This window comes from Mauremys mutica, chromosome 1 (genome assembly GCF_020497125.1).
Source record: "Mauremys mutica isolate MM-2020 ecotype Southern chromosome 1, ASM2049712v1, whole genome shotgun sequence".
NCBI classification, from domain to species: Eukaryota; Metazoa; Chordata; order Testudines; family Geoemydidae; genus Mauremys; species Mauremys mutica.
This window is the reverse complement of record NC_059072.1, coordinates 4,426,456-4,570,634: the sequence shown is the minus strand read 5'-3', so window position 1 is coordinate 4,570,634 and position 144,179 is coordinate 4,426,456. Positions and strand designations below refer to the sequence as shown.

General features: G+C 45.2%; 4 protein-coding genes and 2 long non-coding RNA genes across 7 annotated transcripts in view; 3 read left to right on the top strand and 3 right to left on the bottom strand.

Moving 5' to 3' along the window:
* The window catches only part of LOC123376018 (claw keratin-like), a 14,890-nt gene extending 1,976 nt beyond the window's left edge, over positions 1-12,914 (bottom strand). Inside the window, exon 1 of one of the 2 annotated variants that reach the window (XM_045027624.1) lies at positions 12,855-12,914. The gene's annotated coding sequence lies outside the window, so the exon portion shown is untranslated. Of the gene's footprint in view, positions 1-281; positions 453-12,854 lie in introns of those variants that run through there. The other variant, XM_045027615.1, reaches the window with a different exon arrangement.
* Positions 12,915-57,065: 44,151 nt separating this feature from the next.
* LOC123376079 lies at positions 57,066-68,737 on the bottom strand. Its single transcript, XR_006581674.1, has 3 exons — positions 68,601-68,737; positions 67,999-68,073; positions 57,066-57,350 (listed from the first exon to the last, which is right to left on the bottom strand). It is a non-coding gene; the product is annotated as an uncharacterized LOC123376079 (long non-coding RNA).
* Positions 68,738-71,776: 3,039 nt separating this feature from the next.
* LOC123376074 (claw keratin-like) lies at positions 71,777-108,743 on the top strand. Its single transcript, XM_045027753.1, has 2 exons — positions 71,777-72,163; positions 107,545-108,743. The coding sequence occupies exon 2, from the start codon at positions 107,566-107,568 to the stop codon at positions 107,995-107,997; it is 432 nt and encodes a 143-aa protein (XP_044883688.1). The 5' UTR covers positions 71,777-72,163; positions 107,545-107,565; the 3' UTR covers positions 107,998-108,743.
* LOC123376035 (claw keratin-like) lies at positions 73,157-73,917 on the top strand. Its single transcript, XM_045027659.1, has one exon. It carries the CDS (start codon positions 73,214-73,216, stop codon positions 73,706-73,708), a length of 495 nt encoding a protein of 164 aa, XP_044883594.1. The 5' UTR covers positions 73,157-73,213; the 3' UTR covers positions 73,709-73,917.
* Positions 105,792-123,238, top strand: LOC123376070 (claw keratin-like). Its single transcript, XM_045027738.1, has 2 exons — positions 105,792-106,523; positions 122,100-123,238. Exon 2 carries the CDS (start codon positions 122,121-122,123, stop codon positions 122,550-122,552), a length of 432 nt encoding a protein of 143 aa, XP_044883673.1. The 5' UTR covers positions 105,792-106,523; positions 122,100-122,120; the 3' UTR covers positions 122,553-123,238.
* Positions 121,048-124,344, bottom strand: LOC123376083. Its single transcript, XR_006581677.1, has 3 exons — positions 124,201-124,344; positions 122,106-122,185; positions 121,048-121,270 (listed from the first exon to the last, which is right to left on the bottom strand). It is a non-coding gene; the product is annotated as an uncharacterized LOC123376083 (long non-coding RNA).
* Between the last annotated feature and the right edge of the window lie 19,835 nt (positions 124,345-144,179).

Here is a 144,179-nt window from a genome sequence, read left to right as displayed (position 1 = left end):
AAATGTATTCCTAATTCAGATAAATGAAATATGGGTAAGTGACTTTCTGAGGTTACTGAAAAGATTTAAATGCCCTAATTCTTTTTCCAGGTAATAGGAAATATGTTTCCCATGAATCCACCAGTGCCTGCAACTCAATAACTATACAAGATAATTATGGAAGAACCCCTGATCCCTCATACAAAAACACATGAATAAAAGCAAGATTCAGTCTTCAATGAAAATAGCCCCTACTGTCACATCTCTAGAGTTCGTAAGCAATTGAGTGTAATTGGACTTACCGAGCTCACCGAGGAGATGAAGTCCGGAGAAATGATAAGAAGAGCCCTGAGTTGTGAGCACTTTTATACAGTTCCTAGGACTGCCTGGAGGATCTGCGATGCTGTTTGTGATGGAGGTCCTAATTAGTTGCCAAACAAACTTGATTGCCTTGCTATGTCCTCCTTTGGCTGGAGCTGTTTTCCTCAGGGGCTTTGATCTTTGGGCCAATCTCAGCCTCAGAGGGTGTGACGTGCACGTTGCACTCTTCATCTTTCTTTCATCTTAATATTGTATGGGCCAACTGCATTCCTTGTGTCATTTTACTGACTTTTTTGTGGTTGCAGTGAGAATGAATGTGAAGGTGATTCTGAGCGGCATCAATAGCACAACTGGCACTGATGGAAGGAATCCAGTTTGGGCCTTTCAATTCATATTGGTCGTGGCCAGGTGCATTGGGTCCTTCATTGTAAACCTGCTAGGAAGGAGGGAGCCATTTTTCTGCATTCTCACCATCTCCATCCTCACTGGGTCAGATCCAATTCCTTTTGAAGACAATCGGAATCATTCCATTTTCTTCAGCATGTTACCTGTCAGGACCTTATATTTGATATTCAGCTGTTGGCAGGGGTATAGTAAAATGCCCTATGAACAATTTTAGTCCCACAAAACTTACAAACTGGATCTTAGCAGGGACCTAAGTGGAACATGGGCCTTTGTGATGGCCGTCAGCCTAGGGGTGAAACTTACCCTACGGTGAGTAAAACTGTACTTAATATTGGACCTCCACTTGTGTCACTAATGAGGTCACAAAGGGCTGCCTAGAACAGATTTGCTCACGGGTCAAAGTAGGGATGATGACGAGTGAAAGGATTCAATCCTCTTTTGTAGATAAGGCTTAAGTTAAGTCTTGGAATCTCTACTCCATCAGAAAACATCTCTCCATCCATGAGCAGGCAAGAACCTGAAATTTTCCGATGGAATTCAAGGTTGTTCCTGTGCAGTGTAGGAATACAAATCTCAATATAGGATTCAAATGGAAATTTTTTTGGGACCATACAATGTGTCTGCTCAAGTGTAAATATGCACCACTGAGGCTAAACCTTCAAACAAAGAGAATTAAAGTCCATGGCAAGACTTTAGGTGGTTGATTGTTGTTCACTCTTACATGAGAAGATGTTTCACCACTAAGATCCTCCAAAAAAAAATTAAAAAAAAAATAAAGAAAAAACCCAGAATGAGCCTCTCTAAGAGTTACTCTCAGGTGAGTGATTTATTTGGAAGCCATGAAATGTAATGTATTAGATGCGTAGACATGTTAGACGATGCTACTGAAGAAGTGGGGGTTCAGTTTTGACTCTGTCAGTCGCTCCCTGTCTGACCTTCACTGAAACTTGCCATGGTAAACAGGTATAATTGTAATACGCAGGGTGGATCATCTGAAGTGTCCTCTGATCTTAGCATTTCAAAGCACTTTACAAACACACATCATGTTTTATATGGTCAAAGAGGTGTATTATTATAATAGTAGTAACTTTTTAATGGGATTAAATGTTCCAATAATGCAGATGAGATTCTCTTTAAAATTGCATGTCAAGGTCTCAGCTGTCACTCCAGTGCTCACTTCATGAGTCCGAGACTCTGAAATTGGGGCTCTTTGATTTTCATTCAATGAAACTTTGCATTTCCCATTTATATATATTTTAAAGTTGAAGGGTAGATGCTGAACCAGCGTAAAGGAGGAGAGTTCCATCAATTTGAGATTGAAGGAAGGCACCTTACCCACCCTGGATTAGAGAAAACCTTTCTGCACCTCCACCCTCAGCTGATCATATCTAATAGACAGTGAAATCAATGGAAACCATCAGCCATTGCATCTCCATGCATGGGCAGCCAAGAGAACTGGGTCTTGTGAGAGAATTCAGCTAATAAAGAAAAGGAAGACACACAAGAATGAGTTAAGGGGAACTTCTTCAATGGTCAGTTTGCTGTGGGATTAATTGCAAGTCTGATCAACCTAGGGCATTCTGGAAGCTCCTTCTCTGATAAAGATTTTCAGCCAGAATTAGAATAATTTCAAAGTGCAAAATTGACCCTCGCCAGGATTTCTTCTATCCTGAACAGGATAAAATGCCTCTCCATAATTGTAGGGCACAGAATATCATTGAAGTGTATGGAACTGGACTGAGGTACATTATCTGAGGATCCTTTACAGAGCAATGTTTGTTAATCAAAGGGAAATGCAAAGCTTTTTTGAAGGAAAAACCAAACAGCCCCGAATAAGGAATGAGGTTGTGTTTCGGTCAGGGACAGGCATTTCTTTGGCCTATTAGTGTTTCCTATCCCCACCCCCTCCAGGCAGGCTGCTTGATCTTATCTCGGGAGAGGAGTTAGAGACGGGACCGTCCTTCAATGTACACTCGTGTATTAAACTCCCACCCTACCCAGCAACACTTTACATCTATCTCTTCCCCCAGCCATCTGCTTGCGGGCAGACGTAACACACAGCGTCTTTGTTCTTTGCTGACATATAGTGGTAAGAATGTAAAAAGTATCAAAAATCAAATGAGCAAAAAAGACCCAAAATTCTCTCTCAGGCAAATAGACAGGCCTGAATACAACATTATCATCACTATCACACTAACACTCCTGAAGAGCTCTTACCAAGGGCAGTGAGATGTGCCACCTTGGTGTTTGCATTGGTGCCTCCAGCACTGATCAGCACCATGCACTGTGTAGCTTCCTCAGGGCCTCTAGACAGTGCCTCTGGATATACGTGGGGCCAGTGTGCATGGCACCAGAGGCAGCTCTTGTCAGTGGAGGTGGCTGCGGCATTTCGTCATTGGGTGTGTGACTTTGCACTCCTTATGTTTTATTGAAATATGCTTATGAGTTTGAATATAATGTAACTGGAATATGCTTTATGAAAAAGGTCTCTTGTAAGGTATCCTAAGAAAGATTATAATCCTACTGACTATAGTCCTCCTCTTTGTATGCATGTATCATTCTTGTATGTGAAGCTAGAAATAGGAAGTGGAACTCTGAGGTCCTATTGTAATTATGCAAATTGTGGGCCATTAATGATGGTTTAGAATCTTGATGACTCCCAGTGACTAGGACAATTGGTTGTAAATGGTTTGTTTACCTGCAAACCTTCCTGTCTATTTGTGGGCCAACCCAGGAAGAATGGAGACTGGGGTCTGACAGTGACACGTGACCATGTCACATGCTACTGGAATCCGTCTTAATCCTTGTACTTTTCCATTGATGAGGCAGGGATGGGGACAAGCACAGACAAAAGATTCTCGCCCTGTGCCAAAGCTATAGAAGGGGGTGGAGCAGGACAAAAGGGCTGCCAATCTTGAGAAACCCCTTGCTTACCACCTGAGATGTCTGCTGGAACTAACAAAGACGGTACCGGGGAAAGGACTGGGCCCAGACTAGGCAGGAGTCTAGTCTGTGAAAGAAGCTTATTGGATGAACTTTGAGGGTTAGATACTACCTGTAATCAGTTCCTTAATGTATTCGGCTTAGACTTGCATATTTTGCTTTGTGACTTACTTTATTCTGGCAGCTATTACTTGAAGCCACTTAAATCCTACTTGGGAAACTTAATAAAATCACTTTTGTTTATTAAGAAAGCCAGAGTAAGTGCAAACAGCTGTGCATGTCACTCTATCAGTGTTATAGAGAGCGGACAGTTTACGAATTTACCCTGTGTAAGCTTTATATAGAGTAAACTGAAGTTTTGCGGGGGTTTGGATCCCATTGGCAACTGCGTGTCTGGAGGCTGGAGACAGATAATCTGCTGAGCTGTTTTCAGTTAAGTCTGCAGCTTTGGGGATATAGACCAGATGCTGGATCTGGGCTGCAGCAGGCTAGTGTCTCTGGCTCAACAAGACAGGGTTCTGGAAGTCCCAGGCTGACAGGGAAAATGGGATCAAAGCTAATTTCAGCACATCAGGTGACAATCCCAAGGGGGTCTCTGTGACCAAATCCATCACAGGGTGTTCTCCTGGTCATCTGCCCTGCTTGCATGTGGCTGGGGAACGGGGAGCCCGAGACTCTGCAGGTGATCGGATGGTTCCTGGGGCAGGCTCTCACTGAAGACCTGGGGGAGGCAGGGACAGTTTTCTCAGAGCAGCCATCAGCAGACTCTGATTACAGAGAGAGAAGAGGAGAAAGGTAAAGACAAGTGCAAAGTACTTCACTTAGGAAAAAAATCCAATGCATATGAGACGCTGTCTGGAGAGACTCATGGTCCTCAGGGTAGACTGTCAAAAAGCAGGGCCGAGATCCTAGCCTGTGCTATGCTCTATATTTATAAGTATCAAGTGTGAAACTTCCAAAGTACTATAATAGTTTGACAATGGAGTCACAGACGGTCCCCTTACACACTCCAGTCTGTCTTGCCTCGCCAGCAAGCTTGACTGTGTGCTAAATGGTGGTGACTTCCTTGAAAAATCAAGAAAATAGTCACATTGTATCTAGTTCCACACTCACCCAGGTTGATTTGCATCCCAGATCTCACATGGAAAACACTGATCGTCAATTCGACAGTAAACTAACTAAAGTTACTAGCTAAGAGAAAGGAATGAGAGTTATTGAGATTGTTGGTGTCACTAGGCATAAATCTAGGTAACTCGGGAGGATGGCTTTGGGCCTATGTGACCCAAAGTACCTTTATGTAAAGTGCTTTTGTTAGCCTTACTAAACTTTTGTAACCTTTTGTGTTATGTGCTAATTACTGGCAGTGGCAAGGTTGCTTGATACTAGATGTAGCCAATACTAAATAAGATAGGCGGAAAGCAGGTGCTGTAATTAAAGTTATATGCATGAGAACGTAGCCCCCACGGTGGGAAAGTACAGATAACTGATCACAGAAGAGTTGCTAACGAGCTAAGGTGGTTTTTTGCCAAGTATGACTTAACTGCTTCATGTGATTGCTATTGCAAAGTGTATTTGCTGCATGGGAATGAAAGGTGGGGGGAGAGGAGGAGTGTGGGGGTGATGGGAATGCTTAGCTGAAGTTATGTATAAAGAGAGGAAAACCGCTTGTATCGGTGTGCAGGATTTGAGAATGCTAGTTCTCCCTTGCACCTTATCTGGACTCAAATAAACCTTTTTTTTGCTTCTCCACCCTGGTGTGTCTATTGGAGCGAGGCACTCCGGGCAACGAACCACTGTTGCTGTCACCTCGGGCCTTTGTGCCGGCAACAGTTTTGGCGTCCCTGGGTGGGCTCGAGGCAAAATTGTGCCTTGCCCGGACTCCTCCGATGGCCGGTGGACGATGGTCACAGCCGACGCCCAGCGCGCACCGGTGCCTTTACCGGGGGCCTCGGCAGAGACGCGTCAGGCTGACCTTGGAGGACACAACGGTGCAACGCGCTCAGATAGTGGAGAAACAGTTGCGGGCGACGGTGAGGAACTGGTCCTGCGGATAAGGTAGGAACAGTCCAGTGGTGTGGACTTTTGCCTGAGGCTGGGGACGCCCAGCCGTTGTAATTCCCACTAGACGAGAGAGCGTCCTATAGTGGGTCAAGGGCAACCCCGTGGTATGGGGCAAGGACAGAGTACAGGCAGGGCACGGTGTACACCCTTAGAATGCATTCTGATGAATTGGAAAGTGTTTAAATCAGATCCATTGACTAAAAGCAAACTGAAAAGGTTTTGTACAGTAGACTGGCCTCAGTATCAGCTAGAGAGCCAGGAAAGGTGGCCACCGGAAGGATCACTTAATTACAACACGATCCTTCAATTACTCCTGTTTTTTCAGCGAACAGGTAGCTTCTGAAGCTGTTTGTATGTAGAGCTCTTGTAAAAATCCCTCATCATATGCCCCAGAGCTGCACTGGGAGGAGAACTGTCCGTGCGGACATCCGTCTCTGTTGGGCTCACGCAATTTGAACTTATTGACTGTGCAGCAAGATAAGATGCATCGCGGTAATAGGAAATAATGGCCTTGGTGTGTGTGTGTGTGTGTGTGTGTGTGTGTGTGGAAAATGGGGGAGGGACAGTCTAAATATTCCACCTCACCCCCTAAGGGTACCCCAGCATATTACATGTACGTACATTATGGTCCTAAAACCTGCAGGTATTTAGAGAATTGGAATCTTTACACGCGTGAAAATCTATCTAAACAATGCCCATTAGAAGGTACCTTCAATCTAGATAAGATCATATATCTCAAAGGAGCTTTTAATCACCAAAGAAAAGTCTCTGACACAGTGTGAGCAATTTGTCTAGGAACGGGTTAATTTGAAATTCAGCTTGACTTGGTGAAACTGGAGAAGCCACAGGCTGGAATCTGAACTGGAATCTCTGAAAGAGACACTGCAGGAGATTCCAGGGTGTAAAGAACAGCTCTCCCAAGAGTGAAAGCATGTTGGAAATTCTGGACAAGCTGTATACAGGATAATCTCCCGTCTGCCTATTCCCCTTCTCTGAACGTTATACAGACGTGGCCAGTTTGGACATGTGTGAGTATTCATAGAATCATAGAATCATAGAATCTCAGGGTTGGAAGGGACCTCAGGAGGTCATCTAGTCCAACACCCTGCTCAAAGCAGGACCAAACCCAACTAAATCATCCCAGCCAGGGCTTTGTCAAGCCTGACCTTAAAAACCTCTAAGGAAGGAGATTCCACTACCTCCCTAGGTAACCCATTCCAGTTCTTCACCACCCTACTAGTGAAAAAGTTTTTCCTAATATCCAACCTAAACCTCCCCCTCTGCAACTTGAGACCATTACTCCTTGTTCTATCATCTTCTACCACTGAGAACAGTCTAGATCCATCCTCTTTGGAACCCCCTTTCAGGTAGTTGAAAGCAGCTATCAAATCCCCCCTCATTCTTCTCTTCTGCAGACTAAACAATCCCAGTTCCCTCAGCCTCTCCTCATAAGTCATGTGCTCCAGCCCCCTAATCATTTTTGTTTTACTTTAGTACGTTTAGTACTAAAGCCAGTATTAAAGTGGCTTAATGGTTGAAGTATTCATGTTCTTCCTGAGTAATGTGGGAGCGTTCCCAACACTCTTCATTGTTGTTTTATTATTTTTAATTAAGCTTTAAAATTTGATTATATGGTGTGTTCCCCCAACGTCCTGCAGTAGATAAATTGGTAACAGATTTGTCACAGTTTGGTGAGCAATTGAGAATAGGGGAGCCCTATAGAATTTACACCATCTATCTGTTTTACCTTTGTTATTTTGTGTTTCTTTTGTTTGGTACTGTTGGTGTTATATGTTGAGGATTGCATGATTAAAGGTGAGCCTACTCTCAGCTGCAGTAAGTCTCAGAACTGGAGAGGGGTTTAGCATTTTTCTCTCCACCCTGGTTGATCGGAAGGGTGGCAGGTGGATCTGACCACAGTCGTAGCAGGACTGGGCAATAGAGTAGTTGGAGAGAAGGGACGAGATGTGTACTTGATAACTAGAATTGAGCAATTAAGAGCATGGATCATGAACCAGGCGGCAACTCAAACCTGCGCCAGGGCAAGTTGCAGGCCTTGAGACAGGATTTCCAGTTAGAAAAGGAAGCCCTGGCTAAGCAAGTACCAGTCCTTCAGGGACTTGTTAAAATTTAACCATTTGTGCTCAGCATATGTCGTAACAGCAGTGTGTTTGCTACAAGAGGAAATTGAATAGTTCAACGCCAGTGGGCCATGTGTTTTGCCCAGGTGGCAAGCCTCACAGGGGAGGACTCGAGTAGTTTTGTGAGTAGAAATGTTTTAGGGAAAGGACCAGAAGGGTGGGGGCTACTTAAAAAGCCCACCCTCCTAGCTAACTGGTAGTGGAATACGTTGGTACCCATGGAAAGCACGGTTCAGCAAGAAAGGCAGGATCGGGCCCAGGCAGACAGGTAACAGACGGAGAGATTGGGAAACAGGTTGAAAACTTTTCGGGTGTAGTGAAAGAACAGAGTAAGTAAGTATACGCATAGGGGTTCAAATACTCAGAAGAATATTTGGAATGGTGATCTGAGTTGGTAAGTGGCTGTTGAAAGGACAGGCAAGTGATTTAAGGCACAGTGAAAAGTTAACTCTATAGTTGCTGGAGGGAACAGCAGTTGAACTTTGTAAACGTACTAAAGTAAAAAGTTCTTGGTGTCTTTGAAATGTTTGTAAATAAATTCAGGCAAAGAAATTATTAGATTGCAATCATTTGGCTATGAACAATTTTGTTAAATTAGCTGAAGAATGTATACATTGCTATGTAATTAAAATTGTATTAGGCTCTAAGAGCCCTGTGAGTGATGAGGTTTTCTTTCAGTGTTTACAAGCAGGAGTTACAAGTACAAAGCGAGCCAGCGAGCATCTGTATTAATGCAAATTATCTAACTAATAAGATAGGAGCCATTAAACCAGGGGCTGCCTATAAAACACATACAAGAAAATATGGGGTAATTCCCTTGTTTTGCCTAAAATCAACAAGAGTATTTGTATCTTTTTAGTAATGATTGCCTGCCCAGAAGGGGTAGACCTCTGTTTTTGTCTTTCAGATAATCAAAGAAAATTAATGCCAGCTGAACAGCATTCAATATACCATGCATTTACTAATGGAGTAAAGAATTAAGTTTTGTGTTCTATGTTCTGTCTTGTGGTGTTTGTCTTGTGGCCAGAATTGTTGTGTTTAATATTTTCATGGGATGGTCTGGTTTAAAATCAAGTGAAAGGGTTGGATTAAAATGCAGATACTTGTTTTGTTCAACTTAGAATACAAAGTGTTTGGATACATCAGGAAAAATGTGATATACTAAAGTCTAGTACATTTCCTTAAGAGAAAGAAAAACTTTATTGGCCAAATCTGTTAATTGAAAGTTTTTAAATTGATTGTTTAATTAAAGTTATTAAAATTTGCATATTAACAGTCTTTGGAAGCAAGGACATGAAGAGTTAACCCACTCCCCATATTGTGCATGGGATCCTTCTGGCTACCTCAGACTTCTAGCCAGCGGGCTGGGGATGGTGGAAAGCTATTGGACTAGAGGTTATATTAAGTGAACTTCTCAAAGTGGGTGTGCTTGTCCTGGCTTGTTGTTCTAAAGCTCTGTAATAAGGTTAATTTAGTAAAAGGGTATATGTGGCATACATTAAATAATAAGTGTATGTGTTCATTGTTAACAAAAGGTGTATAAATGAAAAGTAAAAGTTTCCTTTGTAGGTTAAAAGAAGCCAAAAAGGGGGGCTTGAATATACCCAAGCAGCTGTAAAATCTGCAAAGACACTAATGCAATGTGTTAGGTTTCTTTTCTCACAGGTAAAGAAGCACTATCCGAAGACCCTAGCAGCCCCACTACTCCTTGAAACCAGAAGACCGGATCAATGTAAAAGACCACCAGCGAAAGACTGCTTTGGCTCCATGCTGGAACGGCCCTTATTAAGTCCTGCTGACTACCAACACCGCTGTGATGTGCCAAAGACTGACTGCCTGGACCCATGATTCTTACTGCAAAAAGACCCCTCCACCTCAGAAGAATTTTCCTACTGATGATTAGCCTATTCCTTTTTCTAGTTCTATTGTGCTTCTGGACAGCAGGGAAAAAGGACAAGGTGACGTGCTGGTTAAACCTCTCCCTTGTCCATGAACAAATCTGCTGTGCCTTTGAATTTTTCTATAAGAAGCAAAACCATTACAGGGTGATGTACTCGTAATCCCTCCCCTGTAGAATGCTGAACTACAACTGTTTGGGGAAAGGAGCAGAAACACTCACTCCACTGACATTGCCAAAGTCCAGGAATTCCTGACCAGAAAGGACATTGAGAACTGACCCTGGTGAAGAAACCCAAGGAATTATATACTGGCAGGAAGAAACTTGTGGGACCCATGTTTGGGAATGTGGTATTAATTGGATTTTGGGGTTTATTCTACAGGCTGTGCCCTGTGTTTTGGATAAATCCTTCAGTATGTATTGCCCTCCCTAATTGGATTTTAAATGACATTGCCTTTATCCAGTTTTCAGATCACTTTTACATACCCAGATTGCTCACAAGGGGCTGCCATTAGATTAGCACAACAAAGGGCCTGGGTTATTTCCTCTGGAAAAAGAGGAAATTGGGCAGATCCCTGTGGGCTGGGGCTAACAGTGTAACAGCCATTTGGAATATTCTTAAAGGCCAAAAACATGATAAGAAATTGGGCCAACCAGAAAGGGCCACTAGTCTTATTTCTGAAGTTCAGCTAACCCAAGTATAGGCTGAAGTTGGTGAGTTACATGTCATTTCCACCCTTAGTTCTATAACCCAGAAGTTACTGACAGAGATGGTATTGAATATCACTGAGGCTGGGAAGGTATTGCAGTGGGATCTAGTATGTTTAGAAATTCAGGATTTCCTGAATGACCAGCTGATGGCCATTCAGAGTGATCTTGAGCACCAGACTTGACCCACTGCCCTTACAGACATATCAGGAGTATCATCTGATCTGTGGTCATGAAGACATACTTGGACACTTTCTGGGTGGAAGTGTGGACATTCACAGTGCTCCTTCCAAGCATATGGACCGGTTAGGGTGGGTGTGGGCTCCCACATACCGAATCCTGCTGGGTCCATAGGGAGCATGCATATGGGACTGAATTATTCACCGAGACATCTGGGAAATTAAACCACTTGGTATACCTACCTGATTTATAGTCAGTGCCCCAATCCCTTAGTTGTTAAATGAACATTCCACTCTTTTGTCCATGCGTTCATTCTTGGGTTGGGGTGACTAAGCTCAAAAGAGCAGTTGTACATATTTCTGCAAAGCTTCATTGTTTTTTTGTCTTTAAAGTTTGAGAAGACTCAGCCAAAAGTTTGTTGAGTAGTCTCAAAGGGGGGAGTTGTTGGTGTCACTAGGCATAAATCTAGGTAACTCGGGAGGATGGCTTTGGGCCTATGTGACCCAAAGTACCTTTATGTAAAGTGCTTTTGTTAGCCTTACTAAACTTTTGTAACCTTTTGTGTTATGTGCTAATTACTGGCAGTGGCAAGGTTGCTTGATACTAGATGTAGCCAATACTAAATAAGATAGGCGGAAAGCAGGTGCTGTAATTAAAGTTATATGCATGAGAACGTAGCCCCCACGGTGGGAAAGTACAGATAACTGATCACAGAAGAGTTGCTAACGAGCTAAGGTGGTTTTTTGCCAAGTATGACTTAACTGCTTCATGTGATTGCTATTGCAAAGTGTATTTGCTGCATGGGAATGAAAGGTGGGGGGAGAGGAGGAGTGTGGGGGTGATGGGAATGCTTAGCTGAAGTTATGTATAAAGAGAGGAAAACCGCTTGTATCGGTGTGCAGGATTTGAGATTGCTAGTTCTCCCTTGCACCTTATCTGGACTCAAATAAACCTTTTTTTTGCTTCTCCACCCTGGTGTGTCTATTGGAGCGAGGCACTCCGGGCAACGAACCACTGTTGCTGTCACCTCGGGCCTTTGTGCCGGCAACAAGATGTTAAAGCAGATAAAAATATATGTACAGGTTAGTCACAGTCTAGAATTCCTAAAGGCAGCAGAGATTTGGGAAACTGGTAGTTTCCCAAAAGTCTTTTCAGGCTCCCCAGAGTAACTCTTCTTCTCATTCGGTTATTCTGCCTGTGAGAATCCAACCAGTCCAGAGATGAAGAATTTTCCCTTGTGTCCGTACTTATAGTTTCTTCTTAGACAAAGAAGCTCAGAGAGTCAGTAGTGATGTGGGCTCCTTCTTGGATGGCAAAGGGAGAAGGATGCATTTAAGGTCTTTGATCAGCACACACAGTGACCACTTGCCTTCAAATGCACAAGAATTCCCACCTTCCTGTTAAATGTCTTTATTTGCATTACACAAGGCTTCTGTCTCATTGGATGGGTTATTTAGTTACAGGGCTATATACAATGTAAATGTTTGCTATTACCTTCTAACTGGGTACAGGTAAGTGAAAACAATGCATGCACCATCCCATTAGTTGTCAGGATGTTTAAACACCAAATAGATTCTTAGACATTGAACAATCACTTTCATTTATGCTTATACACAAGTGAATTGGCCTGGCTTCCAGCTGTGAGTTTGTCAGTTCTCAGCTGACACTTGGTTTACCAGCATCACAGCACAACTACAAAATGGGGAATACCTGATTAGGTGGTAGGATAGCTGAAAAGGATCTTGGGTTCCCTAAAGCTTAGGCTGAGTTCACTGGAGTCTCAGTTAAAGTCTCTGATCACTAAATCTACACAGTCTGCTGAGTCAAAAGCAACATCTTCCTTGCAATTGTTTTCAGGAATCTTCCCTTGAAATCCAGGCAGAGTCATTTTCCTCCTCTGCTGAAAACACTGTTAGCCAATCAGATAACTGATTAACCAACCACCCCATTAAGTATATAGATTTTAAAAAACCCAACTCTGTTACAAGTAAATGCAAAACTGAGAACAGCAAAACATAAATGACTCTTCCCCACGATCACATTTCCAGAAAAGTTGGTGACTCACACTTGTTGAGACAATTTAATTAAAAGAGTTTGGCTAAAATCAAAAATTTGAAGTGTACAATGAAAATAAAAGAAATTACGTTTCCCTCCCAGTTTCCCCTGTAACTTACAGTCCCCAGGCTTCCCTGTTGCAGGGTTGTAACAATATCACTGACCTGCGGCAAAATGCTTCCGACTTCGGGCAAACAGCCTGTTTCCTGCTCCTGGGCCCAGCTTCTCCCTGCCGCACAGAGCTCCGGGCCTGGCGCAAAGTAGCTGCCCTGACTGCTGCCCTTATGGAGTCTGATCCCAGCACCAGGGAACCTATTGGAGCAGCCCCTAAACGACCACACCCAATTCCAGAAGCTTCTGGCTGGGGAGTGCGAAATCTGCCTAGCAACAATGACCCAGACACAACTCACTCCTATCCACCCTGCCCCACCAGAGAGCTCTTAAAGAGACAGCTCCCTGTTAGGGACATGGGTTAATCTGCAGAAAGGGAGGTTTAGGTTAGATCAGGGGTCACCAACTGGTCAATGGTGATCGACTGCTCGATCCTAGAGAATCTCCCAGTCGATTGTGATCTCTAGTGGCGCAGCAGGGCTGCTGCTAAGTCAGGCTCCCTGCCTACCCTGGCCCCACACTGCTTCCAGAAGTGACCAGTGAAGCCCCAGAGGTGTTGGGGGCAGGGTGCCTTAGCCTCACTGTGATGCCGACCGGGAGCAGCCCAAGGCAAGAGCCGCTCGGGGGGAAGCCACATCCCAAGGCCCAGCGCTGAAACCCCTCCTGGAGCCAGCACCCTATGAACCATCCTTCATCCCAACCACCCACCCCAGCCTGGAGACCCCCTCCTGCACCCAAACTCCCTCCAAGAGCTTATACCCCTCACCCCCTCAGATTCCTAAGTGACCCCCTCAAGGATTGAACTTACAACCCTGGGTTTAGCACGCCAATGCTCAAACCACTGAGCTATCCCTCTCCCATAATTTTGAAATAATTGGAGATATACCAATCTCCTACAACTGGAATTGACCTAGAAAGGTCATCAAGTCCAGCCCCCTGCCTTCACTAGCAGGACCAATTTTTGCCCCAGATTAGTTTTTCCCAGACAAATCTTAACAGACTGTGGTGCAAAAGCCATGTCTGTAGTCTTTCTAAAGTCATGGGACTGATGTGGAGCAAAGCATATAAAGGCTGCTCCCTATCACCCACAAACAAATGGGTTCACAGAAAGATTGAATGGAACTTAAAAAGCTGTGCTAAGAACGTACGTCGCCAGGCATGAGAATGATGGGGACGTTTTACTTCATTGTTTGCTCAATGCGGACAGAAGTGTTCCCTGTGAATCTACTGGCTTTGCCCCCTTTGATCTCCTGTATGGGAAGCAGGTTAGGGGACCCTTAGGACTAATCTACGCTGGCAACTCTAAAAAAACACCTCAGCGAGGGCCGTAGACGCGCTCCCAGCGCCGGGTCACTGTTTACACTGGCTCTTTACAGCGCTGAAACGTGCTGCACGCAGGGGGGTGTTTTTTCACACCATTGAGTGAGAAAGTTGCAGCGCTGAAAAGTGCCATTGTGGAGAAGCCCTGAGATTTGATGGAGGCTCTGGGGAGGGCAGTACTGAGGAAAGTGGACAGCCTGTTGTGCAGTACGTCACTCGTTTTAAGGAGAATTGACAGGCAATGAGGAATTGAGGGAGACAGACCCTTGAAAAAGGTCAGGGAACTCAGCACCATTGCAGAAGTTCCCCTTAACTCATTCTTGTGTGTCTTCCTTTTCTTTATTAGCTGAAGTCTCTCACAAGACCCAGTTCTCTTGGCTGCCCATGCATGGAGATGCAATGGCTGATGGTTTCCATTGATTTCACTGTCTATTAGATATGAGCAGCTGAGGGTGGAGGTGCAGAAAGGATTTCTCTAATCCAGGGTGGGTAAGGTGCCTTCCTTCAATCTCAAGTTGATGGAACTCTCCTCCTTTACGCTGGTTCAGCATCTACCCTTCAACTTTAAAATATATATAAATGGGAAATGCAAAGTTTCATTGAATGAAAATCAAAGAGCCCCAATTTCAGAGGCTCAGACTCATGAAGTGAGCACTGGAGTGACAGCTGAGACCTTGACATGCATTTTTAAAGAGAATCTCATCTTCATTATTGGAACATTTAATCCCATTAAAAAGTTATTACTATTCTAATAATACACCTCTTTGGCCTTATAAAACATAATATGTGTTTGTGAAGTGCTTTGAAATGCTTAGATCAGAGGACGCTTCAGATGATCCACCCTGCATATTGCAATTATACCTGTTTACCATAGCACATTTCAGTGAAGGTCAGACAGGGAGCGATTGGCAGAGTCAAAAATGAACCCCCACTTCCTCAGTGGCATCGTCTAATATGTCTACCCCTCTAATACATGACATTTCATGGCTTCCAAATAAATCACTCGCCTGAGAGTAACTCTTAGAGAGGCTCATTCTGGATTTTTTCTTTATTTTTTTTTTATGTGTTTTTGGAGGATCTTTGTGGTGAAACATCTTCTCATGTAAGAGTGAACAACAATCAACCACCTAAAGTCTTGCCATGGACTTTAATTCTCTTTGTTTGAAGGTTTACCTCAGTGGTGCGTATTTACACTTGAGCAGACACATTGTATTGTCTCTTGATGTAAATCAACACAGTTGCTCCAACTTCAAAGATGTTCAAGGCCTTAAAATTAAAGGAGGATACTTCTGCCCTCTTCCCTGGCTATGGAACCCACTCTTGGGGATATCTTTTACATTCTAAACAACATTCTGGTTCAGGCAGGAATGTTTTCCGCAACATGCCCCATGGTTAGTCAGACTTTATGTCAAATCTCATCACACAGCAATCTCCTCCTTCACCAAGAATGAGTAATTTTCATTTCTTCTTGGCTTCTTGCGGGGCTCAGTCCCCTGCATTGTCTTATAAGATTTCATATTCTTGCCTGCTCATGGATGGAGAGATGTTTTCTGATGGAGTAGAGATTCCAAGACTTAACTTAAGCCTTATCTACAAAAGAGGATTGAATCCTTTCACTCGCCATCATCCCTACTTTGACCCGCGAGCAAATCTGTTTTAGGCAGACCTTTGTGACCTCAGTCATTAGTGACACAAGTGGAGGTCCAATATTAGGTAAAGTTTTACTCACTGTAGGTGTAAGATTCACCCCCGGCAGACGGCCATCACAAAGGCCCCTGCTCCACTTAGGTCCCGCTAAGTTTCAGTTTTAAAGTTTAGGGGGACTAAAATTGTTCATAGGGCAACAGGTGAATTTCAAATATAAGGTCCTGACAGGAAAGATGCTGCAGAAAATGGAATGATTCCGATTGTCTTCAAAAGGAATTGGATCTGACCCAGTGAGAATGGAGATGGTGAGAATGCAGAAAAATGGCTCCCTCCTTCCTAGCAAGTTTACAGTGAAGGACCCAATGCACCTGGCCACGACCAGTATGAATTGAAAGGCCCAAACTGGATTCCTTCCATCAGAGCCAGTTGTGCTATTGATGCCGTTCAGAATCACCTTCACATTCATTCTCACTGCAGCCACAAAAAAGTCAGAAAAATGACACAAGGAATGCAGTTGGCCCATACAATATTAAGATGAAAGAAAGATAAAGAGTCCAATGTGCACGTCACGCCCTCTGAGGCTGAGATTGGCACAATGATCAAAGCCCCTGAGGAAAATAGCTCCATCCAAAGGAGGACATAGCAAGGCAATCAAGTTGGTTTGGCAACTAATTAGGACCTACACCACAAACAGCATCGCAGATCTTCCAGGCAATTCTAGGAACTGTATAAAAGTGTTCACGACTCAGGGCTCTTCTAATCACTTCTCCGGACTTCATCTCCTCGGTGAGCTCGGTAAGTCCAATTATACTCAATTGCTTTCGAACTCTAGAGATGTGACAATAGGGGCTATTTTAATTGAAGACTGAATCTTGCTTTTACTCATGTGATTTTGTATGAGGGATCGGGGTGTTCTTCCACAATTATCTTGTGTAGTTATTTAGGTGCAGGCACTGGTGGATTCATGGGAAACATATTTCCTATTACCTGGAAAAAGAATTAGGGCATTTAAATCTTTTCAGTAACTTGAGAAACTCACTCAACCATATTTCACTTATCTGAATTAGGAATACATTTCCCTTGGTTAGTAGAGAAAGGGCCAGTTCAGTGCTCTTCTATATTATTCTGAAGCAGCTGTTACTCCTCACTACTGGAGGCACAAAATGGATGAAGCTGACAAGCGGTGTGCTCTAATCTAGCAATTCATATGTTCTTCTGAGTGAAAAATCCACTGCTTCTCCTCAGATGGTATAAATTAGTGTCACCCTATGGAAGTCAGTGGACCTGAACTCTTTTTACCCCACCTAAGGAGCATGTCCTTAGTGATTTCTTTGGAGAAAAGTAAAGTTTTCTGTTTATTCATCAGCAAGTATTGATGACCTCCAAGTTTTGGAAACCTGATGAGCCACACTCTGACACTGGACTCAACTCATTTGCATGCAGAGGTTAAATCCTGAAATGAAAGGAAGTGATTACCATCATCCCAGACATGTTCTAAAATGTCTAAAATGGACCCAGAATCGCAGGTGTCCATCATGGAAAGAATTATGCTTATTCTAGTTGGTGTTTTTCAGATAATGTTCTAGATAAGAGCTCAAAGGGACCAGTTTGGAGGGAAGTTTAGTGCGAGTGGAGAAGAAGCCTAGAAAGAGAAAATAGGAACAAATACATGGCCACATACATAGAGACTAAGGCCACTTCTCCTCTCTCGCGCGCACCCCGTGCAGACCTCGCTGCAATAGTCACCAAGCTTTGAAGCCTTTCTTCCACCGGCACTTGTACCTTCTTTTGACTCTAGTCCCTGTTGTGTGTTTCAGGTTTACCTCCATCCCAGAAAGATGACTTGCTCCAGCCTGTGCTATCCAGAATGCGGAGTGGCCCGGCCCTGTCCGGTCACTGGTACCTGCAACGAGCCGTGCGTTAGGCAGTGCCAAGACTCCGAAGTGATCATCAGACCCTCACCAGTTGTCGTGACCATCCCAGGACCCATTCTCAGCAATTTCCCTCAACACAGTGCAGTGGGAGCTGTAGGAGCACCTGTGGTCGGACCCGGTTTCGGAGGCTCATTCGGTTGGGGGGGATTGCACGGCTATGGAGGCTATTACGGAGGATTGTATGGTTTAGGGGGATACGGCGGTTACGGCGGCCCTTACGGTTATGGGGGATTATGTGGTTATGGGGGACACTGCGGTTACCTAGGCGGTTATGGTTATGGGGGATTATGTGGTTCTGGGGTATCTTGCCATAGGTACCTTAGTGGAAACTGTGGGCCATGCTAAACCCAGCAGGAACATCCACGGAAGAAGGAAGAACCAGGAAATGAACAGCCAGATACAGATTCACCCCTGATATTTTGGGCAGGGCTTTCAGAAGTGCTGGGCAAACAGGGCTCCAGCTGAACTCAGTGGGAGCTGTGTGTGCTCAGCACCTTGGGCTGACAGCCATGCTGCATTTCTAATCTTACGCTTTATGACTCTTTCTGCCAAGGCTTTCCCACCCGTTTGCTGATTCTCTTATTCACCTGTGGACTCATTCTGAATTACACGCGGGCTGTTTACATTAACCCCTCTGTGTAAAGGAAACAGGGTCTTAAGACAGATATCAGTTACATTTGTTTTTAGTTAAGTCCCTTTAGAAGGGAAAAAGAGACCTTGGTGTCAAGAAGAATTAACCCTAACCCTTTCCATCAATACGTATTTTTAGCACTTCACTTTGACCTTTTCTGAGGCCGACATATAGGGAGAAGTTGCCTAATTCTCTGCTTTTATTTTGTTTTGTCTCATTTCCCAACCACTGGGGTAAAACAAGGACCTTAAAATGGTTGTAAAGGGGACCTGTTTGTCAACCTCTGCAGCTGCACCAATGCAAGCAGAACATCTTGTCTGAAATACACCCATTGAGGCCTGCGATCGGTCATGGCCCTTCTTGAAACACTGGAAATACATTCTTTCTGCTCTGTAGTATTACTTCTGTAACTGTGTACTGCCAATTTCATTTGCATTTAAAACTCTGCTGCATCATAATATCGGTCTCCTGGTTCTCCTTGTTCCTCCCTCCTTGCTTAAAAATCACAAAATTCCTCCCTGTGGAACCGGCAGCACTGGGCACTTCTCCACTTGCAATTTTCAAAGATCTGGAGTGATAGGAGAATCCGTCCCTTGGAGGGGCTGATAGCTTTGTGCAGGCCCTGGGTACCAGGGTGCAGTTCCTCCCTGTATTACCTATTTTAGCAAAGAGTCTTTTCCTGGAAAACATAGACCCATTTTTCACTTCAAGAATATAAGTTTTTCCTTTGGTATCAAGAAGACTAACCATATGGTTCGTGGTGAGCATCTGGGTTACTCACTGAAGGACAGCGACCCTGGTTTTTGTATGTGTCACCTGGCCTCAGTGGCTCACAGCTGAGAATACCAGATTCAGGACAAACTGTTGAGGGATATGGCAGACTCACCCCACGCTGGTGGTTATTCTGACGTTAGATCCCAAGCTAGTAAAAAAGCAAATTTCTGTCTCATCACAGTGGTTAACAAGAACTCAAAAATGCAGTCTCCAGCCCTTATTTCATCACCCCCAACACTTTATGATGACTGGTTATTAAAAACCATTTTCATCATATAGAAGATTCTGCTTATCCTAAGAGATCAGACACATAGGCAGGCCAATATATAACTCAGGCCTAAAGCAGTCCCCCACCTATGGGAGCAGCAGAGTCGGCACTGGAGGTGGGGGCAGCACTCAGAGCCCCCTATTCCTTCCCCAGGCGCTGCCGGGATATGCTGGCTACTTCCTGGAGTGGTGCGGGGCCAGGGGAGGCAGGGAGCCTGCCTTAAACCCACTGCGCCACCTACCGGGAACAGCCTGAGGTAAGGCCAGTAGGAGCCCATGCCCCTTATCCCCCCTACACTCCTGCTCCATCCCAGACCTCCCTCCTGCACGGAACCCCCCCCTACACACACAGTCCGATGAACCCTCCTGCACACACACTGCCTTCCAGTGCTTGTACCCCGCATCCCTTCTGCACCCCAGCCCTTTGCCCCTGGTTTAGTCCTTTCCCACACTCCGATCCCCTTGGCTGCAGCCCAGAGCCTGCACTCGCTCCCACACCCCAAATCCTAAGCTCAGCCAATTGCCCTACAGCTCCACCATTGCAAAGTAAGTTCAAAGCTCATGCAGTGGGTCTAAGGCAGGCTCCCTGCCTGCCCTGGCCCCGCACCACTCCAGGTTTAGTCCTTTCCCACACTCCGATCCCCTTGGCTGCAGCCCACAGCCAGCACTCGCTCCTGCACCCCAACTCCCAAGCTCAGCCCCGTGAAAGTGAGTGACAGTAAGGGAAAGCAAGTGATGGAGGGAGGGGGGATGGAGCAGGGCCATGTGGAAAGCCATCTTTTAAGACAACCTACTGGAGGGCGGGGCGTTAAATTCAACTGAGTCAGCTCCTTGACATGAGCTTTGAACTTACTTTGCAATGGTTGAGCTGTAGGGCAATGGGGCAGAAATAGATCCGCCTCATATTGAGATTTTTTGATTTCATTGCACCAATATAACTCAATGAAATTAATCTTCTTCTCATTCTTTGCCCTGATGTGTTCATCAACTGGTCAGCAGCAATCTCCACTCCTTGCTGAAATGACACGACCAAAAGAGGTTTTTTACAAGTATGTTGCAAACACACCTTTTCTTTTATTTAAATTGGAAGGCCTAGGAAATCTGAAGAAAATGAGGTGGCTGCGGCATTTGGTCATTGGGTGTGTGACTTTGCACTCCTTATGTTTTATGGAAATATGCTTATGAGTGTGAATATAATGTAACTGGAATATGCTTTATGAAAAAGGTCTCTTGTAAGGTATCCTAAGAAAGGTTATAATCCTACTGACTATAGTCCTCCTCTTTGTATGCATGCATCATTCTTGTACGTGAAGCTAGAAATAGGAAGTAGAACTCTGAGGTCCTATTGTAATTATGCAAATTGTGGGCCATTAATGATGGTTTAGAATCTTGATGGCTCCCAGTGACTAGGACAATTGGTTGTAAATGGTTTATTTACCTGCAAACCTTCCTGTCTATTTGTGGGCCAACCCAGGAAGAATGGAGACTGGGGTCTTACAGTGACACGTGACCATGTCACATGCTACTGGAATCCGTCTTAATCCTTGTACTTTTCAATTGATGAGGCAGGGATGGGGACAAGCACAGGCAAAAGATTCTCGCCCTGTGCCAAAGCTATAGAAGGGGGTGGAGCAGGACAAAAGGGCTGCCAATCTTGAGAAACCCCTTGCTTACCACCTGAGATGTCTGCTGGAACTAACAAAGACGGTACCGGGGAAAGGATTGGGCCCAGACTAGGCAGGAGTCTAGTCTGTGAAAGAAGTAAGTGATTAATACCTGGGGGAGCAAACAGCTGTGCATGTCTCTCTATCAGTGTTATAGAGAGCAGACAGTTTATGAATTTACCCTGTGTAAGCTTTATACAGAGTAAATTGAATTTTTGCGGAGGTTTGGATCCCATTGGCAACTGCGTGTCTGGAGGCTGGAGACAGATAATCTGCTGAGCTGTTTTCAATTAAGTCTGCAGCTTTGGGGATATAGACCATCGCTGGATCTGGGTTGCAGCAGGCTAGTGTCTCTGGCTCAACAAGACAGGGTTGTGGAAGTCCCAAGCTGACAGGGAAAATGGGATCAAAGCTAATTTCAGCACATCAGGTGACAATCCCAAGGAGGTCTCTGTGACCAAACCCATCACAGGGTGTTCTCCTGGTCATCTGCCCTGCTTGCATGTGGCTGGGGAACGGGGAGCCCGAGACTCTGCAGGTGATCAGATGGTTCCTTGGGCAGGCTCTTGCTGAAGACCTGGGGGAGGCAGGGACAGAGAGACGGTTTTCTCAGAGCAGCCATCAGCAGACTCTGATTAAAGAGAGAGAAAAGGAGAATGGTAAAGACAAGTGCAAAGTACTTCACTTAGGAAAAAAATCCAATGCACATGAGATGCTGTCTGGAGAGACTCATGGTCCTCAGGGTAGACCGTCAAAAAGCAGGGCCGAGATCCTAGCTGGTGCTATGCTCTATAATTATAAGTATCAAGCGTAAAACTTCCTAAGTACTATAATAGTTTGACAATGGAGTCACAGACGGTCCCCTTACACACTCCAGTCTCTCTTGCCTCGCCGGCATGCAGGACTGTGTGCTAAATGATGGTAACTGCCTGCAAAAATCAAGAAAATAGTCACATTGTATATAGTTCCACACTCACCCAGGTCGATTTGCATCCCAGATCTCACATGAAAAACACTGCTAGTCAATTCGACAGTAAACTAACTAAAGTCACTAGCTAAGAGAAAGGAATGAGAGTTATTGAGATGTTAAAGCAGATAAAAATATATGTACAGGTTAGTCACAGTCTAAAATTCCTAAAGGCAGCAGAGATTTGGGAAACTGGTAGTTTCCCAAAAGTCTTTTCAGGCTCCCCAGAGTAACTCTTCTTCTCATTGGGTTATTCTGCGTGTGAGAATCCCACCAGTCCAGAGATGAAGAATTTTCCCTTGTGTCCATACTTATAGTTTCTTCTCAGATAAAGAAGCTCAGAGAGTCACTACTGATGTGGGCTCCTTCTCTGACGGCAGAGGGAAGGATGCATTTAAGGTCTTTGATCAGCACACACTGTGACCACTTGCCTTCAAATGCACAAGAATTCCCACCTTCCCGTTAAATTTCTTCATTTGCATTACACAAGGCTTCTTTCTCATTGCATGGGTGATTTAGTTACAGGGCTATATACAATGTAAATGTTTGCTGTTACCTTCCAACTGGGTACAAAGAAGTGAAAACAATGCATGCACCATCCGATTAGTTGTCAGGATGTTTAAACACCAAATAGATTCTTAGACATTGAACAATCACTTTCATTTATGCTTATACACAAGTGAATTGGCCTGGCTTCCAGCTGTGAGTTTGTCAGTTCTCAGCTGACACTTGGTTTACCAGCATCACAGCACAACTACAAAATGGGGAATTACTGGTTAGGTGGGAGGATAGCTGAAAAGGATCTTGGGTTCCCTAAAGCTTAAGCTGAGTTCATTGGAGTCTCATTTAAAGTCTCCGATCACTAAATCTACACAGTCTGCTGAGTCAAAAGCAACATCTTCCTTCCAATTGTTTTCAGGAATCTTCCATTGAAATCCAGGCAGACTCATTCTCCTCCTCTGCTGAAAACACTGTTAGCCAATCAGATAACTGATTAACCAACCACCCCATTAAGTATATAGATTTTAAAAAACCCAACTCTGTTACAAGTAAATGCAAAACTGAGAACAGCAAAACATAAAGGACTCTTCCCCACGATCAAATTTCCAGAAAAGTTGGTGACTCACACTTGTTGAGACAATTTAATTAAAAGAGTTTGGCTAAAATCAAAAATTCAAAGTGTACAATGAAAATAAAAGAAATTACTTTTCCCTCCCAGTTTCCCCTGTAATTTACATTCCCCAGGCTTCCCTGTTGCAGGGTTGTAACAATATCACTGACCTGCGGCAAAATGCTTCCGAGTTCGGGCAAACAGCCTGTTTCCTGCTCCTGGGCCCAGCTTCTCCCTGCCGCACAGAGCTCCGGGCCTGGTGCAAAGCAGCTGCCCTGACTGCTGCCCTCATGGAGTCTGAGCCCAGCACCAGGGAACCTATTGGAGCAGCCCCTAAACGACCACACCCAATTCCAGAAGCTTCTGGCTGGGGAGTGCGAAATCTGCCTAACAACAATGACCCAGACACAACTCACTCCTATCCACCCTGCCCCACCAGAGAGCTCTTAAAGAGACAGCTTCCTGTTAGTGACGTGGGTTAATCTGCAGCAAGGGAGGTTTAGGTTAGATCAGGGGTCACCAACTGGTCAATGGTGATCGACTGCTCTATCCTAGAGAATCTCCCAGTCGATTGCGATCTCTAGTGGCGCAGCAGGGCTGCTGCTAAGTCAGGCTCCCTGCCTACCCTGGCCCCACACTGCTCCCAGAACTGGCCAGGGAGGCCCCAGAGGCGTGGGGGGCAGGGTGCCTTAGCCTCACTGTGATGCCGACCGGGAGCAGCCCAAGGCAAGTGCCGCTCGGCGGGAGGCCACATCCCAAGGCCCAGCGCTGAGACCCCTCCTGGAGCCAGCACCCTGTGAACCATCCGTCATCCCCACCCCCACCCCAGCCTGGACACCCCTCCTGCACCCAAACTCACTCCAAGAGCTCGCACCCCTCACCCCCTCCTGCACCCCAACCCTCTGCCCCAGGCTCAGCCCACACAGGGAATCCCTCAGGCCCAGACCAGAGTCCACACCCCTCCCAATCCCCGACCCCCTCCCCAGCCTGGTGAAAGTGAGTGAGGGTGGGGCAGAGCGGGCGAGGGAGTGATGCAGGGATGGAGTGAGCAGGACAGGGCTTTGCGGATAGAACAGGGCCTCAGGGAAGGGATCCTGCATAGCCCTTTAATTCAAAAAGTGATCTTGGGTGTTGTTGTCAGAGTGCTACTGGTGCGGTGCTCTGCTTTCTCCAATGTTGATATCACTCACCTGCGTGCGTGTGTTCCCTCTGTGTTCTGCCCAGCTCTGCGCAGATAGCTGACCTAGAAGACCCGATGAGAACCTCCAATAACCACAGAGTCTAGTAAGCTACGAAGGCACGTCGGCCAGGTTTATTGTCGAAAAAAGCACAGTCTCCAGCTCCCTGGCAAACGTAGTCCAAGGCGCTGCTAAGATACAGCTAGCCAGTACATATGTACTCCCTGACATTGGACTCAGCTCAGTCAGTGGCGGGATTTTGCACTGCCCCCTCGGCTGGCCAAAGACACCGCCCCGGGATGCATTCTTATACACAGATACAAACAAGTTACACATCACACCTGACGTATGAGGTACAACCCCTTTACGCAGCAAGGTTCAACCGCTCTACGTATTTAGGTGCCGCCTCTTACCTTGTACATGTTGGCTCGATCAAAACAACTCTATCCATCATTTTACCCTTTTGCCCCTGTCATTGGGATGGGTCGGCCTGTCCTTTTATTATCTATGGAATGTTTGAGTATAGTGTATTCTAGTGCTGTGTTAATACTTCGGTACGCTAGGTGAATATATGTTTATGCAACATCAGCCCTTTTCTTGCCAGCATCTGTGAACCGAGCCGGCCTTCAGCTCACAGCCTTACTTTGCTTTTTAGCTAAGTCTTGTCCATTACTTTAGTTTAGGCCTCAGGCCTCATACTGGGCCTTTATCAGGGCCTGCACTTACTACATTCCCCCGCTTTTTGTCTTTTTATGGGGAGGATGTTTACCCATCGTCCCCGAAAAGCATCATGTACAGACTAAAGATAACCCAGTGGGCTAAACACTGTTATGTGGTTACCTTATTTTATCATCCATACACTCATGCCCCATCTGTCATTTTAGTCTGCACATTCCCTCGTACGACTATTAGACAGACTTTATTATCCAATTATTTTAGTCCCTTATGTTGGGCCTGGGAATGTTAGGTCCGGGACCATGGATACATGGGGGTCAGTAGCCTCTTTGGTGTTTTATTGAGGGCCTTGTGAGAACATACAACTGTAAATGTAAATATAAATGTAAAATATGGGATATACATATTATGTATATAGATATGAATATGTATATTATGTAATGGAATATATACTAATCATTACCTCTCTATATATAGGTATATAGCTTATAGATGATTGTTATTAATTTGTTAATTGTGTTTATACTTCTTATTCCATGACATGATTGTTTGGGTGTACCACAGCAGTGTTGATTGCCATTTCCATTCCCTTGTTCACTCTACCTTGCAACTTGGCTTTCTTTGTTTGACGGAACATATAGCAACACATTCCTATTAAAACCACAACAGTTAGGGCCTGAATTCCCATTAAAAATACGCTTAGAGTGCGGACTACTGGATGCAAAGTCACATCCTCAGGGATTGCCCATCAGGGTGTTTTGAAATACTGGGATAGGGACTATTATAGTGTGTCCCACAGTGCTATGGATATGAGAAATAAAACAGAAATTTGGAGTAGTGACACTACCACTGAGGCCTTTATATATGAATATATTGTAATTAGTTACTACACAGTACTGTCCATTCATGTTATAGGTTATCCTTAAGGCTGGTTGTCACCCTCTGGTCGGCTTTACTGGACAGGAGACAGAAGTGTTCCATTGGTTGATGTAGATCCAGTTGTTTCTTATGGATGCTGTCTTCCAGATAACCTACTGAACAGACAGTAACCAATTTATCAAATATTGCTGTGTCAGGATTTAATATTGGTACCCAGACACTGAACAAGATTGTTTTGAATAACATGTGCCTCAGTTAGGATGCAGTGTCACTGACCCAAATTATGACTGGTACTAACAGGCAATTTGTTTACCCAATTTGTAGTTACTATGTAACTTAGTTTCTTTACCAATTTGTTTTTTCCTTGTCTTCATGTTGTTTACTCCTATTCCTTTGTTGATTTTTACCTGTGTGTTGGTTAAATAATTTAGCAAGGTTATACATTGTGTACATATTGTACATCAATCATACAATACAGCAATAATACAGCAGTACAATAATACAGTAGTACAGCAATAATACAGTTGTTTTTACACAGTAACAAAGTTGAAATTAAATGACAGTTTTCCTGGTCCAGCTAGTGGTTTTTAGCTGATTGTTAAATTAATTGTCCATATATGGTAGATAGAGGTGTATTTGACCAGTCTCTTATTTATAAAACACTTCATTTTTCTTTTCTTGATGCTTGGGGGTTTCTTCACTGTATACAGATATGAACTGGTGTCTTCAGGGTGTGATATTTTCTGGCATCTTTGGTCTGTGGGATGCAACTCAAACAACTTTTGTTAGTTAACAGAGTAAAGTTTTTTGTTTGTTTCTTTGTTTTCAATAACCCAAACTTAATACACGGTTTTAACTTAGTTTCTTTACAATGTAATAAGAACAATGTAATAGGGACCGAGCCTTTTATAACACAAGTTATACTTTTGCAATTGTTGTATAGACATTCATTTTTATTTGGGGTGCATTACTAATATTTAATACTAAATGTAATGCTTAACAGCAAAAATAAATGCTCACAATCTTCCATAAGAAGGTATATTGCTTTTCCTTGCTGAACACTTTGTTTCAGCAAAAGAGTTAATAACATAATTTTAACAAGCTTTTTAGAGTTAATTTGCTTGTGATACCAACTTCATTTTTAACTGTTTAGAAGCACAAACCTTAACAACCGTTGCTTCCCATTAACATAACATAACAAAAGAAAAGCATATAAAACTAAACCAACTATAAAATTACACCAAAATAATTTTTAAATACAGATACATGCAAATACTTTGAGGGTATTTGAGGGTATACTTTTATGATGCTTTGTTATGTTTGGGAGCCAAAGGTGGAAACCTGTTGAAAATGTGAAAACCTATTGAAATTGTTTGGTTAGCTTAATGCATAAATTGTTATTTTAAAACATTTTGGTTATGACATTCTTATAATATTATCTTTATCTTAATGTTGAGGTTTCCCCTTACATTTTTTCTTTGAATAACAATTAAAAAACAAATTAAAAAACAAAACAAAACTGTAATTGATGAGAGAATTATTTTTGTTTGCAATTGCATTATTTGTTGAGGCAGAAATATATGTACATATATTTGTTGCAACAAAATAAAAATAATAAAAAAACAAATAGTCACGTGACACACACACCATAGACACAAGACACACACATGACATAAAAGACAACCTTACAGTTAAAACCAAATGGCGCCAGAATTCTATTCATAACTATACAAAATAACACAACCAAAAATAAAAAGTTTTAAAAAGTTATTACCTTATTTAAAACTTGTAGCATAAATTTGATAAAAAATATATTAATATTTGCCAAATGTATTGTATTAATTTGGTAACAGGGAATTTTGCATTACTTTATATTTAACATTATTTTAAAACTCTGCTATATGGAAGTAAGAAAAGCCCATGTTTCAAATATTAGTTAGTGGTTAGGATTAGAAGCAGAGAGTGCATTTCTGTTGCTTGGCAACCATATCTTCAGAAAGTTAGGAATAATTCCAGCTGTTGCATTCCTGAAGGGTTAAAATAATTAATTTACTGGATTTAAAGTTTTTACCTTGTTTTCTTTTTGTTTCTTGTGTGGAAGCCAGGAAATAATTAACAATGATTTGAAGGGATCTTAATTGTTTGTAGTGTTGTTAGTTAGTTTAGGATTATGTTATTGTTGTTGTTTTTGTAAAAAGCGTAATGATAGTAATAATACCTTTCATGTTCATGCTAATCAGGCATTGTCATTACATCCCATGAAAATCCCTAAGTTTGACATATCTGCTGTAGAATCTGAAATCCATGGTTTAATGCAAATTGAGATTTGAAATATTTGTTGTACTAGAAGTACAAAAGGGGGGAGTGTGGAAGCCAGGAAATAATTAACAAGGATTTGAAGGGATCTTAATGAATGTCAGTTACTTAGCATGAGTTAGGCTAGCTGTGACCCTAATGACGTGAGATTTGTAGAAGCAAGATAATGTGAGACAGAGTGAACTGTGTGAAAAGTTATTACGACCTTGCAATTCAGATAACCGAATATGCAGTCTTGCTTTTTCTTAGGAGTGAGACAAATAAGATAGCAGAAAGGCTTATGTATAAACAAAATGTATTTGTTGCTTTTTCCCGTCTGTATTATTGCTAGAAATTGTCTGTAACAAAGGTATAAAGTTTGCTGTAATTGTTTACCAGTTGAGAGACCTGTCCTGGACTGGGGTGACCCTGTGTCCTATGGCACACTCTCCCTCCATTGTAATTACTGGAGAAATAATAAAGTATTTGATTTTGCTGCACCCAAACAAAAAGCGAGAACTGAGTTTTTCTTTGACACTTGTTTTGTTCTGTTTTCAGTTGCTTTATTTTTTGAAGGCTTCTGTAAAAACTATAACTTTTAACTTTTAAAACAAAAAGAGAGAGACGAAGTGAGGAGAGGCGGGGTGGGGGGAAAGGGGGAGTGAAGAGCAACCTAGGAAGGTAGCGAGACCTGAGCCAAGAGAGATTAACTCCATCAAGCTATTTGAAAGTACAGGCAGCAGCAGCAAGTTTAGCAAATTGAGAAATCATATAAAGGACAAAACTTAACTGGTATGTAAAAATATTTGAGAAAGAAGGTTCCATTTTCAGATATGAGCGCGAGTGTGGTTCCATGGGTCAAAGCAATTGGGAACCTGCACAGTTGGGAATTGCGCCCCTGGTTTTTATCCTGGCTCTGAGAGGAGATTGGGGGTAGTTACCTGCTCTTGTAAAACCTGAATTTGTTCCCCCAGTGTCTGTTGCTTTTGTGTGCATGCCAAATGGATAGTGGGAGTGCCCTTTTTTGCTGCAGTTAACTGTTTTGGGGCAACTTTAATTCTAAGTGTCAACCTGCTTAATTTCAGTTTTTTATTTTGAAATTCTTTTTTATTCACTCCCCTGCGATCGAGTCGCAGCTCCTGTCTCCTAATGTGCTCTGTGAACTGTTCCATTTTTTCCTTCATTTGATTTACCAATTCAGTGAGAGTATTGTTTCCTACTCTTTCCTTCTGTGCACTTACTTGTCCCGTTCTGACAGGCACCAGTCTAGGTTCCAGTTTAAGTTTAACTGGAACCTGGTTTTTATCATAAGGTGATAGTTGCAATGCAGTGGACCCTGTTTCATCTTTTAATTTTACTAGGGCCACCTTTTTCCACTTCTGTCCCCATTCTTCAGGCACAGCGTAGCTACCTGAAGCCTGCTGTTTACCACCAATATTTATAACAGGGGACGGCACATGTATTTTTTGTAGGTTCCTTACAGCTGTTTCCAGTGTTTCACTCTGTTCCTGTACTGGTTGTCTCTGGGCTGCTCGCCACCCCGCAAATGGGGTGGGAGAATTCCAGGGCTGTGTAGCTTCTTTTGATTCTTTTAACTCTTTCTTTGTTACTGTTACTTGCCTGGCGAGCATGCCAGCATGCTGTCTAAGCCATCTCACTGCCATAGACATGAGTTGCAAAAGTTTTGCTTTTTTACTTTTATTACTATTTCTTAGAGCCTCGGTTTGTACCATCGCTCTACATATGCCAGTCCATGTTTCCCCACTCTCCTTTTTAAATTCATATGGCCCCCCCTTACTGGCAATCCAGCGGGTCCAGGAGTTATCAAACTCCGTGGGGATCAAAAGGGAGGGGATCAGGGGGTTCCCTAGCTCAAGGTTTTCTGCCATGTTAGATTGCAATTCTTACAGCGGACAGCTCGCTTACTCACCAGATCAGAGGTCGGGGTCACCAGTGTTGTCAGAGTGCTACTGGTGTGGTGCTCTGCTTTCTCCAATGTTGATATCACTCAGCTGCGTGCGTGTGTTCCCTCTGTGTGCTGCCCCAGATAGCTGACCCAGCAGACCCGATGAGAACCCCCAATAACCACAGAGTCTAGTAAGGTACGAAGGCATGTCGGCCAGGTTTATTGTCGAAAAAAGCACAGTCTCCAGCTCCCTGGCAAACGTAGTCCAAGGTGCTGCTAAGATACAGCTAGCCAGTACATATGTACTCCCTGACAATGGACTCAGCTCAGTCAGTGGCGGGACTTTCCACTGCCCCCTCGGCTGGCCAAAGACACCGCCCCAGGATGCATTCTTATACACAGATACAAACCAGTTACACATCACACCTGACGTATGAGGTACAACCCCTTTACACAGCAAGGTTCAACCGCTCTACGTATTTAGGTGCCGCCTCTTACCTTGTACATGTTGGCTCGATCAAAACAACTCTATCCATCATTTTACCCTTTTGCCCCTGTCATTGGGATGGGTCGGCCTGTCCTTTTATTATCTATGGAATGTTCCAGTATAGTGTATTCTAGTGCTGTGTTTATACTTCGGTACGCTAGGTGAATATATGTTTATGGAACATCAGCCCTTTTCTTGCCAGCTTCTGTGAACCGAGCCGGCCTTCAGCTCACAGCCTTACTTTGCTTTTTAGCTAAGTCTCGTCCATTACTTTAGGCCTCAGGCCTCATACTGGGCTTTTATCAGGGCCTTCACTTACTACACGTGTAAAAAGGTTAGAGACCACTGGGTTAGCTATCAGGAAAAACATAACTCTAGGGGTAATTAAGCTCTGGAATAGCCTAACCAGTGACTATAGCTTGACAGACTGTGGTACAAATTCCATGTCTGTAGTCTTGGAACTGATGTGGAGCAAAGCATACAAAGGCTGCTCCCTATCACCCACAAACAAATGGGTTCACAGAAAGATTGAATGGAACTTAAAAAGCTGTGCTAAGAACGTACGTCGCCAGGCATGAGAATGATGGGGACGTTTTACTTCATTGTTTGCTCAATGCGGACAGAAGTGTTCCCCGAGAATCTACTGGCTTTGCCCCCTTTGATCTCCTGTATGGGAAGCAGGTTAGGGGACCCTTAGGACTAATCTACGCTGGCAACTCTGAAAAACCACCTCAGCGAGGGGCGTAGCTGCGCTCCCAGCGCCGGGTCACTGTTTACACTGGTGCTTTACAGCGCTGAACCTTGCTGCGCGCAGGGGGGTGTTTTTTCACACCGTTGAGTGAGAAAGTTGCAGCGCTGAAAAGTGCCAGTGTCGAGAAGCCCTTAGATTTGATGGAGGCTCTGGGGAGGGCAGTACTGAGGAAAGAGGACAGCCTGGAGGAGAGTATGTCACTCGTTTTAAGGAGAATTTACAGGTAATGAGGAATTGAGGGAGACAGAGCCTTGAAAAAGGTCAGGGAACTCAGCACGATTCATACGATCGGCGAACTGGAGAAAGGTGGTTTGACACTGCTGATTTGGTGTTAGTGCTGACCCCAGTGAGGGGAAACAAAAGGCAGGATTATAGGAAGGATCTTTTGAGGTGACTGAAGGGGTGAATGTCGTCACATCTGATGTAAGGAAGCCCAGCGGCAGAGGAACGGTGCAAACTGTGCATATCAATAGAGTAAAACTTACTCTCAAGGGAGATGGCAGTAAATTTGATTTGTTGAAACATTCTGTGTCCGTTTAAATAGATTTGGTCAGGGAGATCAGGGCAGAGAATCCCCTGGAAAGCCCTGAGTTCAGGGTGGGTTTAGATCCACCTCCAAAGCAGGAAACGCCGGTCCTTTCGAAGCACCACAAACAGGGATTTTCCTCGCCAGGTTTAACTGCCAAGATTGCAGACTCCAGGCAAACCTCAGGGCCCCGCCCTGCTCCTAGCAGAGCATCCCCAGCTGAAGGGGAAATGCAGAAACAAGTTCCGGAGGAGGTGCAAAGCCTGCGTGAAACGGGGGTAATGGCTGAGTCAGAAAGCCCCTGGGCGTCTCCTATTGTAACGGTACCCGAACAGGAGAAAGCCATGAGAGTGTGACAGACCCAGGGCACAGTCTATACTAGTGAGTAGCTGTGTCACCCGGGCTCTAACCTGGGGTGCCCTGCACCCTGCTCTGCTTCTGTAGCCTCCAGTCCTGGGCTGCTCCCCAACAGGCTCCAGCACGTCAGCCGCTTCCAGCTTGGTGTGTGTGTGATCTGCAGCCAGGCACAGCTCAGCTCTTACCAGCCTTGTTCATACTGCAGGGTGACACCAGCACAGACCCAGTCTTATATTTCCCCCAGAAATGGGTGTCCTGTACTGCTCAGCCTCTCCCGGACAATACAACCTGTAGTAAGATGAGGCCCAGAAACATGAACCCCTGGTATGAGTGTCGTGGTATCAGAGGCCTGAGCCTGAGCCAAAGGAATTGTCAAGAGTTTGCTAACAAAAAGCAAAGTTCAGCTGTGAGCCTAGGGTGACCAGATGTCCTGATTTTATAGGGACAGTCCTGATTTTTGGGTCTTTTTCTTATATAGGGTCCTATTATTTCATTGAGTTATATTGGTGCAATGAAATCAAAAAATCTCAATATGAGGCTGATCTATTTCTGCCTCATTCCCCTTCAGCTCCACCATTGCAAAGTAAGTTCAAAGCTCATATCAAGGAGCTGACTCAGTTGAATTTAACCCCCCCTCCAGTAGGTTGCCTTAAAAGACAACTTTCCAGATGGATGCTTCGTGCTACAAGTCACTGGACTTTCCATTAGAGGAGAAGAGAAAAATGTCCTGGAAAAAGGAGAAATATTCAGAGACGGCTACTGACTCCATAATTATGTTTCCGCAGAGTCTCTGTTGGAGAGTTTATTCTTCAAAATGCTCTCAAATGACATGCCAGAGATACATTGGTTTTTACATTTATCCTTAGCGCCGGGAGGAGCGGTGATGATGGAAATGGGGTTTTGTTTGGTCAGAGGGCTCCTGATAGGGTTGCCAACTATCCAGTCACACAAACCCAAACACTGTTGTCTCACCCCTGCCCCTTCCCCAAGACTCCATCCCCCACTTCACTCCTTCTCTGCAGCCCCACCCCACTCACTCCATCCCAGGGCCACCCGGGGGGGGGGGGGAAGTGGGGCAATTTGCCCCAGGGCCCGAGCCCCGCAGGGGTCTATGCAAGAGTTTTTCAGGGCCCCTGGAGCGGAGTCCTTCACTGACTCTGGGGGCCGTGGAAAATTCTCGTAGGGCCCAGGCCCCTGGAGCTTCTTCTGCTCCATGTCATCGGAAAGGAGGGTCCTTCCACCCTGGAGTGGAAGGACCCTCTGCTGCCGAATTATAGCTGAAGTGTGGGGCCACTGCCGCTGAAGACCCCAGGCCCCCTGTATCCTCTGGGTGGCCCTGCTCCATCCCCCCTCCCTCTGTCACTTGCTTTCCCTTACTGTCACTCACTTTCACGGGGCTGAGTTTGGGAGTTGGGGTGCGGGAGCGAGTGCAGGCTCTGGGCTGCAGCCAAGGGGATCGGAGTGTGGGAAAGAACTAAACCTGGGGCAGGGGGCTGGGGTGCAGAAGAGATGCGGGGTACAAGCACTGGAAGGCAGTGTGTGTGCAGGAGGGTTCACCGGACTGTGTGTGTAGGGGGGGTTCCGTGCAGGAGGGGGGTCTGGGCTGCAGCAGGAGTGCAGGGTGGATTAGGGGTGTGGGCTCTGACTGGCCTTAGCTCAGGCAGTTCCCGGTAGGTGGTGCAGTGGGTTTAAGGCAGGATCCCTGCCTCCCCTGGCCCAGCACGACTCCAGGAAGTAGCCAGCATATCCCGGCAGCCACTGGGGAAGGAATAGGGGTCTCTGCGCGCTGCCCCCACATCCAGTGCCGACTCTGCTGCTCCCATAGGTGGGGGACTGCCTTAGATCTGAGTTATATATTGGCCTGGCTATGTGTCTGATCTCTTAGGAGAAGCAGAATCTTCTATATGATGAAATTGGTTTTTAATAACCAGTCATCATAAAGTGTTGGGGTGGTGAAATAAGGGCTGGAGACTGCATTTTTGAGTTCTTGTTAACCACTGTGATGAGACAGAAATTTACTTTTTTACTAGCTTGGGATCTAACGTCAGAATAACCACCAGCGTGGGGTGAGTCTGCCATATCCCTCAACAGTTTGTCCTGAAACTGGTATTCTCAGCTGTGAGCCACTGAGTCCAGGTGACACAAAGAAAAACCAGGGTCGCTGTCCTTCAGTGACTCACCCAGATTCTCACCACGAACCATATGGTTAGTCTTCTTGATACCAAAGGAAAAACTTATATTCTTGATGTGATATATGGGTCTATGTTTTCCAGGAAAAGGTAAAATAGGTAACACAGGGAGGAACTGCACCCTGGTACCCAGGGCCAGCAGAAAGCTATCAGCCACTCCAAGGGCCCGATTCTCCTATCACTCCAGATCTTTGAAAATTGCAACTGGAGAAGTGCCCAATGCTGCCGGTTCCACAGGGAGGAATTTTGCGAGTTTTAAGCAAGGAGGGAGGAACAAGGAGAACCAGGAGACCGATATTATGGCGCAGCAGAGTTTTTAATGCAAATGAAACTGGCAGTACACAGTTACAGAAGTAATACTACAGAGCAGAAAGAATGTATTTCCAGTGTTTCAAGAAGGGCCATGACCGATCGCAGGCCTCAATGGGTGTATTTCAGACAAGATGTTCTGCTTGCATTGGTTCAGCTGCAGAGGTTGACAAACAAGTCCCCTTCACAACCATATTAAGGTCCTTTTTTACCCCAGTGGTTGGGAAATGAGACAAAACAAAATAAAAGCAGAGAATTAGGCAACTTCTCCCTATATGTCGGCCTCAGAAAAGGTCAAAGTGAGGTGCTAAAGATACGTCTTGATGGAAAGGGTAGAACATGTTGGGGCTAATTCTCCTTGACACCAAGGTCTCTTTTTCCCTTCTAAAGGGACTTAACTAACAACAAATGTAACTGATATCTGTCTTAAGGCCCCTGTTTCCTTTACACAGCGGGGTCAGTGTAAACAGGCTGCGTCTAATTCAGACTGAGTCCACAGGTGAAAGCGAGAATCAGCACACGGGTGGGAAAGCCTTGGCAGAAAGAGTCATAAAGTGTAACATTAGAAATGCAGCATGGCTGTCAGCCCAAGGTACTGAGCACACACAGCTCCCACTGAGTTCAGCTGGAGCCCTGTTTGCTCAGCACTTCTGAAAGCCATGCCCAAAAGATATGGGGTGAATCTGTATATTGCTGTTCATTTCCTGGTTCTTCCTTCTTCCATGGATGTTCCTGCTGGGTTTAGCATGGCCACAGTTTCCACAGAGGTACCTATGGCAAGATACCCCGGAATCACATAATCCCCCATAACCATAACCGCCTAGGTAACTGCAGTGTCCCCCATAACCACATAATGTCCCATAACCGTAACGGCCACCGTAAACACCGTATCCACCTAAACCATACAATCCTCTGTAATGGCCTCCATAGCCGTGCAATGCCCCCCAACCGAATGACCCTCCGAAACCGGGTCCGACCACAGGTGCTCCTAGAGCTCCCACTGCACTGTGTTGAGGGAAATTGCTCAGAATTGGTCCTGGAAGGGTGACGACAACCGGTGAGGGTCTGATCACCACTTCGGAGTCTTGGCACTGCCTAACGCACGGCTCGTTGCAGGTACCAGTGACCGGACAGGGCCGGGCCACTCCGCATTCTGGATAGCACAGGCTGGAGCAAGTCATCTTTCTGGGATGGAGGTAAACCTGAAACGCACAACAGGGACTAGAGTGAAAAGAAGGTACAAGTGCCGGTGGAAGAAAGGCTTCAAAGCTTGGTGACTATTGCAGCGAGGTCTGCACGGGGCGCGAGAGAGAGAGGAGAAGTGGCCTTAGTCTCTGCATGTCTGGCCATGTATTTGTTCCTATTTTATCTTTCTAGGCTTCTTCTTCACTCGCACTAAACTTCCCTCCAAACTGGTCCCTTTGAGCTCCTATCTAGAACATTATCTGAAAAACACCAACTAGAATAAGCATCACTCTTTCCATGATGGACCCCTATGATCCTGGGTCCATTTTAGACATTTCTCAAAGAGAACATTCCTGGGATCATGGTAATCACTTCCTTTCATTTCAGGATTTAACCTCTGCATGCAAATGAGTTGAGTCCAGTGTCAGAGTGTGGCTCACTGGGTTTCCAAAACTTGGAAGTCATCAATACTTGCTGATGAATAAACACAAAACTTTACTTTTTTCCAAAGAAATCACTAAGGACATGCTCCTTAGCTGGGATAAAATGTGTTCAGGTCCACTGACTTCCATAGGGTGACACTAATTTATACCATTTGAGGAGAAGCAGTGGATTTTTCACTCAGAAGAACATAGGAATTGCTAGATTAGAACACACCTCTTGTCAGCTTCATCCATTTTCGTGTCTCCAATAGTGAGGAGTAACAGCTGCTTCAGAATAAAATAGAAGAGCACTGAACTGGCCCTTTCTCTACTAACCTACGGAAATGTATTCCTAATTGAGATAAGTGAAATAGGGTTGAGTGAGTTTCTCAAGTTACTGAAAAGATTTAAATGCCCCAATTCTTTTTCCAGGTAATAGGAAATATGTTTCCCATGAATCCACCAGTGCCTGCAACTCAATAACTACACAAGATAATTATGGAAGAACACGCCAATACCTCATAGAAAATCACTTGAATAAAAGCAAGTTCAGTCTTCAATTAAAATCGCCCCTATTGTCACATCTCTAGAGTTCGAAAGCAATTGAGTGTAATTGGAGTTACCGAGTTCACCGAGGAGATGAAGTCCGGGGAAAGTGATTATAAGAGCCCTGAGTCGTGAGCACTTTTATACAGTCCTAGGACTGCCTGGAGGATCTGCGATGCTGTTTGTGGTGGAGGTCCTAATTAATTGCCAAACCAACTTGATTGTCTTGTTATGTCCTCCTTTGGATGGAGCTGTTTTCCTCAGGGGCTTTGATCATTGGGTCAATCTCAGCCTCAGAGGGCGTGACGTGCACATTACACTCTTCATCTTTCTTTCATCTTAATATTGTATGGGCCAACTGCATTCCTTGTGTCATTTTACTGACTTTTTTGTGGCTGCAGTGAGAATGAATGTGAAGGTGATTCTGAGTGGTATCAATAGCACAACTGGCTCTGATGGAAGGAATCCAATTTGGGCCTTTCAATTCATACTGTTCGTGGCGAAGTGCATTGGGTCCTTCATTGTAAACCTGCTCGGAAGGAGGGAGCCATTTTTCTGCATTCTCACTATCTCCATCCTCACTGGGTAAGATCCAATTCCTTTTGAAGACAATCGGAACCATTCCATTTTCTCCAGCAAGTTTCCTGTCAGGACCTTATATTTGAAATTCACCTGTTGGCAGGGGTATAGTAAAATGCCCTAAGAACAATTTTAGTCCCACTAAACTTTCAAACTGGAACTTAGCGGGACCTAAGTGGAGCATGGGCCTTTGTGATGGCCGTCTGCTGGGGGTGAATCTTACCCTACGGTGAGTAAAACTTTACCTAATATTGGACCTCCACTTGTGTCACTAATGAGGTCACAAAGGGCTGCCTAGAACAGATTTGCTCGCAGGTCAAAGTAGGGATGATGGCGAGTGAAAGGATTCAATCCTCTTTTGTAGATAAGGCTTAAGTTAAGTCTTGGAATCTCTACTCCATCAGGGCTGGTCCACACTAAGAAGCGGGGTCGAACTAGGGTACGCAAATTCAGCTACGTGAATAGCGTAGCTGAATTCGAAGTACCCTAGTTCGAACTACTCACCCATCCAGACGCTGCGGAATCGAAGTCCGCGGCTCCAAGGTCGACTCTGCCACCGCCTTTTGCAGTGGTTGAGTACCGGAGTCGACTGCGGCGCTTCCGGAGTTCGAACTATCGCGTCCAGATTAGACGCGATAGTTCGAACTCCGAGAAGTCGAACTCACCACGTCGACCCGGCTCGTAAGTGTAGACTAGCCCTCAGAAAACATCTCTCCATCCATGAGCAGGCAATAATCTGAAATCTTATAAGACAATGCAGGGGACTGAGCCCAGCAAGAAGCCAAGAAGAAATGAAAATTACTCATTCTTGGTGAAGGAGGAGATTGCTGCGTGATGAGATTTAACATAAAGTCTGACTAACCATAGGGCATGTTGCGGAAAACATTCCTGCCTGAACCAGAATGTTGTTTAGAATGTAAAAGATATCCCCAAGAGTGGGTTCCATAGCCAGGGAAGAGGGCAGAAGTATCCTCCTTTAATTTTAAGGCCTTAAACATCTTTGAAGTTTTAGCAACTGTATTGATTTACAGCAAGAGACAATACAATGTGTCTGCTCAAATGTAAATATGCACCACTGAGGCTAAACCTTCAAACAAAGAGAATTAAAGTCCATGGCAAGACTTTAGGTGGTTGATTGTTGTTCACTCTTACATGAGAAGATGTTTCACCACAGAGATCCTCCAAAAAAACATCAAAAAGAAAAAAATAAAGAAAAAATCCAGAATGAGCCTCTCTAAGAGTTACTCTCAGGTTAGTGATTTGGAAGCCATGAAATGTAATGTATTAGAGAGGTAGACATGTTAGATGATGCAACTGAAGAAGTGGGGGTTCAATTTTGACTCTGCCAATTGCTCCCTGTCTGACCTTCACTAAATTTGTGCCATGGTAAACAGGTATAATTGTAAAATGCAGGGTGGATCATCTGAAGCGTCCGCTGATCTAAGCATTTAAAAGCACTTTACAAACACACATCATGTTTTATAAGGCCAAAGAGGTGTATTATTATAATAGTAGTAACTTTTTAACGGGATTAAATGTTTCAATAATGAAGATTAAATTCTCTTTAAAAATGCATGAGTCAGAGCCTCTGAAATTGGGGCTCTTTGATTTCGTGCTTAAGGTCTAGGAGTTAAGGCAGATAATTATGTATCTGTACTAGAAATCATGTGCTTAAGGTCTGGGAGTTAAGGCAGGTCACACAAAGGGATGAAGTTGCTCCAATCAGGCAGGAGAGAATAGACCTGGTTCTCTCACTGTCAAGCGGGTCTTGCGTGTGTTGGGTATTGCCCGCTTCACAGAGGCGGCCTGTCTACAGACGGAGCCGAATGCTGATCAAGAGTTTGTAAAACTGACAAGAAAGCGACACGCAGGAAAAAAACCTCAGAAACCAGCAGGGCAGCACCCTGTTAAGCTGCCAGGCAGACAAATTCAGGCTAGATATAAGATGCCATGTTTTCACAGTGAGGGTTTTTAACCATTGGAACAGCTGAGCTAGGAACATGGTCGGTCAAGCCTGGATGCTGTTCTAAAGGATATGCATGAGCTCAATGAGGAAGCTGTGGGCCATGTTAAACCCAGCAGGCATGTCTATGGGAAAAGGCAGAATCAGGACATGAATGGCAGGATACAGATTCACGTCTGAGTTCGTAGGCCGTACTTTGAGAACTGTAGAGTACCCCGAACTCAGTGTGATATAACGAGAGAGCTTCATTTCATCAGCACCTCTGCAAACATTCCTCATGTTTCCCACGTTACACTTGATGGGTTTTGTCAAATGCCTTCCTGGCTATGGGCTTCCTCCATTGTCAGTCCAGTGGGCCTGATTCTCAACTACATGATGGGTATTTCTCCTCTCTGTAAAGAGCAGGGACCAAAAGGAGGCTGTTGCCTACATCTACATTGATAAGAATGGCTCTCTCCCATGCCAGAGCAGTGTCAAAATACTTTAGTGTCACTGAGAATTCAGCTAGCTGATCTCCTATTTATGAAAATGGACTGTTTCTTTTTGCCTTTTAACTTTCTAACAGCAGCTACATAATGGAGTAGGTTTTTGAACTTCTGCTTTTGTTGTGTTTGGCTTTAGTTGAGACTGACCAGGGTGGAACAAGTAATTAAAAATGGTGGTAAACAGACTTGAGTGTCAAACTTTACAGCTGCATCAAAGAAGTAAGAGAACTGTGTAGGAAATACACCCCTTTGGAACTCGGGATAGGATGCAGACCTTCATGAAACCACAGAAATATAGTCTTCCTACTCTGTTTTCTTTCTTTCTTTTGACCATTTTCCACTTTCTTTTTTTTTTGTATACTACCTCGTACTAATTGGTCTTTTGATTTACTTGCTATTTCATTTGTTATCTTTTAATATCACCAAAGGCTTCCTCATCATTTTACCAGTTTTGGATACCTCCAGGGTTTGCGCACAACTCAGGAAGCTTGTGGCCCGTTCTCAAAAAATGTTGAGAACATAGAACAAAAGGGGCCTGCTAAACCCAGGGTTGTGCGTTCAATCCTGATGGATCTGGGGCAAAATCAGTACTTGGTCATGCTAGTGAAGGCAGGGGGCTGGACTCAATGACCTTTCAGGTCCCTTCCAGTTCTAGGAGATAGGTGTATCTCCATATTATAGTAAGGTCAGGCAAGAAAGTATGAAAAGCCTTAGTAAAAATTAAGCTATACCACATCTACCACTTGCCCACTATCCACAAGGCTTGTTATCCAGTGAAAAAAATCTATTAGGTTGTTTTGACAGATTTTGTTTTTCCTATATCCATGCTGTCACTTATCACCTTATTCTCTTCTAGCAGGCTGCACATTGATTCCTTAATTATTTGCTCCATTGTCTTTCATGACTCCTGCAGATGCCTTTGGTGTAGTGTAGTTTTTCTATAAGGGCAGAACTGAGGCGGTAGAACTGAGGCAGTCAGTTGTGTTTGCAACATCCTTGTGAATACATGTGCTACATGTTACTGGAGATTCCATTAGAGGAGAAGAGAAGAATGTTTTAGATAAAGGAGGATTATTCTAAAAAAGGGCTGCTGACTCCATAGTGATGTTTCAGCCGAGTCTCTGTTGGACAGTTTATTATTGGAAATGCTCTCAAATGACATTTAAGTGGAGCAGGAGCCTTTGTGATGGCCCTGTGCTCGGGGGTCAATATCATCATATGGTGAGTAAAACCTGATCTACACCTGGACTTGGGTCACCAATGCCGTCTCAAGGGCTGCCTAGAGCAGATTTGCTCATGGATCAAGGGGAGGGATGGAGGAGAGGGAAAGGAAGCAGTGCTCATATATGGAAATGGTTTGAGGTAATTCTTGAAGCCTGTACTCTATCAGAAACTTTCACTCCATCCATGAGCAGCCAGGGAAAGGACGTCTTGTGAAACAATGCAGGTGTCTGAGCCCAGCAATGAGCCCCAGCAAGAAGCCAAAGAGAGATGAAAATCATCCCTTCTAGAGGAAAGAGGAAGTGGCTGTGGGATGAGATTTTACATAAATGCTGCACAGCCATAGGGCATGTTGCAGAAGAGATTCCTGTCAGAACCAGAATGTTGTTTAGAGTGTGACTGATATCCCCAAGGGTGGGGTCCATATCCAGGGAATGAGGCAGAGGAGTTTGCCTTTGATTATGAGGCCCTGAACCTCTGTGAAGTTGACGCAACTGTGCTGATTTACACCAAGGGGCACCTTCATTTTGCAATACATTTTTAAAAAAATATATCAAATTCAAAACTACATTCAAGTGAAAATGAAACATCCCCAGATTGTGTGGCTTTAAGTTATGACTTTATTAACAGTATGACATGAGAGCTTGGCTTCCATTTTGTCTAAAGTGATTGCAGGACTCATTGCAGAGGTGTCTAATCCCAACAACAATCTATGAACGTGTGAAACACCAGCCAGTGTTTATGAGGTGCTTTGAACTCCTGAGTTTGGAGTATGCTGAAGAACTTCCAGCCTTAACACCCTTACTCTCTGTGGTTGATAGGCCTAGAAAAAGAGGCATATTGAGGTGAAGGTCACAAACGGGAGTCAGCTGCAGAAAAAAACAACAGCTCAATCGTTTTGACTCCTCCTACCACAGGCTGAGCTCTAAGGTGATCCCTGTTATACTCTGTTACAAGACAGGGTTAGTAATATGTCTGGTTAAAAAATGGTTGCATCCTTGGATTTAAGCATCAACAATAAAAAGCTGGCTACTGTTCTGATCGACTTTCACTGTCCTTACATGTGAGGATAATACTTCTCCAAAGGAATTACGTGTCTGTCAATTTCTATCTTTTCTAAGAGTGCGATAGCCCCATGTGTATTCCTTTGTCTTTCCTTGGAAACACATCTCTCTAATGGGTCAGAAGAACCCAATGGTAATGAATTCTTTCAGGTTTGTGAAACGAGGCACAGGGTAGGTTCTCTTGAACATTACCAGTGAGTACATTTGAAGCTTGTTCATCTGAAAAATAGGAATAAAATCTCAATACGGAATTCGACCGGGAAAAATTTTGGTACCAGACAATTTAAATCTGCTCAAGTGTATATACCTGCCATTGAGCCAACCCCTTCAAATAAAGAGAGTTAAAGTGTATTGCAAGACTCTCGATGGTTGATCATAGTTCTCACTTAGATCAGAAGATGTTTCACCCAAAAAGTCAGCAAAACTTGTACCCCGCATCCCTTCTGCACCCCAGCCGCCTGCCCCAGTTTTAGTCCTTTCCCACACTCCGATCCCCTCAGCCGCAGCCCGGAGCCTGCACTTGCTCCCGCACCCCAACTCCCAAGCTCCCAACTCCCAAGTGAGTGATGGTAAGGGAAAGCAAGTGACGGAGGGAGGGGGGATGGAGCAGGGCCACCCAGAGGATGCAGGGGGCCTGGCGTCTTCAGCGGTGGGGGCCCTCCACTTCGGCAATAATTCCGCTCCAGGGCGGAAGGACCCCCCTCGCCAAAGACCCGGAGCAGAAGAAGCTCCGGGGGCCTGGGCCCCGCGAGAATTTTCCACTTGCCCTCCCCACCGGGTGGCCCTGGGATAGAGAGAGCGAGGTGGAGCTTCAGAGAAGGAGTGAAGTGGGGGATGGAGTCTTGGGGAAGGGGCAGAGGTGGGACAACAGTGTTTGGGTTTGTGTGACTGGATAGTTGGCAACCCTATCGGGAGCCCTCTGACCAAACAAAACCCCATTTCCATCATCAGCGCTCCTCCCGGTGCTAAGGATAAATGTAAAAACCAATGTATCTCTGGCATGTCATTTGAGAGCATTTTGAATAATAAACTCTCCAACAGAAACTCTGTGGAAACATAATTATGGAGTCAGTAGCTGTCTCTGAATAATTCTCCTTTTTCCAGGACATTTTTCTCTTCTCCTCTAATGCAATGTCCAGTGACATGGAGCACGAAGCATCCATCTGGAAAGCCATCTTTTAAGGCAATCTACTGGAGGGGGGGTTAAATTTAACTGAGTCAACTCCTTGACATGAGCTTTGAACTTACTTTGCAATGGTGGAGCTGTAGGGCAATGGGGCAGAAATAGATCAGCCTCATATTGAGATTTTTTGATTTCATTGCACCAATATAACTCAATGAAATTAATCTTCTTCTCATTCTTTGCCCTGAAGTGTTCATCAACTGGTCAGCAGCAATCTCCACTCCTTGCTGAAATGACATGACCAAAAGATGTTTTCACAAGTATGTTGCAAACGCACCTTTTCTTTTCTTTAAATTGGAAGGCCTAGGAAATCTGAACCTGTGAATTCCAGGGAGAGCATTTCAAACAAGAATTCAGACCTAAGAGAATTGCACCTGGGCTAAATAAGACAATAGTCCTATGATCTGACTTCCGGATGGAGCTAAGCAAACCTCTTTCCAAAGGAGCCATTGATTTTATATAAAAGCCCATTTTTCTGAAGTGCTGAGTACTCAAAACTCCCACTGAAGCAAACCGGAGCGGTTCATGCCCAACATTTATTTATAACAGACTACAGGTTTCCTGAGTTGTGCGCCAACACTGGAGGTATCCAAACCTGGAGGACATTTTTGGCCAAACAATGTCGAAGCCTTTGGTGATAGGAAAAGATAACGAATGGACGAGCAATTAAATTAGAAGACCAGTAGTATGAGGTAGTATATATTTGAATTTGGAATAAAGGGGAGTTGAAACTTGTCAAAATAAAGAATAAAGAAAGAAAGCAGAGTAGCAAGACTAGATTTCCCTGGTTTCATGAAAGGCTGTGTCCTAACAGCAGCTCCAAGCTGATGTATTTCTCACACCGTTCTCTTGCTTCTTTATTGCAGTTGCAGAGTTTGACAATCAAATCTGTCTGCCACCACTTTTAATTACTTGTTCCACTCTGGTCAGTCTCAACTAAAGCAAAACACAATAAAAGAAAAAGTTGAAAAACTTCTCCGTTACGCAGCTTCTATTAGAAATGTAAAATGCAGAAACGGTCCGTATTCATGGATAGGAGATCACCTAGCATCATTCTCATTGACAAAGATCTGCACCTAGAATTACTCCTGCGTATGAGAAGCTAGCAGTTGCCAGGCTGGAAGAGAAGAATGGCCCAATGCAGTATCCTGTCTCAATGAGTGTCATTCACCAGCTGCTTCAGAAGAAAGCAGAAGCACAATGAGTTAGTTCTTTATGGAGGAAACATGGAATTTCTTCCTAAATCCTAAATTAAAAATTGTGGGTGAGATTTTTCAGAGCTTCCTAAGGGATTTGAATGCCCACGTTCCAACTAAAATCAATAGGCTCCAGTGTCTCAACTCCAACTCTTGCTCTGAAAACCCAGAGCTTAACTTCTAAACCATGAAAAGACCAACGCCTGAAACTCAAAAATGGGGAAAAATGAAAAGACCCCCAACCCATTCCCATTGTTAAGAGTTATAAAGTGTATGTGGAAGATTCAGTGCTAAGTTAAAAGGATCACTAACACATCATATGAATGTGGCTGGAGCAAGCAAATTATAGGACATTTCTAGTTCACATAGGAGAATAAGTTAACGTGGTTAGAAGACCCCGTAGTCATGAGTGTTTTAATAAACTTTTTTAGACTGGCTGGAGGACTTGAGAGTCCCTTTTTTCCTGACGGCCTGATTAGCTACAAACCAATCTTTCATAACTCCTCCAACTGATATAATTGTTTTCTCTTTGTTTTTGATGATTAATTTTTTCTAGGATTGACTATTAGTTGCTTTTAACTTACACGATTAACAGAAAAAAATTAATGACGACTAAAAAAGTAATCGCAGTTTTCATTGTACTGTTAAACAATGGAATAAGAATTGAAATATATTAAATATTTTTGGTTGTTTTTCTACAGTTCAAATATATTGATTTCTATGATGTCACAGAATACTTTTTTTTATTACAAATATTTGCACTGTAAGAATGGAAAACAAAAGAAATAATATTTTTCAATTCACCTCATACAAGTGCTATAGTGGAATCTCTTTATCTTACGACGCTGGCTACAACAGTGCCATGTCAACGCCTGTTCTCACTTTCAGGTGATATTGTAAACAAGAAGCGGGCAGCGTTATCTCCTGCAAATGTAAACAACTTGTTTTTCTGAGCGATTGCCTAAAATAAAAGTAGGACTGAGTGGATTTGTAGGTGCTAAAGATTTACATGGTTTGATTTCTGAATGCAGTTTTTTTTGCACATGATTTTACCTTTGTAAATTCAAGTTTCATGATAAAGAGATTGCACTATGGCACTTGTATTAGGTGAACTGAGAAATACTATTTCCTTTGTTTCTTTTTTACAGTGCAAATATTTGTAATCAAAAATAATAATATCAAGTGGGCACTGTACACTTTGTATTCGGTGTTGTAATTGAAATAAATATATATGAAAATGTAGTAAAAATACACAAATATTTAAATGATACTCTATTATTGTTTAACAGTGTGATTAATTGTGATTAATTTTTTTAATCGTTTGACAGCCCTAATTTGTTCCTAACTCTACGTGGTGTGACGTGCACACAAGACCGGCCCTAGACCAAATGGTGCCCCAGGTGAGGAGCATCTTCAGTGGTCCCTCCTCCAATTTTTAAACTTTTGAATACCATTTGTAGCCCATTTCATGACCTTGATGTATGATTTGCATGCATGATTTATCCCTGTCACATAAGAGGATATAGTTGCATGCTAGGGTCTGTAAATCTATATTTATTCATGCCATATATAAGCAATTAAAGAAAGTCATTTCCTCTAAGCTTATAGAATTTTTTTTTTATTTTAAGAATAACTGAACTGTACTAACATCCAGCAATTGAACTGTGCACCAACACTGGCTAGATCAGCATTAAATAGTATAGTATTACCGCAGGCGACAGCCTTAGGATGTTACCCTAGTGCTTTAGTTCAGAAGTTTGCTTTTCTAACCTTTGCCCTTGCAAACTGTGTTATGTCCTAGGGGCAGCCGGTGTAGGAAGCAATCACTTGAGGCCAGAGAGCAGACAGCTAACCAAAACCTCCATTTTATTTACAGAAACAGAGAGCTCACTCAGCCGGTTGAAACCGGCTGAGCTATCCCTTAATAGTCTAACTCAGTTGCCATAGTAACAAAACCCATGACCACCAAATACACAACATATTCCTCCCCCCTAATAAGAACATCCCCTAAATAAAACACACACTAGACTAGAGAAGGAGGGTAGACTGCCTCCATTCCCGGCTAAACCCTGGGTATTATTTTGCCTCATAACCGTGGGTTCGCTCTAACTAAAGATCCAGCCGATGAGGAGGCCTTCTGTCTCTAGGTGGATTACGGCGAACTTCTGGTGTTGTTGCACCCGAAAGTACTAGGGGCTCAGGGTCCGCAGCACGAATAGGTGAGGAGGTGGTATCAGCTCGTGCTGGGCAAAGGGGTATCTCAGCTGCCGGCAGTAATGGAGGAGAACAGTCAGGAACAGGTGACTCATGATTCGGTGTCTCACCAGGAGGGGTGAAGTGAGACCCCTCAACTGCAGATGGGTCCTGAAGACTGGCATGACCTGGCAACAGCTGATCTACATGTCGCCGCCAGGTAAGATTCTCTGCAGTCCGGACTGTATAGGAAACAGGTCCTGTTTGAGTGATGACTCTGACATTGCTGCTGATGTTGCACAGTTTGTCTGGGTTCAGAAGGTTTCAGCAGATCAAAGCAAGTGCGCAGCTGTCGTCCCATCATTAGAAAGGCTGGGGAAGCCTGGGTCGTAGCATGAGGTGTGTTTCTATAGGAAAGTAAGAAGGTATCCAGACGCTTTTGAATGGAGTGTTGTCCCTTTGCTGATTTCAAAGCGTTTTTCATTGTCTGCACAAATCTTTCAGCTAATCCGTTGGTGGACGGATGATATGGTGCTGACGTGATGTGGTGTATCCCATTTGCCTTCATAAAATTTTGAAACTCCTGAGAGACGAACTGCGGTCCGTTGTCGCTCACAAGTTGTTCTGGCAGACCAAAACGACTAAAGAGTCCTCGTAGTTTTTGGATAGTACTCTCTGCAGTAGTGGACTGCATTATAGAGACTTCTGGCCATTTAGAATGGGCATTTACTGCCACCAAGAACATGCTTCCTTCAAGGGGGCCAGCAAAGTCAACGTGAATACGTTGCCACGGGTTTTCAGGCCAGTCCCATGGGTGTAGGGGTGCCCACTGGGGTGCATTTCTTACACTCTGACATGACATACAAGCTTTTGCCTTCTCTTCAATAGCACTGTCCAATCTAGGCCACCAAAATTAGCTTCGTGCAATTTCCTTCATGCGCACTATTCCACAGTGACCGGAATGTAGCTGTTCTAACATCTGTGATCTCAGGGGTGGTGGAATAATGACACGCCTCCCCCACAACAAACAACCAGATTGGACCGATAACTCCGTCCGCCTGGACATGTAGGGAACAAGGTCGGGTGAGACTGGAGAGGTTTGTCGAGATTTTCCATGCATCACCAGGTCCATAACTTGGGATAATACTGGGTCAACGCGGGTTGCCTTCTTTATCTGAGTAGCAGTGATGGGTGTATTCTCTACCTGTTCAAAGTAGAAGATTTCCTTTTGGGCACTATCTTGATGTTTGACCGGTAAAGGCAACCTTGAGAGGCCATCTGCATTGCCGTGCAGAGTGGATTTCCGATATTTGATTTCATATGTGTGTGCAGAAAGTATCAATGCCCAACGTTGCATACGACTAGCAGCTAATGGGGGAATGCCTGTGTAGGGTCCAAAAATTGATGTCAGAGGTCGATGGTCTGTAAGAAGAGTAAACTTTCGCCCAAACAGGTACTGATGAAACTTCCTAATTCCAAAACCAATTCCTAATGCCTCACGTTCGATTTGGGCATAGTTAGTTTCTGCTTTGCTTAGAGTGCGTGAAGCAAAAGCAATAGGTCTTTCTTCTCCCGAAGGCATAATGTGTGACACGACTGCTCCCACTCCATAAGGGGAAGCATCGCAGGCCAATTGCAGGGGTAAGGATGGATCAAAGTGCGTTAGAACTTCAGAATTTAACAATGCATCCTTAGCTTTGTTAAATGCAACATCACAGGCTTCAGTCCACTTCCAGGCCTTGTTCTGCCCAAGGAGCTCATGAAGTGGTTTTAGCAGTGTGGCTAACTGTGAGATGAACTCTCCATAATAGTTCAGTAGTCCTGAAATGAGCGTAGCTGGCTTACATTTCGAGGTGGGGGAGCCTCCACAATAGCTTTAACTTTTGCAGGGGCCTTATGAAGACCTGCAGAATCGATGATGTGTCCCAAATATTCAACAGAGGGCTTGAAGAATTCACACTTGTCTTTGCGAACTCGTAGGCCATACTCTTCCAGTCTTTGTAGGGTAGCCTCTAAATTCTTTAAGTGATCCTCTTCATTTCTTCCAGTGACCAGGATATCATCCAGATAGCACTGAACTCCTGACAAGCCACACAAGATCTGGTCCATAGCCCTCTGGAACAGGGCGGGAGCCGATGTGATTCCGAAGGGTAGGCGACAGTATCGATAAAGCCCCTTATGAGTCACAATAGTCAACAGCTCTTGGGACTTTTCATCGACGTGCATCTGTAAATATGCTTGACTCAGATCAATCTTACTGAACTTTTGTCCCCCAGCCAGGCCTGCGAAGAGGTCATCGATCCGGGGAAGCGGGTATTGCTCTGCACACAACACTGGGTTGACAGTGACTTTAAAATCACCGCAAATCCGGAGAGAGCCATCTTTCTTCACTATTGGAACGATAGGAGTGGCCCATGAGCTATGGGTAACTGGTATTAGGACTCCATTGGTGACCAGGCGCTCCAGGTCTGCTTCAACTTTTGGCCTGATGGCATATGGCACAGTTCGGGCTTTCAGATATTTTGGTGGACTGCCAGGTTTAATGTTCAATGTCACAGTAATTCCCTTCATACTTCCCAAATCATCTCCAAAAACAGCAGCATGTTTCCTTAGTATAGGGGTTAGACTGGTTTCTTCTTTAGTCATCCGGTGCACTTCTGCCCAGTTCAGCTGAATCTTCCCAAGCCAAGACCTACCCATCAAGGCTGGGTAGTCACCTCTCACCACAAACAGTGGCAATTTAGCCGCCTGTCCATTGAGCTCCACCTTAACATCAATAGTGCCCAACATGGGCACAGCTTCACCTGTATACGTCTTCAGAACAGTTTTTGTTGCCTTAAGCGGAAGATGCTGTAGCTTTTCCTTATACACAGTCTCAGGAACCAGCGAGACAGCTGCACCGGTGTCTAGTTCCATGCGTATAGGTTTGCCCTCCAATAAGGGGGTTACCCAGTATTCATGTGAGCCCGCTGCCAAAGACAAAACATGCAGTGGCACTTCCTCTTGTGAGGAGGTGTCACCTTGATCATCCTGGGTCTGCTCTAGGGTATGCAAGGTTCCTCTTTTTGTCGGCCAGACCACAGGCCTCTTTTTCTTTTGTTTACAGGCATACTCAATGTGTCCCTTTTTGCCACAGTGTCGACACACCAGGTCCTTACACCAGCATTCTGATGCCTGGTGACCCAGCTTACCACAGCGGTAACATTCTTGACTCTGCACCGTTTTGTGGGTCAGTTCTTGTCAGAGTCTACCCTCACTTGAAACTGGGCGGTTTCAAAGTGAGGACCCGCATGTCTTCCCCCCACCCCAAAATCCTAGGGTAGGTCTCCCCTTCGGCTGCCACCACCCGGTCAATTCCGTGGGCCGGGACACCCCTGTTTCCCCCCTTGGGAACACAGATCAATTCACAGAGGAGGAACCTCCCCCCTCTTCCCTCTCTCCAGCCTGCTCTGGAGACAGAGGTGCCTGGATTCAAACGCCTTGAATCTCACACACACAGGGAAGCAGCCCACTTCCCCCTCCCCTTCCCCTGAATTTCCCCAAGGGAAGGAATTAACCAAGTCCAAAGAAAAGAAAGAATTTATTAAGAGAACAAAAGAAAATACAGAATCTCTATGAATCCAAGCTGGGCACTCATAGGGTATAACCTTGCTAAGTTCTGGAGAGAATCCTCTCTCTTTCTCAGTACAACCAGTACAAGCAGAATTAAGAATAATCAATAACAAACACACAGAATTGCAAACATAGGATTATTAGATAAGGACACAAAGTATCTTTCTAATACTCACTATCTTGACTAGAAGAAATTAGTTCAGAAAGGTGGAACTTGTAGGGACTTGATTAACTCGTCTGGTCTCTTGAACTCCAAACGGCCAAAGACAAAGACCCCCCCAAACAGAGGGAAAAGTTCCCTCCTAGGAGTTTCAAATTCTCTTCCCTGATTGGTCCTCAGGTCAGATGCCCACCAGGTACTATGCTTTAACCCTTTACTAACTATTCATGACACGCCCCCCAAATCGTCACAGTGGGATCCACTGGCGGCGATTTCCTCCTAGAACAGTAAAACAACCAGAGTAATAAAACACATGCACTATTACATCGACTACTAAGCATGAAAACATATTAAGAACAGTTTTTAGCCACTTGATTCTGGGAAACTTTCACGAGAGAGTGCATCAGCAACTTTGTTGGAAGCTCCTGAAATGTGTTGAATGTCAAAGTCAAAGTCTTGGAGAGCTAAGCTCCAGCGGAGAAGTTTCTTGTTGTTTCCCTTGTTGGTGTGAAGCCACTTTAGCGCAGCATGGTCAGTTTGTAGCTGGAACTGCCGGCCCCAAACGTATGGGCGTAGCTTTTCCAAGGCATACACAATGGCGTAACATTCTTTTTCACTGATGGACCAGTGGCTTTTCCTCTCAGACAGTTTCTTGCTGAGAAACACGACAGGATGGAAGTTGTGATCCGGTCCTTCCTGCATTAGTACCGCTTCTACCCCACGTTCAGATGCATCGGTGGTAACTAGGAAGGGTTTGTCAAAGTCTGGGGCCCTTAATACAGGGTCCGACATGAGCATCGCCTTAAGCTGGGTAAAGGCTTTCTGACACTTATTAGTCCACTTAACTGCATTTGGCTGGGTTTTTCTGGTCAGATCAGTTAGTGGGGCAGCGATTTGGCTGTAGTGTGGTACAAATCGCCTGTAATATCCGGCCAAACCTAAGAAGGATTGGACCTGTTTCTTTGACCTTGGGACAGGCCACTGTTGGATAGCCTCCACCTTGGCCTGTAGGGGGTTGATGGTTCCTTGACCCACCTGGTGTCCTAGGTAAGTCACTCTGTTGTGGCCTATTTGACACTTTTTGGCCTTAACCGTTAGTTCTGCCTGCCTGATGCGCTCTAAAACCATTTTCAAATGTTCTAGGTGTTCGGGCCATGAATTAGAAAAAATGGCCACATCATCGAGGTATGCAACTGCACAGTCTTCCAATCCTGCTAGTAGACCATCCACCAGCCTTTGGAAGGTGGCAGGTGCATTCCGCAGTCCGAACGGAAGCACAGTAAACTCATACACCCCTGCATGGGTGATGAAGGCAGATTTTTCCCTGGCGGGTTTATCTAGTGGTACCTGCCAGTATCCCTTGGTTAAATCAATGGTAGAGATGAACTGGGCACATCCCAACTTTTCCAATAGCTCATCAGTGCGTGGCATTGGATAGTTGTCTGGACGAGTTACAGCATTTAGCTTACGGTAGTCCACACAAAAGCGTATTTCCCCATCTGGTTTGGGAACCAGAACCACTGGAGATGCCCATGCACCGGTAGAAGGGCGGATGATACCCATCTCCAACATGTTGTCAATCTCCTGTTTAATAGCAACTTTGGCATGAGGTGACACCCGGTAGGGTGGTGTTCTAATCGGGTGAGCATTACCTGTGTCAATGGAGTGGTAGGTTTGCTCAGTCCGTCCTGGGATGGCTGAGAACAAGGGGTCGAAGTCAGTGCACAGTCCCTTGATCTGTTGCCGCTGTAGACGTTGTAGGGTTGTGGAGAGGGTCACCTCTTCCACACCACCATTTCTTTTACCTTCGTAGTAGACACCTTCAGGCCACTCGGTGTCATCTCCTTCCTGAACTGTAAAGTGACAGACCTGTAATTCTTTGGGATAAAAGGGCTTTAGAGAGTTAACATGAAACACTTTAGGCTTTAAAGAGGAATCAGGGAATGTTATGAGGTAGTTAACAGCTCCCAGGCGCTCCTGGACCATGTATGGTCCTTCCCAGGACGCCTCCATCTTATGGGCCTGTTGCGCCTTCAAGACCATGACCTGGTCTCCTACCTTGAAGGACCGCTCCTTGGCATGTCGATCATACCAGACCAAACTCCGCTGCCACCATGTCAGAGTCTACCCTCACTTGAAACTGGGCGGTTTCAAAGTGAGGACCCGCATGTCTTCCCCCCACCCCAAAATCCTAGGGTAGGTCTCCCCTTCGGCTGCCACCACCCGGTCAATTCCGTGGGCCGGGACACCCCTGTTTCCCCCCTTGGGAACACAGATCAATTCACAGAGGAGGAACCTCCCCCCTCTTCCCTCTCTCCAGCCTGCTCTGGAGACAGAGGTGCCTGGATTCAAACGCCTTGAATCTCACACACACAGGGAAGCAGCCCACTTCCCCCTCCCCTTCCCCTGAATTTCCCCAAGGGAAGGAATTAACCAAGTCCAAAGAAAAGAAAGAATTTATTAAAAGAACAAAAAAAAATACAAAATCTCTATAAATCCAAGCTGGGCACTCATAGGGTATAACCTTGCTAAGTTCTGGAGAGAATCCTCTCTCTTTCTCAGTACAACCAGTACAAGCAAAATTAAGAATAATCAATAACAAACACACAAAATTGCAAACATAGGATTATTAGATAAGGACACAAAGTATCTTTCTAATACTCACTATCTTAACTAAAAAAAATTAGTTCAAAAAGGTGAAACTTGTAGGGACTTGATTAACTCGTCTGGTCTCTTGAACTCCAAACGGCCAAAGACAAAGACCCCCCCAAACAGAGGGAAAAGTTCCCTCCTAGGAGTTTCAAATTCTCTTCCCTGATTGGTCCTCAGGTCAGATGCCCACCAGGTACTATGCTTTAACCCTTTACTAACTATTCATGACAGTTCTTGTGACACTTTTTGCACCCTAGGGGATGCACCGATGTATTGTGCCTCCCTTGTAGCCAGTTCCATGGAGACAGCAATATCAACAGCCTTCTGTAATGTAAGCTGAGCCTCTGTCAGTAGGCGCTTCCGTATAGCTTCACTGCAGAGGCCACACACTAACCTGTCACGCAGGGCATCATTTAACATCTCTTTAAATTCACAGTGTTCTGCTAGCTTTTTTAAAATGGCTACAAATTGTACAACTGTTTCATCTTCCTTTTGGTCTCTTTTGTGGAACCTATATCTTTCAACAATTACCAGTGGTTTTGGGGAGAAATGAGACCCCAGGATTTCCACAATGTCACTGTAAGATTTAGTCTCAGGCTTAACAGGGTGTAGTAAGCTGCGTAGCAGGGAGTAGGTTTTAGCCCCTACAACAGTTAAGAATATTGGCACCTTCTTCGCTTCTGTAATGTCATTTGCAATACCAAAAAGCTCAAAACGCTCAGTATACACATGCCACTGCTCTATATTCTCATCAAAAGGTTCCAGGGGCCTGGTCAGAGTAGCCATGATTTTTAGTTTCACTTTCACAGTCAGTGCAAACAAGCAGCTTTTTTTCTTTGTTTGGTCTTTACCTTGACTTCTACTTCCTTCTGTTACTGGAGCAGCACCAGGATCCCACCCTCGTCGCCAGTGTTATGTCCTAGGGGCAGCCGGTGTAGGAAGCAATCACTTGAGGCCAGAGAGCAGACAGCTAACCAAAACCTCCATTTTATTTAAAGAAACAGAGAGCTCACTCAGCCGGTTGAAACCGGCTGAGCTATCCCTTAATAGTCTAACTCAGTTGCCATAGTAACAAAACCCATGACAACCAAATACACAACAAACTGAAGCACAGCATCAGAGAGATCCAAACACTGGCCAATGGCATTTTCAAGTGATAAAAGAGCAAGCAATGTTAGTCTCTCATCGGCCATCATTGATTGAAGATATGTTTTTATGAGCTGGAGCTTTGAAAAACTGCACTCATCACTAGCCATTGTGACTGGCAGTGTGAGCAGAATCCTCAAAGCTGTCCACACATTAGGAAAAGTGTCCTTCAGCTCTTCATTATGAATGAATTGGAGAAGTTGGAGTGGAGAGTGCTTCCCATGTGGCAAAATGTGATGGATGTTGTCCAATTCGACACAAAGGTCTTTATCATTGAGGTCCGAATATTCCCCATGCGTCAGCATTCATTGATGATCTGTACAATTGGTCAAGAGTCTTTTTGTGTCTGTTGGCAGCTTATTAAGGTCATACAAAAAAACCCAGGTCTTTTCTCTGTGCTTCATTTGTCTGAACCTTTCTTTGATGAACACTCGAGCAGTGTTGACGAGTGAGCAAAAAAACTCCCTCTTGAATTTTTCTTTGAGCTTCCCATCACCTCGTCTCTGCCCTCATAACCAAACTGTCTCTTCTGCCAATGAATATGAATTTCCTTGAAGACAGCTCAGCTGCTAAGTTTTCTGCCATTTCTTTGGCAACAGTCAGGGTCTCTTCAAATCTGTTGTCTCTGTAAGCCACAACGAAATCAAGACAGCATCTTATCAAAGTAGTAGCGGTCATGATGTCCATCAACTGAGTTTTTATTGTCTTTCTTACAACGTTTACTGGGAATGGGATATTGTGCTAAACCACTGAAATCAGTGATCTGGTTTGCCAACTTTTGCACCTCGTGTCGGATTCCGGCCTGTGAAAGAAACTGATTGGAACATCTCTGAGAGTGAGATTTACTTGTACTCAGTTTCTTAACGTATTAGTCTTAGACTTGCATGTTTCGTTTTACTTTGCTTGGTAACTTACTTTGTCCTGTCTGTTATTACTTGGAATCACTTAAATCCTACTTTTTATACTTAATAAAATCACTTTTAACCCAGAATAAGGGATTAATAGCTGGGGGAGCAAACAGCTGTGCATATCTCTCTACCAGTGTTATAGAGGGCGGACAATTTATGAGTTTACCTGGATACGTTTATACAGAGTAAAACAGATTTATTTGGGGTTTGGATCCCATTGGAAGCTGGGTGTCTGGGTGCTGGAGACAGGAGCACTTGCTAAACTCTTTTCAGTTAAGTCCGCAGCTTTGGGGACGTGGTTCAGACCCTGGGTCTGTTTTGCAGCAGGCTTGTGTGCCCTGTCTCAACAAGACAGGGTACTGGAATTCCCAAGCTGGCAGGGAAAATGTGCTCAGAGTTAGTCTCAGCACATCAGGTGACAGTCCCAAGGGGAGCTCTGTGACCGAACCCGTCACAATGTTCCTTTACTTGAATACAGCCATCCTCCTGGTCCTTACTGTAAAGGACATCTTTTCACTGTGACTAATGTTGGGAGTCCAGTCCATTATTACGGCATAGTACTTTACTTTGCTGAGTTGTATCAATGTTATCAAGCACCTTCCTTGCCATAAGGTCAATCGATTTTTTTTCAATTGTTTTGCTGCAGTAATGGTCCATAATTTTTCTACAAACTACTCGACTTAGCTGGTCACACATGACATTGTCGTATTTTCCACGGAGCTCTACCACACCAAGGAAATTACTTTTATGTTCATCGAACAACCTACCCGATGAGCTCTGGCAAGCCAAATTATTCTTTGCAAGGAAGAGGGTAGTTGAGATCAGACGCTTGAGCACATTCCTCCAGTGCTGGGTTTCTACATTAATAATGTACTGGTTTTCTGTGTCTATGCGTTTATTCAGCTTGGGCCTGGACTTGACCTCCATCCGTTTGGAGTAGGCCATAAAATGCCCGGGTGACTTTTCCTGTTGCTTCAGAACATCAGCTAAGTTATGCCAGTAATTGTATCCGAAAAGCTCAAGAAGAGACTTGGCATTCTTGTCAACTATTTTGCAACAAAAGCAGAAGACTTTGTCAGTTCATTTTGAGTAACTAGCCCAGGCCAAGTCAGTTTCTCACCATTCGTGAGCATTCTTTTGCTGTGTGATCTGCTCATTTACTGGAAACATCATATCTTCCATTTTGCCAGAGCCCTTCAAAATTCTATGATCAATATCAGTAGAGATTAGGATCGCTGATGAGAAAACAGGATCTGATTAATCCAGGGGTCAGCAACCTTTCAGAAGTGGTGTGCCGAGTCTTCATTCATTCACTCTAATTTAAGGTTTTGCGTGCCAGTAATACATTTTAACATTCTTAGAAGGTCTCTTTCAATAAGTCTATAATATATAATTAAACTATTGTTATATTTTAAATAAATTGGGTTTTTAAAACATTTAAGAAGCTTCATTTAACATTAAATAAAATGCAGAGCCCTGTGGACCAGTGGCCAGGACCCAGGCAGTGCCACTGAAAATCAACTCGTGTGCCGCCTTCGGCACCCGTGCCATAGGTTGCCTACCTCTGGATTAATTGATTTGATAAATGAAGCACATTACATTTGTCCTTATTGAATTTCATCCTATTTACTTCAGACCATTTCTCCAGTTTGTCTAGATCATTTTGAATTTTAATCCTACCCTCCAAAACTCTTGCAACCCCCATCCAGCTTGGTATCATCACAAACTTTATAAGTGTACTCTCTATACCATTATCTAAATCATTGCTGAAGATATTGAACAGAACCAGACACAGAACCGGACACAGAACTGATCCCTGTGGGACCCTACTCGTTATGCCCTTCCAACATGACTGTGAACCACTGATAATTATCATCAGTTTCCTTTATTCTGCCAGGAAAACGGGATGATTCTCCATCACTTTCCTCACATTTGCATTCCTTATCTTCAGCTACATCTGCTCATTCCTTAGTAATAGGACTTTCCTCATTTATGCTTCGCTCCTCAATTTCTTTTGCACTGGGACGATGTCCAATGCCCGGTCTATGTCATTCTGTTTCAGATATTTTCCCATCCAATTTCTCCCTTTCTGCAAACTAGATTGTAACTGAGCTTTTTGCTCCTCTACTGAGCACTTGAAGGCTTCTTTGGGGGCATCTTTTACTTTCTGTGAAGGAAAACAGAGAGTATTAGGGAGAGCAAAGGTCTATGTTCCGCAGTCTTAGAAAGTCATCAAACATTACATGTTAAGTATGGCAAAAGAAGTAATGGTATTTTTTTTATATTGTTGCATAGATAAGGGTTCGATAGATACCACGTGTCTCGTTAAATATGTCCTGTATTAGTCGCTACTTACACTCTTCACCTCTTAAAACACAAGTACATTTTCACAATTACACAATAAAAAAGGTTGATGGTATCGCAGCTCGGCTCTCACTTCGCTTCGTTCTTATAGCTCACTGCCTGACTATCAAGACCCCACCTCTTATACACCCGTGAGGACCTGGCTGATAAGATTGTAGAAGGTTTGAGGAAAATATAGTTCTGAGGAGGTTAGTGAAAATGAATCCACATTCGGAATACCTGAAACATTTTACTTCAAACATTCTACTTTCCTTTCTGCTGATAACAACAAAAACATAGAAGCACTGTAGTGCAATCCCTTTATCGTGAAAGTGCAACTTACACATATTGATTTTTTGTTACAGACTGCAGTCAAAAACAAAACAATGTAAAACTTTAGAGCCTACAGGTCCACTCAGTCCTACTTCTTGTTCAGCCAATTGCGAAGACAAACAAATTTGTTTACATTTATGGGACATACTGCTGCCTGCTTATTATTGACAATATCACCTGAAAGTGAGACCAGGCATTCGCATGGCACTTTTGTAGCTGACGTTGGAAAGTATCTATGTGCCACATATGCTAAACATTCATATGCCCCTTCATGCTTTGGCCCCTGTTCCAGAGGACATGCTTCCATGTTGATGGTGCTCGTTAAAAAATAATTTGTTAATTAAATTTGTGACTGCCAAAGTCTGAGAGGAATGAGTTGAGGAGCATGATTTCAGAAGTCTTTAAACAGCAACACTCCAATGTGATAACTTCAGAACCCAAATTTCCAAAAAGAAAATTAACCTTCTGCTGGTGGCATCTGACTTAGATGATGAAAATGAACATACGTCAGTCTGCACTGCTTTGCATCATTATCGAGCAGAAACCATTATCATCATAGATGTATATCCTCTGGAATGGTGGTTGAAACATGAAGCAACATATGAATTTTTAGCAATTTGGCACATAAATATCTTGTGACGACTACAATAGTGCCATGCGAATGCCTGTTCTCACTTTCAGGTGACATTGTAAACAAGAAGCGGGCACCATTATCTCCTGCAAATGTAAACAAATTTGTTTGTCTGAGCGATTGGCTGAACAAGAAATAGGACAGAGTGACTTGTAAGTTCTAAAGATTTCCATAGTTTTATTCACAATGCATTTCTCTTTTGCGCATAATTTTATATTTGTAAGTTCAGCTTTCATGATAAAGAGATTTGACTACAGTACTTTCAATGGGGGAATTAAAAAATACTCATTCTTTTCTTTTTTACACTGCAAATATTTGTAGTCAAAAATCAGTATAAACTGCGTACTGTGCATTTTGTACTCTGTGTTGCAAGTCAAATCAATATATTTGCAAATGTAGACTACGTCCAAAAATATTTAAATAAATAGTATTCTATTATTAACAGCATGATTAGTTGCACCATTAATCATGATTAATTTTTTTAATTGCTTCACAGCCCTAATACATATAAAAGGAAAATGCAAAGAATTTCAGAGACTAGGAATCATGAACTGAGCACTGGAGTGACATCTGAGACCTTGACACTCATTTTTAAAGTGAATCTAATCTTCAAGATTGGAGCATCTAATCCCAGTAAAAAGTTATTACTACTATACTAATACATCTCTTTGACCATATTAACTCGATGAATGATTGTAAAGTGCTTTAAAGTGTTTAGATCAGAGGACGCCTCAGAGCATTCACCATGAAAATTATAATTAAACCTGTTTGACACGGAGGTAAATGGAGGCACATTCGGGTGAAGATCACACAGGGTGTGTTTCACAGGGTCAGAAATAAACCCCAATAGTTGGGACTACTCATACCAAACACTAAATTGTATCTCCTGAACCTACTGGACACTTATATTTCATGGCTTCCAAATACATCACTAATGGGAGAGTAACTCTTACACAGCCCATTCTGCATAGCACTGGAAGGGAGTGTGTGTGCAGGAGGGTTCACCGGACTGTGTGTGTAGGGGGGGGTTCCGTGCAGGAGAGGCTTCTGGGCTGCCGCAGGGGTGCAGGGGGGATAAGGTGTGTGGGCTCCGACTGGCTTTACGTCAGGCAGTTCCTGGGAGGTGTTGCAGTGGGTCTAAGGCAGGCTCCCTGCCTCTCCTGGCCCCACACCACTCCAGGAAGCATCCAGCATATCCCGGCAGCCCCTGGAGAAGGAATAGGGGGCTCTGCACGCTGCCCCCACTCTCACCGCTGACTCTGCTGCTCCCATAGGTGGGGAACAGCCTTAGATCTGAGTTATATATTGGCCTGGCTATGTGGCTGATCTCTTAGGATAAGCAGAATCTTCTATATGATGAAATTGGTTTTTAATAATCAGTTGTCATAAAGTGTTGGGGTGATGAAACAAGGGCTGGAGATTGCATTTTTGAGTTCTTGTTAACCACTGTGATGAGACAGAAATTTACTTTTTTACTAGCTTGGTATCTAACATCAGAATAACCACCAGCGTGGGGTGAGTCTGCCATATCCCTCAACAGTTTGTCCTAAATCTGGTATTCTCAGCTGTGAGCCACTGAGGCCAGGTGACACATACAAAAACCAGGGTCGCTGTCCTTCAATGACTCACCCAGATGGTCACCATGAGCCATATGGTTAGTCTTCTTGATACCAAAGGAAAAACTTATATTCTTGAAGTGAAAAATGGGTCTATGTTTTCCAGGAAAAGACTCTTTGCTAAAATAGGTAATACAGGGAGGAACTGCATCCTGGTACCCAGGGCCTGCACAAAGCTATCAGCCACTCCAAGGGCTGGATTCTCCTATCACTCCAGATCTTTGAAAATTGCAAGTGGAGAAGTACCCAGTGCTGCCGGTTCCACAGGGAGGAATTTTGCGATTTTTAAGCAAGGAGGGAGGAACAAGGAGAACCAGAAGTCCGATATTATGATGCAGCAGAGTTTTTAATGCAAATGAAATTGGCAGTACACAGTTTCAGAAGTAATACTACAGAGCAGAAAGAATGTATTTCCAGTGTTTCAAGAAGGGCCATGACCGATCGCAGGCCTCAATGGGTGTATTTCAGACAAGATGTTCTGCTTGCATTGGTGCAGCTGCAGAGGTTGACAAACAAGTCCCCTTTACAACCATTTTAAGGCCCTTGTTTTACCCCAGTGGTTGGGAAATGAGACAAAACAAAATAAAAGGAGAGAATTAGGCAACTTCTCCCTAAATGTCGGCCTCAGAAAAGGTCAAAGTGAGGTGCTAAAGATACGTCTTGATGGAAAGGGTAGAACATGTCGGGCCTAATTCTCCTTGACATCAAGGTCTCTTTTTCCCTTCTAAAGGGACTTAACTAACAACAAATGTAACTGATATCTGTCTTAAGGCCCCTGTTTCCTTCACACAGCGGGGTCAGTGTAAACAGGCTGCGTCTAATTCAGATTGAGTGCACAGGTGAAAGCGAGAATCAGCACACGGGTGGGAAAGCCTTGGCAGAAAGAGTCATAAAGCATAACATTAGAAAGGCAGCATGGCCGTCAGCCCAAGGTGCTGAGCACACACAGCTCCCACTGAGTTCAGCTGGAGCCCTGTTTGCCCAGCACTTCTGAAAGCCATGCCCAAAAGATATGGGGTGAATCTGTATCTGGCTGTTCATTTACTGGTTCTTCCTTCTTCCATGGATGTTCCTCCTGGGTTTAGCATGGCCCACAGTTTCCATTGAGGTACCTATGGCAAGATACCCCAGTACCACATAATCCCCCATAACCATAACCGCCTAGGTAACCGCAGTGTCCCCCATAACCACATAATCCCCCATAACCATAATGGCCGCCATAACCGCCGTATCCCCCTAAACCATACAATCCTCCGTAATGGCCTCCATAGCCCCCCCAACCGAATGAGCCTCCGTAACGAGGTCCGACCACAGGTGCTCCTACAGCTCCCACTGCACTGTGTTGAGGGAAATTGCTCAGAATTGGTCCTGGAAGGGTGACGACAACCGGTGAGGGTCTGATCACCACTTCGGAGTCTTGGCACTGCCTAACGCACGGCTCGTTGCAGGTACCAGTGACTGGACAGGGCCGGGCCACTCCGCATTCTGGATAGCACAGGCTGGAGCAAGTCATCTTTCTGGGATGGAGGTAAACCTGAAACACACAACAGAGACTAGAGTCAAAAGAAGGTACAAGTGCCGGTGGAAGACAGGCTTCAAAGCTTGGTAACTATTGCAGCGAGGTCTGCACTGGGCACACGAGAGAGAGGATAAGTGGCCTTAGTCTCTATGTATGTGGCCATGTATTTGTTCCTATTTTCTCTTTCTAGGCTTCTTCTCCACTCGCAATAAACTTCCCTCCAAACTGGTCCCTTTGAGCTCCTATCTAGAACATTATCTGAAAAACACCAACTAGAATAAGCATCACTCTTTCCATTATGGACACCTGCGATTCTGGGTCCATTTTAGACATTTCTCAAAGAGAACATGCTTGGGAGCATGGTAATCACTTCCTTTCATTTCAGGATTTAACCTCTGCATGCAAATGAGTTGAGTCCAGGGTCAGAGTGTGGCTCATCGGGTTTCCAAAACTTGGAAGTCATCAATACTTGCTGATGAATAAACAGAAAACTTTACTTTTTTCCAAAGAAATCACTAAGGACATGCTCCTTAGCTAAGGTAAAAAGAGTTCAGGTCCACTGACTTCCATAGGGTGACACTAATTTATACCATCTGAGGAGAAGCAGTGGATTTTTCGCTCAGAAGATCATAGGAATTGCTAGATTAAAGCACACCGCTTGTCAGCTTCATCCATTTTTGTGTCTCCAATAGTGAGGAATAACAGCTGCTTCAGAAGAAAGTAGGAGCGCACTGAACTGGCCCTTTCTCTACTATCTCAGGGAAATGTATTCCTAATTCAGATCAGTGAAATATTGCTGAGTGAGTTTCTCAAGATACTGAAAAGATTTAAATGCCCTAATTCTTTTTCCAGGTAATAGGAAATATGTTTCCCATGAATCCACCAGTGCCTGCACCTAAATATCTACACAAGATAATTATGGAAGAAGACCCCGACCCCTCATACAAAATCACATGAATAAAAGCAAGATTCAGTCTTCAATGAAAATAGCCCCTACTGTCACATCTCTAGAGTTCAAAAGCAATTGAGTGTATTGGACTTACCCAGTTCACCGAGGAGATGAAGTCCGCAGAAGTGATTAGAAGAGCCCTGAGTCGTGAGCACTTTTATACAGTTCCTAGGACTGCCTGGAGGATTTGCGATGCTGTTTGTGGTGGAGGTCCTAATTAGTAGCCAAACCAACTTGATTGCCTTGCTATGTACTCCTTTGGATGGAGCTGTTTTCCTCAGGGGCTTTCATCATTGTGCCAATCTCAGCCTCAGAGGGCGTGACGTGCACGTTGCACTCTTCATCTTTCTTTCATCTAAAAATTGTATGGGCCAACTGCATTCCTCGTGTCATTTTACTGACTTTTTTGTGGCTGCAGTGAGAATGAATGTGAAGGTGATTCTGAGCGGTATCAATAGTACAATTGGCTCTGATGTAAGGAATCCAGTTTGGGCCTTTCAATTCATACTGGTCGTGGCCAGGTGCATTGGGTCCTTCACTGTAAACCTGCTAGGAAGGAGGGAGCCATTTTTCTGCATTCTCACCATCTCCATTCTCACTGGGTCAGATCCAATTCCTTTTGAAGACAATCGGAATCATTCCATTTTCTACAGCATGTTTCCTGTCAGGACCTTATATCTGAAATTCACCTGTTGCCCTATGAACAATTTTAGTCCCACTAAACTTTCAAACTGGAACTTAGCGGGACCTAAGTGGAGCATGGGCCTTTGTGATGGCCGTCTGCCGGGGGTGAATCTTATGCTACAGTGCGTAACACTTTACCTAATATTGGACCTCCAGTTGTGTCACCAATGTGGTCACAAAGGGCTGCCTAGAACACATAGGCTCACGGGTCAAAGTAGGGATGATGGCGAGTGAAAGGATTCAATGCTCTTTTGTAGATAAGGCTTAAGTTAAGTCTTGGAATCTCTACTCCATCAGAAAACATCTCTCCATCCATGAGCAGGTAAGAATATGAAATCTTATAAGACAATGCAGGGGACTGAGCCCCGCAAGAAGCCAAGAAGAAATGAAAATTACTCATTCTTGGTGAAGGAGGAGATTGCTGTGTGATGAGATTTGACATTAAGTCTGACTAACCATAAGGCATGTTACGGAAAACATTTCTGCCTGAACCAGAATGTTGTTTAGAACGTAAAAGATATGCCCATGAGTGGGTTCCATAGTCAGGGAAGAGGGCAGAAGTATCCTCCTTTAATTTTAAGGCCTTGAACATCTTTGAAGTTGGAGTAACTGTGTTGATTTACACCAAGAGACAATACAATGTGTCTGCTCAAGTGTAAATACGCACCACTGAGGTAAACCTTCAAACAAAGAGAATTAAAGTCATTGATAAGACTATAGGTGGTTGATTGCTGTTCACTCTTACGAGAAGATGTTTCACCACAGAGATCCTCCAAAAAAACATCAAAAAGAAAAAAAAAAGAAAAAATCCAGAATGATCCTCTCTAAGAGTTACTCTCAGGTGAGTGATTTATTTGGAAGCCATGAAATGTCATGTATTAGAGGGGAAGACATGTTAGACGATGCCACTGAAGAAGTGGGGGTTCATTTTTGACTCTGCCAATCGCTCCCTGTCTGACCTTCACTGAAATGTGCCATGGTAAACAGGTATAATTGTAATATGCAGGGTGGATCATCTGAAGCGTCCTCTGATCTAAGCATTTCAAGCACTTCACAAACACATATTATGTTTTATAAGGCCAAAGAGGTGTATTATTATAATAGTAGTAACTTTTTAATGGGATTAAATGTTCCAATAATGAAGATGAGATTCTCTTTAAAAATGCATGTCAAGGTCTCAGCTGTCACTACAGTGCTCACTTCATGAGTCTGAGCCTCTGAAATTGGGGCTCTTTGATTTTCATTCAATGAAACTTTGCATTTCCCATTTCTATATATTTTAAAGTTGAAGGGTAGATGCTGAACCAGCGTAAAGGAGGAGAGTTCCATCAATTGAAGGAAGGCACCTTACCCACCCTGGATTAGAGAAAACCTTTCTGCACCTCCACCCTCAGCTGCTCATATCTAATAGACAGTGAAATCAGTGGGAACCATCAGCCATTGTATCTCCATGCATGGGCAGCCAAGAGAACTGGGTCTTGTGAGAGACTTCAGCTAATAAAGAAAAGGAAGACACACAAGAATGAGTTAAGGGGAACTTCTTCAATGGTCAGTTTGCTGTGGGATTAATTGCAAGTCTGATCAGCCTAGAGCATTCTGGAAGCCCCTTCTCTGATAAAGATTTTCAGCCAGAATTAGAATAATTTCAAAGTGCAAAATTGACCCTCACCAGGATTTCTTCTAACCTGAACAGCATAAAATGCCTCTCCATAATTGTAGGGCACAGAATATCATTGAAGTGTATGGAACTGGACTGAGGTACATTATCTGAGGATCGTTTACAGAGCAATGTTTCTTAATCAAAGGGAAATGCAAAGCTTTTTTGAAGGAAAAACCAAACAGCCCCGAATAAGGAATGAGGTTGTGCTTCGGTCAGGGACAGGCATTTCTTTGGCCTATTAGTGTTTCCTATCCCCACCCCCTCCAGGCAGGCTGCTTGATCTTATTTTGGGAGAGGAGTTAGAGACGGGACCATCCTTCAATGTACACTCGTGTATTAAACTCCCACCCTACCCAGCAACACTTTACATCTATCTCTTCCCCCAGCCATCTGCTTGTGGGCAGACGTAACACACAGCGTCTTTTTTCTTTGCTGACATATAGTGGTAAGAATGTAAAAAGTATCAAAAATCAAATGAGCAAAAAAGACCAAAAATTCTCTCTCAGGCAAATAGACAGGCCTGAATACAACATTATCATCACTATCACACTAACACTCCTGAAGAGCTGTTACCAAGGGCAGTGAGATGTGCCACCTTGGTGTTTGCATTGGTGCCTCCAGCACTGATCAGCACCATGCACTGTGTAGCTTCCTCAGGGCCTCTGGGCAGTGCCTCTGGATATACGTGGGGCCAGTGTGCATGGCACCAGAGGCAGCTCTTGTCAGTGGAGGTGGCTGCGGCATTTCGTCATTGGGTGTGTGACTTTGCACTCCTTATGTTTTATTGAAATATGCTTATGAGTTTGAATATAATGTAACTGGAATATGCTTTATGAAAAAGGTCTCTTGTAAGTTATCCTAAGAAAGGTTATATCCTACTGACTATAGTCCTCCTCTTTGTATGCATGTATCATTCTTGTATGTGAAGCTAGAAATAGGAAGTTGAACTCTGAGGTCCTGTTGTAATTATGCAAATTGTGGGCCAGTAATAATGGTTTAGAATCTTGATGGCTCCCAGTGACTAGGACAATTGGTTGTAAATGGTTTATTTACCTGCAAACCTCCCTGTGGATTTTGGGCCAACCCAGGAAGAATGGAGACTGGGGTCTTACAGTGAAACGTGACCATGTCACATGCTACTGGAATCCATCTTAATCCTTGTACTTTTCCATGGATGAGGCGGGGATGGGGACAAGCACAGACAAAATGTTCTCGCTTTGTGCCAAAGCTATAGAAGGGGGTGGAGCAGGACAAAAGGGCTGCCAATCTTGAGAAACCCCTTGCTTACCACCTGAGATGTCTGCTGGAACTAACAAAGACGGTACCGGGGAAAGGATTGGGCCCAGACTAGGAAGGAGTCTAGTCTGTGAAAGAAGCTTATTGGATGATCTTTGAGGGTTAGATACTACCTGTAATCAGTTTCTTAATGTATTAGGCTTAGACTCGCATATTCTGCTTTGTGACTTACTTTATTCTGGCAGATATTACTTGAAGCCACTTAAATCCTACTTGGGAAACTTAATAAAATCACTTTTCTTTATTAAGAAAGCCAGAGTAAGTGCAAACAGCTGTGCATGTCTCTCTATCAGTGTTATAGAGAGCAGACAGTTTACGAATTTACCCTGTGTAAGCTTTATACAGAGTAAATTGAATTTTTGCGGGGGTTTGGATCCCATTGGCAACTGCGTGTCTGGAGGCTGGAGACAGATAATCTGCTGAGCTGTTTTCAGTTAAGTCTGCAGCTTTGGGGATATAGACCAGACGCTGGATCTGGGTTGCAGCAGGCTAGTGTCTCTGGCTCAACAAGACAGGGTTCTGGAAGTCCCAAGCTGACAGGGAAAATGGGATCAAAGCTAATTTCAGCACATCAGGTGACAATCCCAAGGAGGTCTCTGTGACCAAACCCATCACAGGGTGTTCTCCTGGTCATCTGCCCTGCTTGCATGTGGCTGGGGAACGGGGAGCCCGAGACTCTGCAGGTGATCAGATGGTTCCTGGGGCAGGCTCTTGCTGAAGGCCTGGGGGAGGCAGGGACAGAGAGACGGTATACTCAGAGCAGCCATCAGCAGACTCTGATTAAAGAGAGAGAAAAGGAGAAAGGTAAAGACAAGTGCAAAGTACTTCACTTAGGAAAAAAATCCAATGCACATGAGATGCTGTCTGGAGAGACTCATGGTCCTCAGGGTAGACTGTCAAAAAGCAGGGCCGAGATCCTAGCCGGTGCTATGCTCTATAATTATAAGTATCAAATGTGAAACTTCCAAAGTACTATAATAGTTTGACAATGGAGTCACAGACGGTCCCCTTACACACTCCAGTCTCTCTTGCCTCGCCGGCAAGCTGGACTGTGTGCTAAATGATGGTAACTGCCTGCAAAAATCAAGAAAATAGTCACATTGTATCTAGTTCCACACTCACCCAGGTTGATTTGCATCCCAGATCTCACATGAAAAACACTGGTCGTCAATTCGACAGTAAACTAACTAAAGTCACTAGCTAAGAGAAAGGAATGAGAGTCATTGAGATGTTAAAGCAGATAAAAATATATGTACAGGTTAGTCACAGTCTAGAATTCCTAAAGGCAGCAGAGATTTGGGAAACTGGTAGTTTCCCAAAAGTCTTTTCAGGCTCCCCAGAGTAACTTTTCTTCTCATTCGGTTATTCTGCCTGTGAGAATCCAACCAGTCTAGAGATGAAGAATTTTCCCTTGTGTCCATACTTATAATTTCTTCTCAGATAAAGAAGCTCAGAGAGTCACTTCTGATGTGGGCTCCTTCTCTGACGGCAGAGGGAAGGATGCATTTAAGGTCTTTGATCAGCACACACAGTGACCACTTGCCTTCAAATGCACAAGAATTCCGGACTTCCTGTTAAATTTCTTCATTTGCATTACACAAGGCTTCTTTCTCATTGCATGGGTGATTTAGTTACAGGGCTATATACAATGTAAATGTTACCTTCTAACTAGGTACAGGTAAGTATAAACAATGCATGCACCATCCCATTAGTTGTCAGGACGTTTAAACACCAAATAGATTCTTAGACATGGAAAAATCACTTTCATTTATGCTTATACATACGTGAATTGGCTTGGCTTCCAGCTGTGAGTTTGTCAGTTCTCAGCTGACACTTGGTTTACCAGCATCACAGCACAACTACAAAATGGGGAATAACTGGTTAGGTGGTAGGATAGCTGAAAAGGATCTTGGGTTCCCTAAAGCTTAGGCTGAGTTCACTGGAGTCTCAGTTAAAGTCTCCGATCACTAAATCTACACAGTCTGCTGAGTCAAAAGCAACATCTTCCTTCCAATTGTTTTCAGGAATCTTCCCTTGAAATCCAGGCAGACTCATTCTCCTCCTCTGCTGAAAACACTGTTAGCCAATCAGATAACTGATTAACCAACCACCCCATTAAGTATATAGATTTAAAAAAACCCAACTCTGTTACAAGTAAATGCAAAACTGAGAACAGCAAAACATAAATGACTCTTCCCCACGATCAAATTTCCAGAAAAGTTGGTGACTCACACTTGTTGAGACAATTTAATTAAAAGAATTTGGCTAAAATCAAAAATTCAAAGTGTACAATTAAAATAAAAGAAATTACGTTTCCCTCCCAGTTTCCCCTGTAACTTACAGTCCCCAGGCTTCCCTGTTGGAGGGTTGTAACAATATCACTGACCTGCGGCAAAATGCTTCCGAGTTTTGGCAAATAGCCTGTTTCCTGCTCCTGGGCCCAGCTTCTCCCTGCCGCACAGAGCTCCGGGCCTGTCGCAAAGCAGCCGCCCTGACTGCTGCCCTCATGGAGTCTGAGCCCAGCACCAGGGAACCTATTGGAGCAGCCCCTAAACGACCACACCCAATTCCAGAACCTTCTGGCTGGGGAGTGCGACATCTGCCTAGCAACAATGACCCAGACACAACTCACTCCTATCCACCCTGCCCCACCAGAGAGCGCTTAAAGAGACAGCTCCCTGTTAGGGACGTGGGTTAATCTGCAGCAAGGGAGGTTTAGGTTAGATTAGGGCTCACCAACTGGTCAATGGTGATCGACTGCTCTATCCTAGAGAATCTCCCAGTCGATTGTGATCTCTAGTGGCGCAGCAGGGCTGCTGCTAAGTCAGGCTCCCTTCCTACGCTGGCCCGACACTGCACCCACAAGTGGACAGCGAGGCCCCAGAGGCGTGTGGGGCAGGGAGGCCACATCCCAACGCCCAGCACTGAGACCCCTCCTGGAGCCAGCACCCTGTGAACCATCCTTCATCCCAACGCCCCACCCCAGCCTGGAGAACCCTCCTGCATCCAAACTCCCTCCAAGAGCTTGCACCCCTCACCCCCTCCTGCACCCCAACCCTCTGCCCCAGGCTCAGACCACACAGGGAATCCCTCAGGCCCAGACCAGAGCACGCACCCCTCCCAAACCCCAAACCCCTCCCCAGCCTGGTGAAAGTGAGTGAGGGTGGGGCAGAACGGGCGACGGAGAGAGGCAGGGATGGAGTGAGCAGAACAGGGCTTTGCGGAAAGAACGGAGCCTCAGGGTAGGGGCCAGGTAGATCCTGCATTGCCCTTTACTTCAAAAAGTGATCTTGGGTGAAAAAAGGTTGGAGACCACTGGGATAGCTATCAGGAAAAAACTAACTCTAGGGGTAATTAAGCTCTGGAATAGGCTAACCAGTAGCTATAGCTTTAGTCATCATTTTTAGCTGATTAATTATAAGAATAAAATAATAATTGGAGATATACCAATCTCCTAGAACTGGAATTGACCTAGAAAGGTCATCAAATCCAGCCCCCTGCCTTCACTAGCAGGACCAATTTTTGCCCCAGATTAGTTTTTCCCAGACAAATCTTGACAGACTGTGGTGCAAAAGCCATGTCTGTAGTCTTTCAAAAGTCATGGAACTGATGTGGAGCAAAGCATACAAAGGCTGCTCCCTATCACCCACAAACAAATGGGTTCACAGAAAGATTTAATGGAACTAAAAAAGCTGTGCTAAGAACGTACGTCGCCAGGCATGAGAATGATGGGGACGTTTTACTTCATTGTTTGCTCAATGCGGACAGAAGTGTTCCCTGTGAATCTACTGGCTTTGCCCCCTTTGATCTCCTGTGTGGGAAGCAGGTTAGGGGACCCTTAGGACTAATCTACGCTGGCAACTCTGAAAAACCACCTCAACGAGGGGCGTGGCTGCGCTCCCAGCGCCGGGTCACTGTTTATACTGGCGCTTTACAGAGCTGAACCTTGCTGCGCGCAGGGGGGTGTTTTTTCACACCGTTGAGTGAGAAAGTTGCAGCGCTGAAAAGTGCCAGTGTCGAGAAGCCCTTAGATTTGATGGAGGCTCTGGGGAGGGCAGTACTGAGGAAAGTGGACAGCCTGTTGTGCAGTATGTCACTCGTTTTAAGGAGCATTGACAGGCAATGAGGAATTGAGGGAGACAGACCCTTGAAAAAGGTCAGGGAACTCAGCACCATTGAAGAAGTTCCCCTTAACTCATTCTTGTGTGTCTTCCTTTTCTTTATTAGCTGAAGTCTCTCACAAGACCCAGTTCTCTTGGCTGCCCATGCATGGAGATGCAATGGCTGATGGTTTCCATTGATTTCACTGTCTATTAGATATGAGCAGCTGAGGGTGGAGGTGCAGAAAGGTTTTCTCTAATCCAGGGTGGGTAAGGTGCCTTCCTTCAATCTCAAATTCATGGAACTCTCCTCCTTTACGCTTGTTCAGCATCTACCCTTCAACTTTAAAATATATATAAATGGGAAGTTTCATTGAATGAAAATCAAAGAGCCCCAATTTCAGAGGCTCAGACTCATGAACTGAGCACTGGAGTGACAGCTGAGACCTTGACATGCAATTTTAAAGAGAATCTCATCTTCATTATTGGAACATTTAATCCCATTAAAAAGTTATTACTAATATAATAATACACCTCTTTGACCATATAAAACATGATGTGTGTTTGTGAAGTGCTTTGAAATGCTTAGATCAGAGGACACTTCAGATGATCCACCCTGCATATTACAATTATACCTGTTTACCATGGCAAGTTTCAGTGAATGTCAGACAGGGAGCGACTGACAGAGTCAAAACTGAACCCCCACTTCTTCAGTGGCATCGTCTAACATGTCTACCCATCTAATACATTACATTTCATGGCTTCCAAATAAATCACTCACTTGAGAGTAACTCTTAGAGAGGCTCATTCTGAATTTTTTCTTTATTTTTTTTTGGCGGATCTTTGTGGTGAAACATCTTCTCATGTAAGACTGAACAACAATCAAGCACCTAAAGTCTTGCCATGGACTTTAATTCTCTTTGTTTGAAGGTTTAGCCTCAGTGGTGCATATTTACACTTGAGCAGACACATGTATGGTCCCAAAAAATTTTCCATTTGAATCCTATATTGAGATTTGTATTCCTACACTGCACGTGAACAAGCTTGAATTCCATCGGATAATTTCAGATTCTTGCCTGCTCATGGATTGAGAGATGTTTTCTGATGGAGTAGAGATTCCAAGACTTAACTTAAGCCTTATCTACAAAAGAGGATTGAATCCTTTCACTCGCAATCATCCCTACTTTGACCTGTGAGCAAATCTGTTCTAGGCAGCCCTTTGTGATCTCATTAGTGACACAAGTGGAGGTCCAATATTAGGGTAAGATTCACCCCTAGGCAGACAGCCATCACAAAGGCCCATGTTCCACTTAGGTCCCTGCTAAGATCCAGTTTGAAAGTTTAGTGGGACTAAAATTGTTCATAGGGCATTTTACTATACCCCTGATAACAGGTGAATATCAAATATAAGGTCCTGACAGGAAACATGCTGGAGAAAATGGAATGATTCCGATTGTCTTCAAAAGGAATTGGATCTGACCCAGTCAGAATGGAGATGGTGAGAATCAAGGCCCATTCATTCTCACTGCAGCCACAAAAAAGTCAGTAAAATGACACGAGGAATGCAGTTGGCCCATACAATATTAAGATGAAAGAAAGATGAAGAGTGCAATGTGCACGTCACACCCTCTGAGGCTGAGATTGGCCCATTGATCAAAGACCATGAGGAAAACAGCTCCAGCCAAAGGAGGACATAGCAAGGCAATCAAGTTTGTTTGGCAACTAATTAGGACCTCCATCACAAACAGCATCGCAGATCCTCCAGGCAGTCCTAGGAACTGTATAAAAGTGCTCACAACTCAGGGCTCTTCTAATCATTTCTCCGGACTTCATCTCCTCGGTAAGCTCGGTAAGTCCAATTACACTCAACTGCTTACGAACTCTAGAGATGTGACAGTAGGGGTTATTTTCATTGAAGACTGAATCTTGCTTTTATTCATGTGTTTTTATATGAGGGATCAGGGTGTTCTTCCATAATTATCTTGTGTAGTTATTGAGTTTCAGGCACTGGTGGATTCATGGGAAACATATTTCCTATTACCTGGAAAAAGAAGTAGGGCATTTAAATCTTTTCAGTAACCTCAGAAAGTCACTTACCCATATTTCATTTATCTGAATTAGGAATACATTTCCCTGGGTTAGTAGAGAAAGGGCCAGTTCAGTGCGCTCCTACTTTCCTCTGAAGCAGCTGTTACTCCTCACTATTGGAGACACAAAAATGGATGAAGCTGACAAGCGGTGTGCTCTAATCTAGCAATTCCTATGTTCTTCTGAGTGAAAAATCCACTGCTTCTCCTCAGATGGTATAAATTAATGTCACCTTATAGAAGTCAGTGGACCTGAACTCATTTTACCCCAGCTAAGGAGCATGTCCTTAGTGATTTCTTTGGAGAAAAGTAAAGTTTTCTGTTTATTCATCAGCAATTATTGATGACTTGCAAGCTTTGGAAACCCGATGAGCCCTACTCTGACACTGGACTCAACTCATTTGCATGCAGAGGTTAAATCCTGAAATGAAAGGAAGTGATTACCATGATCCCAGGCATGTTCTCTTTGAGAAATGTCTACAATGGACCCAGAATCGCAGGTGTCTATCATGGAAAGAGTGATGCTTATTCTAGTTGGTGTTTTTCAGATAATGTTCTAGATAGGCGCTCAAAGGGACCAGTTTGGAGGGAAGTTTAGTGCGAGTGGAGAAGAAGCCTAGAAAGAGAAAATAGGAACAAATACATGGCCAAATACATAGAGACTAAGGCCACATCTCCTCTCTCTCGCGCACCCCATGCAGACCTCGCTGCAATAGTCACCAAGCTTTGAAGCCTTTCTTCCACCGGCACTTGTACCTTCTTTTGACTCTAGTCCCTGTTGTGTGTTTCAGGTTTACCTCCATCCCAGAAAGATGACTTGCTCCAGCCTGTGCTATCCAGAATGCGGAGTGGCCCGGCCCTGTCCGGTCACCGGTACCTGTAACGAGCCGTGCGTTAGGCAGTGCCAAGACTCTGAAGTGATCATCAGACCCTCACCAGTTGTTGTGACCCTCCCAGGACCCATTCTCAGCAATTTCCCTCAACACAGTGCAGTGGGAGCTGTAGGAGCACCTGTGGTCGGACCCGGTTACGGAGGCTCATTCGGTTGGGGGGGCTATGGAGGCCATTACGGAGGATTGTATGGTTTAGGTGGATACGGTGGATACGGTGGTTACGGCGGCCGTTACGGTTATGGGGGATTATGTGGTTATGGGGGACACTGCGGTTACCTAGGCGGTTATGGTTATGGGGGATTATGTGGTTATGGGGGATATTGTGGTTACCCAGGCTTCTGTGGTTACGGGGGATTATGGGGATATGGGGGATATGGCCGTAGGTATCTCGGTGGATACTGTGGGTCATGCTAAACCCAGCAGAAACATCTGTGGAAGAAGGAAGAACCAGGAAATGAACACCCAGATACAGATTCACCCATGATCTTTTGGGCATGGCTTTCAGAAGTACTGGGCAAACAGGGCTCCAGCTGAACTCAGTGGGAGCTGTGTGTGCTCAGCACCTTGGGCTGACAGCCATGCTGCCTTTCTAATGTTATGCTTTATGACTCTTTCTGCCAAGGCTTTCCCACCTGTGTGCTGATTCTCGCTTTCACCTGTGGACTCAATCTGAATTAGGCGCAGCCTGTTTACACTGACCCCGCTGTGTAAAGGAAACAGAGGCCTTAAGACAGATATCAGTTACATTTGTTGTTAGTTAAGTCCCTTTAGAAAGGAAAAAGAGACCTTGATGTCAAGGAGAATTAGGCCTGACATGTTCTACCCTTTCCATCAAGACGTATCTTTAGCACCTCACTTTGACCTTTTCTGTGGCCGACATATAGGGAGAAGTTGCCTAATTCTTTGCTTTTATTTTGTTTTGTCTCATTTCCCAACCACTGGGGTAAAAGAAGTGCCTTAAAATGGTTGTAAAGGGGACCTGTTTGTCAACCTCTGCAGCTGCACCAATGCAAGCAGAACATCTTGTCTGAAATACACCCACTGAGGCCTGCGATCGGTCATGGTCCTTCTTGAAACAATGGAAATACATTCTTTCTGCTCTGTAGTATTACTTCTGTAACTGTGTACTGCCAATTTCATTCGCATTTAAAACTCTGCTGCATCATAATATCGGTCTCCTGGTTCTCCTTGTTCCTCCCTCCTTGCTTAAAAATCACAAAATTCCTCCCTGTGGAACCGGCAGCACTGGGCACTTCTCCACTTGCAATTTTCAAAGATCTGGAGTGATAGGAGAATCCGTCCCTTGGAGGGGCTGATAGCTTTCTGCAGGCCCTGGGTACCAGGGTGCAGTTCCTCCCTGTGTTACCTATTTTAGCAAAGAGTCTTTTCCTGGAAAACATAGACCCATTTTTCACTTCAAGAATATAAGTTTTTCCTTTGGTATCAAGAAGACTAACCATATGGTTCGTGGTGAGCATCTGGGTTACTCACTGAAGGACAGCGACCCTGGTTTTTGTACGTGTTACCTGGAGTCAGTGGCTCACAGCTGAGAATACCAGATTCAGGACAAACTGTTGAGGGATATGGCAGACTCACCCCACGCTGGTGGTTATTCTGACGTTAGATCCCAAGCTAGTAAAAAAGTAAATTTCTGTCTCAATACAGTGGTTAACAAGAATTCAAAAATGCAGTCTCCAGCCCTTATTTTACCACCCCAACACTTTATGATGACTGGTTATTAAAAACCTATTTCATCACATAGAAGATTCTGCTTCTCCTAAGAGATCAGCCACATAGCCAGGCCACTATATAACTCAGATCTAAGGCAGTCCCCCATCTATGGGAGCAGCAGAGTCAGCACTGGAGGTGGGGGCAGCACGCAGAGACCCTTATTCCTTCCCCAGGGGCTGCCGGGATATACTGGCTACTTCCTGGAAGTGGTGCGGGGCCAGGAGAGGCAGGGAGCCTGCCTTAAACCCACTGCACCACCTACTGGGAACTGCCTGACGTAAGGCCAGTCAGAACCCACACCCCTTGTCCCCCCTGCACTCCTGCTCCAGCCCAGACCCCCCTCCTGCACGGAACCCCCCCTACACTCACAGTCCGGTGAACCCTCCTGCACACACACTGCCTTCCAGTGCTTGTACCCCGCATCCCTTCTGCACCCCAGGCCCCCTGCCCCAGGTTTAGTCCTTTCCCACACTCCAATCCCCTCGGCCGCAGCCCAGAGCCAGCACTCGCTCCCGCACCCCAACTCCCAAGCTCAGCCCCGGAAAAGTCAGTGACAGTAAGGGAGAGCAAGTGATGGAGGGAGGGGGGATGGAGCAGGGCCACTCAGAGGATTCAGGGGGCCTGGGGTCTTCAGTGGTGGGGGCCCCCCACTTCAGCTATAATTTGGCGGCACGAGAATTTTCCAGGGCCCCCAGAGTCAGTGAAGGACTCTGCTCCAGGGGCCCTGAAAAACTCTTGTATAGGCCCCTGCGGGGCTCGGGCCCTGCGGCAAATTGCCCCACTTGCCCCCCCCCGGGTGGCCCTGGGATGGAGTGAACGGGGTGGGGCTTCAGAGAAGGAGTGAAGTGGGGGATGGAGTCTTGGGGAAGGGGCAGAGGTGAGACAACAGTGTTTGAGTTTGCGTGACTGGATAGTTGGCCACCCTATCGGGAGCCCTCTTACCAAACAAAACCCCATTTCCATCATCACCGCTCCTCCCGGCGCTAAGGATAAATGTAAAAACCAATGTATCTCTGGCATGTCATTTGAGAGCATTTTGAATAATAAACTCTCCAACAGAGACTCTGCGGAAACATAATTATGGAGTCAGTAGCCGTCTCTGAATATATCTCCTTTTTCCAGGACATTTTTCTCTTCTCCTTTAATGGAATGTCCAGTGACTTGTAGCACGAAGCATCCATCTGGAAAGTTGTCTTTTAAGGCAACCTACTGGAGGGGGGGTTAAATTCAACTGAGTCAGCGCCTTGACATGAGCTTTGAACTTACTTTGCAATGGTGGAGCTGTAGGGCAATGGGGCAGAAATAGATCCGCCTCAGATTGAGATTTTTTGATTTCATTGCACCAATATAACTCAATGAAATTAATCTTCTTCTCATTCTTTGCCCTGAAGTGTTCATCAACTGGTCAGCAGCAATCTCCACTCCTTCCTGAAATGACACTACCTTTGAATTCCAGGGAGAGCATTTCAAACAAGAATTCAGACCTAAGAGAATTGCACCTGGGCTAAATAAGACAATAGCCCAATGATCTGACTTCCGGATGGAGCTAAGCCAACCTCTTTCCAAAGGAGTCATTGATTTTATTTATTTCATTTCATTTATTTATTTCATTTATTTATAAGAGGCTACAAGGTTTCCTGAGTTGTGCGCCAACACTGGAGGTATCCAAACCTGGATGACATTTTTGGCCAAACGATGTCAAAGCCTTGGCAATATGAAAAGATAACGAAAGTATGAGCAATTAAATTAGAAGACCAGTAGTATGAGGTAGTATATATTTGAATTTGGAATAAATGGGAGTTGAAACTTGTCAAAATAAAGAATAAAGAAGGAAAGCAGAGTAGCAAGACTAGATTTCCCTGGTTTCATGAAAGGCCATGTCCTATCAGCAGCTCCAAACTGATGTATTTCTCACACAGTTCTCTTGCTTCTTTATTGCAGTTGCAGAGTTTGACAATCAAATCTGTCTGCCACCTGCTATTCCCTCCTGCCTGACTGGAGCAACTTCATCCCTTTGTGTGACCTGACTGAACTCCTAGACCTTAAGCACATGATTTCCAGCATAGATACATAATTATCTGTACAATGATCTGATAATTAAACATTATCTGTTCGTACACTTTGCAATAATTATGATTACCAGCGGGCTCTCGGCTCTCAGCTCTGGGCAGAGCCCTCACATAGCACCCGTTGTAAACTTAACCTGTACACATCCGAGCCCATGGTATAACTGTAAAACGCCATGCAATTCTGTGTCTACTGAAGGTGCTGGGTCTCACCTCACCCCTTACAATCTCTCTGTTACTGGCTAATCTGCATGCGTCAGCTTGGAACCCTCTTGCCCAGACAGTGCATCTGCCACCACATTTTCTTTACCTATAATATGGACAATTTCCATATCATATTCCTGCAGCGCTGTGCTCCAGGGCATCAGTCTGGAGTTGGTAACTTTTCTGCCGTGTAGCCGTACCAAAGGAGGACGATCTGTAAGGGTCTCCCTTGGAAGCTTGTTCCAATACTCAACTATTGTTACAGTTAGCAAGGTTTCCCTAATATGTCACCTAAATCTCCCTTGATGCAGGTTAAGGTTGTGCCATCGGATGTCACCAGTGTGGTGCTCTGCTCTTGTCCAATGTTGATAACAGTCTGCTGCGTGTGTGTGTGTGTTCCCTCTGTGTGCTGCCCGGGCTCTGCAGATCACTGGCACAGCAGGCCCTGAGAAACCCCCAATGATCACAGACTCTGATAAGGTTTGAAGGCACCCGGCCAGGTTTATTAACAAATGTAGCACAGTGATACTTCCCAGCAGACTCTACTGGACATACTACAAATATGTGCCGCATGCCAAGGGACTGGCTCAGTCAGTGGCAGGACTCTCCACTGTCCCCTCGGCGAGACAAAGATATCCACTCAGGGATGCATTCTTACACACAGGTACAACCAAGTTACACATCACTCCTGACGTATGGAGGTACAACCTCTCTCCGTGTTTGGGTGGTGCCTCTCTGCTGGTAAATGTTGGTTGGAACAAACAACTCATTCCATCATATTACCCTTTTGATCCTGTCTTTTAGGATGGGTCAGCCTGTTCCTTATTATCTCTGAGGAATGCGTTCGTAGGGGACGGTTCTGGTGCTATCCTGGCCCATGTTTATCCTATTAGTGCTTGATACCCTTTAGATATGTGTTTATGTCCAATTAGCAGCCTTCTTCTTGCCAACTTTTGTGAGCACGGCCTGCCTGTGGCTCACAGAGGGTGACCAGACAGCAAAGGTGAAAAATCAGGATGTGGGTGGGGGGTAATAGGACCCTATATAAGAAAAAGACCCAAAAATCAGGACTGTCCCTATAAAATCAGGACATCTGGTCACCCTAGGCTCACAGCTGAACTTTGCTTTTTGTTAGCAAATTCTTGACCATTCCTTTGGCTCAGGCTCAGGCCTCTGATACCACGTCACTCATACCAGGGGTTCATGTTTCTGGGCCTCATCTTACTACAGGTTGTATTGTCCGGGAGAGGCTGGCAATTTCTGGGGGAAATATAAGACTGGGTCTGTGCTGGTGTCACCCTGCAGTATGAACAAGGCTGGTAAGAGCTGAGCTGTGCCTGGCTGCAGATCACACACACACCAAGCTGAAAGCGGCTGACGTGCTGGAGCCTGTTGGGGAGCAGCCCAGGACTGGAGGCTACAGAAGCAGAAGAGGGTGCAGGGCACCCCAGGTTAGAGCCCGGGTGACACAGTTACTCACTAGTCTAGACTGTGCCCTGGGTCTGTCACACTCTCATGGCTTTGTCCTGTTCAGGTACCATTACAATAGGAGACGCCCAGCGGCTTTCTGACTCAGCCATTACCCCCATTTCACGCAGGCTTTGCACCGCCTCCGGAACTTGTTTCTACATTTCCCCTTCAGCCGGGGATTCTCTGCTAGGAGCAGGGCGGGGCCCTGAGGTTTGCCTGGAGTCTGCAATCTTGGCAGCCACTGGTTAGGCTATTCCAGAGCTTAATTACCCCTAGAGTTATGTTTTTCCTGATAGCTAACCCAGTGGTCTCCAACCTTTTTACACCTGTAGTAAATGAAGGCCCTGATAAAAGCCCAGTATGAGGCCTGAGGCCTAAACTAAAGTAATGGACAAGACTTAGCTAAAAAGCAAAGTAAGGCTGTGAGCTGAAGGCCGGCTTGGTTCACAGAAGCTGGCAAGAAAAGAGCTGATGTTGCATAAACATATATTCACCTAGCGTACCGAAGTATAAACACAGCACTAGAATACACTATACTGGAACATTCCATAGATAATAAAAGGACAGGCCGACCCATCCCAATGACAGGGGCAAAAGGGTAAAATGATGGATAGAGTTGTTTTGATTGAGCCAACATGTACAAGGTAAGAGGCGGCACCTAAATACGTAGAGCGGTTGAACCTTGCTGCGTAAAGGGGTTGTACCTCATACGTCAGGTGTGATGTGTAACTTGTTTGTATCTGTGTATAAGAATGCATCCCGGGGCGGTGTCTTTGGCCAGCCGAGGGGGCAGTGGAAAGTCCCACCACTGACTGAGCTGAGTCCATTGTCAGGGAGTACATATGTACTGGCTAGCCGTATCTTAGCAGCACCTTGGACTACGTTTGCCAGGGAGCTGGAGATTGTGCTTTATTCGACAATAAACCTGGCCGACGTGCCTTCGTACCTTACTAGACTCTGTGGTTATTGGGGGTTCTCATCGGGTCTGCTGGGTCAGCTATCTGGGGCAGCACACAGAGGGAACACACGCACGCAGCAGAGTGATATCAACATTGGAGAAAGCAGAGCACCACACCGGTAGCACTCTGACAACACTGGTGACCCCGACCTCTGATCTGGTGAGTAAGCGAGCTGTCCGCTGTAAGAATTGCAATCTAACATGGCAGAAAACCTCGAGCTAGGGAACCCCCGATCCCCTCCCTTTTGATCCCCACGGAGTTTGATAACTCCTGGACCCGCTGGATTGCCAGTAAGCGGGGTCCATATGAATTTAAAAAGGAGAGTGGGGAAACATGGACTGGCATATGTAGAGCGATGGTACAAACCGAGGCTCTAAGAAATAGTAATAAAAGTAAAAAAGCAAAACTTTTGCAACTCATGTCTATGGCAGTGAGATGGCTTAGACAGCATGCTGGCATGCTCGCCAAGCAAGTAACAGTAACAAAGAAAAAGTTAAAAGAATCAAAAGAAGCTACACAGCCCTGGAATGCTCCCACCCCATTTGCAGGGTGGCAAGCAGCCCAGAGACAACCAGTACAGGAACAGAGTGAAACACTGGAAACAGCTGTAAGGAACCTACAAAAAATACATGTGCTGTCCCCTGTTATAAATATTGGTGGTAAACAGAAGGCTTCAGGTAGCTACACTGTGCCTGAAGAATGGGGACAGAAATGGAAAAAGGTGGCCTAGTAAAATTAAAAGATGAAACAGGGTCCACTGCATTGCAACCATCACCTTATGATAAAAGCCGGGTTCCAGTTAAACTTAAACTGGAACCTAGACTGGTGCCTGTCAGAACGGGACAAGTAAGTGCACAGAAGGAGAGAGGAGCACACAGCACTGTCACTGAATTGGTAAATCAAATGAAGGAAAAAATGGAACAGTTCACAGAGCACATTAGGAGACAGGAGCTGCGACTCGATCGCAGGGGAGTGAATAAAAAAGAATTTCAAAATAAAAAACTGAAATTAAGCGGGTTGACACCTAGAATTAAAGTTGCCCAAAAACAGTTAACTGCAGCAAAAAAGGGCACTCCCACTATCCATTTGGGATGCACACAAAAGCAACAGACACTGGGGGAACAAATTCAGGTTTTACAAGAGCAGGTAACTACCCCCAATCTCCTCTCAGAGCCAGGATAAAAACCAGGGGCGCAATTCCCAACTGTGCAGGTTCCCAATTGCTTTGACCCATGGAACCACACTCACGCTCATATCTGAAAATGGAACCTTCTTTCTCAAATATTTTTACATACCAGTTAAGTTTTGTCCTTTATATGATTTCTCAATTTGCTAAACTTGCTGCTGCTGCCTGTACTTTCAAATACCTTGATGGAGTTAATCTCTCTTGGCTCAGGTCTCGCTACCTTCCTAGGTTGCTCTTCACTCCCCCTTCCCCCCACCCCGCCTCTCCTCACTTCGTCTCTCTCTTTTTGTTTTAAAAGTTAAAAGTTATAGTTTTTACAGAAGCCTTCAAAAAATAAAGCAACTGAAAACAGAACAAAACAAGAAACAAAAAGAAAACAAGGTAAAAACTTTAAATCCAGTAAATTAATTATATTAACGCTTCAGGAATGCAATAGCTGGAATTATTCCTAACTTTCTTGAAGATATGGTTGCCAAGCAACAGAAATGCACTCTCTGCTTCTAATCCCAACCACTAACTAATATTTGAAACATGGGCTTTTCTTACTTCCATATAGCAGAGTTTTAAAATAATGTTAAATATAAAGTAATGCAAAATTCCCTGTTACCAAATTAATACAATACATTTGGCAAATATTAATATATTTTTTATCAAATTTATGCTACACGTTTTAAATAAGGTAATAACTTTTTACTTTTTATTTTTGGTTGTGTTATTTTGTATAGTTATGAATAGAATTCTGGCGCCATTTGGTTTTAATTGTAAGTTTGTCTTGTATGTCATGTGTGTGTCTTGTGTCTATATTGTGTGTGTCACGTGACTATTTTTTTTTTTATTATTTTTATTTTGTTGCAACAAAAGTCAATTTTATACCCTTTTAAAAATATATATAAGATATGGTACCACACTATTTTAAAATCATGGTTGGGGTGTAATCATAGTATTATTAGCACCAATTTTTGTGCAAAGTTCAAAAAGGTTTCAGTTACAAATATATGTACATATATTTCTGCCTCAACAAATAATGCAATTGCAAACAAAAATAATTCTCTCATTATTCTCTCAAAAGCCTCTGGTAATTGGCTGAGCCTTAATCAGTGGGCGGGGCATTCACTCAGGCCAGGGCTTTATAAAGCCGCGCACAAGCGACCAGGGGCTGCTAACAGGGAGTTTCGCAAGGGAGTTCTCCAGGTGAAGGAGGAGCTAATACAGCATCTGTGGGGTAAGTGACTGTCTGTAGTGTGTGTTTGTTTGTGTTTGGGGGTTACTTGCTGTGTGCTGAGCTTGTGTTTGTCAGTCTGTTTGTTTGTTTGGTTGTTTGAGGGACCGTGTGCTCTGGCTGGCAGTTGGAGGCAGGTTTGAAAGCTCGAAGCCTCTGGTAATTGGCTGAGCCTTAATCAGTGGGCGGGGCATTCACTCAGGCCAGGGCTTTATAAAGCCGCGCACAAGCAACCAGGGAGCTTTGCGAACAGGGGCTGCTAACAGGGAGTTTCGCAAGGGGAGTGGGACGGGAGTGGGAGCCCCTTGCCAGCCCTAACCCCTTCCCTGTAGCCCCCCCCTAAAATCCTAAAACCTATAAACCAAACTACATTCCAAAACTACTTTCCGTAAACCACCCTTTCACTAACTAGGAGACAATGCAGGCAGAAGCCCAGCAGCAGAGTGGGGGCTATCCAGTTTATTGCGCTGACTGTCGCATGTATGATTACCTGCCCTGTGGGCGGGTGGCGTATGTGTGCGGTCGGTGCAAGGAGCTCCTGGCCCTCAGAGACCATGTACGGACTTTGGAGGCCAGGGTGGCGGAACTGGAGGAGCTGAGAGAGGCAGAGAGGTATGTTGATGAGGCTTTCCGGGACACTGTAGAATTGTCCCACCTCCGCTTAGACAGCTCCTGTGCTGTTGAGGAGGAAGAAGGGCCCAGGGAAGTAGAGCAGTCAATGGGAGCAGAGGGAAACCTTCCCATAGTTGGGACCCTCCTTCCAGATGGTGCTGGGGTTGCCTCTCGCACTGAGGTTGCCTCTCCGGGAGAGGGAACTCCAGTTTCTAGGAAAAGGCAGGTGTTAGTAATGGGAGATTCGATTATTAGAAATGTAGATAGCTGGGTCTGTGATGACCGGGAGAACCGTATGGTGACTTGCCTGCCTGGTGCGAAGGTTGCGGATCTCTCGAGGCATCTAGATAGACTTATGTGTAGTGCTGGGGAGGAGCCGGTGGTCGTGGTACATGTAGGTACCAATGACATAGGGAAGGGTAGGAGAGATGTCCTGGAAGCCAAATTTAGGCTGCTAGGGAAGAGACTGAAATCCAGGACCTCTATGGTGGCATTTTCAGAAATGCTCCCAGTTCCACGCGCAGGGCCAGGTAGGCAGGCAGAGCTTCAGAGTCTCAATGCGTGGATGAGACGATGGTGTAGAGAGGAGGGGTTCACGTTCATTAGGAACTGGGGAAACTTCTGGGATGGGAGGAGCCTATACAGGAGAGATGGGCTCCACCTAAACCAAAGTGGAACCAGACTGCTGGCACTAAACATTAAAAAGGTTGTAGAGCAGTTTTTAAACTAGGAGATGGGGGAAAGCCGACTGCTGCAGAGGAGCGTGTGGATCGGACACAGACTTCTCTTAGGGGAGAGTCTGATGATAGAGAATCTCCAGGTTATAGTCAGGAGCAGAGGAATGAGAAGTATAATGTAAGGGCCGGATCAGATGATAAACAGTCACATAAAAAAGAATCTGGCACATTAGAAAAAGGCAGGCTAATAAACAGGGACAAGTTTTTAAAGTGCTTGTACACAAATGCCAGAAGTCTAAATAATAAGATGGGTGAACTAGAGTGCCTTGTGATAAAGGAGGATATTGATATAATAGGCATCACAGAAACCTGGTGGACTGAGAGCAATCAATGGGACACAATCATTCCGGGGTACAAAATATATCGGAAGGACAGAACAGGCCGTGCAGGGGGAGGAGTGGCACTATATGTTAAAGAAAGTGTAGATTCAATTGAAGTTAAAATCTTAAGCGAATCCACAGGTTCCATAGAGTCTCTATGGATAGAAATTTCATGCTCTAGTAAAAATATAACAGTAGGGATCTATTATCGACCACCTGACCAGGACAGTAATAGTGATGATGAAATGCTAAGGGAAATTAGAGAGGCTATCAAAATTAAGAACCCAATAATAGTGGGGGATTTCAATTATCCCCATATTGACTGGGAACATTTCACTTCAGGACGAAATGCAGAGATAAAATTTCTCGATACTTTAAATGACTTCATGGAGCAGCTGGTACGGGAACCCACAAGGGGAGAGGCGACTCTAGATTTAATCCTGAGTGGAGCGCAGCAGCTGGTCCAAGAGGTAACTATAGCAGGACCGCTTGGAAATAGTGACCATAATACAATAGCATTCAAAATCCCTGTGGTGGGAAGAACATCTCAACTGCCCAACACTGTGGCCTTTAATTTCAAAAGGGGGAACTATACAAAAATGAGGGGGTTAGTTAGGCAAAAGTTAAAAGGTACAGTGACTAAAGTGAAATCCCTGCAAGTTGCGTGGGCCCTTTTTAAAGACACCATAATAGAGGCCCAACTTCAATGTATACCCCAAATTAAGAAAAACAGTAAAAGAACTAAAAAAGAGCCACCGTGGCTTAACAACCATGTAAAAGAAGCAGTGAGAGATAAAAAGACTTCCTTTAAAAAGTGGAAGTCAAATCCTAGTGAGGCAAATAGAAAGGAGCAGAAACACTGCCCACTTAAGTGCAAGAGTGTAATAAGAAAAGCCAAAGAGGAGTTTGAAGAACGGCTAGCCCAAAACTCCAAAGGTAATAACAAAATGTTTTTTAAGTACATCAGAAGCAGGAAGCCTGCTAAACAACCAGTGGGGCCCCTTGACGATCAAAATTCAAAAGGAGCGCTTAAAGATGATAAAGTCATTGCGGAGAAACTGAATGGATTCTTTGCTTCAGTCTTCACGGCTGAGGATGTTAGGGAGATTCCCAAACCTGAGCTGGCTTTTGTAGGTGACAAATCTGAGGAACTGTCACAGATTGAAGTGTCACTAGAGGAGGTTTTGGAATTAATTGATAAACTCAACATTAACAAGTCACCGGGACCAGATGGCATTCACCCAAGAGTTCTGAAAGAACTCAAATGTGAAGTTGCGGAACTATTAACTAAGGTTTGTAACCTGTCCTTTAAATCGGCTTCGGTACCCAATGACTGGAAGTTAGCTAATGTAACGCCAATATTTAAAAAGGGCTCTAGGGGTGATCCCGCCAATTACAGACCGGTAAGTCTAACGTCGGTACCGGGCAAATTAGTTGAAACAATAGTAAAGAATAAAATTGTCAGACACATAGAAAAACATAAACTCTTGAGCAATAGTCAACATGGTTTCTGTAAAGGGAAATCGTGTCTTACTAATCTATTAGAGTTCTTTGAAGGGGTCAACAAACATGTGGACAAGGGGGATCCGGTGGACATAGTGTACTTAGATTTCCAGAAAGCCTTTGACAAGGTCCCTCACCAAAGGCTCTTATGTAAATTAAGCTGTCATGGGATAAAAGGAAAGGTCCTTTCATGGATTGAGAACTGGTTAAAGGACAGGGAACAAAGGGTAGGAATTAATGGTAAATTCTCAGAATGGAGAGGGGTAACTAGTGGTGTTCCCCAAGGGTCAGTCCTAGGACCAATCCTATTCAATTTATTCATAAATGATCTGGAGAAAGGAGTAAACAGTGAGGTGGCAAAGTTTGCAGATGATACTAAACTACTCAAGATAGTTAAGACCAAAGCAGATTGTGAAGAACTTCAAAAAGATCTCACAAAACTAAGTGAGTGGGCAACAAAATGGCAAATGAAATTTAATGTGGATAAATGTAAAGTAATGCACATTGGAAAAAATAACCCCAACTATACATACAACATGATGGGGGCTAATTTAGCTACAACGAGTCAGGAAAAAGATCTTGGAGTTATCGTGGATAGTTCTCTAAAGATGTCCACGCAGTGTGCAGAGGCGGTCAAAAAAGCAAACAGGATGTTAGGAATCATTAAAAAGGGGATAGAGAATAAGACTGAGAATATATTATTGCCCTTATATAAATCCATGGTACGCCCACATCTCGAATACTGTGTACAGATGTGGTCTCCTCACCTCAAAAAAGATATTCTAGCACTAGAAAAGGTTCAGAAAAGAGCAACTAAAATGATTAGGGGTTTAGAGAGGGTCCCATATGAGGAAAGATTAAAGAGGCTAGGACTCTTCAGTTTGGAAAAGAGAAGACTAAGGGGGGACATGATAGAGGTATATAAAATCATGAGTGATGTTGAGAAAGTGGATAAGGAAAAGTTATTTACTTATTCCCATAATACAAGAACTAGGGGTCACCAAATGAAATTAATAGGCAGCAGGTTTAAAACAAATAAAAGGAAGTTCTTCTTCACGCAGCGCACAGTCAACTTGTGGAACTCCTTACCTGAGGAGGTTGTGAAGGCTAGGACTATAACAATGTTTAAAAGGGGACTGGATAAATTCATGGTGGCTGAGTCCATAAATGGCTATTAGCCAGGATGGGTAAGAATGGTGTCCCTAGCCTCTGTTCGTCAGAGGATGGAGATGGATGGCAGGAGAGAGATCACTTGATCATTGCCTGTTAGGTTCACTCCCTCAGGGGCACCTGGCATTGGCCACTGTCGGTAGACAGATACTGGGCTAGATGGACCTTTGGTCTGACCCGGTACGGCCTTTCTTATGTTCTTATGTTCTCATCAATTACAGTTTTGTTTTGTTTTTTAATTTGTTTTTTAATTGTTATTCAAAGAAAAAATGTAAGGGGAAACCTCAACATTAAGGTAAAGATAATATTATAAGAATGTCATAACCAAAATGTTTTAAAATAACAATTTATGCATTAAGCTAACCAAACAATTTCAACAGGTTTTCACATTTTCAACAGGTTTCCACCTTTGGCTCCCAAACATAACAAAGCATCATAAAAGTATACCCTCAAATACCCTCAAAGTATTTGCATGTATCTGTATTTAAAAATTATTTTGGTGTAATTTTATAGTTGGTTTAGTTTTATATGCTTTTCTTTTGTTATGTTATGCTAATGGGAAGCAACGGTTGTTAAGGTTTGTGCTTCTAAACAGTTAAAAATGAAGTTGGTATCACAAGCAAATTAACTCTAAAAAGCTTGTTAAAATTATGTTATTAACTCTTTTGCTGAAACAAAGTGTTCAGCAAGGGAAAGCAATATACCTTCTTACGGAAGATTGTGAGCATTTATTTTTGCTGTTAAGCATTACATTTAGTATTAAATATTAGTAATGTACCCCAAATAAAAATGAATGTCTATACAACAATTGCAAAAGTATAGCTTGTGTTATAAAAGGCTCGGTCCCTATTACATTGTTCTTATTACATTGTAAAGAAACTAAGTTAAAACCGTGTATTAAGTTTGGGTTATTGAAAACAAACAAACAAACAAAAAACTTTACTGTGTTAACTAACAAAAGTTGTTTGAGTTGCATCCCACAGACCAAAGATGCCAGAAAATATCACACCCTGAAGACACCAGTTCATATCTGTATACAGTGAAGAAACCCCCAAGCATCAAGAAAAGAAAAATGAAGTGTTTTATAAATAAGAGACTGGTCAAATACACCTCTATCTACCATATATGGACAATTAATTTAACAATCAGCTAAAAACCACTAGCTGGACCAGGAAAACTGTCATTTAATTTCAACTTGGTTACTGTGTAAAAACAACTGTATTATTGCTGTACTACTGTATTATTGCTGTATTGTATGATTGATGTACAATATGTACACGATGTATAACCTTGCTAAATTGTTTAACCAACACACAGGTAAAAATCAACAAAGGAATAGCAGCAAACAACATGAAGACAAGGAAAAAACAAATTGGTAAAGAAACTAAGTTACATAGTAACTACAAATTGGGTAAACAAATTGCCTGTTAGTACCAGTCATAATTTGGGTCAGTGACACTGCATCCTAACTGAGGCACATGTTATTCAAAACAATCTTGTTCAGTGTCTGGGTACCAATATTAAATCCTGACACAGCAATATTTGATAAATTGGTTACTGTCTGTTCAGTAGGTTATCTGGAAGACAGCATCCATAAGAAACAACTGGATCTACATCAACCAATGGATCACTTCTGTTTCCTGTCCAGTAAAGCCGACCAGAGGGTGACAACCAGCCTTAAGGATAACCTATAACATGAATGGACAGTACTGTGTAGTAACTAATTACAATATATTTATATATAAAGGCCTCAGTGGTAGTGTCACTACTCCAAATTTCTGTTTTATTTCTCATATCCATAGCACTGTGGGACACACTATAATAGTCCCTATCCCAGTATTTCAAAACACCCTGATGGGCAATCCCTGAGGATGTGACTTTGCATCCAGTAGTCCGCACTCTAAGCGTATTTTTAATGGGAATTCAGGCCCTAACTGTTGTGGTTTTAATAGGAATGTGTTGCTATATGTTCCGTCAAACAAAGAAAGCCAAGTTGCAAGGTAGAGTGAACAAGGGAATGGAAATGGCAATCAACACTGCTGTGGTACACCCAAACAATCATGTCATGGAATAAGAAGTATAAACACAATTAACAAATTAATAACAATCATCTATAAGCTATATACCTATATAGAGAGAGGTAATGATTAGTATATATTACATTACATAATATACATATTCATATCTATATACTGTGACAAAGTCCCTCTTCTACCTTGCTGGGTCCTGCGCTTCTTGGCGGATTTGCTCACCTCAGTGATCTTCCCCTCTGGTGGAACCCACAGTCTGGATCAACTCCTCCTGTGTCTGATCAGGAGTTGGGAGGTTTGGGGGGAACCCGGGTCCACCCTCTACTCCGGGTTCCAGCCCAGGGCCCTGTGGAATGCAGCTGTCTATAGTGCCTCCTGTAACAGCTGTATGACAGCTACAATTCCCTGGGCTACTTCCCCATGGCCTCCTCCAAACACCTTCTTTATCCTCACCACAGGTCCTTCCTCCTGGTGTCTGATAATGCTTGATTGTATGATAATTCCTCAATCCTCCAGCAGCACACCCTCTCAGTCTCAGCTCCTTGTGCCTCTTGCTCCCAGCTCCTCACACACACTTCTCTCCTCTGGCTCCTCCTGCTTGACTGGAGTGAGCTCCCCTTTTTATAACAGGTGCCCTGATTAGCCTGCCCTGATTGGCTGCAGGTGCTCCAATCAGTGTAGCTCTCTCCAGTGCCTTCTAGAAAGGTCTTAATTGGCCCCAGGTGCCCTGATTAGCCTGCCCTGATTGGCTGCAGGTGCTCCAATCAATGTAGCTCTCTCCGGTGCCTTCTAGAAAGTTCTTAATTGGCCCCAGGTGCCTTAATTACCCAGGAGCAACTGCCATTTTGGTTCCCATGGTACTAGGGATTTGCTTAGCCTGGGGCTAACATACCTGTTCCTGAGTACTTTCCTGTAGCCATCCAGTCTTGCTCCATCACATATCCCCCGGCTCTGCTCAACACCATAGGGTTGGGCAACTTGGGACGTCAGGCAGTGTGCTCGTGAAAGACCATCAGCGTTGCCGTGGTGGCATCCAGCCCTGTGCCGTATGCGGAACTGGAATGGTTGGAGGGATAAGAACCAGCAGGTGACCCTTGCATTCTTCTCCCTATTTCTCTGCATCCATTGAAGGGGTGCATGGTCCGTCACAAGAGTAAACCGTCGGCCTAAGAGGTAATAACGCAGTGTCTCCATGGCCCATTTGACAGCAAGGCATTCTCTCTCGACTACTGCATACTTCCGTTCTCGTGGGAGCAGCTTTCTGCTTAGGTAGAGAATCGGGTGTTCTTCATCTCCAATCATTTGGGACAGAACTGCCCCCAACCCCACCTCAGATGCATCTGTCTGTAAAATAAATTCCTTGGTAAAGTCCGGGGCTATGAGTACGGGGTCATTACAGAGGGCTGTCCGAAGGTCTACAAACGCCCCTTCTGCAGCGTCGGTCCACTTCACCATGTCTGGACCTCGAGCCTTCACCAGATCCGTTAGAGGACTTGCCCTACTGGCGAAGTGGGGAATAAACCGTCGGTAGTAGCCTACCACGCCTAGGAATGCACGGACCTGCTTCTTTCGGGTCGGCCGGGGCCAGTTTTGAATCGCTTCTAGTTTATTAGTTTGGGGCTTCACTATACCTCTTCCTACAATATATCCCAGGTACCTAGCCTCTGCTAGTCCTATGGCACACTTAGCAGGATTAGCGGTGAGGCCAGCCCGCCTTAAGGTGCGTAGCACTGCCTCAACTTTCTCCAAGTGGGTTCCCCAGTCTGGCGTATGGATGATGACATCATCTTGGGGCGCAGCAGCTTATCCATGAGGCGCTGGAATGTGGCTGGGGCCCCATGTAACCCAAAAGGGAGGACAGTGTACTGGAATAGCCTGTCTGGGGTGGAGAACGCTGTCTTTTCTTTAGCTTCTTTGGTCAGGGGAATCTGCCAATACCCTTTTGTCAGATCCAGTGTAGTCAAGAATCGGGCACTACCCAGTCGGTCAACCAGTTCGTCGATGCGTGGTATGGGGTATGCATCAAATTGGGATACTTCATTCAGTCGGCGAAAGTCATTACAGAATCTCGTGGTACCATCAGGTTTGGGCACTAGAACGATTGGACTGCACCACTGACCGTAGGATTCTTCGATAACGTCTCATTCTAACATTTTCTTTACTTCGGCCTTGATTTCTTCTCTTTTGGCTGCTGGGATTCGGTAGGGTCTCAGTGTAACCTTGGCTCCAGGGATCGTGCGGATATGGTGATAGGTCTCAGTCGTCCGCCCCGGTTTTGTAGAGAACACATCTCGATTGTGATTAATCATGTTGGCTGCCTCGATCTTTTGGATTGGCGTCAAGTCGGGTGATATCTTCACTTGCTCATGTAAGTTATCCTCCTGGGGAAGGGTCTCCCGGGTGACTAAGCATGCCTCTCGATCATGCCAAGGTTTTAGAAGATTGATGTGGTAAATTTGCTCCGGTTTCCTGCGGCCTGGCTGCCGCACCTTATAGTTTACCTCTCCCATGGCTTCAATCACTTCATAGGGTCCCTGCCACTGGGCCAACAGCTTGCTTTCTGCTGTGGGCACAAGGACCATTACTCGATCCCCTGGTTGGAACCGTCGAAGCTTTGCTTGGTGGTTATAATGGGTCCGTTGGGTCTCCTGTGCTTTCTCCAAATGTTCTCGTACAATGGGTGTAACTCGGGCTATCCGATCCCTCATCTGTATTACATGCTCGACTATGTTCCTTCCGGGATTTGGCTCCTCTTCCCAGGCTTCTCTGGCTATATCCAATATGCCTCAGGGGTGGCGCCCATATAGTAGTTCGAATGGAGAGAAGCCTGTGGAGGCTTGTGGAACTTCCCGGATGGCGAACATGAGGTAAGGCAATAGGGTATCCCAGTCTTTCCCATCCCAGCTCACCACTTTCCGGATCATGGCCTTGAGGGTCCTATTGAACCTTTCCACAAGGCCGTCTGTTTGTGGGTGGTATACAGAGGTCCGTAGGGCTTGTACATGGAGCAATGAACAGAGATCTTTCATCAACTTAGACACGAAAGGTGTCCCTTGATCAGTCAGTATCTCCTTGGGTAGCCCAACCCGGGAAAAGATCTGTACTAGCTCCTTAGCTATTGTCTTGGAAGCTGTGTTGCGTAGGGGGACGGCTTCCGGGTATCGGGTAGCATAGTCTAGTACAACCAGCACATGTTGGTGGCCCCGAGCTGTCTTCTCTAGGGGCCCAATCAGATCCATGGCTATGCGTTCAAATGGTACCTCTATTATTGGTAGAGGTATCAAAGGGGCCCGTAAGTATGGGCGAGGGCTATGTAGCTGACACTCTGGACAAGAGGTGCAGTATCGCCTGACATCTTCATGTACTCCTGGCCAGAAGAACCTCCGCAGGATCCTGGCCTGGGTTTTCTCTATCCCTAAGTGTCCTCCAAACAGGTGACTGTGGGCGAGGCTCAATATGGCTTTTTGATGTTTTCGTGGCACCAGAAGTTGATGTATCTCCTGCTCCTGCATTTGCACCACACGGTACAGGAGATCTTTCTTCACTATAAAGTAGGGTCCTGGACCTCGGACCTTCCCCTCCACTGCTATCCCATCTATCTCAGCCACCTCTTTCCTGACGTTATCATATCTGGGGCCCTCTGCCTGGTCCCGTCCGAATGTCTCTCTCCCAGGACTACCCTGCCTGAGCTCCCAGGGGCCGGCTTCTGATGCTTTTCGGGGACGATGGGTAAACATCCTCCCCATAAAAAGACAAAAAGCGGGGGAATGTATTAAGTGCAGGCCCTGATAAAGGCCCAGTATGAGGCCTGAGGCCTAAACTAAAGTAATGGACAAGACTTAGCTAAAAAGCAAAGTAAGGCTGTGAGCTGAAGGCCGGCTCGGTTCACAGAAGCTGGCAAGAAAAGGGCTGATGTTGCATAAACATATATTCACCTAGCGTACCGAAGTATAAACACAGCACTAGAATACACTATACTGGAACATTCCATAGATAATAAAAGGACAGGCCGACCCATCCCAATGACAGGGGCAAAAGGATAAAATGATGGATAGAGTTGTTTTGATCGAGCCAACATGTACAAGGTAAGAGGCAGCACCTAAATACGTAGAGCGGTTGAACCTTGCTGCGTAAAGGGGTTGTACCTCATACGTCAGGTGTGATGTGTAACTTGTTTGTATCTGTGTATAAGAATGCATCCCTGGGGCGGTGTCTTTGGCCAGCCGAGGGGGCAGTGGAAAGTCCCGCCACTGACTGAGCTGAGTCCATTGTCAGGGAGTACATATGTACTGGCTAGCTGTATCTTAGCAGCACCTTGGACTACGTTTGCCAGGGAGCTGGAGACTGTGCTTTTTTCGACAATAAACCTGGCCGACGTGCCTTCGTACCTTACTAGACTCTGTGGTTATTGGGGGTTCTCATCGGGTCTTCTAGGTCAGCTATCTGCGCAGAGTTGGGGCAGCACACAGAGGGAACACACGCACGCAGCTGAGTGATAGCAACATTGAACAGAGCAGAGCACCACACCGGTAGCACTCTGACAACAACACCCAAGATCACTTTTTGAATTAAAGGGCTATGCAGGATCTACCTGGCCCCTTCCCTGAGGCCCTGTTCTTTCCGCAAAGCCCTGTCCTGCTCACTCCATCCCTGCATCACTCCCTCGCCCGCTCTGCCCCACCCTCACTCACTTTCACCAGGCTGGGGAGGGGGTCGGGGATTGGGAGGGGTGTGGGCTCTAGTCTGGTCCTGAGGGATTCCCTGTGTGGGCTGAGCCTGAGGCAGAGGGTTGGTGTGCAGGAGGGGGTGAGGGGTGCAAGCTCTTGGAGGGAGTTTGGCTGCAGGAGGGGTCTCCAGGCTGGGGCGGGGGGTTGGGATGAAGGATGGTTCACAGGGTGCTGGCTCCAGGAGGGGTCACACCTCTGGGGCCTCACTGGCCACTTCTGGGAGCAGTGTGGGGCCAGGGTAGGCAGGGAGCCTGACTTAGCAGCAGCCCTGCTGCGCCACTAGAGATCGCAATCGACTGGGAGATTCTCTAGGATCGAGCAGTCGATCACCATTGACCAGTTGGTGAGCCCTGATCTAACCTAAACCTCCCTTGCTGCAGATTAACCCACGTCCCTAACAGGGAGCTGTCTCTTTAAGAGCTCTCTGGTGGGGCAGGGTGGATAGGAGTGAGTTGTGTCTGGGTCATTGTTGTTAGGCAGATTTCGCACTCCCCAGCCAGAAGCTTCTGGAATTGGGTGTGGTCGTTTAGGGGCTGCTCCAATAGGTTCCCTGGTGCTGGGCTCAGACTCCATGAGGGCAGCAGTCAGGGCAGCTGCTTTGCGCCAGGCCCGGAGCTCTGTGCGGCAGGGAGAAGCTGGGCCCAGGAGCAGGAAACAGGCTGTTTGCCAAAACTCGGAAGCATTTTGCCGCAGGTCAGTGATATTGTTACAACCCTTCAACAGGGAAGCCAGGGGAATGTAAATTACAGGGGAAACTGGGAGGGAAAAGTAATTTATTTTATTTTAATTGTACACTTTGAATTTTTGATTTTAGCCAAAATCTTTTAATTAAATTGTCTCAACAAGTCTGAGTCACCAGCTTTTCCGGAAATGTGATCATGGGGAAGAGTCATTTATGTTTTGCTGTTCTCAGTTTTGCATTTACTTGTAACAGAGCTGGGTTTTTTAAAATCTATATACTTAATGGGGTGGTTGGTTAATCAGTTATCTGATTGGCTAACAGTGTTTTCAGCAGAGGAGGAGAATGAGTCTGCCTGGATTTCAAGGGAAGATTCCTGAAAACAATTGGAAGGAAGATGTTGCTTTTGACTCAGCAGACTGTGTAGATTTAGTGATCGGAGACTTTAACTGAGACTCCAGTGAACTCAGCCTAAGCTTTAGTGAACCCAAGATCCTTTTCAGCTATCCTCCCACCTAACCAGTAATTCCCCATTTAGTAGTTGTGCTGTGATGCTGGTAAACCAAGTATCAGCTGAGAACTGACAAACTCACAGCTGGAAGCCAGGCCAATTCACTTGTGTATAAGCATAAATGAAAGTTATTGTTCCATGTCTAAGAATCTATTTGGTGTTTAAACATCCTGACAACTAATCGGATGGTGCATGCATTGTTTTCACTTCTCTGTACCCAGTTAGAAGGTAATAGCAAACGTTTACATTGTATATAGCCCTGTAACTAAATCACCCATGCAATGAGAAAGAAGCCTTGTGTAATGCAAATGAATAAATTTAACGGGAAGGTGGGAATTCTTGTGCATTTGAAGGCAAGTGGTCACTGTGTGTGCTGATCAAAGACCTTAAATGCATCCTTCCCTCTGCCATCAGAGAAGGAGCCCACATCAGTAGTTTCTAAACCATCATTAATGGCCCACACTTTGCATAATTACAATAGGACCTCAGAGTTCTACTTCCTATTTCTAGCTTCACATACAAGAATGATACATGCATACAAAGAGGAGGACTATATTCAGTAGGATATAACCTTTCTTAGGATACCTTACAAGAGACCTTTTTCATAAAGCATATTCCAGTTACATCATATTCACACTCATAAGCATATTTCCATAAAACATAAGGAGTGCAAAGTCACACACCCAATGACCAAATGCCGCAGCCACCTCCACTGGCAAGAGCTGCCTCTGGTGCCATGCACACTGGCCCCACGTATATCCAGAGGCACTGCCCAGAGGCCCTGAGGAAGCTGCACAGTGCATGGTGCTGATCAGTGCTGGAGGCACCAATGCAAACACCAAGGTGGCACATCTCACTGCCCTTGGTGGCAGCTCTTCAGGAGTGTTAGTGTGATAGTGATGATAATGTTGTATTCAGGCCTGTCTACTTGCCTGAGAGAGAATTTTGGGTCTTTTTTGCTCATTTGATTTTTGATACATTTTACATTCTTACCACTATATGTCAGCAAAGAACAAAGACACTTTGTACATCGGCCAAACTGGACAGTCTCTAAGGAAAAGGATAAATGGACACAAATCAGATATTAGGAATGGCAATATACAAAAACCTGTAGGAGAACACTTCAACCTCCCTGGCCACACAATAGCACATCTTAAGGTGGCCATCCTCCAGCAAAAAAACTTTAGGACCAGACTTATAAGAGAAACTGCTGAGCTTCTGTTCATTTGAAAATTTGACACCATCAGTTTAGGATTAAACAAAGACTGTGAATGGCTTGCCAACTACAGAACCAGTTTCTCCTCCCTTGGTTTTCACACCTCAACTGCTAGAACAGGGCCTCATCCTCCCTGATTGATCTAACCTCGTTATCTCTAGCTTGCTTCTTGCTTGCTTATATATACCTGCCCCTGGAAATTTCCACTCTTGCATCCGACGAAGTGGGTATTCACCCACGAAAGCTCATGCTGCAAAACGTCTGTTAGTCTATAAGGTGCCACAGGATTCTTTGCTACTTTAACAAAGACACTGTGTCTTACGTCTGCCCACAAGCAGATGGCTGGGGAAAGAGATAGATGTAAAGTGTTGCTGGGTATGGTGGGAGTTTAATACACGAGTGTACATTGAAGGACGGTCCCGTCTCTAACTCCTCTCCCGAGATAAGATCAAGCAGCCTGCCTGGAGGGGGATGGGGATAGGAAACACTAATAGGTCAAAGAAATGCCTGTCCATGACCGAAACACAACCTCACTCCTTATTCGGGGCTGTTTGGTTTTTCCTTCAAAAAAGCTTTGCATTTCCCTTTGATTAACAAACATTGCTCTGTAAAGGGTCCTCAGATAATGTACCTCAGTCCAGTTCCATACACTTCAATGATATTCTGTGCCCTCCAATTATAGGGAGGCATTTTATGCTGTTCAGGTTAGAAGAAATCCTGGCGAGGGTCAATTTTGCACTTTGAAATCATTCTAATTCTAGCTGAAAAACTTTATCAGAGAAGGGGCTTCCAGAATGGTCTACGCTGATCAGACTTGCAATTAATCCCACAGCAATCTGACCATTGAAGAAATTCCCCTTAACTCATTCTTGTGTGTCTTCCTTTTCTTTATTAGCTGAAGTCTCTCACAAGACCCAGTTCTCTTGGCTGCCCATGCATGGAGATGCAATGGCTGATGGTTTCCATTGATTTCACTGTCTATTAGATATGAGCAGCTGAGGGTGGAGGTGCAGAAAGGATTTCTCTAATCCAGGGTGGGTAAAGTGCCTTCCTTCAATCTCAAATTGATGGAACTGTCCTCCTTTACGCTGGTTCAGCATCTACCCTTCAACTTTAAAATATATATAAATGGGAAATGCAAAGTTTCTTGAATGAAAATTAAAGAGCCCCAATTTCAGAGGCTCAGACTCATGAAGTGACCACTGGAGTGACAGCTGAGACCTTGACATGCATTTTTAAAGAGAATCTCATCTTCATTACTGGAACATTTAATCCCATTAAAAAGTTACTACTAGTATAATGTATCAGAGGGGTAGCCGTGTTAGTCTGGTTCTGTAGAAGCAGCAAAGAATCCTGTGGCACCTTATAGACTAACAGACGTTTTGCAGCATGAGCTTTCGTGGGTGAATACCCACTTCTTCGGATGCAAGTGCAAGTGTATTCACCCACGAAAGCTCATGCTGCAAAACGTCTGTTAGTCTATAAGGTGCCACAGGATTCTTTGCTGCTTCTACTAGTATAATAATACACCTCTTTGGCCTCATAAAACATAATATGTGTTTCTAAAGTGCTTTGAAATGCTTAGATCAGAGGATGCTTCTGTTCATCCACCCTGCATATTACAATTATACCTGTTTACCATGGCACATTTCAGTGAAGGTCAGACAGGGAGCGATTGGCAGAGTCAAAAATGAAACCCCATTTCTTCAGTGGCATCGTCTAACATGTCCACCCCTCTAATACAATACATTTCATGGCTTCCAAATAAATCACTCACCTGAGAGTAACTCTTAGGCCTGGTCTACACTAGGACTTTAAATCGAATTTAGCAGCGTTAATTCGAATTAACCGCTCAACCGTCCACACCAGGAAGCCGTTTAATTCGACCTAGAGGGCTCTTTAGTTCGAATTCGGTACTCCACCCCAATGAGGGGAGTAGCGCTAAATTCGACATGGCTATCTCGAATTAGGCTATGTGTGGATGCAAATCGAACTTAGTAGCTCCGGGAGCTATCCCACAGTGCACCACTCTGTTGACGCTCTGGACAGCAGTCCAAGCTTGGATTCTCTGACCAGCCACACAGGAAACGACCTGGGAAAATTTGAATTCCTTTTCCTGTCTGGGCACTTTGAATCTGATGTCCTGGTTGGACATCGGGGCGAGCTCAGCAGCACCTGCAACGATGCAGAGCTCTCCAGCAGAGGAGTCCATGCAATCCCAGAATAGAAAGAGGTCCCCAGCATGGACAGACCGTGAAGTCCTGGATCTGATCGCTGTGTGGGGCGATGAGTCTGTGCTTTCGGAGCTGCGCTCCAACAAACGGAATGCAAAGACCTACGAGAAGGTCTCCAAAGCCATGGCACTCAGAGGATACAGCCGGGATACAACGCAGTGCTGCGTGAAAATCAAGGACCTGAGACAAGGCTACCAAAAAGTCAGAGCGGCAAACGGACGCTCCGGAGCCCAGCCCCAGACATGCTGCTTCTACGAGGCACTGCATGCCATTCTAGGTGGGTCTGCCACCACTGCCCCACCAGTGACCGTGGACTCTGAGGATGGCATAGTGTCGACGGGCAGTTCCTCGCCGATGTTCGCCGATGGGGAATATGAGGAAGGGTTTGTGGAGGACGATGCAGGCGACAGCGCTTACAATACCTCTTTCCCCGACAGCCAGGATCTCTTCATCACCCTCACAGAGATCCCCTACCAACCCTCCCCGGCCGTTAACCCGGACTCAGAATCAGGGGAAGGATCAGTCGATAAGTGCTATAAACATGGAAACATTTATTTTTTAAAAAACAGGAATAAAAAATGTATAAAACTATATAAAAACTTTTCCCTATAAAACTATATAAAAAGAAGGTCCACACATATAGGGATGGAACAGAAATCCTCCTGGGACACTTCCACGAAGCTCTCGTAGAGCAGCTCGAAAAGTCTCCGCAGGAGGTTCCTGGGGAGAGGTGCCTTATTTGGTGCTCCGTGGAAGCACACTCTTCCGCGCCAGGCCATCCTAATGTACAGCAGAATCATTGCCTCCACCAGCATGGCAGCATACGGTCCTGGTCTGTGCAGGGATTCTCGCAGCATCCTCTCTCTCTCTCTCTCCGAGTGACCCGCCTCAGGGTAATCTCGTACGGCGACTGCTGCATCTAATTAGGGCAATAAGTGTACTGTTACTATTGTGAATGCTTGACTTTTACGTTGCATAGCAATGACCTTCATTTAACATCCACGTGTTGGAGGCCACAGAGGAAAAGCATACAGTGATCTTTCCCGGGCACAGCCGCGAGGGGCTGGAACAGGGTCAGACTTTATGCTTTACAGATTGCCTTCAGCGGGAGGGCACAGCTATCCATTAACTGTTAAGCAGCCTATAGTGTAGTGCTTACCAGGCCTGGCTGCTACACGGATTCAGCTGTACCGCCCCGCTTGTCCGATCTCCTGTGCAAGACCGCAGCCAATGAAAGCGTATTCCGAAATCTCGAACTTGTCCTGAGAGCTCGTGAGACTAGGTGCCCTGTATGGTCTTGTTCACAGAAACTGACTAGACTGTGTTCAGTGTTCGCAAACATGTATCTTTTCAAGGAAATCACTTCCTTTTTCCCATCACACAGCTGCGGCTCTTTCACAAACTGCCTCGGCATCCCCCTCACAGAGGCTGGCGCAGATTAGGCGGCGAAAGAAAAAGACTAGGGACGACATGTTCTCGGAACTGATGGCTTGCTCCAGAGCCGAGGCGGCCGAGCAGAGACAGTGGAGGGAGACCCTATGTCAGCACCAGCGCTCACACAGCGAACGGGAGGACAGGTGGCGGCAGGAAGACCAGCAGGCGACTCAAACGCTGCTTGGGCTAATGAGGGAGCAAACGGACACGCTCCTGCACCTTGTAGATGTTCTGCAGGACCGCAGGCAGGAGCAGAGAGCCCCCCTGAACTGTATCTGCAACCGCCTTCCCCCGCCACAAAGTCCTGTCCCCCCCTCACCAAAAATCACAAAAAGGAGGGGCGCTAGGGGCCGTGAAAACTGTCACTCCACCCCAGCAGAGCGCTCATGTACCAAACAGCTCTCATTCCCTAAAGTGTGAGACGTGCTTCCCTTCCTGGATCACCCAGTCCCAAATCCAAGTTTCATCCCCCCACTGTGTAGTTGACTATTAAAAGTAGTTTGTTGTTATTCACTGTTTCCGTCACGTATTCCTTGTCAGAAGACTTTGTGTGAAGGTGGGGGACACATTGCATAGGACAGCCTCCATTACCAGGGTACAGACTTGGGGGCAGGATCAACAGCAGGACACACACAGCCTGCAGTCACTAGGCACTAGGGTCATTCTGGGAGGTGAATGCTGCCCCGGGTCAGTCTGTGAGGTGTATGCTGCCCCAGGGTCCTAGCGCCTGACATCCACAAATGGCAAGGCAGGCTGCCCTTACCATGCCCTTCCCCCCTAGCCACGAGCCTCTCCGATGCCCTGAGCCCCAGCAAGAGCCCTCATCCACGGACACATACTCACCCTTCCCACACACCCCTCACCCCTTCCTACGCCCCAACCCCCAGTCCAGAGCCTGCATCCAAACTCCGTCCCAAAGACGGCACCCCTCACCCCTTCCTGCAAACCCACCCCTTCCTGCACACCCACCTGCAACCGTCCTCCCCCCAGAGACCGCTGTAGGAGCAGGAGCCTGTCATTCCTCTAGTGTAGAAGCGGTCTGGACATCAGTGCACACCGTACCCACCACAGTCCGCGTCCATGTTTCAACCCTTGAACAGGAATTCATAATTAAAGAAAACTTTATTAATAATCAGTGTTCCATTAAAGTTATTTTAAAATGTGTGTTGGAAGTGGGGAAACCTGGAGAACGGGGTAAGTAACCGCAGATCGAAGTCAACAGTCAGTGAAACAGGCTCAGGTTCAGCTTCTCTGTAAATCAACTGGAGAGTCATAGGTTACCCTGCTCTCCGAGGAACCTAGCTTTCAAAGCCTCCCGGATGCACAGCGCTTCCCGCTGGGATCTTCTATCGGCACGGCTGTCTGGCTGAGCGTAATCAGCAGCCAGGCGATTGGCCTCAACCTCCCATCCAGCCATAAAGGTCTCCCCCTTGCTCTCACAGAGATTGTGGAGCACACAGCAAGCAGCAATAACAACGGGGGTATTTTTTTCGCTGAGGTCCGAGCGAGTCAGTAAGCTCCGCCATCTCCCCTTGAGACGTCCGAAAGCACACTCCACCACCATTCTGCACTTGCTCAGCCGGTAGTTGAAGAGTTCCTTCTCACTGTCCAAGGCACCTGTATAGGGCTTCATGAGCCAGGGCATTAGCGGGTAGGCTGGGTCCCCGAGGATCACTGTAGGCATCTGCACATCCCCAACCGTTATTTTGTGGTCCGGGAAGAAACTACCTGCCTGGAGGCGTTTAAACAGACCAGAGTTCCTGAACACACGCGCGTCATGAACCTTGCCCGGCCACCCCACGTAGATGTTGGTAAAACGTCCCCTATTGTCCACCAGTGCTTGCAGCACCATAGAAAAGTAGCCCTTTCGGTTAATGTACTCGCTGGCCTGGTGGGCCGGTCCCAGGATAGGGATGTGAGTGCCATCTATAGCCCCACCGCAGTTTGGGAATCCCATCGCGCCGAAGCCATCTATGACGACCTGGATGTTTCCCAGGGTTGTTTCCCTTTGAGAACAGTTGCTCAACGATTGCGTGGGCTACTTGAATCACAGCAAGCCCTACGGTAGATTTGCCCACGCCAAAGTGGTTCGCTACTGACCGGTAGCTGTCTGGCGTTGCAAGTTTCCAGAGGGCTATGGCCACTCGCTTCTGCACAGTCAGGGCTGCTCGCATCTGGGTGTCCTGGCACTTCAGGGCAGGGGACAGCAAGTCACAGAGTTCAAGGAAAGTGCCCTTACGCATCCTGAAGTTTCGCAGCCACTGTGATTCATCCCAGACCTGCAGCACTATGCGGTCCCACCAGTCCGTGCTTGTTTCCCGGGCCCAGAATCGCCGTTCCACACCATGAACTTGACCCGTTGCCACCATGATCTCCACTGCGCAGCGTACCCTGCTTTGTGAGAGGTCTGCGCCACTCTGTGACTTCCTGTCCTCACCGCGCTGCCGGAGCCTCCTCGCCCGATTTCTCAACAGCTGACTGTGGAAGAAGTGGACGACAAGGTGCGAGGAGTTGACAACGGACATAAGTGCAGCGATGATCGCAGCGGGCTCCATGCTCGCAGTGCTGTGGCGTCCGAGCTGTAACCGACCAGAGAAGGGGGCGAACAGATTTCCCGCCAGCGCTTTCAAGGAGAGAGGGCGGGAGTGACGGTTCAATGATGACAGTTACCCAAAACCACCCTCGACACATTTTTCCCCCCAGCATGCATTGGGGGGAAATCCCAGGTTTCCAATGGGCAGCGGGGAGTGCGGGAACTGTGGGATAGCTTCCCACAGTGCACCGCTTCCAAAGTCGACACTGGCCCCGTTACTGTGGACTCACACAGTCGAACTAGTGTATTTAGTGTGGATACACAACTTCGACTTCATAAGGTCGATTCCACAAATTCGAATTAAGTTGATTCGAAATAGTCTTGTAGTGTAGACGTACCCTAAGAAAACCGTCTCTCTGTCCCTGCCTCCCCCAGGTCTTCAGCGAGAGCCTGCCCCAGGAACCATCTGATCACCTGCAGAGTCTCGGGCTCCCCGTTCCCCAGCCACATGCAAGCAGGGCAGATGACCAGGAGAACACCCTGTGATGGGTTTGGTCACAGAGACCTCCTTGGGATTGTCACCTGATGTGCTGAAATTAGCTTTGATCCCATTTTCCCTGTCAGCTTGGGACTTCCAGAACCCTGTCTTGTTGAGCCAGAGACACTAGCCTGCTGCAACCCAGATCCAGCGTCTGGTCTATATCCCCAAAGCTGCAGACTTAACTGAAAACAGCTTAGCAGATTATCTGTCTCCAGCCTCCAGACACGCAGTTGCCAATGGGATCCAAACCCCCGCAAAAATTCAATTTACTCTGTATAAAGCTTACACAGGGTAAATTCATAAACTGTCCGCTCTCTATAACACTGATAGAGAGACATGCACAGCTGTTTGCACTTACTCTGGGTTTATTAATAAACAAAAGTGATTTTATTAAGTTTCCCAAGTAGGATTTAAGTGGCTTCAAGTAATATCTGCAGAATAAAGTAAGTCACAAAGCAGAATATGCAAGTCTCAGCTTAATACATTAAAAAACTGATTACAGGTAGTATCTAACCCTCAAAGATCATCCAATAAGCTTCTTTCACAGACTAGACTTCTTACTAGTCTGGGCCCAGTCCTTTCCCCGGTACCATCTTTGTTAGATCCAGCAGATATCTCAGGTGGTCAGCAAAGGGTTTCTCAAGATTGGCAGCCCTTTTGTCCCGCTCCACCCCCTTCTATAGCTTTGGCACAAGGCGAGAATCTTTTGTCTGTGCTTGTCTCCATCCCCGCCTCATCCATGGAAAAGTACAAGGATTAAGATGGATTCCAGTAGCATGTGTCACTGTAAGACCCCAGTCTCCATTCTTCCTGGGTTGGCTCACAAATACACAGGGAGGTTTGCAGGTAAATAAACCATTTACAACCAATTTTCCTAGTCACTGGGAGCCATCAAGATTCTAAACCATCATTACTGGCCCACACTTTGCATAATTACAATGGGACCTCAGAGTTCAACTTCCTATTTCTAGCTTCACATACAAGAATGATACATGCATATAAAGAGGAGGACTATAGTCAGTAGGATTATAACCTTTCTTAGGATACCTTTTGCATAAAGCATATTCCAGTTACATTATATTCACACTCATAAGCATATTTCCATAAAACATAAGGAGTGCAAAGTCACACACCCAATGACAAAATTCCACAGCCACCTCCACTGGCAAGAGCTGCCTCTGGTGCCATGCACACTGGCCCCATGTATATCCAGAGGCACTGCCCAGAGGCCCTGAGGAAGCTACACAGTGCATGGTGCTGATCAATGCTGGAGGCACCAGTGCAAACACCAAGGTGGCACATCTCACTGCCCTTGGTAACAGCTCTTCAGCAGTGTTAGTGTGATAGTGATGATAATGTTGTATTCAGGCCTGTCTATTTGCCTGAGAGAGAATTTTGGGTCTTTTTTGCCCATTTGATTTTTGATATTTGTTACATTCTTACCACTATATGTCAGCAAAGAACAAAGACTCTGTGTGTTACGTCTGCCCACAAGCAGATGGCTGGGGGAAGAGATACATGTAAAGTGTTGCTGGGTAGGGTGGGAGTTTAATACACGAGTGTACATTGAAGGACGGTCCCGTCTCTAACTCCTCTCCCAAGATAAGGTCAAGCAGCCTGCCTGGAGGGGGATGGGGATAGGAAACACTAAAAGGCCAAAGAGATGCCTGTGCATGACCGAAGCACAACCTCACTCCTTATTCGGGGCTGTTTGGCTTTTCATTCAAAAAAGCTATGCGTTTCCCTTTGATTAACGTACATTGCTCTGTAAAGGCTCCTCAGATAATGTACCTCAGTCCATTTCCATACACTTCAATGATATTCTGTGCCCTCCAATTATGGGGAGGCATTTTATGCTGTTCAGGTTAGAAGAAATCCTGGCGAGGGTCAATTTTGCACTTTGAAATCATTCTAATTCTGGATGAAAACCTTTGTCAGAGAAGGGGCTTCCAGAATGTCCTAGGTTGATCAGACTTGCAATTAATCCCACAGCAATCTGACCATTGAAGAAGTTCCCCTTAACTCATTCTTGTGTGTCTTCCTTTTCTTTATTAGCTGAAGTCTCTCACAAGACCCAGTTCTCTTGGCTGCCCATGCATGGAGATGCAATGGCTGATGGTTTCCATTGATTTCACTGTCTATTAGATATGAGCAGCTGAGGGTGGAGGTGCAGAAAGGTTTTCTCTAATCCAGGGTGGGTAAAATGCATTCCTTCAATCTCAAGTTGATGGAACTGTCCTCCTTTACGCTGGTTCAGCATCTACCCTTCAACTTTAAAATATATATAAATGGGAAATGCAAAGTTTCATTGAATGAAAATCAAAGAGCCCCAATTTCAGAGGCTGAGACTCATGAACTGAGCACTGGAGTGACAGCTGAGACCTTGACATCCATTGTTAAAGAGAATCTCATCTTCATTATTGGCACATTTAATCCCATTAAAAAGTTATTACTATTATAATAATACACCTCTTTGGCCTTATAAAATATGATGTGTGTTTGTGAAGTGCTTTGAAATGCTTAGATCAGAGGACGCTTCAGATGATCCACCCTGCAAATTGCAATTATACCTGTTTACCATGGCACATTTCAGTGAAGGTCAGACAGGGAGCGATTGGCAGAGTCAAAAATGAAACCCCCACTTCTTCAGTGGCATCGTCTAATATGTCTACCCCTCTAATACATGACATTTCATGGCTTCCAAATAAATCACTCACCTGAGAGTAACTCTTAGAGAGGCTCATTCTGGATTTTTTCTTTTTTTTTTTTTGATGTGTTTTTGGAGGATCTTTGTGGTGAAACATCTTCTCATGTAAGAGTGAACAACAATCAACCACCTAAATTCTTGCCATGCACTTTAATTCTCTTTGTTTGAAGGTTTACCTCAGTGGTGCGTATTTAAACTTGAGCAGACACATTGTATTGACTCTTGGTGTAAATCAACACAGTTGCTCCAACTTCACAGATGTTCAAGGCCTTAAAATTAAAGGAGGATACTTCTGCCCTCTTCCCTGGCTATGGAACCCACTCTTGGGGATATCTTTTACGTTCTAAACAACATTCTGGTTCAGGCAGGAATGTTTTCCGCAACATGCCCTATGGTTAGTCAGACTTTATGTCAAATCTCATCACACAGCAATCTCCTCCTTCACCAAGCATGAGTAATTTTGATTTCTTCTTGGTTTCTTGCGGGGCTCAGTCCCCTGCATTGTCTTATAAGATTTCAGATTCTTGCCTGCTTATGGATGGAGAGATGTTTTCTAATGGAGTAGAGATTCCAAAACTTAACTTAAGCCTTATCTACAAAAGAGGATTGAATCCTTTCACTCGCCATCATCCCTACTTTGACCCTCGAGCAAATCTGTTCTAGGCAGACCTTTGTGACCTCATTAGTGACACAAGTGGAGGTCCAATATTAGGTAAAGTTTTACTCACTGTAGGTGTAAGATTCACCCCCGGCAGACGGCCATCACAAAGGCCCATGCTCCACTTAGGTCCCGCTAAGTTCCAGTTTGAAAGTTTAGTGGGACTAAAATTGTTCATAGGGCAACAGGTGAATTTCAAACATAAGGTCCTGACAGGAAACATGCTGGAGAAAATGAAATGATTCCGATTGTCTTCAAAAGGAATTGGATCTGACCCAGTGAGGATAGAGATGGTGAGAATGCAGAAAAATGGCTCCCTCCTTCCTAGCAGGTTTACAGTGAAGGACCCAATGCACCTGGCCACGACCAGTATGAATTGAAATGTCCAAACTGGATTCCTTCCATCAAAGCCAGTTGTGCTATTGATGCCGCTCAGAATCACCTTCACATTCATTCTCACTGCAGCCACAAAAAAGTCAGTAAAATGTCACAAGGAATGCAGTTGGCCCATACAATATTAAGATGAAAGGAAGATGAAGAGTGCAACGTGCACGTTACGCCCTCTGATGCTGCCATTAGCCCAATCGTTGCAAACCCTGAGGAAAACACCTCCATCTAAACGAGGACATAGCAAGGCAATCAAGTTTGTTTGGTAACTAATTGGGACCTCCAGCACAAACAGCATCGCAGATCCTCCAGGCAGTCCTAGGAATTGTATAAAAGTCTCACGACTCAGGGCTCTTCTAATCACTTCTCCGGACTTCATCTCCTCGGTGAACTCGGTAAGTCCAATTACACTCAATTGCTTTCGACCTCTAGAGATGTGACAGTAGGGGCTATTTTCATTGAAGACTGAATCTTGCTTTTACTCATGTGATTTTGTATGAGGGATCAGGGTGTTCTTCCATAATGATCTTGTGTAGTTATTTAGGTGCAGGCACTGGTGGATTCATGGGAAACATATTTCCTATTACCTGGAAAAAGAATTAAGGCATTTAAATCTTTTTAGTAACCTCAGAAAGTCACTTTACCCATATTTCACTTATCTGAATTATGAATACATTTCCCTAGGTTAGTAGAGAAAGGGCCAGTTCAGTGCTCTCCTACTTTCTTCTGAAGCAGCTGCTACTCCTCACTATTGGAGACACGAAAATGGATGAAGATGACAAGCGGTGTGCTCTAATCTAGCAATTCCTATGTTCTTCTGAGCGAAAAATCCACTGCTTCTCCTCAGATGCTATAAATTAGTGTCACCCTATGGAAGTCAGTGGACCTGAACTCATTTTACCCCAGCTAAGGAGCATGTCCTTAGTGATTTCTTTGGAGAAAAGTAAAGTTTTCTGTTTATTCATCAGCAATTATTGATGACTTCCAAGCTTTGGAAACCTGATGAGCCATACTCTGACACTGGACTCAACTCATTTGCATGCAGAGGTTAAATCCTGAAATGAAAGGAAGTGATTACCATAATCCCAGGCATATTCTCTTTGAGAAATGTCTAAAATGGACCCAGAATCGCAGGGGTCCATCATGGAAAGATTGATGCTTATTCTAGTTGGTGTTTTTCAGGTAATGTTATTGATAGGCACTCAAAGGGGCCAGCTGGGAGGGAAGAGTGCAGAAGAAGCCTAGAAAGAGAAAATAGGAACAAATACATGGCCTCATACATAGAGACTAAGGCCACTTCTCCTCTCTCTCTTGCGCCCCGTGCAGACCTCGCTGCAATAGTCACCAAGCTTTGAAGCCTTTCTTCCACCGGCACTTGTACCTTCTTTTGACTCTAGTCCCTGTTGTGTGTTTCAGGTTTACCTCCATCCCAGAAAGATGAGTTTCTCCAGCCTGTGCTATCCAGAATGTGGAGTGGCCCGGCCCTGTCCGGTCACTGGTACCTGCAACGAGCCGTGCGTTAGGCAGTGCCAAGACTCTGAAGTGATCATCAGACCCTCACCAGTTGTCGTGACCATACCAGGACCCATTCTCAGCAATTTCCCTCAGCACAGTGCAGTGGGAGCTGTAGGAGCACCTGTGGTCGGACCCGGTTACGGAGGCTCATTCGGTTGGGGGGGCTATGGAGGCCATTACGGAGGATTGTATGGCTTAGGGGGATACGGCGGTTACGGCGGCCATTATGGTTATGGGGGATTATGTGGTTATGGGGGACACTGCGGTTACCTAGGCGGTTATGGTTATGGGGGATTATGTGGTACTGGGGTATCTTGCCATAGGTACCTCAGTGGAAACTGTGGGCCATGCTAAACCCAGCAGGAACATCCATGGAAGAAGGAAGAACCAGGAAATGAACAGCCAGATACGGATTCACCCCTTTCCTTTTGGGCATGGCTTTCGGAAGTGCTGGGCAAACAGGGCTCCAGCTGAACTCAGTGGGAGCTGTGTGTGCTCAGCACCTTGGGCTGACAGCCATGCTGCCTTTCTAATGTTACGCTTTATGACTCTTTCTGCCAAGGCTTTCCCACCCGTGTGCTGATTCTCGCTTTCACCTGTGGACTCAATCTGAATTAGACGCAGCCTGTTTACACTGACCCCGCTGTGTAAAGGAAACAGGGGCCTTAAGACAGATATCAGTTACATTTGTTGTTAGTTAAGTCCCTTTAGAAGGGAAAAAGAGACCTTGGTGTCAAGGAGAATTAGGCCCCACATGTTCTATCCTTTCCATCAATATGTATCTTTAGCAGCTCACTTTGACCTTTTCTGAGGCCGACATATAGGGAAAAGTTGCCTAATTCTCTGCTTTTATTTTGTTTTGTCTCATTTCCCAACCACTGGGGTAAAACAAGGACCTTAAAATGGTTGTAAAGGAGACTTGTTTGTCAACCTCTGCAGCTGCACCAATGCAAGCAGAACATCTTGTCTGAAATACACCCACTGAGGCCTGCGATCGGTCATGGCCCTTCTTGAAACACTGGAAATACATTCTTTCTGCTCTGTAGTATTACTTCTGTAACTGTGTACTGCCAATTTCATTTGCATTAAAAACTCTGCTGCATCATAATATCGGTCTTCTGGTTCTCCTTGTTCCTCCCTCCTGGCTTAAAAATCGGAAAATTCCTCCCTGTGGAACCGGCAGCACTGGGTACTTCTCCAGTTGCAATTTTCAAAGAGCTGGAGTGCAGGCCCTGGATACCAGGGTGCAGTTCCTCCCTGTATTACCTATTTTAGCAAAGAGTCTTTTCCTGGAAAACATAGACCCATTTTTCAGTTCAAGAATATGTTATTCCTTTGGTATCAAGAAGACTAACCATATGGTTCGTGGTGAGCATCTGGGTGAGTCATTGAAGGACAGCGACCCTGGTTTTTGTATGTGTCACCTGGCCTCAGTGGCTCACAGCTGAGAATACCAGATTCAGGACAAACTGTTGAGGGATATGGCAGACTCACCTCACGCTGGTGGTTATTCTGACTTTAGATCCCAAGCTAGTAAATAAGTAAATTTCTGTCTCAATACAGTGGTTAACAAGAACTCAAAAATGCAGTCTCCAGCCCTTATTTCACCACCCCAACACTGTATGATGACCGGTTATTAAAAACCAATTTCATCATATAGAAGATTCTGCTTATCCTAAGAGATCAGACACATAGCCAAGCCAATATATAACTCAGATATAAGGCAGTTCCCCACCTATGGGAGCGGCAGTGTCAGCGGTGAGAGTGGGTGCAGCCTGCAGAGCCCCCTATTCCTTCCCCAGGGGCTGCCGGGATATGCTGGATGCTTCCTGGAGTGGCGCAGAGCCAGGGCAGGCAGGGAGCCTGCCTTAAACCCACTGCACCACCTACCGTGAACTGCTTGAGGTAAGGCCAGTCGGAATCCACACCCGTTATGCCCCCTGCACTCCTGCTCCAGCCCAGAACCCCCTCCTGTACGGAACCCCCCCCCCACAGTCTGGAGCGCCCTCCTGCACACACACTCCCTTCCAGCGCTTGTACCCCACATCCCTACTGCACCCCAGCCCCTGCCCCAGGCTTAGCCCAGAGTCCCTTCCTACACTCCGATCCTCCTGGCTGCAGCCCAGAGCCTGCAACTTCTCCCGCAACCCAACTCCCAAGCTCAGCCCCGTGAAAGTGAGTGAGGGTAAGTGAAAGCGAGTGACGGAGGGAGGGGGGATGGAGTGAGCAGGGTGGGGCTTCAGGGAAGGAGTGAAGTGGGGGATGGGGTCACAGGGAAGGGGCAGAGGTGGGACAACAATGTTTGGGTTTGTGTGACTGGATAGTTGGCAACCTTATCGGGAGCCCTCTTACCAAACAAAACCCCATTTCCATCATCACCGCTCCTCCCGGCGCTAAGGATAAATGTAAAAACCAATGTATCTCTGGCATGTCATTTGAGAGCATTTTGAATAATAAACTCTCCAACAGAGACTCTGCGGAAACATAATTATGGAGTCAGTAGCCGTCTCTGAATAATTCTCCTTTTTCCAGGACATTCTTTTCTTCTCCTCTAATGGAATGTCCTGTGACATGTAGCACGAAGCATCCATCTGGAAAGCCGTCTTTTAAGGCAACCTACTGGAGGGGGTGTTAAATTCAACTGAGTCAGCTCCTTGACATGAGCTTTGAACTTACTTTGCAATGGTGGAGCTGTAGGGCAATGGGGCAGAAATAGATCCGCCTCATATTGAGATTTTTTGATTTCATTGCACCAATATAACTCAATGAAATTAATCTTCTTCTCATTCTTTGCCCTGATGTGTTCATCAACTGCTCAGCAGCAATCTCCACTCCTTGCTGAAATGACATGACCAAAAGAGGTTTTTACAAACACACCTTTTCTTTTCTTTAAATTGGAAGGCCTAGGAAATCTGAACCTTTGAATTCGAGGGAGAGCATTTCACACAAGAATTCAGACCTAAGAGAATTGCACCTGGGCTAAATAAGACAATAGTCCAATGGTCTCACTGCTGGATGGAGCTAAACCAACCTCTTTCCAAAGGAGCCATTGATTTTATATAAAAGCCCATTTTTCTGAAGTGCTGAGTACTCAAAAGTCCCACTGAAGCAAACCAGAGCAGTTCACGCTCAACATTTATTTATAACAGGCTACAAGGTTGCCTGACTTGTGCGCCAACACTGGAGGTATCCAAACCTGGAGGACATTTTTGGCCAAAGGATGTCAAAGCCTTTGGCAATATGAAAAGATAACGAAGGGACGAGCAATTAAATTAGAAGACCAGTAGTATGAGGTAGTATATATTTGAATTTGGAATAAAGGGGAGTTGAAACTTGTCAAAATAAAGAATAAAGAAAGAAAGCAGAGTAGCAAGACTAGATTTCCCTCGTTTCATGAAAGGCCGTGTCCTATCAGCAGCTCCAAACTGATGTATTTCTCACACAGTTCTCTTGCTTCTTTATTGCAGTTGCAGAGTTTGACAAACAAATCTGTCTGCCACCTGCTCTTCCCTCCTGCCTCACTGGAGCAACTTCATTCCTTTGTGTGACCTGACTTAACTCCTAGACCTTAAGCACATGATTTCCAGTACAGATACATAATTATCTGTACAATGATCTGATAATTAAACATTATCCGTCCATACACTTTGCAATGATTATGATGACCAGCGGGCTCTCGGCTCTGGGTAGAGCCCTCACATAGCACCTGTTGTAAACTTAACATGTACACACCCGGTCCAGGGTATCCCTGTAACTCTGTGCCTGCTGAGGGTGCTGGGTCAAACCTCACCTCTTACAATCTCTCTGTTACTGGCTAATGTGTATGCGTCAGCTTGGAACCCTCTTGCCCAGACACTGCATCTGCCACCACATTTACTTTACCTTTAATATGGACAATTTCCATATCATATTCCTGCAGCCCTGTGCTCCAGGGCATCAGTCTGGAGTTGGTAAGTTTTCTGCCATGTAGCCGTACCAAAGGAGGATGATCTGTAAGAGTCTCCCTTGGAAGCTTGTTCCAATACTCAACTATCGTTACAGTTAGCAAAGTTTCCCTAATATCTCACCTAAATCTCCCTTGATGCAGGTTAAGGTTGTGCCATCGGATGTCACCGGTGTGGTGCTCTGCTCTTGTCCAATGTTGAAAAGAGTCAGCTGCGTGTTCGTGTTCCCTCTGTGTGCTGCCCGGCTCTGCAGATCACTGGTTCAGCAGGCCCTGAGAGACACCCAGTGACCATAGACTCTGATAAGGTACGAAGGCACCCGGCCAGGTTTATTGTCAAACGAAGCACAGTGATAGTTCCCAGCAGACTCTACTGGACATACTACAAATATGTGCCGCATGCCAAGGGACCGGCTCAGTCAGTGGCAGGACTCTCCACTGTCCCCTCGGCGAGACAAAGATATCCACTCAGGGATGCATTCTTACACACAGGTACAACCAAGTTACACATCACTCCTGACCTATGGAAGTACAACCCCTCTCCGTGTTGGGGTGCTGCCTCTCTCCTGGTGCATGTTGGTTGGAACAAACAACTCTTTCCATCATATTACCCTTTTGATCCTCTCTTTTAGGATGGGTCAGCCTATTCCTTATTATCTCTGAGGAATGTGTTTGTACGGGACGGTTCTGGTGCCATCCTGGCCCATGTTTATCCTATTAGTGCTTGATACCTTTTAGATATGTGTATATGTCCAATTAACAGCCTTCTTCTTGCCAACTTTTGTGGGCAGGGCCTGCCTCTGGCTCACAGAGGGTGACCAGACAGCAAAGGTGAAAAATCAGGATGGGGGTGGGGGGTAATAGGACCCTATATAAGAAAAAGACCCAAAAATCAGGACTGTCCCTATAAAATCGGGACATCTGGTCACCTAGGCTCACAGCTGAACTTTGCTTTTTGTTAGCAAATTCTTGACCATTCCTTTGGCTCAGGCTCAGGCCTCTGATACCACGTCACTCATACCAGAGGTTCATGTTTCAGGGACTCATCTTACTACAGGTTGTATTGTCCGGGAGAGGCTGAGCAGTACAGGACATCCATTTCTGGGGTAAATATAAGACTGGGTCTGTGCTGGTGTCACCCTGCAGTATGAACAAGGCTGGTAAGAGCTGAGCTGTGCCTGGCTGCAGATCACACACACACCAAGCTGGAAGCGGCTGACGTGCTGGAGCCTGTTGGAGAGCAGCCCAGGACTGGAGGCTACAGAAGCAGAGCAGGGTGCAGGGCACCCCAGGTTAGAGCCTGGGTGACATAGCTACTCACTAGTCTAGACTGTGCCCTGGGTCTCTCACACTCTCATGGCTTTGTCCTGTTCAGGTACCGTTACAATAGGAGACGCCCAGGGGCTTTCTGACTCAGCCATTACCCCCTTTCACTCACGCTTTCCACCTCCTCCGGAACTTGATTCTGCATTTCCCCTTCAGCTGGGGATGCTCTGCTAGGAGCAAGGCGGGGCCCTGAGGTTTGCCTGGAGTCTGCAATCTTGGCAGTTAAACCTGGCGAGAAAAATCCCTGTTTGTGGTGCTTTGAAAGGGCCGGCGTTTCCTGCTTTGGGGGTGGATCTAAACCCACCCTGAACTCAGGGCTTTCCAGGGGATTCTCTGCCCTCCTCTCCCTGACCAAATCTCTTAAAGGGACACAGAAGGTTTTAACAAATCAAATTTACTGCCATCTCCCTTGAGGGTAAGTATTAATCTATTGATAAAAGCAACAAAGAATCCTGTGGCACCTTATAGACTAACAGACGTTTTGCAGCATGAGCTTTCGTGGGTGAATACCCACTTCTTCAGATGACTTGCATCTGAAGAAGTGGGTATTCACCCACGAAAGCTCATGCTGCAAAACGTCTGTTAGTCTATAAGGTGCCACAGGATTCTTTGTTGCTTTTACAGATCCAGACTAACACGGCTACCCCTCTGATACTTGAATCTATTGATATGCACAGTTTGCACCATTCCTCTGCCGCTGGGCTTCTTTACATCAGATGTGACGACCTTCTCCCCTTCAGTCACCTCAAAAGGTCCTTCCTATAATCCTGCCTTTTGTTTCCCCTCACTGGGGTCAGCACTAACACCAAATCAGCAGTGTCAAACCACCTTTCTCCAGTTCGCCGATCGTATCATACGTGCTGAGTTCCCTGACCTTTTTCAAGGCTCTGTCTCCCTCAATTCCTCATTACCTGTAAATGCTCCTTAAAACGAGTGACATACTCTCCTCCAGGCTGTCCTCTTTCCTCAGTACTGCCCTCCCCAGAGCCTCCATCAAATCTAAGCACATCTCGACACTGGCACTTTTCAGCGTTCAACTTTCTCACTCAATGGTGTGAAAAAACACCCCCCTGCGCGCAGCAAGTTTCAGCGCTGTAAAGCGCCAGTGTAAACAGTGACCCGGCGCTGGGAGCGCAGCTACGCCCCTCGCTGAGGTGGTTTTTTAGAGTTGCCAGTGTAGATTAGGCCTAAGGGTCCCCTAACCTGCTTCCCATACAGGAGATCAAAGGGGGCAAAGCCAGTAGATTCACAGGGAACACTTCTGTCCGCATTGAGCAAACAATGAAGTAAAACGTCCCCATCATTCTCATGCCTGGCGACGTACGTTCTTAGCACAGCTTTTTAAGTTCCATTCAATCTTTCTGTGAACCCATTTGTTTGTGGGTGATAGGGAGCAGCCCTTATATGCTTTGCTCCACATCAGTCCCATGACTTTAGAAAGACTACAGACATGGCTTTTGCACCACAGTCTGTCAAGATTTGTCTGGGAAAAACTAATCTGGGGCAAAAATTGGTCCTGCTAGTGAAGGCAGGGGGCTGGACTTGATGACCTTTCAAGGTGCCTTCCAGTTCTAGGAGATTGGTATATCTCCAATTATTTCAAAATTACGGGAGATGGATAGCTCAGTGGTTTGAGCATTGGCGTGCTAAACCCAGGGTTGTGAGTTCAATCCTTGAGGGGGTCACTTAGGAGTCTGAGGGGGTGAGGGGTGCAAGCTCTTGGAGGGAGTTTGGGTGCAGGAGAGGGTCTCCAGGCGGGGGTGGGTGGTTGGGATGAAGGATGGTTCATAGGGTGCTGGCTCCAGGAGGGGTCTCAGCGCTGGGTGTTGGGATATGGCTTCCCCCCGAGCGGCTTTTAACTTGGGCAGCTCCGGGTCGGCATCACAGCGAGGCTAAGGCACCCTGTCCCCCACACCTCTGGGGCCTTGCTGGCCACTTCTGGGAGCAGTGTGGGGCCAGGGTAGGCAGGGAGCCTGACTTAGCAGCAGCCCTGCTGTGCCACTAGAGATCGCAATCGACTGGGAGATTCTCTAGGATAGAGCAGTCGATCAACATTGACCAGCTGGTGACCCCTGATCTAACCTAAACCTCCCTTGCTGCAGATTAACCCACGTCCCTAACAGGGAGCTGTCTCTTTAAGAGCTCTCTGGTGGGGCAGGGTGGATAGGAGTGAGTTGTGTCTGGGTCATTGTTGCTAGGCAGATTTCGCACTCCCCAGCCAGAAGCTTCTGGAATTGGGTGTGGTCGTTTAGGGGCTGCTCCAATAGGTTCCCTGGTGCTGGGATCAGACTCCATGAGGGCAGCAGTCAGGGCAGCTGCTTTGCGCCAGGCCCGGAGCTCTGTGCGGCAGGGAGAAGCTGGGCCCAGGAGCAGGAAACAGGCTGTTTGCCCGAACTCGGAAGCATTTTGCCGCAGGTCAGTGATATTGTTACAACCCTGCAACAGGGAAGCCTGGGGAATGTAAATTACAGGGGAAACTGGGGGGGAAAAGTAATTTCTTTTATTTTCATTGTACACTTTGAATTTTTGATTTTAGCCAAACTCTTTGAATTAAATTGTCTCAACAAGTGTGAGTCACCAACTTTACTGGAAATGTGATCGTGGGGAAGAGTCATTTATGTTTTGCTGTTCTCAGTTTTGCATTTACTTGTAACAGAGTTGGGTTTTTTAAAATCTATATACTTAATGGGGTGGTTGGTTAATCAGTTATCTGATTGGCTAACAGTGTTTTCAGCAGAGGAGGAGAATGAGTCTGCCTGGATTTCAACGGAAGATTCCTGAAAACAATTGGAAGGAAGATTTAACGGGAAGGTGGGAATTCTTGTGCATTTGAAGGCAAGTGGTCACTGTGTGTGCTGATCAAAGACCTTAAATGCATCCTTCCCTCTGCCGTCCGAGAAGGAGCCCACATCAGTAGTGACTCTCTGAGCTTCTTTATCTGAGAAGAAACTATAAGTATGGACACAAGGGAAAATTCTTCATCTCTGGACTGGTTGGATTCTCACAGGCAGAATAACCAAATGAGAAGAAGAGTTACTCTGGGGAGTCTGAAAAGACTTTTGGGAAACTACCAGTTTCCCAAATCTCTGCTGCCTTTAGGAATCCTAGACTGTGACTAACCTGTACATATATTTTTATCTGCTTTAACATCTCAATAACTCTCATTCCTTTCTCTTAGCTAGTGACTTTAGTTAGTTTACTGTCAAATTGACGACCAGTGTTTTTCATGTGAGATCTGGGATGCAAATCGACCTGGGCGAGTGTGGAACTAGATACAATGTGACTATTTTCTTGATTTTTGCAGGAAGTCACCACCATTTAGCACACAGTCCAGCTTGCCGGCGAGGCAAGACAGACTGGAGTGTGTAAGGGGACCGTCTGTGACTCCATTGTCAAACTATTATAGTACTTTGGAAGTTTCACACTTGATACTTATAATTATAGAGCATAGCACCAGCTAGGATCTCGGCCCTGCTTTTTGACAGTCTACCCTGAAAGGACCATGAGTCTCTCCAGACAGCGTCTCATGTGCATTGGATTTTTTTCCTAAGTGAAGTAGTTTGCACTTGTCTTTACCTTTCTCCTTTTCTCTCTCTTTAATCAGAGTCTGCTGATGGCTGCTCCGAGAAAACCGTCTCTCTGTCCCTGCCTCCCCCAGGTCTTCAGCAAGAGCCTGCCCCAGGAACCATCCGATCACCTGCAGAGTCTCGGGCTCCCCGTTCCCCAGCCACATGCAAGCAGGGCAGATGACCAGGAGAACACCCTGTGATGGGTTTGGTCACAGAGACCTCCTTGGGATTGTCACCTGATGTGCTGAAATTAGCTTTGATCCCATTTTCCCTGTCAGCTTGGGACTTCCAGAACCCTGTCTTGTTGAGCCAGAGACACTAGCCTGCTGCAACCCAGATCCAGCGTCTGGTCTATATCCCCAAAGCTGCAGACTTAACTGAAAACAGCTCAGCAGATTATCTGTCTCCAGCCTCCAGACACGCAGTTGCCAATGGGATCCAAACCCCCGCAAAACTTCAATTTACTCTGTATAAAGCTTACACAGGGTAAATTCGTAAACTGTCCGCTCTCTATAACACTGATAGAGAGACATGCACAGCTGTTTGCACTTACTCTGGCTTTCTTAATAAAGAAAAGTGATTTTATTAAGTTTCCCAAGTAGGATTTAAGTGGCTTCAAGTAATATCTGCCAGAATAAAGTAAGTCACAAAGCAGAATATGCAAGTTTAAGCCTAATACATTAAGAAACTGATTACAGGTAGTATCTAACCCTCAAAGATCATCCAATAAGCTTCTTTCACCGACTAGACTCGTTCCTAGTCTGGGCCCAATCATTTCCCCGGTACTGTCTTTGTTAGATCCAGCAGACATCTCAGGTGGTAAGCAAGGGGTTTCTCAAGATTGGCAGCCCTTTTGTCCTGCTCCACCCCCTTCTATAGCTTTGGCACAAGGCAAGAATCTTTTGTCTGTGCTTGTCCCCATCCCCGCCTGATCAATGGAAAAGTACAAGAATTAAGATGGATTCCAGTAGCATGTGACATGGTCACCTGTCACTGTAAGACCCCAGTCTCCATTCTTCCTGGGTTGGCTCACAAATACACAGGGAGGTTTGCAGGTAAATAAACCATTTACAACCAATTGTCCTAGTCACTGGGAGCCATCAAGATTCTAAACCATCTTTACTGGCCCACACTTTGCATAATTACAATAGGACCTCAGAGTTCTACTTCCTATTTCTAGCTTCACATACAAGAATGATACATGCATACAAAGAGGAGGACTATAGTCAGTTGGATTATTACCTTTCTTAGGATACTTTACAAGAGAACTTTTGCATAAAGCATATTCCAGTTCTATCATATTCACACTCATAAGCATATTTCCATAAAACATATGGAGTGCAAAGTCACACACCCAATGACCAAATGCCGCAGCCACCTCCACTGGCAAGAGCTGCCTCTGGTGCCATGCACACTGGCCCCACGTATATCCAGAGGCACTGCCCGGAGCCCCTGAAGAGGCTGCACGGTGCATGGTGCTGATCAATGCTAGAGGCACCAGTGCAAACACCAAGCTTGCACATCTCACTGCCCTTGGTAACAGCTCTTCAGGAGTGTTAGGGTACGTCTATACTTACCGGCTGGGTCGACGGGTAGCATTCGACTTCTCGGAGTTCCAACTATCGCGTCTAATCTAGACGCGATAGTTCGAACTCCGAATGCGCTCCCGTCGACTCTGGAACTCCACCACCGCGAACGGCGGTGGCGGAGTCGACGGGGGAGCCGCGGACTTCGATCTCGCGGCGTCTGGACAGGCAAGAAGTTCGAACTAAGTTAGTTCGACTTCCGCCCCAGTGTAGACCAGGCCTTAGTGTGATAGTGATGATAATGTTGTATTCAGGCCTGTCTATATGCCTGAGAGAGAATTTTGGGTCTTTTTTGCTCATTTGATTTTTGATACTTTTTACATTCTTACCACTATATGTCAACATAGAACAAAGACACTGTGTGTTACGTCTGCCCACAAGCAGATGGCTGGGGGAAGAGATAGATGTAAAGTGTTGCTGGGAAGGGTAGGAGTTTAATACACGAGTGTACATTGAAGGACGGTCCCATCTCTAACCCCTCTCCCGAGATAAGATCAAGCAGCCTGCCTGGAGGGGGATGGGGATAGGAAACACTAAAAGGCCAAAGAGATGCCTGTGCATGACCGAAGCACAACCTCACTTCTTATTTGGGGCTATTTCATTTTTCATTCAAAAAAGCTTTGCTTTTCCCTTTGATTAAAATACGTTGCTCTGTAAAGGATCCTCAGCTAATGTACCTCAGTCCATTTCCATACACTTCAATGATATTCTGTGCCCTCCAATTATGGGGAGGCATTTTATGCTGTTCAGGTTAGAAGAAATCCTGACGAGGGTCAATTTTGCACTTTGAAATCATTCTAATTCTGGCTGAAAAACTTTGTCAGAGGAGGGGCTTCCAGAATGCCCTAGGTTGATCAGACTTGCAATTAATCCCACAGCAATCTGACCATTGCAGAAGTTCCCCTTAACTCATTCTTGTGTGTCTTCCTTTTCTTTATTGGCTGAAGTCTCTCACAAGACCCAGTTCTCTTGGCTGCCCATGCATGGAGATGCAATGGCTGATGGTTTCCATTGATTTCACTGTCTATTAGATATGAGCAGCTGAGGGTGGAGGTGCAGAAAGGATTTCTCTAATCCAGGGTGGGTAAGGTGCCTTCCTTCAATCTCAAATTGATGGAACTGTCCTCCTTTACGCTGGTTCAGCATCTACCCTTCAACTTTAAAATATATATAAATGGGAAATGCAAAGTTTCATTGAATGAAAATCAAAGAGCCCCAATTTCAGAGGCTCAGACTCATGAAGTGAGCACTGGAGTGACAGCTGAGACCTTGACATGCAATTTTAAAGAGAATCGCATCTTCATTATTGGCACATTTAATCCCATTAAAAAGTAATTACTATTATAATAATACACCTCTTTGGCCTTATAAAACATGATGTGTGTTTGTGAAGTGCTCTGAAATGCTTAGATCAGAGGACGCTCCAGATGATCCACCCTGCATATTGCAATTATACATGTTTACCACGGCACATTTCAGTGAAGGGAGCGATTGGCAGAGTCAAAAATGAACCCCCACTTCTTCAGTGGCATCGTCTAATATGTCTACCCCTCTAATACATGACATTTCATGGCTTCCAAATAAATCACTCACCTGAGAGTAACTCATTCTGGATTTTTTCTTTATTTTTTTTTGATGTGTTTTTGGAGGATCTTTGTGGTGAAACATCTTCTCATGTAAGAGTGAACAACAATCAACCACCTAAATTCTTGCCATGCACTTTAATTCTCTTTGTTTGAAGGTTTACCTCAGTGGTGCGTATTTAAACTTGAGCAGACACATTGTATTGACTCTTGGTGTAAATCAACACAGTTGCTCCAACTTCACAGATGTTCAAGGCCTTAAAATTAAAGGAGGATACTTCTGCCCTCTTCCCTGGCTATGGAACCCACTCTTGGGGATATCTTTTACATTCTAAACAACATTCTGGTTCAGGCAGGAATGTTTTCCGCAACATGCCCTATGGTTAGTCAGACTTTATGTCAAATCTCATCACACAGCAATCTCCTCCTTCACCAAGAATGAGTAATTTTCATTTCTTCTCGGCTTCTTGCGGGGCTCAGTCCCCTGCATTGTCTTATAAGATTTCAGATTCTTGCCTGCTTATGGATGGAGAGATGTTTTCTAATGGAGTAGAGATTCCAAGACTTAACTTAAGCCTTATCTACAAAAGAGGATTGAATCCTTTCACTCGCCATCATCCCTACTTTGATCCGTGAGCAAATCTGTTCAAGGCAGCCCTTTGTGACCTCATTAGTGAAACAAGTGGAGGTCCAATATTAGGTAAAGTTTTACTCACTGTAGGTGTAAGATTCACCCCCGGCAGACGGCCATCACAAAGGCCCATGCTCCACTTAGGTCCCGCTAAGTTCCAGTTTGAAAGTTTAGTGGGACTAAAATTGTTCATAGGGCAACAGGTGAATTTCAAATATAAGGTCCTGACAGGAAACATGCTGGAGAAAATGGAATGATTCCGATTGTCTTCAAAAGGAATTGGATCTGACCCAGTGAGGATAGAGATGGTGAGAATGCAGAAAAATGGCTCCCTCCTTCCTAGCAGGTTTACAGTGAAGGACCCAATGCACCTGGCCACGACCAGTATGAATTGAAATGTCCAAACTGGATTCCTTCCATCAAAGCCAGTTGTGCTATTGATGCCGCTCAGAATCACCTTCACATTCATTCTCACTGCAGCCACAAAAAAGTCAGTAAAATGTCACAAGGAATGCAGTTGGCCCATACAATATTAAGATGAAAGGAAGATGAAGAATGCAACGTGCACGTTACGCCCTCTGATGCTGCCATTAGCCCAATCGTTGCAAACCCTGAGGAAAACACCTCCATCTAAACGAGGACATAGCAAGGCAATCAAGTTTGTTTGGTAACTAATTGGGACCTCCAGCACAAACAGCATCGCAGATCCTCCAGGCAGTCCTAGGAATTGTATAAAAGTCTCACGACTCAGGGCCCTTCTAATCACTTCTCCGGACTTCATCTCCTCGGTGAACTCGGTAAGTCCAATTACACTCAATTGCTTTCGACCTCTAGAGATGTGACAGTAGGGGCTATTTTCATTGAAGACTGAATCTTGCTTTTACTCATGTGATTTTGTATGAGGGATCAGGGTGTTCTTCCATAATTATCTTGTGTAGTTATTTAGGTGCAGGCACTGGTGGATTCATGGGAAACATATTTCCTATTACCTGGAAAAAGAATTAAGGCATTTAAATCTTTTTAGTAACCTCAGAAAGTCACTTTACCCATATTTCACTTATCTGAATTATGAATACATTTCCCTAGGTTAGTAGAGAAAGGGCCAGTTCAGTGCTCTCCTACTTTCTTCTGAAGCAGCTGCTACTCCTCACTATTGGAGACACGAAAATGGATGAAGATGACAAGCGGTGTGCTCTAATCTAGCAATTCATATGTTCTTCTGAGCGAAAAATCCACTGCTTCTCCTCAGATGCTATAAATTAGTGTCACCCTATGGAAGTCAGTGGACCTGAACTCATTTTACCCCAGCTAAGGAGCATGTCCTTAGTGATTTCTTTGGAGAAAAGTAAAGTTTTCTGTTTATTCATCAGCTAGTATTGATGACTTCCAAGCTTTGGAAACCTGATGAGCCATACTCTGACACTGGACTCAACTCATTTGCATGCAGAGGTTAAATCCTGAAATGAAAGGAAGTGATTACCATAATCCCAGGCATATTCTCTTTGAGAAATGTCTAAAATGGACCCAGAATCGCAGGGGTCCATCATGGAAAGATTGATGCTTATTCTAGTTGGTGTTTTTCAGGTAATGTTATTGATAGGCACTCAAAGGGGCCAACAGGGAGGGAAGAGTGCAGAAGAAGCCTAGAAAGAGAAAATAGGAACAAATACATGGCCTCATACATAGAGACTAAGGCCACTTCTCCTCTCTCTCTTGCGCCCCGTGCAGACCTCGCTGCAATAGTCACCAAGCTTTGAAGCCTTTCTTCCACCGGCACTTGTACCTTCTTTTGACTCTAGTCCCTGTTGTGCGTTTCAGGTTTACCTCCATCCCAGAAAGATGACTTGCTCCAGCCTGTGCTATCCAGAATGCGGGGTGGCCCGGCCATGTCCGGTCACTGGTACCTGCAACGAGCCGTGCGTTAGGCAGTGCCAAGATTCTGAAGTGATCATCAGACCCTCACCAGTTGTCGTGACCATACCAGGACCCATTCTCAGCAATTTCCCTCAGCACAGTGCAGTGGGAGCTGTAGGAGCACCTGTGGTCGGACCCGGTTACGGAGGCTCATTCGGTTGGGGGGGCTATGGAGGCCATTACGGAGGATTGTATGGCTTAGGGGGATACGGCGGTTACGGCGGCCATTATGGTTATGGGGGATTATGTGGTTATGGGGGACACTGCGGTTACCTAGGCGGTTATGGTTATGGGGGATTATGTGGTACTGGGGTATCTTGCCATAGGTACCTCAGTGGAAACTGTGGGCCATGCTAAACCCAGCAGGAACATCCATGGAAGAAGGAAGAACCAGGAAATGAACAGCCAGATACGGATTCACCCCTGACCTTTTGGGCATGGCTTTCGGAAGTGCTGGGCAAACAGGGCTCCAGCTGAACTCAGTGGGAGCTGTGTGTGCTCAGCACCTTGGGCTGACAGCCATGCTGCCTTTCTAATGTTACGCTTTATGACTCTTTCTGCCAAGGCTTTCCCACCCGTGTGCTGATTCTTGCTTTCACCTGTGGACTCAATCTGAATTAGACGCAGCCTGTTTACACTGACCCCGCTGTGTAAAGGAAACAGGGGCCTTAAGACAGATATCAGTTACATTTGTTGTTAGTTAAGTCCCTTTAGAAGGGAAAAAGAGACCTTGGTGTCAAGGAGAATTAGGCCCCACATGTTCTATCCTTTCCATCAATATGTATCTTTAGCAGCTCACTTTGACCTTTTCTGAGGCCGACATATAGGGAAAAGTTGCCTAATTCTCTGCTTTTATTTTGTTTTGTCTCATTTCCCAACCACTGGGGTAAAACAAGGACCTTAAAATGGTTGTAAAGGAGACTTGTTTGTCAACCTCTGCAGCTGCACCAATGCAAGCAGAACATCTTGTCTGAAATACACCCATTGAGGCCTGCGATCGGTCATGGCCCTTCTTGAAACACTGGAAATACATTCTTTCTGCTCTGTAGTATTACTTCTGTAACTGTGTACTGCCAATTTCATTTGCATTAAAAACTCTGCTGCATCATAATATTGGTCTTCTGGTTCTCCTTGTTCCTCCCTCCTGGCTTAAAAATCGGAAAATTCCTCCCTGTGGAACCGGCAGCACTGGGTACTTCTCCAGTTGCAATTTTCAAAGATCTGGAGTGATAGGAGAATCCAGCCCTTGGAGTGGCTGATAACTTTGTACAGGCCCTGGGTACCAGGGTGCAGTTCCTCCCTGTATTACCTATTTTAGCAAAGAGTCTTTTCCTGGAAAACATAGACCCATTTTTCAGTTCAAGAATATGTTATTCCTTTGGTATCAAGAAGACTAACCATATGGTTCGTGGTGAGCATCTGGGTGAGTCATTGAAGGACAGCGACCCTGGTTTTTGTATGTGTCACCTGGCCTCAGTGGCTCACAGCTGAGAATACCAGATTCAGAACAAACTGTTGAGGGATATGGCAGACTCACCTCACGCTGGTGGTTATTCTGACTTTAGATCCCAAGCTAGTAAATAAGTAAATTTCTGTCTCAATACAGTGGTTAACAAGAATTCAAAAATGCAGTCTCCAACCCTTATTTCACCACCCCAACACTGTATGATGACTGGTTATTAAAAACCAATTTCATCATATAGAAGATTCTGCTTATCCTAAGAGATCAGACACATAAAAACCAATGTATCTCTGGCATGTCATTTGAGAGCATTTTGAAGAATAAACTCTCCAACAGAGACTCCGCGGAAACATTATTATGGAGTCAGTAGCCGTCTCTGAATAATTCTCCTTTTTCCAGGACATTCTTTTCTTCTCCTCTAATGGAATGTCCTGTGATATGTAGCACGAAGCATCCATCTGGAAAGCCGTCTTTTAAGGCAACCTACTGGAGGGGGTGTTAAATTCAACTGAGTCAGCTCCTTGACATGAGCTTTGAACTTACTTTGCAATGGTGGAGCTGTAGGGCAATGGGGCAGAAATAGATCCGCCTCATATTGAGATTTTTTGATTTCATTGCACCAATATAACTCAATGAAATTAATCTTCTTCTCATTCTTTGCCCTGATGTGTTCATCAACTGCTCAGCAGCAATCTCCACTCCTTGCTGAAATGACATGACCAAAAGAGGTTTTTACAAACACACCTTTTCTTTTCTTTAAATTGGAAGGCCTAGGAAATCTGAACCTTTGAATTCAAGGGAGAGCATTTCACACAAGAATTCAGACCTAAGAGAATTGCACCTGGGCTAAATAAGACAATAGTCCAATGTTCTCACTGCTGGATGGAGCTAAACCAACCTCTTTCCAAAGGAGCCATTGATTTTATATAAAAGCCCATTTTTCTGAAGGTGCCACAGGATTCTTTGCTGCTTCTACAGAACCAGACTAACAGGGCTACCCCTCTGATACTTGACATTGTTCTGAAGTGCTGAGTACTCAAAAGTCCCACTGAAGCAAACCAGAGCAGTTCACGCTCAACATTTATTTATAACAGGCTACAAGGTTGCCTGACTTGTGCGCCAACACTGGAGGTATCCAAACCTGGAGGACATTTTTGGCCAAAGGATGTCAAAGCCTTCGGCAATATGAAAAGATAACGAAGGGACGAGCAATTAAATTAGAAGACCAGTAGTATGAGGTAGTACATATTTGAATTTGGAATAAAGGGGAGTTGAAACTTGTCAAAATAAAGAATAAAGAAAGAAAGCAGAGTAGCTAGACTAGATTTCCCTGGTTTCATGAAAGCCCGTGTCCTATCAGCAGCTCCAAACTGATGTATTTCTCACACAGTTCTCTTGCTTCTTTATTGCAGTTGCAGAGTTTGACAATCAAATCTGTCTGCCACCTGCTCTTCCCTCCTGCCTCACTGGAGCAACTTCATTCCTTTGTGTGACCTGACTTAACTCCTAGACCTTAAGCACATGATTTCCAGTACAGATACATAATTATCTGTACAATGATCTGATAATTAAACATTATCCGTCCATACACTTTGCAATGATTATGATGACCAGCGGGCTCTCGGCTCTGGGCAGAGCCCTCACATAGCACCTGTTGTAAACTTAACATGTACACACCCGGTCCAGGGTATCCCTGTAACTCTGTGCCTGCTGAGGGTGCTGGGTCAAACCTCACCTCTTACAATCTCTCTGTTACTGGCTAATGTGTATGCGTCAGCTTGGAACCCTCTTGCCCAGACACTGCATCTGCCACCACATTTACTTTACCTTTAATATGGACAATTTCCATATCATATTCCTGCAGCGCTGTGCTCCAGGGCATCAGTCTGGAGTTGGTAAGTTTTCTGCCATGTAGCCGTACCAAAGGAGGATGATCTGTAAGAGTCTCCCTTGGAAGCTTGTTCCAATACTCAACTACCGTTACAGTTAGCAAGGTTTCCCTAATATCTCACCTAAATCTCCCTTGATGCAGGTTAAGGCTGTGCCATCGGATGTCACCGGTGTGGTGCTCTGCTCTTGTCCAATGTTGAAAAGAGTCGGCTGCGTGTGTGTTCCCTCTGTGTGCTGCCCGGCTCTGCAGATCACTGGTTCAGCAGGCCCTGAGAGACACCCAGTGACCATAGACTCTGATAAGGTACGAAGGCACCCGGCCAGGTTTATTGTCAAACGAAGCACAGTGATAGTTCCCAGCAGACTCTACTGGACATACTACAAATATGTGCCGCATGCCAAGGGACCGGCTCAGTCAGTGGCGGGACTCTCCACTGTCCCCTCGGCGAGACAAAGATATCCACTCAGGGATGCATTCTTACACACAGGTACAACCAAGTTACACATCACTCCTGACCTATGGAGGTACAACCCCTCTCCGTGTTAGGGTGCTGCCTCTCTCCTGGTGCATGTTGGTTGGAACAAACAACTCTTTCCATCATATTACCCTTTTGATCCTCTCTTTTAGGATGGGTCAGCCTATTCCTTATTATCTCTGAGGAATGTGTTTGTACGGGACGGTTCTGGTGCCATCCTGGCCCATGTTTATCCTATTAGTGCTTGATACCTTTTAGATATGTGTATATGTCCAATTAACAGCCTTCTTCTTGCCAACTTTTGTGGGCAGGGCCTGCCTCTGGCTCACAGAGGGTGACCAGACAGCAAAGGTGAAAAATCAGGATGGGGGTGGGAGGTAATAGGACCCTATATAAGAAAAAGACCCAAAAATCAGGACTGTCCCTATAAAATCGGGACATCTGGTCACCTAGGCCCACAGCTGAACTTTGCTTTTTGTTAGCAAAGTCTTGACCATTCCTTTGGCTCAGGCTCAGGCCTCTGATACCACGTCACTCATACCAGAGGTTCATGTTTCAGGGACTCATCTTACTACAGGTTGTATTGTCCGGGAGAGGCTGAGCAGTACAGGACATCCATTTCTGGGGGAAATATAAGACTGGGTCTGTGCTGGTGTCACCCTGCAGTATGAACAAGGCTGGTAAGAGCTGAGCTGTGCCTGGCTGCAGATCACACACACCAAGCTGGAAGCGGCTGACGTGCTGGAGCCTGTTGGAGAGCAGCCCAGGACTGGAGGCTACAGAAGCAGAGCAGGGTGCAGGGCACCCCAGGTTAGAGCCTGGGTGACATAGCTACTCACTAGTCTAGACTGTGCCCTGGGTCTCTCACACTCTCATGGCTTTGTCCTGTTCAGGTACCATTACAATAGGAGACGCCCAGGGGCTTTCTGACTCAGCGATTACCCCCTTTCACTCACGCTTTCCACCTCCTCCGGAACTTGATTCTGCATTTTCCCTTCAGCTGGGGATGCTCTGCTAGGAGCAAGGCGGGGCCCTGAGGTTTGCCTGGAGTCTGCAATCTTGGCAGTTAAACCTGGCGAGAAAAATCCCTGTTTGTGGTGCTTTGAAAGGGCCGGGGTTTCCTGCTTTGGGGGTGGATCTAAACCCACCCTGAACTCAGGGCTTTCCAGGGGATTCTCTGCCCTCCTCTCCCTGACCAAATCTCTTAAAGGGACACAGAAGGTTTTAACAAATCAAATTTACTGCCATCTCCCTTGAGGGTAAGTTTTAATCTATTGATATGCACAGTTTGCACCGTTCCTCTGCCGCTGGGCTTCTTTACATCAGATGTGACGACCTTCTCCCCTTCAGTCACCTCAAAAGGTCCTTCCTATAATCCTGCCTTTTGTTTCCCCTCACTGGGGTCAGCACTAACACCAAATCAGCAGTGTCAAACCACCTTTCTCCAGTTCGCCGATCGTATCATACGTGCTGAGTTCCCTGACCTTTTTCAAGGCTCTGTCTCCCTCAATTCCTCATTACCTGTAAATTCTCCTTAAAACGAGTGACATACTCTCCCCCAGGCTGTCCTCTTTCCTCAGTACTGCCCTCCCCAGAGCCTCCATCAAATCTAAGCACATCTCGACACTGGCACTTTTCAGCGTTCAACTTTCTCACTCAATGGTGTGAAAAAACACCCCCCTGAGCGCAGCAAGTTTCAGCGCTGTAAAGAGCCAGTGTAAACAGTGACCCGGCGCTGGGAGCGCATCTACGCCCCTCGATGAGGTGGTTTTTTAGAGTTGCCAGCGTAGATTAGCCCTAAGGGTCCCCTAACCTGCTTCCCATACAGGAGATCAAAGGGGGCAAAGCCAGTAGATTCACAGGGAACACTTCTGTCCGCATTGAGCAAACAATGAAGTAAAACGTCCCCATCATTCTCATGCCTGGCGACGTACGTTCTTAGCACAGCTTTTTAAGTTCCATTCAATCTTTCTGTGAACCCATTTGTTTGTGGGTGATAGGGAGCAGCCTTTATATGCTTTGCTCCACATCAGTCCCATGACTTTAGAAAGACTACAGACATGGCTTTTGCACCACAGTCTGTCAAGATTTGTCTGGGAAAAACTAATCTGGGGCAAAAATTGGTCCTGCTAGTGAAGGCAGGGGGCTGGACTTGATGACCTTTCAAGGTGCCTTCCAGTTCTAGGAGATTGGTATATCTCCAATTATTTCAAAATTACAGGAGATGGATAGCTCAGTGGTTTGAGCATTGGCGTGCTAAACCCAGGGTTGTGAGTTCAATCCTTGAGGGGGTCACTTAGGAGTCTGAGGGGCTGAGGGGTGAAAGCTCTTGGAGGGAGTTTGGGTGCAGGAGAGGGTCTCCAGGCTGGGGTGGGTGGTTGGGATGAAGGATGGTTCATAGGGTGCTGGCTCCAGGAGGGGTCTCAGCGCTGGGTGTTGGGATATGGCTTCCCCCAGAGCGGCTTTTAACTTGGGCGGCTCCCGGTCGGCATCACAGCGAGGCTAAGGCACCCTGTCCCCCACACCTCTGGGGCCTCGCTGGCCACTTCTGGGAGCAGTGTGGGGCCAGGGTAGGCAGGGAGCCTGACTTAGCAGCAGCCCTGCTGCGCCACTAGAGATTGCAATCGACTGGGAGATTCTCTAGGATAGAGCAGTTGATCAACATTGACCAGTTGGTGACCCCTGATCTAACCTAAACCTCCCTTGCTGCAGATTAACCCACGTCCCTAACAGGGAGCTGTCTCTTTAAGAGCTCTCTGGTGGGGCAGGGTGGATAGGAGTGAGTTGTGTCTGGGTCATTGTTGCTAGGCAGATTTCGCACTCCCCAGCCAGAAGCTTCTGGAATTGGGTGTGGTCGTTTAGGGGCTGCTCCAATAGGTTCCCTGGTGCTGGGATCAGACTCCATGAGGGCAGCAGTCAGGGCAGCTGCTTTGCGCCAGGCCCGGAGCTCTGTGCGGCAGGGAGAAGCTGGGCCCAGGAGCAGGAAACAGTCTGTTTGCCCGAACTCGGAAGCATTTTGCCGCAGGTCAGTGATATTGTTACAACCCTGCAACAGGGAAGCCTGGGGAATGTAAATTACAGGGGAAACTGGGAGGGAAAAGTAATTTCTTTTATTTTCATTGTACACTTTGAATTTTTGATTTTAGCCAAACTCTTTGAATTAAATTGTCTCAACAAGTGTGAGTCACCAACTTTTCTGGAAATGTGATCGTGGGGAAGAGTCCTTTCTGTTTTGCTGTTCTCAGTTTTGCATTTACTTGTAACAGAGTTGGGTTTTTTAAAATCTATATACTTAATGGGGTGGTTGGTTAATCAGTTATCTGATTGGCTAACAGTGTTTTCAGCAGAGGAGGAGAATGAGTCTGCCTGGATTTCAACGGAAGATTCCTGAAAACAATTGGAAGGAAGATTTAACGGGAAGGTGGGAATTCTTGTGCATTTGAAGGCAAGTGGTCACTGTGTGTGCTGATCAAAGACCTTAAATGCATCCTTCCCTCTGCCGTCCGAGAAGGAGCCCACATCAGTAGTGACTCTCTGAGCTTCTTTATCTGAGAAGAAACTATAAGTATGGACACAAGGGAAAATTCTTCATCTCTGGACTGGTTGGATTCTCACAGGCAGAATAACCAAATGAGAAGAAGAGTTACTCTGGGGAGTCTGAAAAGACTTTTGGGAAACTACCAGTTTCCCAAATCTCTGCTGCCTTTAGGAATCCTAGACTGTGACTAACCTGTACATATATTTTTATCTGCTTTAACATCTCAATAACTCTCATTCCTTTCTCTTAGCTAGTGACTTTAGTTAGTTTACTGTCAAATTGACGACCAGTGTTTTTCATGTGAGATCTGGGATGCAAATCGACCTGGGTGAGTGTGGAACTAGATACAATGTGACTATTTTCTTGATTTTTGCAGGAAGTCACCACCATTTAGCACACAGTCCAGCTTGCCGGCGAGGCTGGAATGTGTAAGGGGACCGTCTGTGACTCCATTGTCAAACTATTATAGTACTTTGGAAGTTTCACACTTGATACTTATAATTATAGAGCATAGCACCAGCTAGGATCTCGGCCCTGCTTTTTGACAGTCTACCCTGAGGACCATGAGTCTCTCCAGACAGCGTCTCATGTGCATTGGATTTTTTTCCTAAGTGAAGTACTTTGCACTTGTCTTTACCTTTCTCCTTTTCTCTCTCTTTAATCAGAGTCTGCTGATGGCTGCTCCGAGAAAACCGTCTCTCTGTCCCTGCCTCCCCCAGGTCTTCAGCAAGAGCCTGGCCCAGGAACCATCTGATCACCTGCAGAGTCTCGGGCTCCCCGTTCCCCAGCCACATGCAAGCAGGGCAGATGAGCAGGAGAACACCCTGTGATGGGTTTGGTCACAGAGACCTCCTTGGGATTGTCACCTGATGTGCTGAAATTAGCTTTGATCCCATTTTCCCTGTCAGCTTGGGACTTCCAGAACCCTGTCTTGTTGAGCCAGAGACACTAGCCTGCTGCAACCCAGATCCAGCGTCTGGTCTATATCCCCAAAGCTGCAGACTTAACTGAAAACAGCTCAGCAGATTATCTGTCTCCAGCCTCCAGACACGCAGTTGCCAATGGGATCCAAACCCCCGCAAAACTTCAATTTACTCTGTATAAAGCTTACACAGGGTAAATTCGTAAACTGTCCGCTCTCTATAACACTGATAGAGAGACATGCACAGCTGTTTGCACTTACTCTGGCTTTCTTAATAAAGAAAAGTGATTTTATTAAGTTTCCCAAGTAGGATTTAAGTGGCTTCAAGTAATAACTGCCAGAATAAAGTAAGTCACAAAGCAGAATATGCAAGTTTAAGCCTAATACATTAAGAAACTGATTACAGGTAGTATCTAACCCTCAAAGATCATCCAATAAGCTTCTTTCACCGACTAGACTCGTTCCTAGTCTGGGCCCAATCATTTCCCCGGTACTGTCTTTGTTAGATCCAGCAGACATCTCAGGTGGTAAGCAAGGGGTTTCTCAAGATTGGCAGCCCTTTTGTCCTGCTCCACCCCCTTTTATAGCTTTGGCACAAGGCAAGAATCTTTTGTCTGTGCTTGTCCCCATCCCCGCCTGATCAATGGAAAAGTACAAGTATTAAGATGGATTCCAGTAGCATGTGACATGGTCACCTGTCACTGTAAGACCCCAGTCTCCATTCTTCCTGGGTTGGCTCACAAATACACAGGGAGGTTTGCAGGTAAATAAACCATTTACAACCAATTGTCCTAGTCACTGGGAGCCGTCAAGATTCTAAACCATCTTTACTGGCCCACACTTTGCATAATTACAATAGGACCTCAGAGTTCTACTTCCTATTTCTAGCTTCACATACAAGAATGATACATGCATACAAAGAGGAGGACTATAGTCAGTTGGATTATTACCTTTCTTAGGATACTTTACAAGAGAACTTTTGCATAAAGCATATTCCAGTTCTATCATATTCACACTCATAAGCATATTTCCATAAAACATATGGAGTGCAAAGTCACACACCCAATGACCAAATGCCGCAGCCACCTCCACTGGCAAGAGCTGCCTCTGGTGCCATGCACACTGGCCCCCCGTATATCCAGAGGCACTCCCCAGAGCCCTTGAAGAGGCTGCACGGTGCATGGTGCTGATCAATGCTAGAGGCACCAGTGCAAACACCAAGGTTGCACATCTCACTGCCCTTGGTAACAGCTCTTCAGGAGTGTTAGGGTACGTCTATACTTACCGGCTGGGTCGACGGGTAGCATTCGACTTCTCGGAGTTCCAACTATCGCGTCTAATCTAGACGCGATAGTTCGAACTCCGAATGCGCTCCCGTCGACTCTGGAACTCCACCACCGCGAACGGCGGTGGCGGAGTCGACGGGGGAGCCGCGGACTTCGATCTCGCGGCGCCTGGACAGGCAAGAAGTTCGAACTAAGTTAGTTCGACTTCCGCCCCAGTGTAGACCAGGCCTTAGTGTGATAGTGATGATAATGTTGTATTCAGGCCTGTCTATATGCCTGAGAGAGAATTTTGGGTCTTTTTTGCTCATTTGATTTTTGATACTTTTTACATTCTTACCACTATATGTCAACAAAGAACAAAGACACTGTGTGTTACGTCTGCCCACAAGCAGATGGCTGGGGGAAGAGATAGATGTAAAGTGTTGCTGGGAAGGGTGGGAGTTTAATACACGAGTGTACATTGAAGGACGGTCCCATCTCTAACCCCTCTCCTGAGATAAGATCAAGCAGCCTGCCTGGAGGGGGATGGGGATAGGAAACACTAAAAGGCCAAAGAGATGCCTGTGCATGACCGAAGCACAACCTCACTCCTTATTTGGGGCTATTTCATTTTTCATTCAAAAAAGTTTTGCTTTTCCCTTTGATTAAAATACATTGCTCTGTAAAGGATCCTCAGATAATGTACCTCAGTCCAGTTCCATACACTTCAATGATATTCTGTGCCCTACAATTATGGGGAGGCATTTTATGCTGTTCAGGTTAGAAGAAATCCTGACGAGGGTCAATTTTGCACTTTGAAATCATTCTAATTCTGGCTGAAAAACTTTGTCAAAGGAGGGGCTTCCAGAATGCCCTAGGTTGATCAGACTTGCAATTAATCCCACAGCAATCTGACCATTGAAGAAGTTCCCCTTAACTCATTCTTGTGTGTCTTCCTTTTCTTTATTAGCTGAAGTCTCTCACAAGACCCAGTTCTCTTGGCTGCCCATGCATGGAGATGCAATGGCTGATGGTTTCCATTGATTTCACTGTCTATTAGATATGAGCAGCTGAGGGTGGAGGTGCAGAAAGGATTTCTCTAATCCAGGGTGGGTAAGGTGCCTTCCTTCAATCTCAAGTTGATGGAACTGTCCTCCTTTACGCTGGTTCAGCATCTACCCTTCAACTTTAAAATATATATAAATGGGAAATGCAAAGTTTCATTGAATGAAAATCAAAGAGCCCCAATTTCAGAGGCTCAGACTCATGAAGTGAGCACTGGAGTGACAGCTGAGACCTTGACATGCATTTTTAAAGAGAATCTCATCTTCATTATTGGCACATTTAATCCCATTAAAAAGTAATTACTATTATAATAATACACCTCTTTGGCCTTATAAAACATGATGTGTGTTTGTGAAGTGCTCTGAAATGCTTAGCTCAGAGGACGCTCCAGATGATCCACCCTGCATATTGCAATTATACATGTTTACCACGGCACATTTCAGTGAAGGGAGCGATTGGCAGAGTCAAAAATGAACCCCCACTTCTTCAGTGGCATCGTCTAATATGTCTACCCCTCTAATACATGACATTTCATGGCTTCCAAATAAATCACTCACCTGAGAGTAACTCATTCTGGATTTTTTCTTTATTTTTTTTTTGATGTGTTTTTGGAGGATCTTTGTGGTGAAACATCTTCTCATGTAAGAATGAACAACAATCAACCACCTAAATTCTTGCCATGCACTTTAATTCTCTTTGTTTGAAGGTTTACCTCAGTGGTGCGTATTTAAACTTGAGCAGACACATTGTATTGACTCTTGGTGTAAATCAACACAGTTACTCCAACTTCACAGATGTTCAAGGCCTTAAAATTAAAGGAGGATACTTCTGCCCTCTTCCCTGGCTATGGAACCCACTCTTGGGGATATCTTTTACATTCTAAACAACATTCTGGTTCAGGCAGGAATGTTTTCCGCAACATGCCCTATGGTTAGTCAGACTTTATGTCAAATCTCATCACACAGCAATCTCCTCCTTCACCAAGAATGAGTAATTTTCATTTCTTCTCGGCTTCTTGCGGGGCTCAGTCCCCTGCATTGTCTTATAAGATTTCAGATTCTTGCCTGCTTATGGATGGAGAGATGTTTTCTAATGGAGTAGAGATTCCAAGACTTAACTTAAGCCTTATCTACAAAAGAGGATTGAATCCTTTCACTCGCCATCATCCCTACTTTGATCCGTGAGCAAATCTGTTCAAGGCAGCCCTTTGTGACCTCATTAGTGAAACAAGTGGAGGTCCAATATTAGGTAAAGTTTTACTCACTGTAGGTGTAAGATTCACCCCCGGCAGACGGCCATCACAAAGGCCCATGCTCCACTTAGGTCCCGCTAAGTTCCAGTTTGAAAGTTTAGTGGGACTAAAATTGTTCATAGGGCAACAGGTGAATTTCAAATATAAGGTCCTGACAGGAAACATGCTGGAGAAAATGGAATGATTCCGATTGTCTTCAAAAGGAATTGGATCTGACCCAGTGAGGATAGAGATGGTGAGAATGCAGAAAAATGGCTCCCTCCTTCCTAGCAGGTTTACAGTGAAGGACCCAATGCACCTGGCCACGACCAGTATGAATTGAAATGTCCAAACTGGATTCCTTCCATCAAAGCCAGTTGTGCTATTGATGCCGCTCAGAATCACCTTCACATTCATTCTCACTGCAGCCACAAAAAAGTCAGTAAAATGTCACAAGGAATGCAGTTGGCCCATACAATATTAAGATGAAAGGAAGATGAAGAGTGCAACGTGCACGTTACGCCCTCTGATGCTGCCATTAGCCCAATCGTTGCAAACCCTGAGGAAAACACCTCCATCTAAACGAGGACATAGCAAGGCAATCAAGTTTGTTTGGTAACTAATTGGGACCTCCAGCACAAACAGCATCGCAGATCCTCCAGGCAGTCCTAGGAATTGTATAAAAGTCTCACGACTCAGGGCTCTTCTAATCACTTCTCCGGACTTCATCTCCTCGGTGAACTCGGTAAGTCCAATTACACTCAATTGCTTTCGACCTCTAGAGATGTGACAGTAGGGGCTATTTTCATTGAAGACTGAATCTTGCTTTTACTCATGTGATTTTGTATGAGGGATCAGGGTGTTCTTCCATAATGATCTTGTGTAGTTATTTAGGTGCAGGCACTGGTGGATTCATGGGAAACATATTTCCTATTACCTGGAAAAAGAATTAAGGCATTTAAATCTTTTTAGTAACCTCAGAAAGTCACTTTACCCATATTTCACTTATCTGAATTATGAATACATTTCCCTAGGTTAGTAGAGAAAGGGCCAGTTCAGTGCTCTCCTACTTTCTTCTGAAGCAGCTGCTACTCCTCACTATTGGAGACACGAAAATGGATGAAGATGACGAGCGGTGTGCTCTAATCTAGCAATTCATATGTTCTTCTGAGCGAAAAATCCACTGCTTCTCCTCAGATGCTATAAATTAGTGTCACCCTATGGAAGTCAGTGGACCTGAACTCATTTTACCCCAGCTAAGGAGCATGTCCTTAGTGATTTCTTTGGAGAAAAGTAAAGTTTTCTGTTTATTCATCAGCCAGTATTGATGACTTCCAAGCTTTGGAAACCTGATGAGCCATACTCTGACACTGGACTCAACTCATTTGCATGCAGAGGTTAAATCCTGAAATGAAAGGAAGTGATTACCATAATCCCAGGCATATTCTCTTTGAGAAATGTCTAAAATGGACCCAGAATCGCAGGGGTCCATCATGGAAAGATTGATGCTTATTCTAGTTGGTGTTTTTCAGGTAATGTTATTGATAGGCACTCAAAGGGGCCAACTGGGAGGGAAGAGTGCAGAAGAAGCCTAGAAAGAGAAAATAGGAACAAATACATGGCCTCATACATAGAGACTAAGGCCACTTCTCCTCTCTCTCTTGCGCCCCGTGCAGACCTCGCTGCAATAGTCACCAAGCTTTGAAGCCTTTCTTCCACCGGCACTTGTACCTTCTTTTGACTCTAGTCTCTGTTGTGTGTTTCAGGTTTACCTCCATCCCAGAAAGATGAGTTTCTCCAGCCTGTGCTATCCAGAATGTGGAGTGGCCCGGCCCTGTCCGGTCACTGGTACCTGCAACGAGCCATGCGTTAGGCAGTGCCAAGACTCCGAAGTGATCATCAGACCCTCACCAGTTGTCGTGACCATACCAGGACCCATTCTCAGCAATTTCCCTCAACACAGTGCAGTGGGAGCTGTAGGAGCACCTGTGGTCGGACCCGGTTACGGAGGCTCATTCGGTTGGGGGGGCTATGGAGGCCATAACGGAGGATTGTATGGCTTAGGGGGATACGGCGGTTACGGCGGCCATTATGGTTATGGGGGATTATGTGGTTATGGGGGACACTGCGGTTACCTAGGCGGTTATGGTTATGGGGGATTATGTGGTACTGGGGTATCTTGCCATAGGTACCTCAGTGGAAACTGTGGGCCATGCTAAACCCAGCAGGAACATCCATGGAAGAAGGAAGAACCAGGAAATGAACAGCCAGATACGGATTCACCCCTGACCTTTTGGGCATGGCTTTCGGAAGTGCTGGGCAAACAGGGCTCCAGCTGAACTCAGTGGGAGCTGTGTGTGCTCAGCACCTTGGGCTGACAGCCATGCTGCCTTTCTAATGTTACGCTTTATGACTCTTTCTGCCAAGGCTTTCCCACCCGTGTGCTGATTCTCGCTTTCACCTGTGGACTCAATCTGAATTAGACGCAGCCTGTTTACACTGACCCCGCTGTGTAAAGGAAACAGGGGCCTTAAGACAGATATCAGTTACATTTGTTGTTAGTTAAGTCCCTTTAGAAGGGAAAAAGAGACCTTGGTGTCAAGGAGAATTAGGCCCCACATGTTCTATCCTTTCCATCAATATGTATCTTTAGCAGCTCACTTTGACCTTTTCTGAGGCCGACATATAGGGAAAAGTTGCCTAATTCTCTGCTTTTATTTTGTTTTGTCTCATTTCCCAACCACTGGGGTAAAACAAGGACCTTAAAATGGTTGTAAAGGAGACTTGTTTGTCAACCTCTGCAGCTGCACCAATGCAAGCAGAACATCTTGTCTGAAATACACCCACTGAGGCCTGCGATCGGTCATGGCCCTTCTTGAAACACTGGAAATACATTCTTTCTGCTCTGTAGTATTACTTCTGTAACTGTGTACTGCCAATTTCATTTGCATTAAAAACTCTGCTGCATCATAATATCGGTCTTCTGGTTCTCCTTGTTCCTCCCTCCTGGCTTAAAAATCGGAAAATTCCTCCCTGTGGAACCGGCAGCACTGGGTACTTCTCCAGTTGCAATTTTCAAAGATCTGGAGTGATAGGAGAATCCAGCCCTTGGAGTGGCTGATAACTTTGTGCAGGCCCTGGGTACCAGGGTGCAGTTCCTCCCTGTATTACCTATTTTAGCAAAGAGTCTTTTCCTGGAAAACATAGACCCATTTTTCAGTTCAAGAATATGTTATTCCTTTGGTATCAAGAAGACTAACCATATGGTTCGTGGTGAGCATCTGGGTGAGTCATTGAAGGACAGCGACCCTGGTTTTTGTATGTGTCACCTGGCCTCAGTGGCTCACAGCTGAGAATACCAGATTCAGGACAAACTGTTGAGGGATATGGCAGACTCACCTCACGCTGGTGGTTATTCTGACTTTAGATCCCAAGCTAGTAAATAAGTAAATTTCTGTCTCAATACAGTGGTTAACAAGAATTCAAAAATGCAGTCTCCAGCCCTTATTTCACCACCCCAATACTGTATGATGACTGGTTATTAAAAACCAATTTCATCATATAGAAGATTCTGCTTATCCTAAGAGATCAGACACATAAAAACCAATGTATCTCTGGCATGTCATTTGAGAGCATTTTGAAGAATAAACTCTCCAACAGAGACTCCGCGGAAACATAATTATGGAGTCAGTAGCCGTCTCTGAATAATTCTCCTTTTTCCAGGACATTCTTTTCTTCTCCTCTAATGGAATGTCCTGTGACATGTAGCACGAAGCATCCATCTGGAAAGCCGTCTTTTAAGGCAACCTACTGGAGGGGGTGTTAAATTCAACTGAGTCAGCTCCTTGACATGAGCTTTGAACTTACTTTGCAATGGTGGAGCTGTAGGGCAATGGGGCAGAAATAGATCCGCCTCATATTGAGATTTTTTGATTTCATTGCACCAATATAACTCAATGAAATTAATCTTCTTCTCATTCTTTGCCCTGATGTGTTCATCAACTGCTCAGCAGCAATCTTCACTCCTTGCTGAAATGACATGACCAAAAGAGGTTTTTACAAACACACCTTTTCTTTTCTTTTCTTTAAATTGGAAGGCCTAGGAAATCTGAACCTTTGAATTCGAGGGAGAGCATTTCACACAAGAATTCAGACCTAAGAGAATTGCACCTGGGCTAAATAAGACAATAGTCCAATGTTCTCACTGCTGGATGGAGCTAAACCAACCTCTTTCCAAAGGAGCCATTGATTTTATATAAAAGCCCATTTTTCTGAAGTGCTGAGTACTCAAAAGTCCCATAGTGTTTGTATGGGACGGTTCTGGTGCCATCCTGGCCCATGTTTATCCTATTAGTGCTTGATACCTTTTAGATATGTGTATATGTCCAATTAACAGCCTTCTTCTTGCCAACTTTTGTGGGCAGGGCCTGCCTCTGGCTCACAGAGGGTGACCAGACAGCAAAGGTGAAAAATCAGGATGGGGGTGGGGGTAATAGGACCCTATATAAGAAAAAGACCCAAAAATCAGGACTGTCCCTATAAAATCGGGACATCTGGTCACCTAGGCTCACAGCTGAACTTTGCTTTTTGTTAGCAAACTCTTGACCATTCCTTTGGCTCAGGCTCAGGCCTCTGATACCACGTCACTCATACCAGAGGTTCATGTTTCAGGGACTCATCTTACTACAGGTTGTATTGTCCGGGAGAGGCTGAGCAGTACAGGACATCCATTTCTGGGGGAAATATAAGACTGGGTCTGTGCTGGTGTCACCCTGCAGAATGAACAAGGCTGGTAAGAGCTGAGCTGTGCCTGGCTGCAGATCACACACACACCAAGCTGGAAGCGGCTGACGTGCTGGAGCCTGTTGGAGAGCAGCCCAGGACTGGAGGCTACAGAAGCAGAGCAGGGTGCAGGGCACCCCAGGTTAGAGCCTGGGTGACATAGCTACTCACTAGTCTAGACTGTGCCCTGGGTCTCTCACACTCTCATGGCTTTGTCCTGTTCAGGTACCATTACAATAGGAGACGCCCAGGGGCTTTCTGACTCAGCGATTACCCCCTTTCACTCACGCTTTCCACCTCCTCCGGAACTTGTTTCTGCATTTCCCCTTCAGCTGGGGATGCTCTGCTAGGAGCAAGGCGGGGCCCTGAGGTTTGCCTGGAGTCTGCAATCTTGGCAGTTAAACCTGGCGAGAAAAATCCCTGTTTGTGGTGCTTTGAAAGGGCCGGCGTTTCCTGCTTTGGGGGTGGATCTAAACCCACCCTGAACTCAGGGCTTTCCAGGGGATTCTCTGCCCTCCTCTCCCTGACCAAATCTCTTAAAGGGACACAGAAGGTTTTAACAGTGTGGGTCCTAAGGGTCCCCTAACCTGCTTCCCATACAGGAGATCAAAGGGGGAAAGCCAGTAGATTTACAGGGAACACTTCTGTCCGCATTGAGCAAACAATGAAGTAAAACGTCCCCATCATTCTCATGCCTGGCGACGTACGTTCTTAGCACAGCTTTTTAAGTTCCATTCAATCTTTCTGTGAACCCATTTGTTTGTGGGTGATAGGGAGCAGCCTTTATATGCTTTGCTCCACATCAGTCCCATGACTTTAGAAAGACTACAGACATGGCTTTTGCACCACAGTCTGTCAAGATTTGTCTGGGAAAAACTAATCTGGGGCAAAAATTGGTCCTGCTAGTGAAGGCAGGGGGCTGGACTTGGTGACCTTTCAAGGTGCCTTCCAGTTCTAGGAGATTGGTATATCTCCAATTATTTCAAAATTACGGGAGATGGATAGCTCAGTGGTTTGAGCATTGGCGTGCTAAACCCAGGGTTGTGAGTTCAATCCTTGAGGGGGTCACTTAGGAGTCTGAGGGGGTGAGGGGTGCAAGCTCTTGGAGTGAGTTTGGGTGCAGGAGAGGGTCTCCAGGCTGGGGGGTGGGTGGTTGGGATGAAGGATGGTTCATAGGGCGCTGGCTCCAGGAGGGGTCTCAGCGCTGGGTGTTGGGATATGGCTTCCCCCCGAGCGGCTTTTAACTTGGGCAGCTCCCGGTCGGCATCACAGCGAGGCTAAGGCACCCTGTCCCCCACACCTCTGGGGCCTCGCTGGCCACTTCTGGGAGCAGTGTGGGGCCAGGGTAGGCAGGGAGCCTGACTTAGCAGCAGCCCTGCTGCGCCACTAGAGATCGCAATCGACTGGGAGATTCTCTAGGATCGAGCAGTCGATCACCATTGACCAGCTGGTGACCCCTGATCTAACCTAAACCTCCCTTGCTGCAGATTAACCCACGTCCCTAACAGGGAGCTGTCTCTTTAAGAGCTCTCTGGTGGGGCAGGGTGGATAGGAGTGAGTTGTGTCTGGGTCATTGTTGCTAGGCAGATTTCGCACTCCCCAGCCAGAAGCTTCTGGAATTGGGTGTGGTCGTTTAGGGGCTGCTCCAATAGGTTCCCTGGTGCTGGGATCAGACTCCATAAGGGCAGCAGTCAGGGCAGCTGCTTTGCGCCAGGCCCGGAGCTCTGTGCGGCAGGGAGAAACCGGGCCCAGGAGCAGGAAACAGGCTGTTTGCCCAAACTCGGAAGCATTTTGCCGCAGGTCAGTGATATTGTTACAACCCTGCAACAGGGAAGCCTTGGGAATGTAAATTAGAGGGGAAACTGGGAGGGAAAAGTAATTTCTTTTATTTTCATTGTACACTTTGAATTTTTGATTTTAGCCAAACTCTTTTAATTAAATTGTCCAACAAATGTGAGTCACCAACTTTTCTGGAAATGTGATCGTGGGGAAGAGTCCTTTATATTTTGCTGTTCTCAATTTTGCATTTACTTGTAACAGAGTTGGGTTTTTTAAAATCTATATACTTAATGGGGTGGTTGGTTAATCAATTATCTGATTGGCTAACAGTGTTTTCAGCAGAGGAGGAGAATGAGTCTGCCTGGATTTCAACGGAAGATTCCTGAAAACAATTGGAAGGAAGACTTAATGGGAAGGTGGGAATTCTTGTGCATTTGAAGGCAAGTGGTCACTGTGTGTTCTGATCAAAGACCTTAAATGCATCCTTCCCTCTGCCATCAGAGAAGGAGCCCACATCAGAAGTGACTCTCTGAGCTTCTTTATCTGAGAAGAAACTATAAGTATGGACACAAGGGAAAATTCTTCATCTCTGGACTGGTTGGATTCTCACAGGCAGAATAACCGAATGAGAAGAAGAGTTACTCTGGGGAGTCTGAAAAGACTTTTGGGAAACTACCAATTTCCCAAATCTCTGCTGCCTTTAGGAATCCTAGACTGTGACTAACCTGTACATATATTTTTATCTGCTTTAACATCTCAATAACTCTCATTCCTTTCTCTTAGCTAGTGACTTTAGTTAGTTTACTGTCAAATTGACGACCAGTGTTTTTCATGTGAGATCTGGGATGCAAATCGACCTGGGTGAGTGTGGAACTAGATACAATGTGACTATTTTCTTGATTTTTGCAGGAAGTCACCACCATTTAGCACACAGTCCAGCTTGCCGGCGAGGCTGGAATGTGTAAGGGGACCGTCTGTGACTCCATTGTCAAACTATTATAGTACTTTGGAAGTTTCACACTTGATACTTATAATTATAGAGCATAGCACCAGCTAGGATCTCGGCCCTGCTTTTTGACAGTCTACCCTGAGGACCATGAGTCTCTCCAGACAGCGTCTCATGTGCATTGGATTTTTTTCCTAAGTGAAGTACTTTGCACTTGTCTTTACCTTTCTCCTTTTCTCTCTCTTTAATCAGAGTCTGCTGATGGCTGCTCCGAGAAAACCGTCTCTCTGTCCCTGCCTCCCCCAGGTCTTCAGCAAGAGCCTGGCCCAGGAACCATCTGATCACCTGCAGAGTCTCGGGCTCCCCGTTCCCCAGCCACATGCAAGCAGGGCAGATGAGCAGGAGAACACCCTGTGATGGGTTTGGTCACAGAGACCTCCTTGGGATTGTCACCTGATGTGCTGAAATTAGCTTTGATCCCATTTTCCCTGTCAGCTTGGGACTTCCAGAACCCTGTCTTGTTGAGCCAGAGACACTAGCCTGCTGCAACCCAGATCCAGCGTCTGGTCTATATCCCCAAAGCTGCAGACTTAACTGAAAACAGCTCAGCAGATTATCTGTCTCCAGCCTCCAGACACGCAGTTGCCAATGGGATCCAAACCCCCGCAAAACTTCAATTTACTCTGTATAAAGCTTACACAGGGTAAATTCGTAAACTGTCCGCTCTCTATAACACTGATAGAGAGACATGCACAGCTGTTTGCACTTACTCTGGCTTTCTTAATAAAGAAAAGTGATTTTATTAAGTTTCCCAAGTAGGATTTAAGTGGCTTCAAGTAATAACTGCCAGAATAAAGTAAGTCACAAAGCAGAATATGCAAGTTTAAGCCTAATACATTAAGAAACTGATTACAGGTAGTATCTAACCCTCAAAGATCATCCAATAAGCTTCTTTCACCGACTAGACTCGTTCCTAGTCTGGGCCCAATCATTTCCCCGGTACTGTCTTTGTTAGATCCAGCAGACATCTCAGGTGGTAAGCAAGGGGTTTCTCAAGATTGGCAGCCCTTTTGTCCTGCTCCACCCCCTTTTATAGCTTTGGCACAAGGCAAGAATCTTTTGTCTGTGCTTGTCCCCATCCCCGCCTGATCAATGGAAAAGTACAAGTATTAAGATGGATTCCAGTAGCATGTGACATGGTCACCTGTCACTGTAAGACCCCAGTCTCCATTCTTCCTGGGTTGGCTCACAAATACACAGGGAGGTTTGCAGGTAAATAAACCATTTACAACCAATTGTCCTAGTCACTGGGAGCCGTCAAGATTCTAAACCATCTTTACTGGCCCACACTTTGCATAATTACAATAGGACCTCAGAGTTCTACTTCCTATTTCTAGCTTCACATACAAGAATGATACATGCATACAAAGAGGAGGACTATAGTCAGTTGGATTATTACCTTTCTTAGGATACTTTACAAGAGAACTTTTGCATAAAGCATATTCCAGTTCTATCATATTCACACTCATAAGCATATTTCCATAAAACATATGGAGTGCAAAGTCACACACCCAATGACCAAATGCCGCAGCCACCTCCACTGGCAAGAGCTGCCTCTGGTGCCATGCACACTGGCCCCCCGTATATCCAGAGGCACTCCCCAGAGCCCTTGAAGAGGCTGCACGGTGCATGGTGCTGATCAATGCTAGAGGCACCAGTGCAAACACCAAGGTTGCACATCTCACTGCCCTTGGTAACAGCTCTTCAGGAGTGTTAGGGTACGTCTATACTTACCGGCTGGGTCGACGGGTAGCATTCGACTTCTCGGAGTTCCAACTATCGCGTCTAATCTAGACGCGATAGTTCGAACTCCGAATGCGCTCCCGTCGACTCTGGAACTCCACCACCGCGAACGGCGGTGGCGGAGTCGACGGGGGAGCCGCGGACTTCGATCTCGCGGCGCCTGGACAGGCAAGAAGTTCGAACTAAGTTAGTTCGACTTCCGCCCCAGTGTAGACCAGGCCTTAGTGTGATAGTGATGATAATGTTGTATTCAGGCCTGTCTATATGCCTGAGAGAGAATTTTGGGTCTTTTTTGCTCATTTGATTTTTGATACTTTTTACATTCTTACCACTATATGTCAACAAAGAACAAAGACACTGTGTGTTACGTCTGCCCACAAGCAGATGGCTGGGGGAAGAGATAGATGTAAAGTGTTGCTGGGAAGGGTGGGAGTTTAATACACGAGTGTACATTGAAGGACGGTCCCATCTCTAACCCCTCTCCTGAGATAAGATCAAGCAGCCTGCCTGGAGGGGGATGGGGATAGGAAACACTAAAAGGCCAAAGAGATGCCTGTGCATGACCGAAGCACAACCTCACTCCTTATTTGGGGCTATTTCATTTTTCATTCAAAAAAGTTTTGCTTTTCCCTTTGATTAAAATACATTGCTCTGTAAAGGATCCTCAGATAATGTACCTCAGTCCAGTTCCATACACTTCAATGATATTCTGTGCCCTACAATTATGGGGAGGCATTTTATGCTGTTCAGGTTAGAAGAAATCCTGACGAGGGTCAATTTTGCACTTTGAAATCATTCTAATTCTGGCTGAAAAACTTTGTCAAA

Excerpts from the sequence above, each read along its gene's own strand:
- LOC123376035 (XM_045027659.1), top strand. The coding sequence starts at position 73,214 with ATGACTTGCTCCAGCCTGTGCTATCCAGAATGCGGAGTGGCCCGGCCC.
- LOC123376074 (XM_045027753.1), top strand. The coding sequence starts at position 107,566 with ATGAGTTTCTCCAGCCTGTGCTATCCAGAATGTGGAGTGGCCCGGCCC.
- LOC123376070 (XM_045027738.1), top strand. The coding sequence starts at position 122,121 with ATGACTTGCTCCAGCCTGTGCTATCCAGAATGCGGGGTGGCCCGGCCA.